The sequence below is a fragment of the Chanodichthys erythropterus genome, chromosome 20 (assembly GCF_024489055.1).
Source record: "Chanodichthys erythropterus isolate Z2021 chromosome 20, ASM2448905v1, whole genome shotgun sequence".
In the NCBI taxonomy this organism is placed as follows: Eukaryota; Metazoa; Chordata; class Actinopteri; order Cypriniformes; family Xenocyprididae; genus Chanodichthys; species Chanodichthys erythropterus.
The window spans coordinates 19369434-19488591 of record NC_090240.1 but is presented as its reverse complement, the minus strand read 5'-3'; the positions used below and the strand labels follow the sequence as shown (position 1 = coordinate 19488591).

General features: G+C 37.3%; 5 protein-coding genes across 7 annotated transcripts; 4 read left to right on the top strand and 1 right to left on the bottom strand.

The window, feature by feature from the left end:
- The first annotated feature begins 4996 nt into the window (after positions 1–4996).
- On the top strand, positions 4997–25656 carry xkr7a (XK related 7a). Its single transcript, XM_067371761.1, has 3 exons — positions 4997–5514; positions 19640–19839; positions 24692–25656. The coding sequence occupies exons 1-3, from the start codon at positions 4997–4999 to the stop codon at positions 25654–25656; spliced, it is 1683 nt and encodes a 560-aa protein (XP_067227862.1).
- A 2768-nt stretch (positions 25657–28424) lies between these two features.
- Positions 28425–47909, top strand: cables2a (Cdk5 and Abl enzyme substrate 2a). Of its 2 annotated transcripts, XM_067370826.1 has the most exons (10): positions 28426–29255; positions 31820–31912; positions 34101–34178; positions 42543–42639; positions 42849–43017; positions 43298–43348; positions 43998–44095; positions 44440–44546; positions 46186–46390; positions 46520–47909. In XM_067370826.1, exons 1-10 carry the CDS (start codon positions 28732–28734, stop codon positions 46658–46660), a joined length of 1563 nt encoding a protein of 520 aa, XP_067226927.1. In that variant the 5' UTR covers positions 28426–28731; the 3' UTR covers positions 46661–47909. The 2 variants fall into 2 exon arrangements, with proteins under 2 accessions (XP_067226928.1, XP_067226927.1); XM_067370827.1 differs by lacking the exon at positions 43298–43348 and having other exon boundaries at positions 28425–29255.
- A 5101-nt stretch (positions 47910–53010) lies between these two features.
- Positions 53011–65673, bottom strand: osbpl2a (oxysterol binding protein-like 2a). Its single transcript, XM_067371637.1, has 14 exons — positions 65541–65673; positions 59717–59814; positions 59531–59642; positions 59346–59421; positions 59069–59203; positions 58882–58979; positions 58614–58796; positions 56368–56475; positions 56093–56182; positions 55811–55937; positions 55305–55424; positions 54838–54961; positions 54633–54723; positions 53011–54384 (listed from the first exon to the last, which is right to left on the bottom strand). The coding sequence occupies exons 2-14, from the start codon at positions 59751–59753 to the stop codon at positions 54282–54284; spliced, it is 1404 nt and encodes a 467-aa protein (XP_067227738.1). The 5' UTR covers positions 59754–59814; positions 65541–65673; the 3' UTR covers positions 53011–54281.
- A 3994-nt stretch (positions 65674–69667) lies between these two features.
- Positions 69668–89177, top strand: si:ch211-197l9.2 (microtubule cross-linking factor 2). The gene is made up of 11 exons (XM_067371878.1): positions 69668–70426; positions 71681–71905; positions 73477–73632; positions 76183–76248; positions 76481–77623; positions 78189–78275; positions 79485–79646; positions 79825–80076; positions 84946–84989; positions 85102–86473; positions 88645–89177. Exons 1-11 carry the CDS (start codon positions 69668–69670, stop codon positions 88789–88791), a joined length of 4413 nt encoding a protein of 1470 aa, XP_067227979.1. The 3' UTR covers positions 88792–89177.
- A 2757-nt stretch (positions 89178–91934) lies between these two features.
- On the top strand, positions 91935–116514 carry selenoi (selenoprotein I). Of its 2 annotated transcripts, none has more exons than XM_067370780.1 (10): positions 91935–92090; positions 95047–95115; positions 97674–97782; positions 101302–101376; positions 111163–111425; positions 112224–112332; positions 112452–112500; positions 112654–112834; positions 112966–113148; positions 113975–116514. In XM_067370780.1, exons 1-10 carry the CDS (start codon positions 92034–92036, stop codon positions 114080–114082), a joined length of 1203 nt encoding a protein of 400 aa, XP_067226881.1. In that variant the 5' UTR covers positions 91935–92033; the 3' UTR covers positions 114083–116514. The 2 variants fall into 2 exon arrangements, with proteins under 2 accessions (XP_067226881.1, XP_067226882.1); XM_067370781.1 differs by having other exon boundaries at positions 113975–114040.
- The last annotated feature ends 2644 nt before the right edge of the window (positions 116515–119158 follow it).

Here is a 119158-nt window from a genome sequence, read left to right as displayed (position 1 = left end):
TAAAGCCCTGATTGGTGGAGTGTTGCAATGATGTTTGTCCTTCTGTAAGTTTCTATGATCATGGAGCTCATCCAGAGTGACCATCTGCTTCTTGGTCACCAAGATTTCAATGACGGTCTGTTTTGTTCCTTTACAAGATCTCAATGACAGTCAGTTTTGTTCAAATACAAGATTTCAATAATAATTTTAGTGACCGTCGGATTGTTCAGTTACAAGGTTTCAATGACTGTTAGTTTTTAATAACAGTCTGTTTTGTTCCCTTGCAAGATCTCAATGACAATCAGTTTTGTTCCTTTACAAGATCTCAATGGTTGACTGTTTTGTTTTGTTATGAGATTTCAATGACGGCTGGTTCTGTTCCAATTCTAGATTTCAATGATGACTGGTTTTGTTCAGTTATGGGATCACGGTCGGTTTTGTTTGGTTATGAGATCTCAATGACGGTTGAATTTGAAACAAATCAAACTGTCGGTTTTGTTTAATTACGAGATTTCAATGATGGTCAGTTTCGTTTCGTTACGCGATTTCAGTGACGGCCGTTTTTGTTCCTTTGCGAGATTTCAAAGATGGTCGGTTTTTTGTTGTCAGTCAGTTTTGTTCACTTACAAGATTTCAAAACAGTATGTTTTGTTCTTTTACGAGATTTTAATGACAGTTGCTTTTGTTTGCTTACAAGATCTCAATGAGGTCGGTTTTGTTTGCTTACGAGATTTCAAAGACAGTCGGTTTTGTTTCATTACGAGATTGAAATGACAGTCGGTTTTGTTTCATTACGAGATTGAAATGACAGTCGGTTTTGTTTCATTACGAGATTGAAATGACAGTCGGTTTTGTTTCATTACGAGATTGAAATGACAGTCGGTTTTGTTCCTTTATGAGATTTTAGTGATGGTCGGATTTGTTCAGTTAAGAGATTTCAATGACAATCAGTTTTGTTCTTTTATGAGATTTCAATGACAGTTCTGTTCCACTTCTAGATTTCAATGACAGTTGTTGTTGTTTTTTTCCCTTATTAGGTTTCAATTATGGTTGGTTTTGTTCTGTTACGGGATCTCGTCGGTTTTGTTTGATTATGAAATCTTGGTTGGATTTGTTCGGTTACAAGATTTCAATGAGTGTCAGTTTTTGGTTAAATTTTTTGAAAGCCCTTTGAAAAGCTTTGTTTCTCCCATCACAAGTGTAATGTATTTTTGCAATATCAACAATTTACCCTTTGCTTTGAGTTGGACTGATAGGCGATCTGACCAATCATAACGCAGCATAACAGTGACCCCGGTTCGAGTCCTGCTTGAAGCAGCGAGCTCGGACTGTTCAGAGTGGTGTTTGATCAAATGATCAACGAGACTTCTTTCAAAAACACTAAAAAGTAGTAATGAAAAAAAAAATAGAGTGCTTCCATGTAAGTTGTAAGTAATTGGCTAAATAAAGTATTATATCATATGTGATGTGAAATTAACTAACTAAGGGATTATTTTTGCCCCACATTTTTTTTTACACTGTTTTTTTTCTGGGGTTTATTTGAACCTTTATTCAGTAATAACCCTTTATTGGCGACTGTACTGGGGCTTCGGCGGTATGTGATGTGCTGTATGGACTATTTTACAGGGTTACACCCCTTATATTCTGGGGTTTATGTTAACCCTTTATACACTACAGTTTATTGCGACTGTACTGGGGCATTAGGGCCCACTTAGGCCACAGGTTGATCAAACCTGCTGGCCTCTCTAACACCTCTTTCAGCAGCTACCCAGTCTCAGAAGGTCTCCCATCCAGAAACAGTCCGGGCTCAACCCTGCTTAGCTTCAGTGGGTGTGCAGGTGAAAGCTTCAAGTTGACCCTCTTCTTTCCAACCATAAACCCTTTTACATATCAAAAATATGTGGGAATATACTGCAAAATATAATGTGATATATTACATAATACATTTCCATGTATGGGAAACTAGTGCTTATATTTTTCAGTGTACTGCAATATATACATTGACCATGTGGCTATATATTGATACAATATTTAGATATGAAGACAAAATAGCATTATATGTAAAATTCATAAAGTTGTGTTATTTCATGTGTTTTGTTCAATATTAATATAGGCGGAGATCTATTAGTGTTTAATGATTTGTTATTTTGGAATTTAAAATGGTTTCTGGTATGTCTGAGCCTTTTGGGTTACCATTGGGCTGAAAGTAGAATTTTCGATCATCATTTTGCTTTTTTTAAGCAAAAACTCACATTATTTAGATTTTTTTTTTCCAGAAAACAAGAAAAATATGTTATTTTACTTATCTAGTAAAAACATCTGGATTTAAGACTTTTTAGATATTTAGAACAATTCTAACAAGGTTAAAATACTAAATAAGAAAAAAAAAAATTGCAGTGTAATACATTTACATTATAAACTGTGTTACCGCAACATGACATCATGCTATATTGCAAAAATTTGTTTAATAAAACAAAATCTGAGCTGACACACAAAGACATCAAGAATCAGCACATGAATCTCAACAATGGTGACAATCAAAAGTGTCATGCCACAATGCATGCTGGGAACAGTAGTACAAAACTCCCAGCATGCATCACAGCATGAATCAATTATGCAGCTGAATTGTCCTATTATTTTCTTTATTTCTATTCGTTTTATTTTTTGCTGTGGTTTTTGTTCTGTCTTTTAGTAGCTTTTTGTGATGTCCAGAGTTGTCCTGATTGTCTGAATATTTTGTTGTCACCATTGTTGAGATTCATATGCTGATTGCTCACATTTGTGTTTATCAACATAGTTTTTTTTTTTTTAGCTCATGGCTTTTATTTTCATTGTTCTAATTGATTTCTGCAATACAGTGTGATCTTATGTTGCAGTATAACAGGGTATTAATGGCGCAACACAATTATTACTTTCAATTGACATCACATCAGTGATTCCGGCTGTTTCACGACAATCATAAAACCATCAATAGCAAAAATAATCATCTGACCTCTGTTCAGCTTTCTTTGTACTGCAAATGTGTTTAACAAACACACTGTCACAGCAGCTAGAGAAGACAAACATAAGATTTAAGAGCTCAAATAATGGAAACACCAATCACCATTATGGTGACTTCAAATGAAACACACATGAGTGTTAAACTTCTGTTAATTCTCAATAAGAACTTCTGTAGATAAATGACAGAAATAAAGTCAATCTGGGTAGCGTTTCCCAAAAGCATTGTAAGCCTAAGTTGATCGTAGCTCCATTGGTGGCAGTGTTTCTACAATCAGCTATGCTTTTTGGAAACGCTACCCTGGTTAGTAATATGTGAGGCTGTAATGCTGTTTGTGGAGTTGTTTAATCCTCCTCTGCTGAGATCTGGAGAGATTTCATCTTCAGTTGATTTCATCTAAGGCTGTGGCTGAAGTCAGTTGTGTTTCTGTTTGTCTTTTTTTCCTGTTCTCTTCTTTCCTTCAGTGATTCTGCTTGTAAACAGATTTGTTAATGCTAAGGTAATAATATATAAAGATTTTGTGGCTCAGATAAGGTCCTGGTTTAGTTCTTTGCTCTTGGCTGACATGTGGCATTGCTATGGCCTGCTTTTGGCTCAGATCTGTCAAACAGGAGCGGTCCGCCCAAGATCCATCATTCCACGCCACACGTGGTCCAGATCATCATACCACTCATGGCAGATGTAGGCCGGATCTGGGCCGGCACAAAGTTGCTATCCGGGGGATGTCATCCTATCTCACTTTTAAGACCAGGCAGTACCAGAAATGAACTGTCTAGTTACCTTATTCTCATTAGCGTTTCTGCTTACCCAGTTTGTGAAGTGACCATGGGACTAAAGTGGTTTTGATTTTTCACCCGTCTTTCACGTCCTTGCCAAACTGCAATCAGAGCCCTCATTTCCAGGAGGGGGCAGCACTAGCACAGAAACGGCTCTGAAGTGTCAGTCTTATCACTGCATAAAGCAGCGTTATGCCTGGAGTGATTAGTAAATGTATTTGGATATTTCGGTATTTGCTATTGCACAAACTTGAGTTAGGCGTTCTGAAAAGCTAAGTATCTTGCTAAAAAAAATCTTTATTGCAGTAAAATGTAGTTAACCTTTGGTTAGTGTTATCAGTAGGCTTGATTCTAAATTTTTTGTCTTTGCTTTTTTCAACACAGATTTGTATGTTAATATGTACTTACTGTGGTGGTGGGAGCTGTTTTAAAATAATGCATTTGCACTACAAGGGAAGATTATGACTTCATTTAGCTACTATACCCACGGGGCGCCGCTGTTTACAAGCCACTGAGACTTTGAAGAGTCAGAAGCACTTTTAACTGCTATAGCTTTGTGTCTATCGTACAGTTACATGTATTTATTTAGCGGGCGCTTTTACAAAAAAAAAAAAAACAAAACATAATATTTTATCATATTAGCTATATACAATCAAACCAGCCCCACCTCATAGGCTACCAAGAATATTTTTTTTATAAATATAATATAAAAATATAAATCACTATGTGTGAATGTGTATACTTTTTTGCATTGCTACTTTTTTTTTTGCTACTGAACTGATTTGTTTCAATGTATATGATTTATTGCTGCATTTAGCGATAAAGCATGGTCCTATTTTTATGTGGCTGTGACATAATTGGATCTGAACTTATCCACCCTTGAGACAACGAGATACAGGAGCTAAATTGAATCTGAATCAGGACTGCAGAGGCACCTTTCGTCTCTGGATGTCATCCACCTATCGCGGTATTATTCATCATAGCTATATCACATTATAGGCTTGTGAATAAAAACTAAACACGTGCGCGCACACCTACTGTCATGTCATGTTATTGGCATCGACTGCCGTGATAAATTGCTTTCAGGTGGAAAAACAGGAGCTAGATGTTCAAGCAGGAACAACGAGAAGGGTTTTCGTCCCTGCCCTCTTTTCTCCCTCCCACACAGACACACGACCCTCTCCCTCCCTCCCTCCCACCCGTCCGTGTCTCCTTTCCATCTACTCTCTTTTCTACAACAAACATGGCCGCGAAATCAGACGGTACAGCCGTTTCTTTGCAGAATGATATTCCGCCGACGTGCCTCCCCGGGCTGGAGAAGCGCTCGCCCCAGTGGCGTCCTGCCGGGAAGGAGTATTCGCTCCTGGACTGTTGCTGGACCCTCTGCGCCCTCTTGGTCTTTTTCTCGGACGGGGCTTCAGACCTGTGGCTGGCTGCCGACTACTATCTCAGGCGGGACTACTGGTGGTTCGCTCTGACACTCGTTTTTATCATCATTCCGTCTGTGGTGGTGCAGGTGCTCAGCTTCCGATGGTTCGCGTACGATTACTCGGACGCCAACGGGAGCGGCACGGTTGCGGCTGCCATGGTAGCGGCGTCCAATGCGGAGAGCCACTTCAGCACCAAGGACAGCGATCAGCGGGGCGCTGGCCGCTCCGCTGCGGTCACCGGAACCCGGAGCAGGGCTCAGAGCTGCTGCAGAGCCTGCGTGTGGCTCTTCCAAAGCGTCGTACACATTCTTCAGCTGGCACAGGTCTGGAGGTACGTGAGTGTGTAGAGCTCAATATAATGAAATAGTAGATTCCTTTAACGTGTCACATCAGCAGTTCATTCAGCATCATATTGTTCTGTCATCCTGTGCGTTCCCCTGGCGTGCCCTCTCTACAACAAATCCACACCCACGTCTAGAGGCATTCAGGGGCATATGATTAAACTACTAGTTCCAAGATGGCAAGGGTTATAGTATGAAAATATTAGGGAAAACTTTTTATGCAGTCAATATTTATTTAAATAGGCTTTCACGTATTTTGATTTGAGGGGACCATATATAAGATAATCATTTAAAAATTAACCTTAGTGGTTCATATAAATAGTGATGTGAAAAAAACAATAGAATTTATGCAACGTATCTTAGTATTCAACCTCTGTTAGTTTGCATTGCCAATGAATGTCCTGCAGTCATAGTGAGGAAAAAGGGATCCTCCTTGTATTTCCTGTTGTCCCATGCCTGTTCATCATTATCTCCAAGCCGTTTGGTTGTAGGCTCCTCCTCCTCTTCCTCCTCCACCTCTCATGAGCTTCTGGGTCAATAATCTCCCGGAGAGACTCCTCCACTCATCCACACATTCAATCTGTCCACCAGAAATCGCCTTATGCACATACCCTGAAATCCCTTTGTCTTTAGACCAGTGCAAAAGAGTTTTTTCTTTTTCATATTATTTACCAGCGCCAGTGGTTTAAGCATACACTGTAAAAATGATCATGATTTTAACAGTAAAAGACTGTAAAAATGCTACAGTGAAAAATTGTTAATTAGTTAACAGAAAGTATATATGGGGAATAACTGTAATAGATCTAAACATAGTTATTTCAATGAAAATACATCAAACGTGAAGTGTCACGCTGGGAATTCTGGGAATGTCACTGGGAATTTTTACTGTAAATTTTACAATGACTTTTCCACTTCCAAAAACTGTAAATGTTATGGTATTTTACTGTGAAATTACATGCACTGTAAAACCCAATAAGTTCAGAATACTCAAAACATTTAAGTAAACTAACTATTTTTTTTTTTAAAGTTGGTAGAACTTAAAATTTTTGTGACAAGTGGGGCGGGGCTGAGAGCCATGGAAGCAGATCAAGGCCAGTGTGGTACACAGGTGTCTCTCACTAACAATCCCGTCACCAGCATCCCTTGTCCAACTCATGTTAATTACATACAGTTAATGTACATAAACATCACATTCAGATCTTGGTTAAATGTTACATAGCAAATAACACATGTTATTATAACTATCAGAGAGACTGTCATTACATACTTGCATATATGTAATCAAACAACATATGTGGTTTTAAATGTTTTGCAGCTCATCCTCAACCTAACCACAGGCTCTACTCTTCACCACAGTGGTATCCCTACAAAACTAACATAACAGAACCCCCCTGAATCCCAACATAACACAACATTAAACATTAACTTATATCTCCATATGTTAATCTTGTGCAAAAACACACAAAATAACACTTAATTTCAACAGTTATTTATATGGTCTGACGCAAAGCATGCTGGGAATTAGAAATCTGCTGCAGCTCAACTCAATCATATTAAGGTCAGCTTACTACAATGGAATTTTGAGTTCATGCAACTTTTTTCTATTAAGTACAATGAACTTTCATTATTATTTGAGTGAAACAAACTCATTTAATTTACTACATCCACCATGTTGTTACTGTCACATGACCTACCAGTGTCATTTACGTCCCTTCAACTCCATTCACAAATCCTCTCCCGTGGCCTCATGGGATAGTAAAGTGTCCATCATATGTAAACTTCAGAATCTTGCCGGAAGTAATAAGTCACTTTTCACCCACTGTTTTTTCGAATACTATTAATTCGGACATACTACTATGTTCGCATACTGTTTTTCGCGTAGTATAGTAGAGAAGTATTTTTGCGTTGTTCTTTTTCACTTCCAAAAACTGTACATTTTATGTAATTTTACTATAAAATTACATAAATGTATGATTAGATCTATTACAGTTATTCCCCGTATATAGTAAAGAAACTTTACAGTAAAATACCATAAAATTTACATCACATGTGATGTATTTTCATTGAAATATCTATGTTTCTTCCTAGTTTTCCTTATTTTTTTTCTATTCAGTTATGTACATTAGGGTTTTATGTTACATCTAATGTTGTATAATTAATGTTTATTGCATTTTTTAATGTCATGTGTGTTACCATGATGGTGTTTGGTGTTTTGTAAATATTTTATTATATCTTTTCATGTGACAACACTGAAGAAATGATACTTTGCTACAATGTAAAGTAGTGAGTGTACAGCTTGTATAACAGTGTAAATTTGCTGACCTCTCAAATTAACTTCACACACAGACATTAATGTCTAAACCACTGGCCACAAAAGTGTGTACACCCCTAAGTGAAAATGTCCAAATTGGGCCCAAAGTGTCAATATTTTGTATGGCCACCATTATTTTCCAGCACTCCCTTAACCCTCTTCGGGATGGAGTTCACCAGAGCTTCACAGGTTGCCACTGGAGTCCTCTTCCTCTCCTCCATGATGACATCACAGAGCTGGTGGATGTTAGAGACCTTGCGCTCCTCCACCTTCTGTTTGAGGATGCCCCACAGATGCTCAATAGGGTTTAGGTCTGGAGACATGCTTGTCATCACCTTTACCCTCAGCTTCTTTAGCAAGGCAGTGGTTGTCTTGGAGGTTGTTTGGGGTGGTTATCATGTTGGAATACTGCCCTGCGGCCCAGTCTCTGAAGGGAGGGGATCATGCTCTGCTCATTCATGGTTCCCTCAATGAACTGTAGCTCTCCAGTTGCCGGCAGCACTCATGCAGCCCCAGACCATGACACTCCCACCACCATGCTTGACTGTAGGCAAGACACACTTGTCTTTGTACTCCTCACCTGGTTGCCGCCACACACGCTTGACACCATCTGAACCAAATAAGATTATCTCGGTCTCATCAGACCACAGGACATGGTTCCAGTAATCCATGTCCTTAGTCTACTTGTCTTCAGCAAACTGTTTGCGGTCTTTCTTGTGCATCATATTTAGAAGAGGCTTCCTTCTGGGCCAACAGCCATGCAGACTAATGTGATGCAGTGTGCAGCATGTGGTCTGAGCACTGACAGGCTCAGTTTCAGGGTCTTGGCAATCTTCTTATAGCCTATGCCATCTTTATGTACAGCAACAATTCTTTTTTTCAGATCCTCAGAGTTCTTTGCCATGAGGTGCCATGTTGAACTTCCAGTGACCAGTATGAGAGAGTGAGAGCGATAACACCAAATTAAACACACCTGCTTCCCATTCACACCTGAGACCTTGTAACACTAACGAGTCACATGACACCGGGGAGAGAAAATGGCTAATTGGGCCCGATTTGGACATTTTTACTTAGGGGTGTACTCACTTTTGTGGCCAGCGGTTTAGACATTAATGTCTGTGTTTTGAGGGCACAGCAAATTTACACTGTTAAACAAGCTGTACACTCACTACTTTACATTGTAGCAAAGTGTCATTTCTTCAGTGTTGTCACATGAAAAGATATAATAAAATATTTACAAAAATGTGAGGGGTGTACTCACTTCTGTGAGATACTGTATAAAAAAGATATTAGTTCTTCAATAGAATGATAAATTAACATTATATCAGTTAATGAAATAAGGTATTTTACTGTAAATTTAAGTTTGAATCCGTAAAACCTAAAATGATAAGTTTCTGGCAACCACAGCTGCCGTAAATTTAACATTTTTTTTGTTTTTTACAGTGTAACTATGATGAATGAGAAATGCTTTTCTTCATCATTATTTTTTGTGCTTGATGGGGCCTGCAGAGTATATATTCAGCAGATTTTACCTAAAAGTTGAGCCATAAAGATAATGATTTTCTAAGAGATAAACTAAGCTCAAGAAACACTGTGACATTAGATTTCCCTTCCTCACAGTTGTTTCGCTCAGTGTGGTTTCCATGAGCAGAATGTGCAAGTGCTAAGAGTCTTGATTGCTGACAGACAGCATGCTGCAACACACAAAGCAATTTCCATAATAATGCCAAGAAGAAAATTTGCAGCCCACAATCATGTCCAAAAGTTTAATCCACTCACATATAAATCAATAGAAACACACCCACACATATTAGAGGCATGTGTAGTGAGTGAGTGCCGTGTAATCGTGGTTGTAAACACAGAGGCGGTGATGTGCCTGTCTCTCAATGCCTGCGCTGATCAGCAGTGACAGATTGACTGGACACTGCTGCCGGCTGACCTGCAGGGTAATGCAGGGTTAATGATGTTTGCTGCCGTTGATATCACAAAGCTGCCGGTCATTTCCATCAAGCTCAGTTTATGCTTCTGTCACGACACATGTGCTGTTCTTCTCATGCCGTCTGTGTCATTCTTTGTCTGTCGCTCATGCTTTTCCTCCTGACCTTTTCATTTTAGGATATCTTTCTGATAGCATATTTGCCATAATTATCAGTTTTCAGAAAGAGAATGGGGATATTTGTAATTCAAAACAAGTCAGCCAGCCAGCAAATAAGGCAGGAATTGGGAAATAATTTTCATCTCATTTGAATAAATCGAACCATTATCCCATTTTATTCACAAATTAGCCTTGGGAAGTCTTTCTGAGCTACATTCCCATTAATATATAATATTTTCAGAAAGGAAAACATCATTTGCACTGCAGGCTGATGTCTAATAAAATATCTTCTGCTCTCTCTTTGTCTCTTTCTATCAGTATTGCTAAGAATAGCACCTTTTAAGAAGTACATTTTGCCACTTTCATGTTACCTCTGTTTGACCTGCAATAAACACACATGGATTTCTTTCTGTTCTTCACCTTTCACTAGTACTCTCTGACTGAGTCTTTGCTTAAAAGCTTCCGAGCAGAGCTTTCCAGGCTCTCTGTCTTTGTTTGATTGGAATTAGCAGTAATGCCATTAAAGCTGCCACCGGCACTGAGCTTGTCACATCTCTGCATTACAGGGATTATAGCTGTAGTGTTTACATGTCTTACCTGCAGCAGACAGTCAGAGAGTGAGAGAGCGGTGAGCTGTTGCAAAGTAGAACGGGTGAAAAGATGTGAAAATAGATGTGAAAATAAAGATGCCTCCTTGAGAGGGAGAGAATATGAGAAAACTGGGCTGTTTGATATGAAAATTAGCTATTATAAAGCAATTTCCCCTCATGGCTTGTAATTACATAAGAAATAAAATAATGATATGACTAAGTGATGTGCAATAAAATATTTATTTTCTCTCTGTCTCTCACATTTTCTAAGCGTTGTGTAAAATGTGTGCCCTTTCCGAGAGTCCCCTCTGAGTACTCTGACCTGGTTCACTGAACACGTTCAAAGACGGTTTTCGATTCCATGTTCCCTGCAGCATTAAATGAGCAGGATCAATCAGGATCAGTCACCACCATTGGAGAAGAAAAGGCACCTTTACACAGGCTGTTTTGAGAGAAATGACTTCATGCATTTCAGAAGTGTTTGTTGAACCTAAAAAATGAAGGTGACTGTTTTCGTTCATTTCCAAATATTAGTTTCATGTAATCATTTTAATAAATATCTTGACAACATGTAGTAAAACATAAAACATAAACATTTATGTTAAGTAATTTAATATTAAAGGGTTAGTTCATCCAAAAATGAAAATTATGTCATTTATTACTCACTCTCTTTTCGTTCTACACCCGTAAGACGTTTGTTCATTTTCAGAACACAAATGAAGATATTGTTGATAAAATCCGATGGCTCAGTGAGGCCTCTATTGAGAGCAAAGCCATTGAAACTGTCAAGGTCCATAATGGTACTAAAAACATATTTGAAACAGTTCATGTGAGGGCACAAAATGTATACTCGTCGCTTTATAATATTAAGATAGAACTCACACAAACTGTTTCAAATATGTTTTTAGTACCTTTATGGACCTTGAGAGTTTCATTGGCTTTGCTCTCAATAGAGGCCTCACTGAGCCATCAGATTTCATCAACAATATCTTAATTTGTGTTCTGAAGACGAACGAAGGTCTTATGGGTGTAGAACAACATGAGGGTGAGTACTAAATGACATTATTTTTATTTGTGGGTGAACCAACCTTTTAAATAACTCTCCAAGTTGTATCAGCATAATAGGTGAAGTAATCATCAGGGGCGCACATAATTTTTTCGGTCTGGTTCTCAAGGGAGCACCTGGAGATGTTGTTTGGTACTCACACTTTGCTCTCCTCAGTATCTTCTTTTCTCTCAAACATGGTAGATGATGATAATGTTTTTTTATTAACATTAATGACACAAAAAAACAGCAAGAATATTAGGCTGCTGTCACTTTAAGACAAGATGCATGCATGGACTGAATATACTGACACATATCCGGTTTCTTTCTCAACTGTTCGCTTATGACATAACCGAGAGAATACTTGCTAAGAAAGGTATTTTTACATAATTTTGTGTGTATGTGTTCATTCAAGCGAAAGTAAACATGAAAGAGGAATCAATTCGGTGTTCAAGCGCTGTCTGAAACGCGCCTCTCTCTCTCTCTCCGTGAGCGCGCTTCGGGTGTGGCACAGATAACAGCTCACGATTCCCGATTTTCGCCTATTCTTCCGCTTTTAAATCGTTTGAATGTGTTAATTGGCGAGACAAAACACGTCCAAATGATAAACTTTCACTCTATGAAGGTTAAATTTAGCAGTTAATCCGCGAATCACATGCGTGCCGAACCGTTGGACCTTATCCGTTTGGATCACGGATTAACTGCAATCCGTTGCACCCCTAATAATTAAACAACACACTTATCATCATGATTGCTATCTTATCAGAGATGGAGAAAAATCCTACTCCAGTAAGTAAACGTGTCCCTGTGAGGTGGTGCCCAAAAATGTTGGTACTCGAAAGCACTTCCCTCCATGTTTTCTGATGCGCATCGTTTATTTTTACCACGCATGCGCACATGCACACCACTTATGTGCACCCCTGTTAATCATGCTTAAAGTATTGATAACTTGGTGATATTGATGCTCTGACAGATACAGATTAATTCGTTACAGAGCTGATTCAACAGAATGATTCATTAAAAAGACCGGCCCATAAGAGTCATGTGTCATTTTGTTTTTTGGTTCACTAAAACGAATAGACTCTTAAAGGGATAGTTCACCCATTTACTCACCATCATGTTGACCCATCAACTGTTTGGTTACTGACATTTTTCAGAATATCTTCTTTTGTGTTCAGCAGGATAAAGAAATTCATATAGGTTTGGAAAAACTTGAGGGTGTTTTTAATGATGACAGAATTTTCATTTTTGGGTGAAAAACTATCCATTTAAGAGTCCTTTATTCATGAATGGGACCATAGATATGTAAACATAGATGCCACATTCGACCGCTCCAGACACATTGGTGTGCCCGCCATCTTGGAACTTTATGTCGTCACTCACAGTAAAGAATCAATGATGCCACAACATTGTGCAGCTTCTAGTTGTGAAACCATTTAAATTCCCGAAGAAATGTGATAATCTTTCACAGGTGAGAATGTGTTGGTCTTTGTTTTTTATGTATTAACTCAATATTACAGGTTTTTAAACTATGGTAACTTTAGAATGTCATGTTAGATAATGGCTTCAGCTTGTTGTATTGTGTTAGCTTAGCAAAATCATCTGCTGAAGTCTATTGCAGATGTAGATAATCATACATGCTCAGTCAATTTGCTCTCAAGTGTTCATGGACCAGGTTTGACTGTTCCAATATGGCGGATGGCCTATGTATCAAGGCCTATAGAAACGGCTGCTAATGATGCATCTATGTATGAACTGGGACAACATACACTGTATGTTATTGGCTCTCTAAAAAGAACTGGAATAACTGGAATATGTTCGAAAATCTCTAAAAAGAACTGGAATAACTGGAATATGTTCGAAAATCTGACTTCTCTGTTCGCACTGTATGTTATTGGGCAAAGCTCTGGGACGGACAACTCAATAGATAATTTGTTTTCTTGATAGTATTTTGTGGTACACAGATTTATTATGTCATCACAGACTGCAAACTCAGGTATATAACATATTTTGTGGCGGCAGTTTAGATTTTAAAAGAAGTGGAGGAAACGCTGACGGAGTAAAGATCGAACTTGGGATTTTAAGAATCAGTATTGAATTGCAAATTTGATGTGTTTATCCACCCCCAGAGTTGTTCACACTATTTAATATGTTACTGTTAAATTTCTCTCTTAATAACATGAGTCAACATCCTGTTTGGACAGTAAGTTTGAACTCTGTCTTTATAGGGCTGATTAGGCCTATTATTATTGCAGTCATTGAATGAATCGCTCAATCAGTGGAACGTTTTTGTTTTTCCTTCAAATGTGGTTCCCTATTGAGCATGCCAAGAGTGTGCTTAAAATTCTTGTTCTCTTTCAAAAGACCCAAAAATACATGAGACATTTTCAGCTGGGACTCAAACAGAAATAAAGTGTGATTGAGGCAGCAAGAGGGAAGGTGAAAAAACATCTGTGACAATGAGATAATTTGCAAGTACTGCATGATTGATTCACCCCCTGGATATCAAAGTAAAACCCTTTCAAGAAGGACCGAGGACACATTCTAGAGGAAAGATAGGGGATGGATGTCTGTTGCTGTTGGCCAAACAGCTTAATGCCTATTTGAGACATATTCCTGAGAGTGGGTGCACTGGGATTAACTGTGACGAGAAAAGGAACCTAATAAAACTTAAGCTGTGGTTACTGTGTTTGATAAACTGCAGGAAGCTGTAGGCAGTGTGTGTTTTATGTGATTTAGGCTAGTGCTTGTTTGAAGGTATGTCTGATATGAAGGGTTAAGCAATGCAATGCAAATGCTACTGATGGGATTCTGACGAAATATCCAGCTTTAACTAATGCATCACGTTTATTCCTATATGTCTGAATTGATTTATGTACTTGTAACGGATGTAGGCTAGCAACTGATGCTAGAGACCATGGTGTTTAGCCTCCTTGTTACTTCCATGCCGGTGGACCCAGGTTTGAATCCTGCTTAGGGCGGGCGGTTCAAACCAGAGGGGTTACGTTGGTGCCGTGACCCGGATGGGAGTGAGGTTTAGGGGGGTGAGTGTAATGGACATAGGCTGGTAAGAGCTGTGCATGTAAATCACACTCTCCTGATCTCAAGAGGTGGTTTATAGCCTCCTTGTTAGAGCACCCGTCTCCCATGCCGACGGACCCGGGTTCAAGTCTCGCCAAGAGCTGGTGGTTTCAACCGCAGGGGTTACATACTCAACATTTTCTGGATATGATAGAGCTTTCAACCATTGGTCAGCAGAGGTCTTTTCACTTTGTTTTCTGTCATATATTTTTGCATATGCTAAATATTAATTGCATAGTCATGTGTTCATTGAATACAAGAAATGATTCAGTTATTGAATATGTTTGTAAATTAATGTTTAACTATAAGCATATATTAAACATTTGTTTAAAGGGTTAGTTCACCCAAAAATTATCCCATAATTTCCTCACCCTCAAGCCATCTGAGGTGTATATGACTTTCTTCTTTCAGCTAAATACATTCGATAAAAAATATACACAATAAAAATATCTTCCCAGCTTTATAATGGGAGTGAATAAAAAGATTTGGAAGCACAAAAAAGCGCATCCATCCATCATAAAAATAATCCATACGACACCAGGGGGTTAATTACGGAAGAGGATTAGGGCCAAGCAATAATAAAAAAATAAAACCATCTTGAGATTAAAGTTGTTAAATTTTGAGAAAAAAATTCAAAGAAAAAAACCAAAATAAAATGTTGAGAATAAACACGTTAAATAATGAGAAAAAAACGTGTTAAATTTTGAGAAAAATTTGAGATAAAATGTTGAGAATAAAGTCATTAAATTACGAGAAAAAAGTCGTTAAATTACGAGAACAAATTTGTTAAATTATGAGAAAAATGTCGTTAAATTTCGAGAAAAAAAGTCGAGATAAAATGTTGAGAATAAAGTCATTAAATGATGAGAAAAAAGTTGTTAAATTACGAAAAACAAATTCGTTAAATTATGAATTTGTTCTCATAATCTAACGACTTTTTTCTCTAAATTTTAAGACTTTTTTCTCAAAATTTAACAACTTTATTCTCGAGATGGTTTTATTTTTTTTATTATTACTTGGCCCTAATCCTCTTCCGTAGTTAATAAAGGACTTCTGAAGCATAAGAAAAATATCCAGAAATAATATCTTTATAAACTGTAATCTGTTAACTTCCATCCGCACGTTCATGAGAGAGTTCAGTTCTGAGAATTTTTACTTTTATGATGGATGGATGCGCTTTTTTGGAATTCAAAATATCAGTTAGTATTCACTCCCATTATAAAGCTTGGAAGATGCAGGCTATTTTTTTAAAAAAATATAACTCCAATTGTGTTTGGCTGCAAGAAGAAAGTCATATACACCTAGGATGGCTTGAAGTAAATTATGAGATAATTTTCATTTTGGGGTGAACTATCCCTTTAAGGAGTGATGCAGGTAGTGCTCTTTCTCTCTGGCTGGTAGTTGGTCCTACATTGATTTTTAGTCAGTAGTAGCTTATTGTCATAAAGCTTTTTTAACATTTCAAAAGGACCAAGAGTTGCCTGTTTGTTAACCAAAGATAAAAAGATTACAAAAAATCTGATCACACTCTTGAGAATGACAGCAAAGAAACAAAGAAAGAAATGTACTGTATATGACAACAGGAAATAGAAAGCACTTCCATTTTCCTAATTCTGTTACATGATGACATGATCCAGTGTCTCATAACCACCTCAGCAGGGCTTTGCTATTCAATAAAAATAATGACAGTCTGATTCTAGCCAGCTGGAAATCTGATATAGGACATTCAACATTGATTTTCTTTCTTTCTTTCTTTCTTTTTTTATTTTCTTTCTTTCTTTCTTTCTTTCTTTCTTTCTTTCTTTCTTTCTTTCTTTCTTTCTTTCTTTCTTTCTTTCTTTCTTTCTTTCTTTCTTTCTTTCTTTCTTTCTTTCCGCTGTCATTCTCAAGGGTGTAATTGAGCAGAGTCCAGTATATAACTGACTTACAGGAACCCTGCCAGTTAATAGCTGAAGGCTGATTGGCTAGCTGTGCCATCGGAGTAAACGAGTAGGTCAGTTGGCCATTCTGAATATTGTTCAATTCAAAAGGAGTTTAATGGTAGGTGAACCTGCTCTGATGGAGAGGCATATCTTTTTCTTAGAAAGTTCTTTTTCAGAGGAAGACATGTCAAGTCTTTATGTGAAGCGCAGACCTAACAGATGATTGTCTCCAATTGGGTTATGTTAAGTAATGGGCCAAGCTTGTCAGCTGCAATGTTTGTCAGTCGTCACCATGGAGACTGATGCATTTCCTGCCAATGGTGGCTGTTTGTGAGATGTTTTCTCAGCCATAGAGTTGCCTGTTTGTTAACCTTTTTCTCATTTTTCTTGAAGAAAAAAACAGTTGCATGGTTAAGGTTCAAGGTTTGATTTTGTGTGATAGCATCCGGTGTGCTGAATTTTACAAGCGAAGAAAGCTTTTCTGTGTCATTGAAAATCTTTATTCAGAGAAAGAAAGACTGTGTGTTTCTTGTCAAATTTGAGGCTCGCTCGCTGACAGCCATTCTCCAAGGCTCTCTGTTGCTTGATTTGTCTTTTAGAGGCTTTTTTCTCTCGCACAGCATGTTGTGAGAAGGATGTGGAGCAATTTTATAGACCTCATCAAGTCAGGGTGATTCATTCTGCCAATCTCCTGACATCCTGCGAACACTCCTATTACTCTCACTACCCTTGAGACAGACTGAAATATCATGGCACTTCCTGTCAAAAGAAACAAATTAAGTCCAGTGAAAGGCAGATTTTTCAAGGGGCTCACATAAATATGTTTCGAATGCACAGCTGCAGTTTTTGCTTCATATCTTCAAAAAGGCACTCTCTTTCATAGAGGAATGCTTCCTCTGGCACTTACATCCATCTCACGTGATAAACAGTGGAGTTCTGGGGTTGTAAATTAGGAAATTTTGAAGTAAAGAAAGTAAGAGACAGTAATCCCTCCTGTGAAAACATGCTCTCTGACATCTGTGTAATCTGAAGAGTGACCTTGGTGGGTCTCAGAAGACATCTGCAACAGCCTGTAGACTGTGGTGCTGAGGACAAGAACATGACATGCTGGAGCACTCTATAGTGCACTGGCAGTCTGCCCAGACAAGTGTACTGCTTTTTTCAGCTGGTTGCAGTCACATTATAGGCAGACTATAGGTCTTTTCAAAGTCTGCACACATGCATTGAGATACCAATTTCCAAATGTTTCTATAAAACAATTAAAGTTGCATTAAAGTTCCCACTTAAGCTCATTCACAAATTTATTTTTATGGTCTTCTAGAATAGATTTACATGATTCAAAAACAAAAAAAACAAACAAACAAAAACATTTTATTTTTCTTGTACGTAGGCCTACATTGCTGTAGCACTTTTTTTCCACTCATTTTGCCTCAAAGCTGGTTCCTGTCTGTAACAAATTTTAAATTTTTAAGAGAAGAAGGAGGCGGGAACACTTGTCATGACAAATCGGGTCCTCCCTCGAAAATGGCAAATGATCAGTGTAACATTTTAATCATAAAATAAACAAACAACAAAACACAAGCAAAGCAGCTGCCCTTCCCGGACGACTGCCGCATGTAAACATAATAAAACGTTCTTTTATCCTTTCGGAGCTCCTCCATGTGACTCGAGACCGGTGTGGCACACAGGTGACACTCATGAACGCTCATGCCACCAGCCTCAACTCCATTCCCACAGCTCTCGGCCCCGCCCTGAAGTCAACATGAAACGTTGAGATAGACTCTTCTTCCCTATTGTGACGTAAACAGCATTGTGGTTTGCTATCGCTGTGATCTCATGTGAGTGACAGGTTGTCCCCCCTCGTGTTGCAATTGTTGTTTTTGTAGAAAAATTACAAGGACACATGAATTTAAATAAAAATGTGTACAGAAAAAAAAAAATTATTTACTGTATAATACAATATTATTACAGAAATTGTCAAATTTAATTTCCGAAAAATCCAGTCTGCTCTGATTGGTCAACTGCTTAGAGCATGTGTCGGAAATACAACATTCCTTACAGTATTTGTGTTTAAGCTCTCCAGACTTCAAGAGCATGATAACTATGCCGTCAGTATTGAAAGTCCAGTTTGTCACAGTGAAAAAACAGTGTCTCCTTGTCATTGTGAAATCACTCAGCCAATTTTTCTTTGAAGGTGGGCCAAAGCAGCCAGTATGCGGGCGTTATGCAAATGTGTATCATGGTGACATAACTAAGTCACAGAAATAATGGTAGGACTACAAGGTTAAATCCTTTTAGCATGGACTTTGTGCTTTGTAAACTTTGCAGATTGTTTACATGCACAAACAGCTATATTACACGCTAAAGCGAAAAGTGTAAAGGAAAGGAAAAATAATAATAAAAAAAAAAATCTTAAGAGTTGCCCTTGAAAATGATCAGTATTTTCTAGGGGTGTCACAATATATCGCAATACAAAAATGCAACAATACGTATCATGGATAGTGACAATATGCATTATGTGTAGTTCACCCAAAATGAAAATTACTGTATGAGAAAAAAATTCAAGTTTACAAAGTTTTAGTGTCGGTACTACATTAAACTACTATGTTGAATATAATTTCTAATAATGCAGTGGGGGAATATTTGGGTCCTGATAATGCAAAATGTTTTATGTTACCAGTAAGAAGTGGCCTACATTATTTTAAAGTATCTAGTGAGTGACAGAGTGCAAGCATATTCATCTAAAATAATTCTGTGTTTCAGCTTCAGAATCATGAATATTTTTATTCTGGTATCAACATTGTCCTGTGCGTTGAGTTATTTGACATGAAGTCCAAGCTTTTTCATTTCCACCCCCAATGTAATACCAAATTTAGCATTTTAATCAAAAGTAATTTTTTTGTTAACCTTTTAACATATGTGTTGGAGTATCGCAATAATATCATATTGTGAGTTCAGTATCGTGATATGCATCGAATCGTGACATAAGGGTATCGTTACACCCCTAGTATTTTCTGATACAAGTTTTTGTTATCTATTCAGAAATGATCTGGAGGTCTTTTTTACATCAGGTATGTCCATGCCTTATATCTGGGTGTGCAAAGCCGCTGGCGTGGGGACCACGAGCACAAACACTTCTACTGGCGTACGATGTTCGAGAACGCTGACATCAGCATGCTGAGGTTGCTGGAAACCTTCCTGAAGAGCGCACCTCAGCTCGTTCTGCAACTCAGCATTATGGTCCAGACTGGCCAGGTCCTCCCTTTGCAGGGTAAGTTAATGACACCTATGATTAAAAAAGTATGCTAGAAATAGTTGGGCTTGTGCTATTTATCTGGGTCATAATCATTATATACATATTTCATCAGTCTCAAGTAGCCAGACTTTTGACTATGACAGAATTATAACAAATTATTACAGCTAAGAACCGACCACTTTTTAGGTGTTTCATTAAGGGCAAAGCTATCTAATATAAATTATTATCACAATAATAGATTATTCAAGTATATAAAATTCATGATCAGAATTTATGCCAGCTCAATATTTATAAGTACTGATTGTGACTTTTTTTCAGACATACCTTTCAAAAGTTTGGTGTTGGTAAGAATTGAAAATTAAGTGATGAGAATTCAACATGGCTGCATTTATTTGATTAAAAATACAGTAAAGACAGTAATATTGTGAAATTTTATTACGATTTCAAATAACTAAGTTAAATAAAAGTTATTTGAAATCGTAATAACATTTCACAATATTGCTAACCCTAACCCTCTTTAATATATTTTAAACTGTAACTTGTTACTGTGATCGTAAAGCTGAATTTTCAGCATCAGTACTTCAGTTTTCAGTGTCAAATGATCTTTTAGAAATCATTCTGATATACTGATTGCTGCTCAAGAAACATTTATTATTATCATTGTTGAAAAAAGTTGAGCTGCTTAATATGTTTGTGAAAAATCCAGCGTTAGCGTCAGTTCTGGCAGGTCACGTCAGACAAGCTCGCATCACCTGACTCCCAAGTGACACACGTCTACCTATAGGAATACGACGCCTATTACAGCACCCATATATAAGCTCTTCAGTATTATCAGCAGCTATTGCATTCTCAGGAGCTAATTACCCTCCTTCATCCCCAGCTCCTCCTCTCTTCAGTCAGGATTGGCCTTATGATTCCCCTGAATCAAACTATTCTTGAAATATGTGTACATGTTAAATTATTGACATTAATTATATCTGCATATATTGGTTCTGTTCTGTTTACCCTAGGGGGGTTATTGCTGCTCTCTCTGCTCTTATCCGTGCTAGGGAGTTCTTGCCTAGAACAGAACCATACCGCCAATACAAACTCTATGCAATTATCAATCATATTTGACGATAGTGGTCCTGACAGAACTGCATTTTTTTCAAGATTCCAACTGATAAATAGAAAGTTCAAAGGATTTATTTAAAATAGATTTTTGTGACACTTTTGTGACTCGGACAACAAAAAAGAAAATACACTTCTCTTTTGAAATATCTTTCTTTGAAAGATATTAGATATCTTTGATTCCACAAATGTATATATCCATAGATTAGCTCTTCTTCATAAGCCTTGTTAACTTCTCCAGGAACATTGATGAAAAAAAACCTCCTGCCAATCAGTTTGTAACTGGCGATTTCAGCCCTTTTTTGAATGCGGTATACATGAGACGGTCAGTAAACACGCTGTGGGTGGTCTGTGGGCATTCTGTCTGAGGCAGAGACTACTACATCTGTCATACTGCTATCCACCAGGTCACAGAGTATAGAGTTTGAGTCAATGCCTTCATGCAGTGTGATGCACTTAATGTCACACAATACAAATCGTTTCAGAATTTCATTTGGCCATCATCAAGGATCAAAGTGCAATTTCACAGCACGCATTTGCATAGCATCTCATTTTCAATCCAATTGCAAATTAGCTGGTAAATTACTGAGGATGTGAGAAGTGTGATTGAATATGGAAGACAATGGGTTATACATATTTCAGGTCATTGTGCATGAAACTGACCATTTTAGCAGATGAATCTTTAAGTAGTTTCATTAATGATTAAACTATCCAGCAGCAGTTAAGACACAATTTGTTTCATTCATTGTCCCCTGGAAGAGCACACTTCAAATTTGCAATGAATAATCTTAAAGAGGTATATAATTTAACATGGAAATTACAGTAATCAAAGGATCATTTAGAATATTACCTCATTAGATGTTCATGTGAGTGTTATCATAATGGTGACATTTTAAAATCATCTTTAATTGTAGTTTGATTGCTTCAGTCTTGGCTCTGTAAGGAGGGAACAAGACGTACAAACCCACCTGACAGGTGCCTTTGATTACAGAGCTGCGAGAGCTCGCTGATGCATTGGTTCAGCTCCATGGGAACAGTTGTAGCCACTGTCAGATATTCCCCGAGGAATTTTATCCAAATGTCAAAACGCAAACTGTGACTTTTAAAGAACTCCCTGAGCTAGTTAACTACAGGATGTGATTTTTGTTTAAAAGCTGTCATTTGACATGATGTCTGTCTTTCTTTCTACACCATTCTGATTAGCATGTTAGAGAGGTGCAGTATTTACAATGTGGCAGCCCTACTCGTATTACATTTATTCAGACTGCTGAAGGCTTCTTTTTCCAGAAGGGTAAAAATGAACCTGAGGAGAGCCAAAATGTGATTCCATAACAAAGCATATCCAGTTCTCAGGAGATGACCAGGGCACTCATCCACCTCACAGTCAGCGGTTTAGAGAATAAAGGCATCAGTGCAAGAGTTTTCTCTTGGTCTGTCCTGACCTGCACTTTTCCAGACTGATATTATGATTTAGGTGCTTTGCTGGGTCTGTCATAATCGCTCATAATCATATTCAGTGCAATGTGAGACGGCTAGAGAACTAGCTAATGATTATGTTTTTGCTGATTAGGAGAGATTTTCCGTTTTGACTGCTCCTGACTAAATGGGTGAGCTGATGAATGGCCAGACAGGAACCTGATTAAATATTCATGAGAGCTTCTAGAGAGCTTACAGCACTCAACAGAATTTATTTTTTTTTTCTGAGAGGGATGCTGGGGTGTGCTGTCATTCTCTATATACAGACTCATTTTATACATATAATTTTTGATTTTAAATGTATTTGAAGTATTTTACTCAGTTTTGTCTCTGATGTGTCTTCTAAAATTCCTCATGAGAAATAAAAAGAGAAACAAATGTTACAATTTTACATATAAATAAGAATATAAAGCTATAAAACTAATCACAATTTAATAGTTATTATTATTTTCCTATTAACAGCCCATGTTTCAACAGTAGGAAATCAAGTCAAATCTATTTTTTATTTTTTGTTTATTTTAAAGGTTATATATCTAACATTAATATATTAGTGGGCTAAAAAAAGATACACTATAAAATTATGCTAATACAAAATAAATATTGTCCACGTAATATTAAAATTATTTTTGGCTTTAGTACAGAGAAAATATAAAATCTATATTTTAAAATAAGATTTTTTTTTTACAAAAAAATATTTAATACGCTTAAATATTTTTATATTTGTCTTCTCTTCATTATTATTTTAATATAATTAATTGTTTTATTAATTATATTTATATATATAAATATAATTTTTTCTATATATATATTTTTTTTTTATTGTTTTATAGACCATGCAGTGTTAAACAATAGCCAAGTAGCTTCTTGGGTTAGTTCACCCAAAAATAAAAATTCTGTCATTAATGACTCACCCTTGTGTCATTTCACATCTGTAAGATCTTTGTTCATTTTCGGAACACAAATTAAGATATTTTCAATGAAATCCAGTGGTTTAATCTCAGTTTTATGAAGCGATACGAGTGCTTTGTTTGGGCAAAAAAAGTTTACTAATTTGTTTACGAAAATATAGATCTGCAACGCACGTTCATGAGAGCGTCATGAACCATGGGTGTTGTGTTCAGACCTGGTTCAGACCATAGACTGTAAAAAAAATATGGACGTATAGTGTCCGTGACGTCACCCGTAGATTTCTGAAGAGCATTTTTGAAGCCTAAAAGCGCCACTCCCGGATAAGTGAAAATGGGCAAAGAGGCGGGACGTGGTTGGAACTGAGATGCCTGGTTGCTGAAACCACGCCCGCCTAGCGCAACGTGATAATGTTAGCAAGCTAAGATCTGTCTCGACCATATAACCGACCACATATTATTTGATAATTGTATAAAATAATCCTGAAAAAAGCACAAACACAGCAGAGATGCCAAATTCAGCGGCTGGAATTAGCTGAGGTAACGTGACTGTTCACAGACAGCAGTGGCAATCCACCTGTCACTCAAGCGCCCTTAATTATGCAAAACTTTAAGGCTTAAAATAATTTAAACAGATGAGTTAAAAAAAAATCACCCCCCCTCAGAGTTGTCATGAAGGGCAAGATTAGCAGTATAGACCAAACCCACAATTTGTACCAGGCTATAAACCTGTTTTTTTCTGCTGTAAAGTTGGGCATTTTAACATGGGAGTCAATGAAATTCTGCTCTATTTTGGAGCTTGTCCCTAGCGGCCGGTCGATGAATTGCAGTTTAAGTGACTTCCATATTGGCTTCAAGAGAAACTGGGGGAGGTTGCCGCTTGGTTCAGACTTGCACTTCAACACAACGCACATGCACGAGTGTTCATGAGTCATGAGAACACCATGACACGTGCATTTTGTGTTCACATGAGAGCTGACATTGTTGCATCAACATGCTTTGGATAATATTATTTTGTAAATAAAGTGGTAAATTATGTATTTCTGCACAAACAAAGAACTCGTATCGCTTCATAACATTGGGGTTAAACCACTGGAGTCACATAGAGTACTTTAATGATGTCTTTCCTTCCTTTCTGGACCTTGAAAGCGGTTGTTTCAGAAACCTCATTAAATATAACTTCATTTGTGTTCCGAACATGAACGAAGATCTTACAGATGTGTAACGACACAAGGGCGAGTGACAGAATTTTTGGGTGAACTAACCCTTTAAGGCATCCTTCCTGAAACACCATCAAACAATCCAATTCTTACATTTAATTAATTGTTTCCATTTTCTCTCTGTTACTCTTTCTCATTGTGCTTCATTTGATCCAGGTCTGTCTGCGTCAGCCTCTCTGGTGTCTCTGGCCTGGATGATGGCGTCTTATCAGAAGGCATTACGGGACTCTCGTGACGACAAGCTTCCCATGTCGTATAAAGCAGTGGTGGTGCACATGCTGTGGCACCTGTTCACAGTGGGAGCCCGCGCCATGGCCTTCGCCCTCTTTGTTTCCATCTTCCAGCTCTACTTCGGCATTTTCATCGTGGCCCACTGGTGCGCCATGACCTTCTGGATCATCCAAGGTGAGACGGACTTCTGCATGTCCAAGTGGGAGGAGATCATCTACAACATGATGGTGGGCATCGTGTACATATTCTGCTGGTTCAGCGTCCGTGAGGGCCCCACTCGGTGCCGTCTGCTGCTCTACAGCCTCATAGTGCTGGGCGAAAACGTGGCCCTCACTGCCGTGTGGTACATATACCGCAGCCCGCGCACTTCGGACTTTTACGCCGTGGTGGTGGTGTGTGTAGTGGCCTGTAGCTATGCTCTGGGCACATTTTTTATGTTTGTCTACTACTGCCTGTTGCACCCTGACGGCCCTGTGTCTGGAACCTATCTTGGATGTTGTGGCGTCCAAGTGGGTGCTGTTTCAGATCCTTGTATCTCGTCGCCCACCTCCGTTCCTCCTCTGGACGCGGTGAGCAGCCCGCCACGGACTCTGCAGAGGACTAAAGGAGGAGAGTCAGTACAGAGAGAAGACATTGGAGAAGTGTTTAAGATGCGGACCCTTAAGGCCTCACGAACCGCCGCGCCTCGCCTCACACCAAGGACAGAGGGGCCGGTGATTCGTATCGACCTTCCCAGAAAGCAGTACCCAGCCTGGGACGCCCACTTCATTGACCGCAGGCTACGAAAAACCATTTTGGTTCTGGAAAGTGCCGCTCCGGTCACACCGAGGATCCAGTACCGATGTCTAGGCACACCCAAGGAAGTGATGGAATATGAGACGACAGTCTGAACCGTTCTTACCTTCTAAAAAAAGATGTAATGTATTAGCGTGCAAAAAAGTCAGTTCTCTTCAGCTTTATTTGGTGGATTTTGTCAGATCTCCACATGACCTCTTATTGACTCTTGTCATCTGTGGAGGAACATTATGCACTAGTGTCTAGAAAAGAGCCACCCAGTGGTGACATTAGACATTACCACAGGTTATTGGGTTAGGAGGCCAGGCAGGGGTTCAATTCGAGCAAGTTTCTGAAAAAGCAGTGAGGCCACGGTAAATGTATCATGAATAAAACAACATATCAGTGTGGTACATTAACAGCAATGGTGCTTAAACACATCCTAAACACAGTTTTTGTTTTTAAATCTCTTGTGGCAGCTGCTGTAAAACACAATTACTGAATCCACTTGGTCACAGTTTGTTGGCTGTTGAGGTTGTAACAGGTACAAGTACAACGTGTGAGTTGTCTCATTAAAGGCCTTAATCGACTTTGTTATGTTTGGCTATTCAGCATCTAAAAGGTGCATTTCACCCTTCTTCAGTGGCTAATGTTTAAAACATTGGTGAATATATATGAAAACATTTGTCTGTAAAGAAAGATGGAAGGGTTGAGCTTCTGATAACATCATGAGGCATTTTATTAAGCACAGAATTGTTGCCTTTAAGAAAAGTGATCATACTTTGCTTGCAACAAAGACCCTTTATGATTTAAAAAAGAAACTACAGAACAATAATCATGGTCTCTTTTAGTGGACATTTCTGCTCAATTTTCAAGTGAAAAATTGTCATAGAATTTTTATGTTCTCAAAGGACATTTGTGTCATGATGGAAATAATGGGTCTGATGCTGAAAAATGGCTGAGTGCACCTTTAAAGAGAATTGAATGAATGTTCATCTCAAGGACAAAGAACCCTGAACAAGCTGGTTTATATGCCTGTAATATGAACGTATGGTAATTCCACAGTATTTCAAACACGATTAAGCTAACAAAGATTTTGAGGTCAAATTTTAAAGTACTCGTATGACATTTGAAGGGAAGGAAATCATATAGCATATGCTTTAAAATTGTTCTCTTTTTATGGATTAATGAAAGGTTATCAGCGTTATGATTATGCCATTTCATGTCATTTACATAATTTGGTGCAATAATACTCATATCTTTGAATAGTGAATTTGAACATTTTGTATGCCTATGAACAAATCCATGCAGTATCAGTCTCTTTATCTCATTTTATTTAACATTTAAATTCAGTTAATAACTTTTCAGTGGTTGTTTCTTACATTTGGTCATGAATGCATAGAGCAGTGAACCTGATGTGTACAACATTTTTTGCATTGATTGACTACTGGGCTTTTGAATAGAGAGATGCTGAATAATCTGTGGGTTTGTGCCGTTTACACTGATATCATGTTATTGCGAAGTCCATTGTAACTACACACCTTGGCATAACCATTACATACGTCCATATGTGTTACCATGTTGGTGCTAGCTGGAACACCTCAGCACAGGCTCTGTATGCTGTACTTTATCAATGTGGATCAATCTCGTTCACTCTGGTTAATGCTGGATTTGACCATAGACACGCTGAAAGACGTTAAGCCTTACACCGCACCTGCAAGACTGTTGCTGTCGACTGTAAAAAGGATGTTGATCTTCAGCCATGTGTTTTATTTGGACAATAAAGCAAGCAAAATTGTGTGTTTACTGACCTGACCAAAGCATCAACTGAAATGGTGTCTTTTGTTTTGCTTGTCAGTGTAAGTTAAATGAAAACTAAGATGATGTATCATCACACAGCAGTGTTTTTCATTCAAGCACCCATTCCAAAAGTTAAGTACAGCCACTACTAGTCCCAGCCAATGATTTTTATTTGATGTATATACTGCACTCCTGTGGAAACCAGCTGAATAGCAATAGGAGGAAGATAAGAACATTCACATCACAAAGATAGTTTTAGCTTACAAATAAGATTAGGCATTTTGAAAACAGTCAAAATGCCACAGGCACTAAATCTGCATCCATAACACTATATTATGCAATACATTATCTCACAGCAATGGCATAATCTGGCAATCTCATTCAAAACTATTCCTTTTCAAATAAAAAATTGAGCTGTAATATAATAAAATAAAACTACAGAAAGTATTTTAAGCAGACTGACTAGGATCGGGTTAATTCCCCACTAACAGTAAACCAGTAGATTATGAAATATTAGCCCAAGCCTTATTACATTACATAATGTGGAAATGCAAGTGTAATACTCTCAGACATATTTGTATTCTCAAACCAATATCAAACAAATGCATTTTATTTAAACAACATAAAAGTAAGTCCTTATTAAGAAGCTTAGTATTATTGCAAGGCTATCAAGAACTTCTAATTATGGCTCTTGCTGGCAACATTTTTATCAAACTGAAGAATCCGGAAATTACTTTTCTCCCTCCTTTTCTTTATCCTCTTTTATTATCCCAGGAGCTGTTGCAGACGTCACATTACATATTTACATAACAGATTAGACATAGATAAGACACTTTAACCGCTGTAATAAGCTGTGCTTAAAACGTAGAGCTTAGAAAGGCTTATGTTAACCAACATGTTCACTGAATTTGCAGCATCATATGGAGCAAAACAGAAGCATGGAGAGATTCTGTCATTACCATAAAGAGCACTCAGCATTGTTAGTCAAACATTACAGTGTGAATACAACAAGAAATTGCATAAATGGATAATCATATTCCTTAGTAATAAAATATAGGGTGAATACATTAGTTGAGGGTGATTATTAGAAATAAACATTTAATAATTACATATAAAATACAAATAAAATATTATTAAACTGTCACTCTCAATAAAAAAGATATTCTGTATCAAAGAAAGCAACATATGTATTTCAGATTCCTAGAGTCCTGTACATTTGAAGCCAAATTATTGTACAAATTTATGAACTAAGACCTCTCGTCCAATCCGCTGTGACAAAATCTCATTTATATGCAAGTGTCAGGAATTTGAACCAATAAGGTGTGAGAGGGCGTGGCCAATACCTCAGCCGGTCTAATAGCTCTGTCTGTTTTTAGCTTACTCACAGTAGAATGGCGGCCGCTGCCTGCGGTCCTCGCGTTTGTCCGAGATCTAATTCAGCCAAACCACACAAAGAACACCTGCGAAAAAGCCGGGATTCCCGTCGCAGACAAGCAGCACTATTGTTTCTCACCAATATATCTTTGGACGGACGACCGGTTTACAATCTAAGCAATGGAATCGTTGGCCCTAGGGAAGCCGAGAGCCGGTGTGTGGATGTCGGTGCGTCGGCGGTGACGGGTCCCCCTTTGTCGACAACCAGCAGCTATGGAACCTTCACCCAAGTGTCATCCTCCATCAGCGGAGGGGCAGCGACCCCTATACCGAGGACAAACACTTACCCTGCTCCTCTGAGCCCTCCATTATTTAACCAAGGGAGTAGCGACGTTTTCACGGAGGATGGACGAGCAGATCCTTTGTCAGTCCAGGGACCCCCTCTTTCACCGACCTCTGGACCGCTGAATGTGGTTTTAGGATCAAGTAAACCACCCAGCCAATTTCCGGGCTCCAACCCTGTGCCTGATTCCCGTCAAAGGTGAGTTTTGTTTTTGCACGCAGGTTGGCAAACAATGATACGCGTTATTGACATTGTTTTTTTTTTCCTCTGGCTGGGTTTGTATGCAGTTACACCATTCATAACAACTGGAGTAAATGTGTGATGTAACCTTTTCTACAGGTGTCATCTGTCATAAATAATTCTGAATATGCTATATATGTTTATGAAAGCTGTTTATTTACAAATCTTTGTACGCTTTTGATTTCATGCCGTGAGGATGGACAGTCAACTGCATCTGGCCTGTTGTTTAGCAGTGTTTACAGTCGTTTATGACTTTTGAAGCAGTATTTTAAACGGTGCATATTACAGTACGCGCAAATCAAAACAAAAACAGATCTATCAGGTGAATTACTGACTTCCGCCTTATTGTTTAACTTTCATTTTCATCTTTGAGGTCTTTTCTAGGCAGTAGTTTGACAGGAAATCTTTCTGCGACATTTTTGAGACCTGGTAAAATGAACAGGTCGGGTTGGGAATCGTAAGGATTTCTGGTTCCGAGTCCTTCACGGTTCCGGTTCTTTTGGTACTTTAAAGAAATATAAATTCAACTTTAGTGAGGCTATCGAAATGTTGGTCCTAACTTTATATTTAATAAAAATACTTACCAATAGCATTTTCTAAAATAATTTATATAAATATAAATTACTATTTATTACAACAACAACAAAAAATGTCTATCTGTAAAGCTAAAGGGATAGTTCACCCAAAAATGAATTCATCATTTACTCACCCTCAGGATGTTCCAAATCTGTAAAAATTTCTTTGTTCTGCTGAACGCAAAGGAAGATATTTGGAAGAAAGTTTGTAACCAGGCCGCTTTGGGGTACCATTGACTTCCATAGTAGGAAAAAAAAATACCATGGAAGTCAATGGTGCCCCAAAACTGTTCAGTTTCCCCACATTCTTCAAAATATCTTCCTTTGTGTTCAGCAGAACAAAGAAATATATACAGGTTTGGAACAACTTGAGGGTGAGTAAATTTTTGGGTGAACTAACCCTATAACTATTTTGAAAATCAACTAACGTTAAGTTGGCTTGAAAAAGCCAACTTACTGTTATGCTATTTTCTTCTGAGACTAAAATTTCTGACTCTAACTCCTCTTTAACTCTACACTCGGCTCAGACCTTCAGACTGTTCTGACTTAGTGTGCTATATCTTTTCTAGCTGATCCGACTTACGCTTTTCCTAAAAATGACTATTAAAACTCAGAAAAATCCTATTGACAGAATGTTCAGATCTATCTATCTATCTATCTATCTATCTATCTATCTATCTATCTATCTATCTATCTATCTATCTATCTATCTATCTATCTATCTATCTATCTATCTATCTATCTATCTATCTATCTATCTATCATCAAAACTACTAAACTCAAAACTTTCAAACTGAAAACTTTTAAAACTGCTTCAAACCTTCTGGACCGGCTTTTTCAAGATTGATGATATTTTTTTCATTTAGTTCTGATTTGCATTTTGATATAACAACAAAATCAATTCTTGGTTAATTTTGAGTTGGACATGAAGAACGTAATAACTTGCAGTTCAGAAAGTGAGTCAAATGAATTTAATTACTGCTCTGACTGATTAATCACTGATTAATCAAGTTTTCAGCTTAAATTAGTGATTTGTTCAGTAATCAGACCATTGTGCATTGCACATTTTTGACTCACTAAAAAGACTCACTAACTTATTCTTCCGGAAATCAGACTATTTAAGTTGCAATGTATATTTTGATTCACAATAGAAACTGACTTGTATAAGAGTCATTTGTTCGCTTATTGAGCTGCTGTTATTTACTGAAAAGGACTTGCTCATAAGACGCATTCGTTCGAGAATCAGACTACTCAGGTCGGTTTGTGATACACTAAAGAATCATTCATAAGAATCATTCATTTATAATCCAGTCTACTCTGGACAAAATTAAAAGACCTTAATAAAGATGTTACTGTGATAATAAAGCGTGTGTTGTCTGTCTGATTGAACAAAGTTATTAATTAAGAGTAACAAATGTTGTGTAGTGAGTGAGTTGTTTGTCATATTTGCCTTTGCATTTGACTTTAAAAGTAAAGTCCTCTGTAACTGTGATAACAGAGACACTGATTAGGGAAGACCCATAGGAAGGGTTTGAATGGTGATAAGATTTCACTGCTGTTAGTTGATAACTGGGAATGTTTTAATAAGGAGACTGCTGAGTCAGTCAAAGAAGTCTAGCCTAAAGGACATCAACCAGTCAAAACAAGCTTTATCTGCCTGTAGGTAGGTGATGTTGCTCATGTGAACCAAGCCTCATGATCTCACTGCAGTACATATGCACATCATTTCCTGTTTGTTTTCTTTGTTGCTTGCCTTTCACCTCTCTCCTGTTCTCATCTCTTTATGTAAGGTCTGCTGATAGACTGATGCTGGATGGGCGACCTTTAAGTCTTAATTCATAAGATTAAGCTTTTACTTCAATTTAATCCATCACAATTTGTCTCTAAACTTATACAAATTAAAGTCACATGTATTTATCTCTACTTTTTGTTACATTCTTTTTTCAGGACTCGTAACCTTTCTGGGTCTCCAGGGACAAAGGTTTCCAAGAAGGTGCACTTCATCAAGAATATGAGACCGTATGATACTCGAGGGAGCAGGTGAGTTGACATGGTTTAAGAAATATTTTCCCCTTGAGGAGGACTTGTATTTGTTTGTCCCCCCCCCCCCCCCCAATATTAAGTCTGTACTTAAATGATTCATCTGGGTGAACGTGATTTCACCAAGTACAACATGTTCCTGGATCAACATCTCTGTTGATCCTGGAACAACATTCTAATCAACCAATCAGATTTGAGGGACAAGTTTACAGTTTATGTCAAGTTTAGGCTTTCGAGGGTTAAGTGCTTCTACAATTGAAATCAAGATATTTTTGTTGAAATCTGATGATTTCCTCTCTCAAGATCCATAAATGTATTAAAAACATGTTTAAATCGGTTCATGTGAGTTCAGTGGTTCAACCTTAATATTATAAAGCGACGAGAGTATTTTTGGTGGTTTGACACGCGATCCAAATCATGATTCGACACACTGATTCATAACGCTCCGAAACTTCATGAAGCAGTGTTTTGAAATTGGCCATCACTATATAAGTCGTTATTTTGTTTTTTTGGTGCACCAAAAATATTATATTAAGATTGAACCACTGTACTCACATGAACTGCATGAGGGCGAGTAATAAATGACATTATTTTCATTTTTGGGCGAACTAACCCTTATTCATTTTTTTAAATAATACTTTATTCATTTTTATTTTATTATTTTTAATTTTTAGAAATGATTTCAAACAATAATTGGTCCTGGTCCTTTATCAGCACTTTCTTTAGGATAGAATTCCCATGATTCAAGTCATATAGGGTGAATATTAAAAATGGATGCTGGTTATATGGATGCTGGACTGTTTCCTCAGGCAGTGAAGGTCTTTGTTATATAACTGCAGTGCGCTCTCATGCTAAGTGAAACAGTACAGCTTCAGACAGACTCTGCGATTCCTTCGTTAACTTAATAACGAACATAAGTACTCACTTAGACAGAAGAAATGGGGGATAGATGTGTCTGCCTACACGGGGAACAACTGGACTGAATTAAATCAATCTTGAATGGAACCTTATAGATCACTGGCATCTTATGAAAGTAGAACTGCACCTTGTCGAGAGCCATTAAAATGTAATGAAACTCTGTTACGTAAGTAAAATGCTTCCAAATGTGCTTTTTTCCCTCTAAATTATTTCTCCCTCTAACTTATTTACTTATATATGTGCCATAAACTCAACTGACTTTTGTATCCTGCATCAGTAAAGTGTTCTTTTCTTTCTTATTGCAACATATAACATAACATAACATAACATATAACATATAACATAACATAACATAATGACTCATATACAACCTTATTTGGTGGTTAATTGTACACAGGTTACTTGTGTAAATTCTGTTATTTACTCTTATTTAGTTGTTCCAAACCTGTATGAATTTATTTTTTCTGCTGATCACAAAAAAGATATTTTGAAGAATATGGTCAACCAAACAGTTGATGACCCATATTCTTCAAAATATCTTTTTTTTTGTGTTCAGCAAGAAAAATAAATGTATACAGGTTTGGAACAACAGAGTGAGTAAATGATAGAATTTTAATTTTTGGTTGAACTATCCCTTTAGTCTTTAGAAAAGGAAAAAACAAAAGCAAGAACAAACATAGTACAAAAACAAAGCAGTTCAAAGAGATTCGACAGCCTTTCAAAAAGAAAAAGGAGTGTTATTTTGTGATATTATCTTGTATATTACCCAGAACACAGTTTTACCCCTTGGCTTAATGTCGCATTACATCATCAACCATGAAATCACGCCTTCACTCATGTGCACATTCACCCCCAGCCTCATGACATCAGCAGTAATGTTATATGGGGCCTTCGACCTCATTGAGCATAACTCATGTCACAAGCTGCTGACCTGTTAATTGTGATGCCATTCAGCCTCCTGGGAAATGTGACAGAGTTTGTTTTAATCAGATTTGGTCATGCTGACCAATCTACTATGACGCAGAAAGCCACATGCTGCTTTTAATTGACAATTTATAGATTTGTGGTTGAATAATGGCTTTTTTTGGCTCATTTTGTCTCCAATGTCATTCCACTGCCATAAGATCTCCCATTTGCTTTGAGCTGCATGTTGTTATGACCCATATGCACTTGCTGTTTTGGCGAAACATGGCTGGTGTACTGTGATGGTTTGATGATTAGGTGACTGATGTTGTCTGTTCTGTGTGCACTTGCCATCTGTGTCCTGCAGGGTTGTGCTGATCTGTGCCAAGAGATCCCTGTGTGCTGCTTTCTCTGTATTGCCGTATGGAGAGAGTTATCACATCAGGTACAGAGCCACCACAGTCAGCCAAACAGCTCATTTCATATCATGCAAATCCATGAGGGATGGACAAATCAACTGTTTTTTTCTTTAAGTAAAGCCTGGACTATGAAATATGATGTTCCAAAGACGAAATGATTCATTTGTAATGGAAGAAAATGTTTTGCGCTGATGTTTTAAAATTATTTTACACTATGGTTCAAAAATTCAGAGTCAGTATGATTTTTTTTTTTATGAAATGAATCCTTTTATTCGGCAGAGGTGCATTAAAGGGTTAGTTCACCGAAAAAATGAAAATTCTGTCATTAATTACTCACCTTCATGTCGTTCCAAACCTTCAGAACACAAATTAAGATATTTTTGATGAAATCCCGGAGCTCTGACTCCTCCGTAGACAGCAATTTAACAACCACTTTCAAGGTCCAGAAAGGTAGTAAAGACATCGTTAAAATAGTCCACGTGACTGCAGTTGTTCAACTTGAATTTTCTGTAGCGACGAGAATACTTTGTGCACAAAAATAACGACTTTATTCAGCTATATCTTCTCTTCTGTGTTATTCTCCTACGCTGTTTACGTTCAGCGCTTCCGGGTTCCAGCATGTCAACTCATTATTTTCCGGCTCCTGCTTCAGCATCACACACATACGCCTTGCTGCTCATGCGAACGGCGTCGGCAAATACTAAACGGATCGTTGTTAATCCATGATTAGGGACGTGCAATCGCGATTAATCGTTTGCAAAATAAAAGTTTGTGTTTACGTAATATATATGTGTGTGTTCTGTGTATAATAATTATGTATATATAAATACACACACAAACATGTATAAATTTAAGAAATATATGCATGTTTAAATATTTATATATATTTTATATTACATATAAATATTTTATATATAAATCTAACGTTTTTCTTACATATATACATGTATGTGTCTGTATTTATATATACATAATTATTATAAACAGAACATAAACACAGACTTTTATTTTGCAAACGATTAATCGCGATAAATCGTTGCACATCCCTATCCGTGATCCGTACGGACCAAGCCCCACGGTTCGGCACGCATGTGATTCGCGGATCAATTGCGAGTTTAACCGCAATAGAGTGAAAGGTTATCATTTGCACATGTTTTGTCTTGCTAGTTTACACATTAAATAGATATAAAACCATTCCAGCGCTAGAAGAGGCAAAAGGATTTCATTTGGTATTGCACGCAGCGCTGTTATCGGTGCCCACAGACGCACATACATACCAGGCTCGCGCGCACACACAGAGAGAGGCGCGGAGCTCGCGAACTCCAAATTGATTCCTCTTTCGCGTCCTCAATGCACTTGGATGGACACATACACGCATTATATCAGTCAAAATACCCCTCTCGGCAAGTATTCTCGTAAACACATTCAGTTATGTCTTAACTGAACGAGAGGAGAATTCGGATGTGTATCAGATGTGTGTGTGTATGGGGTCTTACTCTTAAAGTGACAGCAACCTATAAATTCCCGCTGTTGTCTGTCATGTAAATCAAACAACAAAACAGCTTTAACAAAGATTAATCTATATTAAATTTATACAGTGAACAGTGTCATTTTACATTTAATTATTACATTTCTGTACATGAAAATTAATACTACAGTTAGACCTTATACTTTATTTGTAACTTTATCTATGCTTACAGTATTTGATCTTTTTACAGTCTGTTCACTTGCCTTTAATAATGTATTAGTTACACTAGTAGTTTCTGCTGTGGTATCTGAGTAGTTAAAATGGGCAATAAATGTAAAGTTACCCCCCAATATTTATTTATTTTTTTTGTGCTGATCCAAAAAATGATCCGATCCGTGACTTAATAACCATGATATGATCTGAACAGTGATTTTTGTGATCTGTTGAACCACTAGCAAATACTGAGCCGGCATTCTGACGTAGAACCCGGAAGCGCTGAACGTAAACGGCGTAGGAAAATGGCACAAAAGAGAAGATATTTTTGAATATAGTCATTATTTTTGTTTGTTTTTGCATACAAAAAGTATTCTTGTCACTTCATAAAATTAAAGTTGAACCACTGTAGTCAAATGGACTATTTTATCGATGTCTTTAGTACCTTTCTGGACCTTGAAAGTGGTGGTTAAATTGCTGTCTCTGAGCTCTCAGATTTCATCAAATATATCTTAATTTGTGTTCCGAAGATGAACGAAGGTCTTACGGGTTTGGAACAGACGCTGTCATAATTAATGATAGAATTTTCATTTTCGGGTGGACTAACCCTTTAAATTGATCAAACATGTTTTTTTTTTTAGAAGTGATTAGATTTTGCTTTTGGCAGTCCAGAGTTCAGTGATTTGTCCACCTGTCATACACTGGCCAGTCACATCATTCATATAAATATGATTTTTGTTTTTATTTTGTCATTGTGCCTTTACTTCTTAAAACACATGGGCAATTCCACGCAAAGGTCATCCTTGCCATGAAAAAAAAAAGTTTAAAATAAAAGAACAAAACCCTATGTAAGTTGTTAATTTAGGTCTGTAATATACTGTATTAATGTGCTCTATTGGACATTTTAAGAAAATTGCCTTGTTTATCCACAATATATGAGGTAAGCAACAATGCTTAGATAACATTTTCAACCAACCATATTTCATGCTCTCAAAAAATGGATCAAAGACCCCCCTTTTTTTAAACTTTATTTTAACAGTAAGCATTGTGTAGAAAGATGGAGGCATGCCTGAGATATAAATACACTCATTTCGTCATAACAGCACTGCCTGTGTAATTTATAAGGGCTGGAATAAAGAGGTCATGACGCTTCAGTGCTCTGTCACGTCCATAACGTTTTAAAGATTAAGTTTGTGTCATATAACAATTATAAATGCAAATAACTTGAAACTTCATATGCAAAGCTAAATTATGTTTATGCTTATTAGGATCAACAATTCATTTTACTACGTTGTTTTGAACAACCATAATAAGCGTTACGGACGTGACCGTTACGGACGCTTCATATTAAATCCTATGAGTTTTCTTCTTTATATTGCTGTGATCTGTTTCAGGCTTACCGTATCAGAACATATCCAATAATAGCAATCATCTTTGTGCTTCATTAGTTTTAATATGAAAAAATGTCTCAACTTTTTAGTTCATTCGATTTTATAACAAAATTCAAACAATACCTATAGATATCACTCGTGAATAAGCGGCAGATCAAGCGGATCAGGCGCACATGAAATAATCTTTGCTCTTTTCCAGTTACAGAACGAAATATCAACATCAGAACGTCGGCCTATATGATAAAGTAAAAAGTACAGAAGAGCATTGTGTCTCATAGGACACTTCCCTCGGGATGTTACGTTTTTACCTATTGGTTAATTGAACAGGCAACTGATGATAATCTCGCGGTCAAACTGACAAAATATAATAATATTGCAATAATTTTGACTTGAAATAAAATGTGATCATTTTTACTCAAGGCTTTGCTTTAAACTGCATAAACTAGCCGAAAATCGTGCGATCATTTAGACATGATTGAAAGTGACAATAGTGTCAATCGGTTCACCTGACTGTGGGAGAAATCTGTGATTTTAAACTGCTATTTGATAAACTTTAATATTTGTTAATGTATTTTAGCAAGCAATGCTGTAAGAAAGAAAATCTGTATTCTGTTATCGTCCTTGCTGTAATGTTACGTCTGTGTTTATAGTAGCCTATTCACTTCACTGTAGAGAGGCGTCCTGAAAGTGCACGAGGAACCTGATTGGTTTAGGCGCGAAACAGGCGCCCTCTAATTCGCTCGCGCTGCCTGTCATTCAATCTCAGGTTTTGACAGCTCGAAGATAGCGTTATCGACAGACAGATAAAAATGGTAAGATGTCACTAAAACAGCACACAATTAAGTTAAATAGATATCTAGTTATTATAATGTATCATATCAAGTAACCTGACCTGATACCCCAGCTCTTTCATCACCTCAGATAGGATGGGTTTTAGAGATGCACCGATCGATCGGCCAGGGATTCTGAGCCGATCCGTTTTGTTACCAGCAGCACAGGCAATCTTGGTATAAACACAGTTTTGAATCGTTAAATAACTAAGAAAGTGAACCCATGTTGTATTTAACAGTATTGAGTCCGTTGAACACCGTTCATAAACTCTTAAAGGGACAGCAGTCCAATATCCCTGCTGCTGTCTAAGTTAATCAAAAAAAAAAAAAAAAAAAAGACAAAGAAAATCACTTTCTGCTCTTGACTGAATACGTTTTATAACTTTAATGGTAAGAATTTATCTGTATTAATATTTACAATAAAGACTACAGAAATTAAGGTAACCCATGTACAATAACACTGAACTTTAATTTCTATTTCTTACCTGAATAAAAACCCAGTTAACCTGAAAAACTTTTGAAAATCGGAATTGGCAAAAAAATCGGAAGTCGGAATTGGACAAGAAAATTGCAATTGGTGCATCTCTATCAACATATGACAATAACGACCTCTATATATGACAAAATTTATAAATGCCTATTCAATTAACCTAATACTAGTAATACTATAGGCTGCTACATGTTTGAATTTAGGTAAAAGGTATGTCCAATGCTGAACGTCAGAAAGCTTTCAGGGAAAGGCACAAAAATGATGAAAACTACAAAGAAAAGGAGAGGAAAAGAAAGAGAGAGGAAAGAGCCAGAAAAAAAATACAGCAAACTAATGAGGAGAAAGAAAGAGTCCGCACTCTTGCAAAAGAGAGACAGAGGAAAAGGAGACTCCGTCTTAAACATCAAAGTTTAGATGTTCAACTGGCTCCTGTCCCAGCATACAAGTGTAAGCAGTCTCTTGGAAGGGCGGTCAAACGAGTTCTTACTGCTCTTCCTCAAAGTCCAAACAAAAAAAAAGCAGTGATTAAAAAGATTGTTGACGCAGTTGGATTCATTGAGCACAGTGAAATTAAACAAGTAGACCTATCAGGTACAACAGACCACACTGAAGAAAAGGTCAAGCAGTTTTATGTGCGGGATGACATCTCACGACAGGCACCTGGCAGAAAAGATTCTGTCACCATAAGAGAAGATGGAGTTAAGAAGACATGTCAAAAGAGGCACTTATCTATGTCTGTTTTAGAGGCATATAGAGTCTTTCAGGATGAGTACCCAGAGATTAAAATAGGAAAATCAAAATTTGCAGCACTGCGGCCAAGAGAGGTCTTCACAAAAGCAGAAACACCTCATAATGTTTGCCTTTGTAAATACCATGAGAACACACAAATGCTGCTTGAGAGTGTTCATAAACACATACCACGACATGCCTTCCAAAGCGTATCAGCATTTATCAGAGCTCTGGTCTGCAGTCCTGACTCTCCGGAGTGTATGTTGAATGGATGTAAAACTTGCTGTAATGCAATTCTCCTTCAGAACATCATTAGCAACATCCCAGATGAAGATAAGAACATCCAAACAATGTGGCATTCATGGGAATCTGAAGGAGGGTTTCAGGTAAAGATAATGAAGAGAGGAGAATTGAGGGATGTATTTGCATTGCTGTTGGCATCAGCCACAAAATTTCTTAAACACTGCTTCATAAAAAGAAATCAAAGTGCAGTTTTCCAACAGAAGATGAAAGACACAAGTGAGACTTCAGCGGTGTTACAGATTGATTTTGCAGAAAATTACACTACTGCATATCAAGATGAAATCCAGGCAGCCCACTGGACCAGCAGACAAGTCACACTTTTCACTGCTGTTGCATGGGGCAAAGCAGATGTGCAATCCTATGCAATTGTCAGTGATTCACTGGAGCATGAAAAGAAGGCAGCTGTAACATTTCTGTCCAAGGTGGTGGAAGACCTGAAGAAAAAAAATCCAAGAATGGAAAAATTGCACATCTTCAGTGATGGAGCAGCATCTCACTTTAAAAACAAATTTATTTGGTCATTCATGTCCACAATCTTTTGGGGAGATCTTTCCAAGCCTTAAGGTATTTATTCAAATGTTTTGTATCATAATGGACATATGTGTTACAAGCTTACATATGGTGTTCTTCAATGACAATCATTTGACTGTTTAGGTGGAATGGCACTTCTTCGCCACAAGTCATGGAAAGGGAGCTGTTGATGGAGTAGGTGGGACAGTGAAAAGGTCCGTTAGTTCAGCTGTGCTAAGCCGCAAGGTTATTGTGAACAATGCACAGTCCTTCGCAAAAACAGCTGCGCATTACTGCCCGAACATTAATATTAAACTTGTTATGGAAAGGGACATACAGACGTTCACACATGAACACCAGCTAGAGCGTCTGTGGACGGATGTAAAACCTCTCATAGGTAACTATTGGATAGCAATTTGTGCTCACTAATGAATGCGTGTAAATGATAAAGTTATTAAAGTGATATCTGTAGTATTATGACCTATTCACACTCTTTCTTAGGAACCCAGAGTGTGCACCACATCGAGCCCATCTCTTGGGGCCTCATCAAACATAGTCAGTATTCGTCCTCATTAGAGGCAGCAACACACAAATTTCATCATTCAAATGAGGATGAGCCCCAAGCCCATCCAACTGAGCCACTGGTCAATATAAAAACAGGCGATTGTCTGCAGATCTGCTACAAAGGCAAAAAGTCTAGCAGGGAATTTGTCGGCCTTGTTACCGATTTGGATTCTGATGGGTTAGAAATTCAGTTTCTCAGGAGAAATGATGAAATGGGATTCGTTTACATCCTCCCTACAAAGGAAGACAAGTCATGGGTGGAAAAAGGACAAATAATCCAGCGCCTCAGTCCTTTCCTTGACAACAGAGGCCGTTATCATTTCAAAGAGGCAGTACTGGCAGAGTGAAAGAAAAAAAAATAATTAAGAAGAAAATTCATGAATTATATGAAAGATGAAAGTGTTAAGCATGAATGAATGAAATAAATAAGTTCCTTCACCTTTCCTCTTTCCTCTTTTCTCTCATTATCAATTATTTTACATATCGTATTATGATATTAGCCTGGTAATGTCTGGAATGGCATAATAGAGAAGTGTTTTCTCTCTGGCTAGGGGGCGCTTGTCTGAAGTTTAAAATCATTGGTTACCCGTAAGCCAATCAGATACGTTTAGTTATGACGCCTGTACAGCCGCATCGAAGCACAGACATCATGCATCGAACTCAAATCTATGATTGAACTTCCACTGTAAACCTGTTGTAAACACATGATGATGCGAGCGAAATACCGGAGTGAACATGGCTGTAAACGACTTTTGCAGATTATGCGAAGTTAATGCATCCCGAAGTTTGCATCCCGTGTCTCGTTTCCCATTTCCGCGGTCGTTTCGGTTTTCGATTTCTCTAACCTACAATGTAAAACTCGGCGCTTAGCATCTACGTCACGGCTCTCAGCCCGCCCTCTGTTCGTTGATTGGCCCGGCTGTTTCCAGACCGGTGGCAAACAGAAAGCTCTGACACTGTATCAGACTGAGTACAGAAGTGAAATGAAATTGAGCGGAAGTAGGAAGTCTGACGTAGTCAGGCTATTATGATATAGGATCCAATCTAAAAAAAATAAACTTGTAATGCCATTTTAAAAATCTTCAGAATAATTTCAGACTGTTTTCTTAATGTTAAAACTGCCATTCAGAGACATTTTATGGGTCAACAAAAGAGCCATGATGGTTTGATTGTTGATTTCTCAAACATGTTTTATGTGTATTTCAGATGTGTCACATCCATAACAGAATTTTGTCACATCCATAACGTTGGTTTTTCCTCATAATACACTTCATAAAAATAGTTATATTTTAAACATTGATATTTTTGTGCTCAGCTAAGACCCCTTTATCATGTGAATATCAATATTTATACATTCAACTTAAAAGTTCACAGACTTTTAAGAAAGTTGCACAGTATACTGCAAATTCTGTCATTTTCTGTCACATCCATAACATGTGCCTATTTGCCTTTTTTGGGGGTGTTTAAAATTATTTTAGAAAAACATATTTTGTCTACAAATTTCCCAGATTGGGTGCTCTGAGAATATGCATTGACAATTTATATATTGTAAGAAATTTATTTTTACAGAGACATTTTATCTGTCATTATGAGTTCAAATGTCACATCCATAACGCTGGAATTGCCCACATATGTATCGTTCTAAGCTTTAATATAATGAAACTGTAATAACTTGAAGAATGAAGAATGACTTATTTGCAAACAAACCAGCTGTAAACAGTCTGCTGCAGCCTGATGCTGGTGTATAAACAGGCTCCGCTCGTGTCTTGTGTATCAGGCAACACCAATAAGACAGAGGAGCCTTTATCTCATTATCTGATTGAAAGAGATTGTTTCAGTGCAGAGAAAAGTTATTAAATTCTGACTATTAAAAATGTATCTACCCTTTGCAGTGACTCTAAACTAGACACCCAGAGACAAAGACATTCTTCTGGTGGTGGAGTTGAAATGGTCCCTGGATTAGAGGGAGTGGAGGTGGACTTTGGAAAGGTAAGATGGGATATTCCTCTAAGAAGATTGAGCAAAAGGCATGATTATTTGCCTTAGAAATCTCCTTTGTTTTTTATTTGTTGGTGTATTACTATCTGTTTTAAAGCATGATTGTGCAAGGTGCAGTGCAAGGTCAGTGGCTGTGTGTTTTGCGCAATGTATATGTTTGTGCTTACGCTGATAGCTCTGGAATTTTGTGTGCGTTGCAGACAGTATCATATGCCCGTTTTCTGCTCCCAACTAATGCCTTGGTCAGGCAGAAGAGCAGTGGCCCACCTGACATCAGTACAGCTCAGACGCCAATGTCTCGAAACCGTATCAACGGGCAGAAAAACTTCACCCCTTCTAGAATCAACAGCACAGTTATACAAGACACTGGTATGTTACATGTGCAGATACATTATGTGCTCATTAAAGCATTTTTATGTTTATTTATAAAAATTTTGATAATCGATTAACCTAATTATTATTATTATTATTAGAACGATTAATCGACTAGTCTCCGATTATTACACAGATTAACCAGTAGTCTTTGGTCGATTATTCAGCTTTTGCAATTAGTTAAAATATTGAGTTAAAACAAGGAAATCACCTCAGCTTTTGAAAATGTATTTTTTTAATGAACTTCAAGTCAACTGAATAGACCAATCTCCCTCAGGTTTTCCATCCTCTTCAGAAGTCATCAGTAGTCCAACTGCTACAATGACTGGTACTGTGTTTTTATTAGGGCTGGACATTGACATTTTTCACGATTTGATTTCTATTCATAAGCTTGTGATTCCAATCGGATATAGATTCAACTCTATTCAATTCCATTTTCATGAGAAAATGGACCTGTGGCGTAAGAATAGTGTCAATTGCGTGAGTCTGTATTCGTAGGTGTGGCAGCATTTTTATTTTTTGTAGTTATGTTAAACTTTCCAAACAAACACGAACACAGTAATAGTTCGGCTTTGTTTGCACTCTGAAGCGCCATGTCGTCGTCTTCTATTGGATTGCATCTGGGAAGGCTGCATTACAGTATTTCGTTACAGCGTCCAACTGTTAAAACCGTGTTATTGCAGTCCTTTAAAATAGGTCATATAAGATCAAGACCATTCGACTATATTTTTTGACAATTTTTTGTATTGTCGAAATTGTCAATAATGTCACCTTAACGTTTCAGCCCAATTTTCAATGTTGAAACAATTTGTGAAATCTGTGATTGATATTATTTTTAGAATTCTTTTGAAGTATAGAAAGTTCAAAAGCATTTATTTTAAATAAAAATCTTTTGTAACATTATAATCTTTGCTGTCACTTTTGATCAATTTTAATAAAAGTATTAAAAAATCCATACATGTTTTAACTCCTGCTAGGTGTGGAGGAGCTGTCAGACTATGACCCCAACTTACTCAGTGACCCCCAGTGGCCATGTGGGAAGCACAAACGAGTGTTAATTTTCGCATCTTATGTGGTAAGATCCTTAATTGAACCATCACAGATTCAGATAATCATGTTACCAATGAAAAGGCTTTGAAAGGACATGCATTTCACTACAGTATGATAGTTATTCATAATCCTTGAACCCAGCTTATGACCTACTGTATATCAGATCATATCTGCATGTCATATGATAACCCTAAGGGCTCAATATGGTCTAACCATAGCTAAAGGCATGAAGCATGAAATCTTATGTATCAGCTGACTAGGCTTTAGCTGTAAAAGTTGAATGTTCACATCCATGATTGTGTTTTGGTAGCCATAAAAAGCCATACATTCTTTTTACACCGATAATAAGAGTCACCTTGTCCCCTCCAGACAACGGTTATTGAATATGTGAAACCGTCTGACTTGAAGAAAGACATGAATGAGACGTTCAAGGAGAAGTTTCCTCACATAAAGCTGACGCTCAGCAAAATCAGAAGGTAAAGTCATTTTTATGTAAAATAAATGGTTGGGGCCTCAGTTGTGTTGCTTTTAGTCCATGTCTGTTAGCATTATTGTGTAAATTTAAGTCTGCATGCTAATTTCTCATATTTACATTTAGATCTTTACATTGTCAGTTCATCTTTAAAAACACATCTTGCAAATCTCAAAATGAATATCACAAATATCAATTTGCTTTAAGTACGGAAGAGGATTTGGGCCAAGCAATAATAAAAAAAAAATAAAACCATCTCGAGATTGAAGTTGTTAAATTTCGAGAAAAAAGTCTAAATAAAATGTTGAGAATAAACTCGTTAAATTATGAGAAAAAGGTCGAGATAAAATGTTGAGAATAAACTAGTTAAATTACGATAAAAAAACTCGTTAAATTTTAAGAAAAAGGTCAAGATAAAATGTTGAGAATAAACTTGTTAAATTACGAGAAAAAACTTGTTAAATTGAGAAAAAGGTCGAGATAAAATGTTGAGAATAAACTCATTAAATTACGAGAAACTCGTTAAATTTCAAGAAAAAAGTCGAGATAAAATGTTGAGAATAAACTCGTTAAATTTTGAGAAAAAAGTTGAGATAAAATGTTGAGAATAAAGTCATTAAATTACGAGAAAAAAGTTGTCAAATTACGAGAACAAATTCGTTAAATTATGAGAAAAATGACGTTAAATTTCGAGAAAAAAGTCGAGATAAAATGTTGAGAATAAAGTCATTAAATTGAGGAAAAGTTGTTAAATTACGAGAACAAATTCGTTAAATTACGAGAAAAATTTAATAATTTAACGAATTTGTTCTCATAATCTAACAACTTTTTTCTCGTAATTTAATGACTTTATTCTCAACATTTTATCACAACTTTTTTCTTGAAATTTAATGATTTTTTTCTCGTAATTTAATTACTTTATTCTCAACATTTCATTTAGACTTTTTTTTCTCGAAATTTAACAACTTTAATCTCGTGATGGTTTTATTTTTTTTATTATTGCTTGGCCCTAATCCTCTTCCGTACTTTAAGTATTCTATACAAAATAGAATTGAATTTTTTATATTGACCATTTTTCGGTTATCGGCTTGTTGCATCATCCAGAAATGTAATATGAATGCATGCTAGTTTAACAGGAAATGTCAACACAGGAAAGAAATGGCACCCGTTAAGCCATTTCATAGGTTCTTTTAGCACATAACACTATTACAACATTATGTACATTTAAAGGAATAGTCCACCCAAAAAAAGAAAATTATATAATCATTTAGTCCCCCTCAAGATGTTCTAAACCTGTATAAATTTCTTTGTTCTGCTGTACACAAAGGAAGATATTTGGAAGAATGTTTGTAACCAAGCAGATCTCGTCCTCATAGACTACCACAGTAGGGAAAAGAAATATACTATGGTAGTCAATGGGGGCGAGATCTGCTTGGTTACAAACATTCATTGAAATATCTTCCTTTGTGACTTCCAAAGAAATGTATACAGTTTGGAACAGCTTAAGGGGGAGTTTTCATTTTTGGGTGAACTATCCCTTTAAGGCTGAATGAAATAAAGTAGCTTAAAATGTGATTTATATTTTGGCTGTTTTTATGGGCATGTTGTAAATCAGTTCTAATGAAGTTTACTGTGCACCACAGTTTGAAAAGGGAGATGCGCTCTGTGAGTGAGGAGTGTGGCCTACAGCCGGTTACCATAGCGATGGCCTATGTTTACTTTGAGAAGCTGGTTCTGCAAGGGAGGTTAAACAAGCACAACCGAAAGCTGGTGTCTGCCGCCTGCGTTTTACTAGCTGCCAAGATTAGCAGTGACCTCAAGAAACAAGAGGTCAAGCAACTGATTGATGTAAGTGTCTTACTGATTTGGATTGTATTATCTTTTATTATGATTTATGTTGTAACTTTCTCTCTCTCTCTCTCTCTCTTTTGCCCTACCCATTTCTTCTCTTTTTTTGATCTGCTTGACTCTGAATAGAGGTTGGAGGAGCGCTTCCGAATAAATCGCAAAGAGTTGATTTCCCTGGAGTTCACGGTTCTGGTTGCCTTGGAGATGGCACTCTACCTCTCAGACAGCAAGGTCATGCCTCACTATCGCAGGCTAGTGCAGCAGGGCTGAAATGGAGAGGGCCCTTAAAGGGATAGTCCACACCAAAATGAAAATTCTGTCTTCATTTACTCACCCTGATGTCGTTCCAAACCTGTATGACTGTATATATATTTTGAAGAATGTTGGTAACTACTTCCATTGTATGGACAAAAAACACTGAAACATTCTCAAAATACTTTCTTCTGCGGAACATACAATAAAAGAAAGAGGTTTGGATCAACACGAGGGTGAGAAAATGATGACACAATTTTCATTTTGGGGTCAACTATTCTTTTAACCGCTGTCTGTAGACCGGAGAGATGGCATTCTTATCTTATGGCAGTTATGGAAGGTTATTAGTTTTATTTATTGATTAAACAGTTCAGTGGACACTCCCATCTTCACTCGTTCACTTCACGAATCTGATTTTATAAATCATACATGTGTAGAGAAAGGCTTACTTGAAGCACTGATTTACATCTTCTTCTTTTTTTTGCATGTTTATTTTTTAATACCACAATTGCTAATCAATCATCATTTATCAAAGCTTCTTCTTAATGCATCACTTTATTTATGCAATATTTTATTTTTGAATGACTATCATAATTTATGAATACTGAATATATTTTTGATGACGCTTCACATATTTTTTTTTATTTTTGATGAGTTTTGGGGTATGTGTGGCATTCCGATGCGTATCCAGCCTGGCGCTCTATGTTAGAGATGACATTTAACGGGCACATTAATTGTGCTTTTCTCTCTATCTATCTTGTTTTCTTGTCATCAAACATTTATCAACTAGACATTGGTTTAACAAGTGATACAGCGTTCTTTAAGGAGACACACCGCAATGAATTTTAGGTAGTGCTGAATGTAAAAAGTCTTTTGAATATGTGAGTGCCATTTTAAACAGAAACTGAACCATTTACCAGTTGTTTTTCAGTGTCTTAACATGATTTTCTCAGTTTTAATGCACAGCTGTGACAGTTACAGTGATTAAATGTTTAATTTTTGGCAATATACGGTGTCCTAATCTTCTGTGCAACGTTGATTGAGTACGTTTCACGGTACAGTCGGTTTTACAAATAACTCCACACCTGTATATTCAACTGTTGTATATTTGTTCATAGAGGAAATGGCACCTCCTTGACGGAGTGGGTCTGTTTTGTGTTGTGCAGTGTTGAATACTACCTAACCTTGGTGAATCTTCTTGGTTAGTGTTCATACAATATTGTCTCTGATGTAATTTAATCATTTGGAAATGTTTATACACCATATAGGAGTGACCCATGTTTACTTTCAGAAACTGGACAGTATCACAGTGTGCAGCATTACCAGAAATACACAACTTTGTTTTTACATCTGATTTCTGTTTTTGACTGGAAAGCAGAAGCACATATCCACCATCTAGTGGTGGCCTTTTTAACGTGATGGTTCTGTATGGTGCATTTGCTCCTTTCCCTCAGGAATCCGGACTGGTCAAAATTCACATTGCTATGACAATTGATCAACTGTGAGAGGGGAATTGAATTGGAGAGTATTATAGGTAATCATACTTCACTATTAGTCTTCACTGAGCATTGAAGAATGAAGTGCCTTTTCTATTACATTTGTCAGTACGGTTCTGTTGCCATAATGTTTTCCACACATCCCGCCTCTTTAATCTTTTTTTTAATACTGAGTCATCACGCACCTTGACACATGAATGTGACTGTAGATCTGGTTGGAAAACCGTGTGACGTGTTGATTGAAATCTCCCTGTATGTGAATGCATTCACTCCTGTGATACTGTCGTAGAAGCTTTTTGAGGAGGTGGAACAGTACAAACACTGTGAGGAGAATCCTGTGACATTCTGCATGAGAATACTGTTTTTTTGTGAGTGTCTATGAAAAAAAAAAAAGATGTATTTTTCAAAATTGTCTATTTTGGCAGTACAGTATGTCATAGAATGATGTGAGGCTGGTTCGCACTGCCAGATTAAACGGGAACACTGAACCACAAACCACTGGATGTTGGTGTTTATTGGGCGGTGTGAGCCAGCCTTTAGTTTAGACTGAACTGTTCACAGGGTCCTATCTGTTGTGATGTTAAGATGCTGTGTTTTGTCATTTTTTTTTTTTCTATTTGCATTTATAAAGATGTTTTTAAATTGTTTCACTTGTCTGTGAAGTTTGTTCTCACTATACATGCCAAATTATCTGCAAGTCTCTTTACTTGGAAGAGGTTTTTAGGACAGATGAAGAGATGATTTAAAAAAAAGAAATGGGAAATGTCTATTGTTCAGACATGCAGGTAGTCTCACCCCACCCAGACTGCTCAAACAAACATAATGGAGGGTAAAAATTCAACCTATTTTGTAAATTCATGTTATAGATCTTATTGTGAATGATTCATCTAAAGCCGGTCTCTCTGCAATCAACTCCAAGCAATGGCCACATTTCACAATCCAAACTTTTCTTTTTTGATAGTACATTACACTCAGATATGTCACAATATGGGATTCAATGTTGCTACTTCTGTTTCAATGCAACTTTAAGCTAACTTCAGCTGTTCTATCATTTTAGGCATTATCTGTTCTTATTGGAAGTCTCAGTTTATTATGACACAATTTATGTAAATCTAACCAAAAACAATTGTCTATGAGAGTACATCCAGTTTTGTCCTTGTAAGGCCATTTTGTATAAACTACCGACTTAACAGAAGGATGTCTGGGAGAGAGGAATGTGTATGTACATGAACGTATAAACAAGTGTGTTTAGAAAGGGTTTTGGCTAGAATGAACCAGATCAGTTTGTGTAATTTTAAAGATAACGACCTCCTTTATTGGGCACCTCTACAGCTTCTGTTAGCAATCCAAACTAATTCATCAAAAGTCCCAACTGCCCCATTGCCAGCGCACTGCTGAACTGTTCATTTACATAGACCACAAAAACTGTTGAGGAATCAAGTCCAAAAGCTAATAAACTAAACAAACTTGTTCTTTAAATTATTTTACTAAGCGCACACTATTAGTAATAAATATAAGCCTATCGAAACCTTAGAAATCCAAAGTATTCCGAAAACAAAAATCTTTTTCAGACGAAATCAGTGATTAAATTAGGCGCTTTTCCAGTTAGGTGTTTTGATTGTATTTCGTGTGGACGCACTTCAACGTGACCAAAAATGACCAATATGTAAAATTTGTTTGATTCATTGCTGAAAAGCTTTAATGGTTAGTTCACCCAAAAATGAAAATAATGTCATTTATTACTCACCCTCTCCACACCCGTAAGACCTTCATTAATCTTCTTGAACACAAATTAAGATATTTTTGATTAAATCCGATAGCTCAGTGAGGCCTGCATAGACAGCAATGACATTTCTTCTCTCAAGATCCATAAAGGTACTAAAAACATATTTAAAACAGTTCAAGTAGTTCTACGTTAATATTATAAAGCGATGAGAATACTTTTTGTGCACCAAAAAACAAAATAGCGATATTTTAACAATATAGTGATGGGCCGATTTCAAAACACTGCTTCGGAGCTTTATGAATCGAATCAATGACTCGGATCTCCTATCAATCGGCTAAACTGCTGAAATCACGTGACTTTGGCGCTCAGAGTCTCTGATTCGATTCATAAAGCTCTGAAGCAGTGTTTTGAACTCGGTCCATATAGATATTGTTGAAAAATCGTTATTTTGTTTTTTGGGCGCACAAACATATTCTCGTCACTTTATAATATTAAGGTAGAACCACTGAACTCACATGAACCGATTTAAATATGTTTTTAGTACCTTTATGGATCTTGAGAGAGGAAATTTCATTGAATGCAGGCCTCACTGAGCCATCAGATTTAATCAAAAATATCTTAATTTGTGTTCTAAAGATGAATGAAGGCCTTATGGGTGTGGAACGATATGAGGGTGAGTAATAAATAACAGAATTTTCATTTTTGGGTGAACTAACCCTTTAACTCTGAATGGTTTAATTTAAAACCTGAAAACATGGCACCCTGGAAAGGATAACGAATTTAATTAGCCTACACAAATAACCAAATTTAATTGATGAAACTTTATTTTTGGTTTTGGGCTTAATGTCATACGATTTTGAAGTTGGAGGAAAAAATGAAATGTAGTTTTTCACTCCACCTCGGTACCTCCGCCTACATCATGCGTGACCTATCCAACATGGTTACATAATGCGAGGCTTTGTCCAAAAAACTGTTCACTTGAATCTCACATTCCGACATTTCCAACGTGTAGAGCACTTTGAAGCTGCATTGAAATGGGAATTTGGATCTTCAACCTGTTGGTTTCCATTGAAGTCCACTATATAGAGAAAATCCTGGAATGTTTTCCTCAAATTTCTTTTCAACTGAAGAAAGAACAACATAAACATCTTGGATGACAAGGGGGTGAGTAAATTCTCAGGAAATTTTAATTCTGAAGTAAAGAACTGTGAATATAAAGTGTGAATATAATTAATTAGTAAGGTAATAATCCACTTTTAGGTGTCGACCAACCCCTTCTAGCAGAAGGGGCGGTGCTTGTGTTTGATTGGTGGAGATTTCTTCATCCTTTGTTGTAATTGGTGTTTGCACATCATTATATGCCCACACAAATAGTGCTGAATTGTGCACTTATGAGATTGTAAATGAAAGACTGAAGTGATAAGTGTAACCTTTTAAAGGTGTGAGATTACATTCAGGCCTGTATTGAGGGCATCCATTCAACTTGCGCCACAGTTAAAACATTTTAGAACAAATTACTTGCACTTTGCTGGGCAAATACATTACCTGCAGCACTGTCCAAGGCATTTTCTTGCTTGTTCTGTCTTGAACAGTTCAATAAATCAGTTTGTATCAGGAGTGTTGAAGATCATTGTCCTCTTAACTTTCAAATAAGTCTGGTTCTTTTCATTGCATTTATGAATAGTGTACTGGGAAGAAGTCCATATCAGTTATTATGGGATTGTTTGTCTTCTTCTGAACTATTATATGCCTTTGTTACTTGGACAGGTTGTCTAGCTTTATACACTCAATACAGTCTAAATGAAAGTCCTTTATTTGAGCACTATTTTTTTTCTGACCTTGGAGCAATTCAGTAGCCCTTTACAAGGTTTGTCTCTTGAGCACTGGCAATCTTTTTCAAATAAATTATTAAATCATCTTATAATCCCACTCCTAAATCAGAACCAACTTTACCAATAAAGACAGAAAGCATGCTTTTTCTGTTATGTGTTTAATTAGATCCTCTTTATCAATGACAATGACTTTGATAAAGTTCAGTTCACATTTTAGGTCAATGCAGAACAACAGATATAATTCACAAATGTTCTCACCATCTTACATATGAAGGAAGCTGAAGCTTCTCCCAAATGGTTTGTCAAAAAATCCAAACTGATGCTTGTCCCTTGAGACAAAAAAGAGCCAACTGAAATTTCTTTAATTAGTGAGGTCTCACATATATCATTAATATTGCTATTTTACAAATAAGCAAATCCATTCGACAGTTTAAGTGCATTTCACGTGATCTATACAAATGTAGTAAAAAGTCACAATACGTCATGTACAATTATGTAAAGCCATCATAGCACCAAAGTGGTATAATTCAGGCTTCTACCTGTGAAATATTGAGTTTCACAACAGAAACAGCCAATCCCTAGTGTCATGACCAATATAAACAGTTTAACAAGCACACACACAGAATTCCTTAAAATTGACATTTCTGAGTGTATGCTTGCTTTACATAGTTGCATTCAGTGTGACCAGGTTTACTTGTACATTAACCTCGTGTGATTGCTACAGGATAAAGATGGCACAAAATCATGAGACAATTGGGGATAAGTTTTTAATGTCTCAAGATTTAAAGGACATTTAAAGCCATTAAGTTAGCAGCTGGTGGGATAATACACTGATATTTCTAACTGCTAGTAAGCATTGGTAGTGAGATTAAATCATTTATGTTTAGACATGCCACAATATATTGTATAAAATAGGGAATTAAATTTCCGTTAAAGTATGCCACGGCCCAAAGCTCGGCTTTTAGAATTGTACGCACTACATGGAACATGTTAAAGATAAATATTCTTGTGCTACACAATAAATGATGAACTCCCATTAAGTGTAGATGATAATCAATTCTAATATTTAGAGTTATTAATCACTGCAGTTACATACACCTGTGTCTCCATCAAACCAAACTGTCTGTGCAAAACAGCCAACAAGAGCGTGTAAAACCATCAGCAAAAGTACTAGCATGCTTGATACCTCTGAACTAGGCCAACCAAAGTGTTTTTACATCAACAGTGAAGCTTATTGACACATAAAATTGTACAATTCATAGACAGACAAGACATTCCCATCAATGTTTGCATAGCTTCTGAAATTTGTGAGTGTTAAAAAAAAAAAAAAAAAAAAATCACAGTATTGTTTAAAGTTTCGAAAATAAAATACAGTGGTGTCTTTCTAGGTCATTTAGTCTATGTGTGGAAAAAAATTAGTCCTTGCAGAACAAAGCTTGCTGTATGGCAAAAAGCTTGTGAGCAGTGAAGCACATTCTGAGCATTTTTGGTACATGTGAGCGTATATGTGGGCTAAGATGAAGCACTTTGACATTCGTGAGCCATGAAGTGTTGAAATCAAAAGAAATAGATTAGCACCCATCTCCATTTCATTCACCAGGCTGGATCGCTCAAAATTTGCAGTCCTGATGAGTTATATGGCTTTAGTTTCTACAAGAGAAAAGTGGCTTTGGCAACCATAAACGCACTCAAAATATCAATGCCAGGATGTAATAGGTTTTTAGTTTTTTTTATAAGAGCTTTTAACAATTAAAAAAAATTTTTTTTACTACCAAGTAAACATTTTTCATAAGCAGCTTTCATTTTTGTCTGTTGAACAAAAACAAAACAGATCTAAAAGGAGGAATGAGAATAATTAGCTTTAGTAAACTCCCCTGTACCATGGAGATGGTGAGAAAACGGCCTTGTCAATGAGATACAACCGTGATTTCTGAACACAGATGGGATGATTCTGAAAAATAAACTCCTTTTCCTTCTCAGGTACTGAAAATCAGGCAGAATACCTATGAAGTTCCTGCACATCATGCATACCAAAGCATTTCTGAGATGAGGAAAAAAGCATATAAGAGATAAAATAACATTAGTTTTAACAAAAACACAAATGAAGCTCTTCTAATAGGTTCTGAGCAGCCCCACAATTCAATAATCACACAAACATTGGCTATCTTCACAGATGGCACTGCAAATGATGCCTTCACTAACTGCTTGTACCCATAAAATGAATACCTGAGTGTAACTAGCGAGACACATGGAAAGGTAGGTTAGCACATACATAAACTAGCAATTTCTAAACCTATTCAGGTTTGCACAGAATGTTGAACTCAAAATCTAACATCAAAAAAGTGAATAATTTAAGGCATTCCCTACCTCTCAAGATAAATAAATTAATTCACGCTGAATTTCCAGATTCTAGTGAAAAGCGGAACTTGTGGAGAGGCTTTGTCCAAAAACTGTTCACTTGAATCTCACATTCCGACAAAGGAAAAAGGGAAAACTGAAAAGAGCTTAAGGAGAGGAGATGATATGGATTGAATGAAGGAGAGCAAAGGATGAATCTCAAGCCTCTTTCAGTCTTCCCAACCGAATCAGTAGATGTCTGGAAGGTCAGAGTACTTCCTGTCAAAGTAACCGCCCTTGAAGATCCAGTCTGCAGCCCCAGTGTACGGATTATTGCCTTGCTGGAACCATCTGAAAGGTGGGAGGCCAAAAGGTTATGAAATTTGAAACCATTTAAAATCTTCTGCAATCATTTAGTGTACAGTTCCTTTTTATTTTTTGAATGTTTTAATGTTGCAATCTGCAGTCTCAGAACTGGCTGGCTTGGAACTGGCATTTTAATGCCTACGGACAAAATGAGTAAATGTGCAAAACAATCAAGAAACCAAACCACTGAAACAGTGGGCAGTCACTGTTGTGCTCTTAATCCAAATCCTCACCTCGTAGACCATTCTTCCTCATCTTTAGCACGCTCTCTTCTGGCAGCTCTCTGCTTCTCTTCCAATCTCTCTTTCTCTCGACTTGCAGTTTCTGGAATTTAAGAGTAGCTTCTAAATTTAGCGGTAAAATAAGTAGAGCAACATCCAAAAGATAGCTTACAGGACAGATGGTAACAGAACGGGCCAAAAGAGAGATTGTCCATACCTATATCCCCATTCTCCATAGCTCTGATGTCCGGCCGCAGGCGACAGTCTGTTGGTGCTACGACTCCAATCATGCCAGGCTCCAGTTCATTAAGCGCCATTGCGAAGTTAGTAAAATTATACATCTGAATAGAATCCAGGAAAGAGAACAAAGAGCGAAATAAGTACACATTCTTATTCTGTGACAACTTATGTGATCATCTGTGTACATCTTAAGACATTAACCTTTAAAAAGGTTCCATCTACAAAGGAGTATGCAATGCAAAACCTTTGTAGCTCAATATCTCAAAACTGCTCAAAATGCAGATAGAACCTTATAATTCCAAGGTGGCGATGTGAAAAGTAATGTTTTTGAACATTCAATCATTAAAATCTATTCTAGTAGTCCCCAAAATCAAAATCAAGACTCTGTAAAAAGGCATATTATGGCTTCTTTAATACCATGTGAAAGTCCAAGGTTGCGGTTACCTGTGTCGAGTGTGGCGGTCGAGGGGCTACTCTCCACAGCAGAGTACTGCCTGGGATCATAGTGACTGTCTCCTGGGCATCTGGCATTTCATCTGCTTCATCACCCCCTGTACCCTGTTCCTAAATCACATGCATAGAGGACTACCATTAATGCCCCAAAAAACCATGTTCATATGAGAACCATTAAAGACTACAGATAAGGAAGCCACATGGACTAGGATAACTAAATGAACAACAAACTCTAGAGGGTGAAGGTGGCTCAGTTACTGTAGCATCATTGCTAAAACCTACTGTCTTTACCTTCACCTTTCACTGAAATTGCATGTTAATACAAAGGAGGGAAACAAAGAGTGATTTCCAAGGAAAATGCACTGCAGATGATTTTCAAAAAATCCATATATATATAAAATTCCAGTTACACATTGGAAAGAATTTGCTCTGTTTGATCTCTCTATCCTTTAGCAAAGATCCTGAAACTCTACTGAGGATGCATGACAACCTTTTACCTGCTTGTGTTTCTTGGAATCTCCTCCACTTTTCTTCTCTGCTTTCTTGTTGGCTTCGTAGACTTTTGGCTCAATGCTATATACGCACTCTGTCCACTTTCCATAGATAACATGATGCTTCTTTTTACTGAAATACACCCAAACACAGCGAGTCAACGATACAAGCACAAATACAATCCAGCTGTAAAAGACATTGCTGATGCTACAGTGGATGTGCAGTGTGAACACTACAGGCTAGGAGCCAGATATACCCGCTGACATTTGATACGAATGACTGCTCACCTCTTGTCCTGGATATGTCCCTCAACCCTATGCAGCTCTTTGCCAAACATGCCGCATGGCTTAAAATTCAGCACGCACTTGTCCCCAGTGCTAAAATGAAGAGAGAGGAGGTTTTCCAGTCAAGAAAAAGGCACCAACCACTGAGTGAACATAGATCCACAATGATACATGTGGATCGGTAGCCTATACGACAACATTATTTAAATGCTGGAAAGTTGTATAGAGTGAAAATACAGGCTGAATGTTTAGAGTCAGAAAGGAAAGAGATGAAATACCTGTGGTTGACAATCTCCACTGTCCCATACTGCTCAATCCACAGTTTACCCAGAATAACATTATGCACACAGCACATAGGGTTTGTCCATGTGTAAGCTTCTCTGTGCCTGAGGGAAAAAAATATTAACATTAGTTAACATGAACTAACTAAGAGAAATATAGTTCATATTTGTTATATGTTAATAAAAATACAATTGTTCAGTGTTTGTTCATAATACTTAATGCATTATTATATACAAATTGTTAATAGATGTGACTTTTGGTTTTAAAAATGTATTAGTAATGTAGAAATTAACAAATGATGTACAAGTATTGTTCACTGTTGGTGTTAAAAAAGTTGTTATAAATGTTATAAAAAAGTGTAACACCTTACAATAAGGTCACATTCTTTAACATTAGTTATTAACTAAAATGAACTAACAATGATCAATACATTTGTTAAAGTATTTATTCATCTTTGTTAATATTAGTGAATAAAAATTAAGTTGTTCATTGTGTGTTCATGTTAGTTAACAGTGCATTAACTAATGTCAACAAATACAAATTTTGAGTAAATGTTAACTAAATGTTAATCTTCATTAACTTAATTCTGTAGAAGTACTGTTCATTCTTAATTCATATTAACTAAAGTAGTTAACTACAGTGTTGGGGGTAACGCATTACAAGTAACGAGTTACGTAATCAGATTACTTTTTTTCAAGTAACTAGTAAAGTAACATTACTTTTAAAGGGAGTAAGTGCAGAGGCGTTGTGTGTAACATGACGGTTATCGTAGTTATTATTCCTTAAAAAATGAATAAAAACTCGAAATGCAATCTCAGAATATTGCACAAACCTGCAATAATTAAATGAATTAAATTAAACAAATGTGATCCTGGACACAAAACCAGTCATAAGGGTTAATTTGAAACTGACATTTATACATCATCTGAAAGCTTTCCGTTGATGTATGGTTTGTTAGGATAGGACAATATTTGGCTGAGATACAACTATTTGAAAATCTGGAATCTGAGGGTGCAAAAAAATCTAAATATTGGTTTTGTGGTCCAGGGTTGAAAATATACTTTATGTATTTAATTTCACTTTATTAACCAGTGTCTTTGCTGCTGACCTTTGATGATTCAATTCAACCATACATATAAGCAAAAATGACTTTAGATAAACATCACATTTGTGACCAGCCTGAAGCTTATTCATTTCACTTTTAGTGTGAAAGGGCCTTTACATTTGCCAAAAATAGACCTTTTTGTTGTTATTAAAAAACAAGACCTCTGCAATATTGTAATGCATTACTTTAGTAACTTTTCCCAATATTGGTTAACAAATGTTAAAGGTGCCCTAGATTCAAAAATTGAATTTACCTTGGCATAGTTAAATAACAAAAGTTCAGTACATGGAAATGACATACAGTGAGCCTCAAACTCCATTGTTTCCTTCCAATGGTTAAAGTTACCATCGTTTCTTACTGTATTCACGGAGACAAGACTGTCGTTATTTTCATTTTTTAAACAATTGCAGTCTGTATAATTCATAAACAACTTCATTCTTTATAAATCTCTCTAACAGTGTAGCATTAGCCGTTAGTCACGGAGCACAGCCTCAAACTCATTCAGAATCAATGTCAACATCAAAATAAACACTGTACTTGCGCGATTAGACATGCTCCATGACGAACACTTTTCAAAGATCCATTTTGAGGGTTATATTAGCTGTGTAAACTTTGTTTATGCAATGATAGAGTCGAGAGCTCTGGGGTGGCGGAGAGCGCGAGCAATTAAAGGGGCAGCAGCATGAATTGGTGCATAGTTAATGATGCCCCAAAATAGGCAGTTAAAAAAATTAATTAAAAAAAAAAACTATGGGGTATTTTGAGCTGAAACTTCACAGACACATTCAGGGGACACCTTAGACTTATATTACATCTTTTAAAAACATGTTCTTCGGCACCTTTAACTAATGAAATCTTATTGTAAAGTGCTACCAAAAAAAATAAAATAAAAAAAAATTATAAAAAAAAGAGCTCAGCCATAACTCACACCCAAAATCACGTCCATACATATACAAAACATGCTGAATAATAAATGTGCATTCCGGCATGTTACTTATCTAGCAAATAATGCTTTGGAAAGCAACTTACAGTACACTACGTGCTTTGCTCAAGGGTCCGACTGTGCTTGAGACTCTCCAGCTCCAATAAAGAAAGTGATCATAGTGTACATAGTGATGTCACATGAATAAAACTCACTTGGACAGCTCAAGTGTCATGGTGCCTTTAGGCTCCGCCTCCACACTCTTCCCCCAGAATTTCAGTTTAGGGTAGATGGAGCCGTGAAACGAGAAGTCCTGATTGAGTGACTCTGCATAAAAGGCGCTGATTGGTGGATGGTGGCTCACCTGTTCTGAGATCATACGGTAACCCTCATCCTCCCTGAGCACAAATATGCAAATTATTAATGCAAGCTTATTTTGTAGAAGATGTATAGCTTTTGCCTTCAAATGCTCTGTAGATTTACCTTGTGAGCTCAAATGTCTCTCCTAATAAAGGGTTAAAAGGTTTTCCAGTTCTATCCCATTGCGATGCAACTGCAGATACGGCGAACGCGGCAACAAGCTGACAAATGAGATGCAAAAGGATGTGTTTGAGTCTTCCAAGCAAGCACATATGTGAAAGTAAATTATTAAGAAGCCGGAGGCACTAACCTGCATACGCTCTATAGAGTCAGAATGTGTACAAGCTTTATGGATGAGGTATGTATGTTCCATGTACTCTGTAATCCTCTGCAAGAAGCTCAGCGGTTCATTGAAAACAATAGGCATTGTTATCTTGGACAGCTCCTGCAAAGATAATGAAATGGCATTTGAACAACGACACCACAATCTAAATAATATGTCTCTTTTAAGAGTTCATATTTCATGCTTTGTTTGAACTGAGCACTTTTGACCAAGCTGTTGTTTGGTCAAAGTAGCTTGCGCTCACCATTCCAATGCATTTCTTCAGAAAGCCCCATACACTGAAGTCATTTCTGGAGAACATGGGCGCTGGAAGAGTAGTTCTGAGCACAAGGACACACACATTAATACATAACACAGTCCAACAGTTAATGATCTTCACATTCTGTTTCCAGAAGCTGGATATTATTTCACATCATTCTGACACCTTACCGCCTCTCCCACACTCCATTCTCAGACGGCACTTTGCCATTCACCGTCTGCTTGTTCGCATAGACGCAGGCATCTTTAAAACTGACTTCACACGAGTCGTCTGATTCCAAACCTGAGACAGAAGGAGAGATTTAGCCATAGTTGATGAGGAAAATGCGATGTACTGTCCTAAACTTCATTATGTACCTGTCTCAGCATCATAGAACTCTTCCTCGCTGTTCATGATGGACAGTTGTTGCTGTTGATGTCAATCAGAAGGCATCGTTTCACAGCTTGAATGTGTTCTGTAGATCAAACCAGAGCACAGTAGGTTTGAAAATTAAATGGATATAAAGACCTATAGCTGGTCCTCATCAGTCCAACTAATAAAAATGAATCATTAACGTACTTTAGGCTACTATGCCGTGAACTTGGAACATACTGGACACTCATGCTGGCCCAATCTCTATCTATTCCCTTATTGAACACACAGAACAAATCCAATCACCTCACTGCAGTCTTTAAAAAGCTGTGCTTGGCAAAACCACCTAATGAGAGTGTCCGACCAAGCTAATCCTTTAATGGCCAATGGCAGCTCTTTGCAGAGAGAGAGAGAGAGAGAGAGAGAGAGAGAGAGTCAGCATCCGATCGTCATTATTGCAACTGACTTTACCTCTTCGCAATGTGGGCTTAATTAAATGAACTGAGAAATCAAATTCTCCTTGATCTTTTGACATATAAGAGGTCACTCAAAAACTCAAAACTTCCTCATTAGTCCAAAAACAGCTTTTATTAAAACCAAGCTTCCAAAACAACTTCTTTCAGATTTTGTCTCAGTATGATTTCATAGTTTTTTGATGTAAAAATCTTGCTAACATTATAAGTGGACCTCAGAGAACATTATAAAATAAATAAAATGCAGTTCATGACCACTTTAATGTAAAAATCCCATTCAGGAATTATGCGCAAACGTCCTGGTAGCACGTATAATTGTGACGAAGAGTGTCCATGATAAAGAAAATGGGAAATCTAATTTAAAACACATATTTATGCTGGTTTCATATGGTTTTGGTAAATATTTATGCCATTTTCAATAAAAGTATATGAAATATATTGAGGTTAAGTCTCCAAGGCTGCATTTGTTTGATAAAAGTACAGTAAAATGGTAATATTGTGAAATATTATTATATATAATTTAGTTAAAGAGATTTTATTTTAATATGTTTTAAAATGTAATTTATTCCTATGATGGTAAAGCTGAATTTGTGTCACATAATCCTTCAGAAATCATACTAATATACTGAATTGGTGCTCAAGAAACATTTCTTCTTATTATTGCTTTATTTTTTTGTGGAAAAACGTGATACTTTTTTATAGTATTTTTTTTATGAATAGAACGTTCAAATGAACAATCTGAAATATGTATTTTTTTTGCAACAATGTAAAATGAGACAAAATATTTCCTATTTTGTGTTTTTTTCTTTTTTTCAGAATGTTGGTTTTACCACATGATGGTCGCACCATATAACTTTGATTTTGCAAGAAAAAATAATTACGCTCAGCACTTTTCAAGACTTTCATATGTTTAATAATGACTTTTTCCCTTCCTTATATCAGAAAAGTTGACTTTTTTTTTTAATTAAAAAAACTGTTCATCATAAACAAAGTGTATTTAAATAATTGTATGAATTAGATTTGTAATGTATTTTTGAACAAGTAAAAAAAGGACAAATAAATCACATCAGTGACGTATCACGTCATTGACCCTCACAAACAGAAACAGGAATAGAAAGCTAAAAAGGAAAACTCATTTCAAGCTTCTCTTCAACAACTCTTACATAGCTGTGGATCACCAAAATGCAAAGCAGTTTAAAAAACTATTGACCATATAACAGAGGCGGGCACCATGCAAATAATTTGAAACACAGGCAGGCAAATCAGACACTTAGCAAGCTGACAGCTATCACATATTCAAACAACCATGTGGTAAACTGCCAATAGAGGAAGTCTTGGCTGGCTGAGCAGCACGTAGCCCCGGTCATTTTGCAACCACACAAATTCAAGGTAGCTCAACTGAAATGAATGCAGACCAGAGGTGGCTGTGACTGACCACACACTTTGGATCATAACAAAGAAAAACCTTGGACTCTTAATATGAAGGATAGGGTGCAAGGCAGCCAAACTGTAGGACGCTACAGTACATACGACAGACCATTTGTAGAAAACATTGACTTTGGAAGATGCCTTTCAAAGTTCAAATTTTCTGATGTAAAAAAATTTGTAAATAATACAATATTTCAATATTGTTTAAAGTATCAATAGAAATATAATCTAATTCCATTTACATACACACATTGCACAATATACAAAGCCTTCCTACACTGCATCCCTTACCCAAAAAGATGTTAATGGAATTATTCAATCATATATATGCAAGAAAACTCCCTAGATAACATATTGACAGATCACAACATCATTTAACTTTTTATACTTTATTTCAAACATTTTCAAGTAATCAAGCAAATAAAATACCTCAGAATCTTTGGGCTAAAGTGAAAGTTGGATGCATGACATTTGGCTATGACAGTGAACAGAGAAATCTAGTCATACAACTGACTGGAAAATAAGAGTGCAACAGATCAATGGTGACTAAGACAACCACATAAGTAGTTGGTTCTCAGAAAAAGCTGCACAGTTCCTGGTGGTGATACTTAGAGAAAATTATTTAGATAGCAACAATTGTTATGGCACATGTCATAGATCCCCTAAATAATGCCATTTATTTTCAAGTTGTAAAATTTACAGTGAAAAAACACCTTTATATACTAATACTAGAACTGCACGATTAATCATTAAAAGATTGTGATCTTGATTCAAACACCCATGTGATCTTATTCTTAAATGACAACGATTTGAACATTTAGGTCTGTGTTCGCGCTGCCGCTGAGCCAGAGAGAGCATTTGTCATGTATGGGAATGAAACAGCTTTACAAACAGTTTTTTCAACCATACATTATTGTTATTTCTTTGTTACAAATATTCTTATTATCACATATGTACTGGGATAAAAGTTTATAATTCAGATATAAACACTGATGTCTATGGAAACGATCAAAATAGAGTAAATAAACTATTGAAAGTAACACCAGTAGGTGGCGACAAGTGATGGTTAAAAAAATGTATTTGTCATTGAATCATTCATTCAAGAGATTTGTTAAAAAAAAAAGCTGATTCATCGAGTTATGAAATAAGTGAAGTCTTTATGAGTAATTGAATCATTCATTCAGACCGATTTTTAAAAAATAATTAATTCATATTAAATAATTTCATAATTGCAAAATGCCGCAATTAACATTTTGTCTAAACCTCTAGTAAATTACATGTTATTTTTAGCAGATGCACCAATATGTCGGCATCGGCCTATAAAAGTGAATTTTCACGCTATCGGCCAAAAAACAAAAGTCGATAGTCAGGGCCGATATATCATGTCAATCAAAAGACGGCAGAAAAATGCAATGCATTTGGGCTTTGTGTAAAGAAAATGCTAAGAAACCAGTATGATATTCAATATTAATAGTAATTTTATGAATTAATAACATTCAGAAAGTTAAGAAATATTAAATTTAATCTTTAAAAGTTAGTTAATACGTGTTAATACTAGTGGTTAAACAGATCGTTGTTGATCCGTGATCCGCACGGACCAAGCCCCACGGTTCGGCACGCATGTGATTCGTGGATTAATTACAAGTTTAACTGCAATAGAGTGAAAGGTTATCATTTGCACGTGTTTTGTCTTGCTAGTTTACACATCTATAAATAGATATAAAACCATTCCAGCGCTAGAAGAGGCAAAAGAGGATTTCGGTATTGCATGCCACGCTGTTATCGGTGCGCACAGACGCACATGCATACAAGGCTCGCACGCACACAGAGAGAGTACATATATGCACATATACGCGTTATATCAGTCAAAATACTCCTCTCGGCAAGTATTCTCGTAAACACATTCGGTTATGTCTTAATTGAACGAGGTGAGCATGGGGTCTTACTCTTAAAGTGACAGCAACCTATAAATTCCTGCTGTTATCTGTCATGTAAATCAAACAACTAAACAGCTTGATCAAAGATTAATCTATATTAAATTTATACAGTGAACAGTGTCATTTTACATTTAATTATTACATTTCTGTACATGAAAATTAATACTACAGTTAGACCTTATACTTTATTTGTAACTTTATCTATGCTTACAGTATTTGTTCTTTTTACAGTCTGTTCACTTGCCTTTAATAATGTATTATTTAGACTAGTAGTTTCTGCTGTGGTGTCGGAGTAGTTAAAGTGGGCTAAGAAATAAATGCAAAGTTACACCCCACCACCCAATTTTTTTTTTTGTGCTGATCCGAAAAATGATCCGAACCGTGGGTTTTGTGATCCGTTGAACCACTAGTTAATACTAATTTGAGTAATGTAACTGATATCAATTACTCTGAAACAAGTTGATAAAATGGAGAGAAAAGTGTTTATTTGCATTTCTTTCAAAAATATAATAATTAAAATATAATGATTAATTATTAATTATAATGAAATTATCATTAAAAGAAGGTATAAAAGGCAGAACCCCCAAACTATCGGTATTGTTATCGGCAGATATCACTCTGAACATTCAGCTATCTATTGGTATCGGTGGAGAAATTTAGTATTGGTGCATCTCTAGTTATTTTGTCTAGTAGTCTGTTCAGAATCGTGGGAGATCTATATTAAACCAAAAAATCGTGATTCTTAATTTATCCAAAATCATGCAGCTCTATTACTATGGTCTATGACTTGCTGCCAAGACAACTATAAACTCTGTAAGCTATTGTTTGTTTAACTGGCTCTCATTTATCCCAATAGGACCAATAGTTTTGGACTTTATATTGACATTTGAAGTAGGGCTGTCAAGCGATTCATCGCGATTAATCGCATACAAAATAAAAGTCTGAGTTTGCCTAATATATGTGAGTGTACTGTGTTTAATTATTATGTATATATAAATACAAACACATTCATGTATATATTTGAGAAATATTTACAAGTATATGTATTTATATATATTTTTATACAATTTATATTATATATAAATACAAATATTTTGAACATAAATAACATATTTCTCTTAAATATATACATTAATTTGTGTGTATTTATATATACATAATTACACACAGTACACCCACATATATTATGCATACTCAAACTTTTATTTTGTATCGCGATTAATCGTTTGACAGCCCTAATTTGAAGCATAAAGTTAGTTTACTAACTGTTGCAGCTTCACATTCATAGCTGATGGAAACAACTATATGAAATAAACATTATTAGCAGTTGTAAAATAAAACAGTTTCATCTACAAGACTGGAGTCACGTGTGAGTATACACAACAACTCAGTAATTCAACTTCTTAAGTCAAAATACTTCCCCCAAAATGTGTACTGCTGTCAACTAACAAATGGATGAGTTTAGCATCTTTCTCATCATCTTGACGGGTATAATGAGTGCCATTAAATACAATGGAGCAGATTTAACCCATCAAAAGTACAGGGCAAACAGCTGATCCGGACATTAAGAATGCACTGCTTAATACATGATCACATGAACATGGTCACTAAGCACCATATGAGCATAACACACAACCCTCATTCACCCATCCACATCATATAACCTAGCTAACGTTTAGCCATCCGTGCACGAGGGCAGGCTGACATTCAGGTTATGTACTGTTAGATATACAAACACATCTGATACTATGAATAACCTGCCTCGCTCGGCATCTCCAAACCAGATCTACTGCGGGCGGAAGGCACGGAGTGTTTGGCTTGAGCTGTTTTGACCCGCGTTAGCCGCTAGCAGTGAGCCTTGACCAATAATACACCCGCATATTACTCAACAACCCGTTTTATATAGTGAAAACCTCCAACAAAGCACAAAATAACACGACGTGCAACGTCGATCTTGCTTAGCAGGCTGTATACAATGTGTGTCGCGTTACCTTTCAATAACGTAAAGCTGGATCGCTCCTTTCTCCGGTGGGACAGAAAACAAGCGCCCAGTTTGGGAAGACTGACAGTAGGGCGGATACATTTCGCCAGGACGGGAGGACAAACTGGATTGGAGGGTTAAGGAAGGGGTCCAAACGCAGAGGGGCGGGGCAAAGGTTGATTGACAGAGGAAGTAGCCTGTTGTGAAAGAAGAGCCCTCTGCGAACGCACGATAATAACCTTTTGAAGGGGCGGGGCTATGTGGATGTTACATAAAGGGGCCGGTACTAAAAAGGCAGGGATGTGGGTTATTTATAATCCTAACAATAAATATCGCCTTCGGCTATGGCAGTGGCACTCCTTGATTGAATATGACTGTTGTCTAGGAATAGATAGAATTATTTAGTTTTATAGACAACACATTGATTTTAGGGCGTGAATAAGAAAAAGAAGTAAGAATCTATAGAAATATCATATGAATTCATAAATAGGATAGATTACACTGTCATATTTTAACTAAGGTGACCAGATTTCTGAAATGGAAATATTTGAGTCATCAAAATATCATTTATGATCTATTAAAAAATGGAGACAATACATTTTGAATGTTTTTGTTTTTTAATATTATTACATTAATTATTATTAGGCTATGATTTAGTTTGATTATTAGGATTGTTTTGGTCTGGTTTTAATACAATTCACCAAAAAGCTATTACACTATTAACAGTAACCACTGTAAAAACAGTTCAATATACCTATTATGTTAACAAATGTATGACTTTACAAAAGCTCGTTACAAAAATAAAAGATAAGATAAGAAAAATAACAAATTTAACAACATTTTTAACATTTATTATTGAATTTAATGTTTTTATATTCACAAGCTATACAACTTTTTACATTTTAACGATTTTTAACTATTATTTTGCATTTAGACACATTGTAACGCACAAAGTAGCCTAAGTTGCAAGAGTATGATTATTTATTTTTTATTATTTTTATTTACTCGTATCTGAGTGTACCTTCACCACTTGATATTGTTAAAGGGTTAGTTTACCCAAAAATGAAAATAATGTCATTTATTACTCACCCTCATGCCGTTCCACACCCGTAAGACCTTCGCTCATCTTCGGAACTCAAATTAAGATATTTTTTGTTGAAATCCGATGGCTCCGTGAGGCCTGCATATAGGGAGCAATGACATTTCCTCTCTCAAGATACATTAATGTAACGTTACTAAAAACATATTTAAATCAGTTCATGTGAGTACAGTGGTTCAATATTTATATTATAAATCGACAAGAATATTTTGGTGCGCCAAAAAAAATAAAATAACGGTATATATACTGATGGCCGCTTTCAAAACACTGCTTCATGAAGCTTTGGAGCATTATGAATCGTTTGTATCGAATCATGATTTGGATCGCGTGTCAAACCGCCAAACTGCTGAAATCACGTGACTTTGGCGCTCCAAACAGCAGATTCGACACGCTGATTCATAACGCTCCGAATCTTCCTGAAGCAGTGTTTTGAAATCGGCCATCACTGTATAAGTTAGTTTTATAATCGCTTTATAATATTAATATTGAACCACTGTACTCACATGAACTGATTTAAATATGTTTTTAGTAACTTTATCAATATCGCTTTATAATATTAATATTGAACCACTGTACTCACATGAACTGATTTAAATATGTTTTTAGTAACTTTATGGATCTTGAGAGAGTAAGTGTCATCGCTGGCTATGCAGGCCTCACTGAGCCATCAACGAAAATATCTTAATTTGCGTTCCGAAGATTAATGAAGGTCTTACGGGTGTGGAACGCATGAGGGTGAGTAATAAATGACATAATTTTCATTTTTGGGGGAACTAACCCTTTAAGATGTGTGTGTGGTTCAAATGACGTTAACTGCGGAACTTTTGGGGACGTTTAAAGTAGGCCTAGTGCAAAACAATCCCGCACGCTGTTGAGGTCCTGTTAAAAAACACATACAAACAGTATTAATTTAATTTAACATGAATAGTTAGTACGTTAGTACCTTAAAACCCGTTAATGATGTTTCTTTTTGTCCAAGTTACGTTCTTCACGCGGCGCGCGCGACCAAGTGTAGCAGTGTAGCTGCACAGCCCCCTCTGTGGGTGAACATAATCACCACACGATTGCTCCGATAACCAAGAGGCTTTTTTGCAATGTATTTGCGGGTTGTTTTGAACGAGCTGTAAAACGGGTACAGCTCCAGTCGGGGACAGAACACAAAAAACTGGGACTGTCCCCGGAAAACGGGTAGGCTACGTCTGGTCACCCTAATTTTAACACAAACAGTTACATTAAAGCTCGTAGGCTACAGCTTAATTTAATATTTTGAAATCATATAACATAAAAGAGTTATATCGGTTAGTCTGCATGTTGTTCTTGAGAAAGTCACATGTTAAATTTAACAATTAAGTACACCACTAGCAAAATAGCATTTTTTTTTTCTTGTTACGTTTTGTTGAACGCAATGTACCTCGGCATGAATAAATTATTTAAAAAATATTTTGCGTTTGATTAGTTTCTTCATTTATTTATTTTATTTTATTTTTTGTTTTCATTTATGCTATTGTTTTGTTACTTGCCGTTACTTTCAATTAACAGAAAGGCCTAGTGATGAGCCAGAATTTATATACACAATGAGGGCTTTTCACACTTGAAATAGCTAGTTAACCCTGTGAGCTATTTAAATTCTCTAAATAGAAACGTGGATAAGAAAATTCTATTCCAATTTCTAGTACATATTATTGAATAATCCTATCTCGCAGGTTATGTTCTGCTAATTTATTATGGACCAACTCTCGCCCCCTTCCTAGGCGACCGCCCATAGTGAGTCTATCACCTAAATAGATCTCCTCAGGATCTTCCGTTTCAGCCACTAGATGTCAGCCGAGCAATGTTTTAATCATAGTTGCGTGCCATTGAGAAGTGTTGTGATAAACGTTCTTCCCTTTGAACCATTATATTATATTATATTATATTATATTATATTATATTATATTATATTATATTATATTATATTATATTATATTATATTATATTATATATACACTGCCCTTAAAAGTTTTTAAACACCCCTGGCAAAGTATGGTTTTGGATGATATCAGCATAAATCCTTATCATTTTTTTGGTGCAAATACATTAAAGTAACTTGACATTATCATTGAAGACCAGCAATAATAATTTTCATTTTGATTACATAATAATGGCAATATATACATGTCAAAGTCAGACATGCCCCTTTGCCAGCTGTGATGCCTGGTTACTGGTTTAAACTTGGCCCAGGTTTGTAAAAGATATTTGGGTCAGCACACCTTAATTAAGTTTAGAATACAATGAACCAATTAGAACCCAGTTTAGGCCAGATAGCTGCTAATGTCGGATATTTTGATGAATCGAAAATGTAAGTTTTTTTCTATGTATAAACTGTTTATATAATAAAATATGTTCTCGTAGTTTGTGTTGTCCCTTATCAGTGCAAATTTATCACAAATTAAAAAGGATTCATGCCAATATTGTCCAAAACCCCACTTTTCTAGGGCGTTTCCAAACTTTTGGAGGGCAGTGTATATATAAAAGAGATTTAGTTATGAATCAAGCTTATTATGCCTACAGACACTGTTACCGATATCAGTAAAGTATGTAATAACTGAAAAATAAAAATAAACTGTGTTTTCAATTATATATTTAACAAATATGCATGAGTGTCTGGGAAAATACTATAATTTTACGCTAGTAAAGCAATGGTTTGGCACTACTGTAGCTGTTCGTAATCATGCCAGTAAAGCTGAGTTAACCCTGACTCAGATAGAGTGAGAGAAAGAGAGAGAGAGAGCAAAGCTCCTGTTTGTGGGGCGGAGATTTTAGAGTTTTTAAAGCACATGGCCACACACACAGTACAGATATTCACTCAACCACTAGACTAACGGCTTTACTCGGATTTACCTTAACTTTACCTCATCTCACACAAACTCTTCAGAGGGCATTATTCATCTCATTACTGCCTGGAAACATAATCTTTCAAAATTTTCTTTATTTTTTCCCCACACAGGATAAGCCATGAAATGTGAATAAGAGGAGATTCTCATCTTTGAACGCCGACAATGACAAAAACAAAACTTGAGGCGAATCCTGAATCTGCTGCACGCTCATCCCATCATGGTCGGGACGGGCAGGATAAAGCCTGTGGAGACGCGAGCAGCCACCAGCAGTCAAGACAAATCCACCGGCATCATGTGCAACACATGACGTCAAAACAACCTAAAATCACTCCAACACCCTCTCAGAACAAAACTAAGGAGATTCACTCCAAGAAACCAAAGCGTGGATTATCGGTCACGCCAAACATCCATGCTGGGAAAAAGGAGATGAAACCAGAGTCGAGAAAACGCTCCGACAGCAGTCGCAGTAAATCATCCGGGAGAAGAAAGCTATCGGATGGAAGCATCACGTCTGATGACCTGAGTAAAGACTCTGGCTGCGCTGCGGGGAAACTCTCTTCCGCGGACAGCAGCTCTGAGATCTCGGACGCATCTGAGGAGCAGAAGCAGTCCACTGATGCCCAGTGTGGTGAGGTCTGTCACGGAGGAACCGACGAAGAGATGATGGACGATTTAGCTGAGCAAATATCAGAACATAGAGAAGATGATGACCTGATCAGTGCCACCCTGTCTCCAGGGTTTGGCTTCGGCGAGGGAAGCATCTCTCCTGGAGATCAGAGGTCCTACGTTTCCTTGGATAGTCGCTTGAACTTGAGCGCATCTGTGGCATTTTCGGATCTGACTGGAGACTTTACTGATGGGGTGCATGAGGATCTGCTGAGAGAGATTGACGACCTAAGATCGGAAAATGAATATTTAAAGGTGAGATTGATTGATTGATATATTCATTTGTTTGCAAATAATCATTTTTGCATGGTGTAAGTTATACTAGGGGGAGTTCATGTAAAGTGGGATATGTTTAATGATAAACTGCCCTTTAAATATCAGAAGGCAATCAAATGTAAGTCGTTTATAATTGCCACAAAGGTCATTTGTCATAGTGAACATGTTTTAATTTATCTGACATCATCTTAAAGGACATTGTCATGGATGATCACCAATTGCTTTTCTGAAACATAAACATACAGTAGTAGCTTTTAAAAGATGACTGGATGGATAATTACAAAACTATGTATTGTTGCAAAAATGTGTTTGATTATTTGTGTTTTAGGTATCTTAACTGTAACAGCCGGTTTCATTATTAAGCATCATACTTTTATGAGCTAATATGGCATAAACCATGTCATATGATGTGCTGGACTATTGATCAAGCTGTTTAGAGCTGGTAATCCACCTTGGACCGGTTACAAACCAGTTGCAATGTTCAAAAAAACAGTTTAAGCTCATGACATGATTTTTCCAAAGAGACATAAACCTAATTTTTCAGGTTAGAACATAAATTGTGCTTAGGAGATTTTTTGGTATTTAAAAATCTTTGCTATATACATATGCATTTGTGTTCACTTATGAATATACCAGAAACAAAACCTAAAAACATTTAAAACATTTCAGAATACGTCATGCTTGTTAAAGTGTCTGCTACACATAAACATATTTGAACAGGCACATAAACCAAGCAAAAATAAACTGCACGTGACATGGCTTATACTGTAAGATTTACTTTCTTCTTAGAAGATTACACTTTCGCTAATTGGCTTGTGTCATCCCTCATTGGCTCTGACAAGCAATAGTAGGACAGGTTCACAGAGATAAGCTTTACTGTGATTAAGTGCAAGGTGTTTCAGTAGAAATCAAGAAGTCAACAGAAGTGCCAGCAATGCATCCCTGAAAGCGAAAAGAAGGACAGTGCATCAATCTTGGCACGTGCCTCTGGTTCTGTGGGTTAATGCGCACAGCGTTCTGGCACTCGACACATAATGCCAATGCTGGCTTGGACGAATTGGTTGGAGGCCAAAATTAAAAGTTGATTAATAAGAAACACTCTTTTGTGTACAAACACATATGATTTAGACTAGGAAGAGTGCATATATTTTTCTCATGTCTTAATTTCAAGACATTTATGGTTGGCGCAATGCTGAGGAGGTTTACGTAAACCATTTTTGGCTGTCTTTTCAGGACGAAATGGAGGAGCTGCGTTCGGAGATGCTGGAGATGAGAGACATGTACATGGAGGAGGATGTATACCAGCTGCAGGAACTCCGACAGCAGCTGGAACAGGCTAATAAGGCCTGTCGCATCTTGCAGTACCGACTCAGGAAAGCCGAGAGACGCAGCCTGCGCGTAGCCCAGACGGGACAGGTCGACGGGGAGCTTATCAGAACACTTGAGCATGACATTAGGGTGAGGATGTGCTTACAGTCATGATTTGCTGATGTTGAGTGTGTTTGTGTGAGAAAGTACTTGTATGAGGACTGACATTCAGGTTGTAATTAAATAAATATTTCCCTCATGATTTGGGTGCAATTAAGCTACAGTGGTGTGTGTACAGGAAAACCACTGTTAGGGTTTTGGATGCAGTCCATCCATGGCATTCATCAGGACAGGATGTTTATCAAAATTGCTTAACGCTTAGTGCCAATTAAATGTCGAATAGTAAGTCATTATATGAGTCAAAACTCTGTTTTTATGAATCAGCATACACTCATGGATGGATTGTGTAATCTTTCCATTGTGGTTTGTGACCCAAATTGTGTTACTAAGGGCTTAGCGAGAGCGAAAATATCACTTTGCTTTATAGTTTGACATGTGTTGTGAGTGGTTTTATTTTTGGAGTGGGTCCAACTGGTAAAATGAGTAGAAAAACCCTCGGTTTTCTGCTTGGCAGACAATCGGGGTAGCTCAATTTGTGGTGGGCCACTCACAGCATAAGCATTTTTTGGTTTGAACTTCTCAGCCAATCAGCGGCAGAGCTTTGTGTAGGAACGTTACAAATTAAAAACCAATCTACACAGCAGGGCAACCTATATAAAACGACTGTTTTCTTTTGAAATCTGCCTTCTCCAGACTATGCAAAACAAACTCCAGGTTCTTTGTTTGCACAGAATAAAGTGTGAAAATGTCATTTTGCAGAAAGAATCAAGGTTGAATAAAAGAGTTTGTGTGTGTATGGATGGTATATGTGTCAAGGACTATAGCCACGGTATCTTAGAAGGGAAGTATTCAAGCACAGCTGCTGGTGTGTGTTGTGGGCATGTCCATGACCAGTCTATTTTAAAGGCATGTGAGAGAAATAGATACCCTCCTTTCACAAACTGGGCCAGTATGTGTGTCCAGTCCACTGCTCAGCGTCCTCACCAGCACTCCGTCAAGTTATTCAGTGCTCAACAACCCCCATGGGAGTGTCCTGCAACCTGATATCTCACAGCATCCTTTTCAATATCTGCTTTACTCCACATTTTCATCATTAACTTACATTTTTCACAGAGAAATCAGAGACTGTGGGGTTGCTCCTGGAATTCAATACTGATAATAATCGGCCTGCGCTATAAAAAAGAAAAGTCATGCGCTGTTTGCAACGGCATAATCACATGTACTCTCACAGTTTTCCCTTGGCATTATTATCAATTGTTAGCAACCCCTTGAGCATCTAGAGGATGAGTGCTTTACAAAGGATAGCAAAGGAGGCGACCCATATTGAATCCAAAACGATTGACTTATCACTTCACTTCCTCGCATCCTCAATGTCACAAAGCACAGCTGAAACATGGTAACTTAATCCTCTTTTTGCAATGTTCCTTATAAAGTTTCAGATTTTTATTTTCTTTAAATAGTTTCTTGTGTTTAATAATATTCTCCAAGGGAATGAAAGGGCATGAGATCATTATCATATTAACATCAGTGTTTTTGTGGATAGCACTGACTCATAGTTTGCGGTGTATTTACTTAATTCTATATGAATATTGTTTTCCCAGGTGGCAAAAAGCGTCTCCCTTCGCCTGCACAGTGAACTTGAGGCCGTTCAAAAGAAAAATGCACGGCTAGAATGGGAAAATGAGGAGTTGCGTGAACGGCTGCAGGATCTGGAGGTCGCTAAGCAAGTCCTGCAGGCCGAGATGGACAAATCACAGGTGCTTCAACCACAAAAAATTTTGCTGTACACACACACACATACACGTACGCTTGCGCACACACTACCATTCAAAAGTTTAGGGTCTGCAAGATTTTTAATTGTTTTTGAAAGAAGTCAAAATCAATTCTGACTATGCTCACCAAGGCTGCATTTATTGGACATTAAAAACAGTAATATTGTGAAATATTATTACAATTTAATATAACAGTTTTCTATTTTAATGTATTTTAAATTAAATGTATTCCTATGATGACAAAGTTGAATTTTCATTTTCATTCTAATATGCTAATTTCTTATTATAATCAATGTTAAGAACAGTGGCTCTGCTTAAAATTTTTGTGTGAACATTTTTTTCAGGACTTTTTGATGAATATAAGGTTTAAAAGAACAGCAATTACTTTAAATAGAAATATTTTGTAACATTATAAATGTCTTTACTGTCACTTTTGAAAAAGTGCATCCTTGCTGAATAGAAGTATTCATTTCTTTTATTTCTTTAAAAAAAATACTGACCCCAAACTTTTGAATGCTAATATATATGTATGTACTGTACATCCTATATATATGTCCCTTATATCACTATATACTGTATGTATCACTTTACAGCAATTCTTGCTTGTTGGGTAGACTTAATTTCATGATGCCGTTAGAATTACAATCTGACCTTTACCCCAACTGTATATAGTGGGTGTAACCGACAGCTGACTGCTTGGGTAGGGCAAAGAATGATCTAAGGGTCTGAATTCAAACCACAGCTGTCTTTCTCACTTGTGGATGCATGAGGGGGAGAAGTGAAAAAAATGGGACAATTGAAAGACAAGGGTGAAGAGCGAGTGAGGAACCAACCACTTAAAAATACATATGAAGGGGAGATCCTTGTCATTGTTCAACCCTGGCTGCAAGCCAGATATCATATGGTTAAATCCGGGTCTTATGATTTGAAGTTACGACATGCGTACTAAAAATACTAGCAACAAGCCATGTTCTTTACTTTCACTATCTCATATTAATAAAAAATAGTGTTTGCCACCATTATACCAACATGATGCACAGAAAAAAGTTAATTTTTATTGGCAATGAAGGCCTGTAGGTCTTTAATAACGGCACGCATTCAGTTTAATCCAGGATTCAGTGCTTAGAAGTGGATCCCAGCAGCTCAGCTCAGACAGCTGCTGCCCATTCCTGATCCTCACCAGCAGAACAAATCAGCTACAACCAGATTATCAAGGCCTGGTGTGAGCCTGACACTACCTGAAACATGATGATCTACATATGAACACTCATCCATCCAGTCAAAAATCTTTTTGCAATCTTGATTTATAATCTCCAAATCAACAAGCTGTACTTTTAAAGAGGACCTATAATGCCCCTTTTACAAAATGTAATATAAATAATATAATATAATATAATATAATATATAATATAAAGTCTCTGGTGTCCCCAGAATGTGTCTGTGAAGTTTCAGCTCAAAATACCCCAACAGATAATTTATTATAGCTTGTCAAATTTGCCCCTATTTGGGTGTGAGCAAAAACACACTGTTTTTGTGTGTGTCCCTTTAAATGCAAAAGAGCTGCTGTTCCCGGCCCCCTTTCCAGAAGAGGGCGGAGCTTTAACAGCTCACGCTTCAAATGCTCAACAACAACAAAGATGGAGAATCTCCCGCAGCCAAAATGACGATTGTCAGTAACGGTGGTCAGCCTTACATTATTCAGTCGGACACTGATGGAAGGAAATGACGGCATGGTAACAACACTCTACTACAACAACTCTTCCTCTTCTCTAAAGCAGCCCAACATGGCCTCACCCCCTTTGTTCCCAGGATCAGGGTTTATGAAAATCTATGGGTTTGTGATGTCACCAACCCAGGAAGAAGCTCGTTGTAATCCCTAACACCAGTTTGTTTTAGTCCTTAAAAAGCGATTTCTGTAAAAGACAATATCTCCCTTTGCAATGAACTTTGAGCGTCGTAACTTTGCAGATGTTGTTTATGCTCAAACAGCAACATTCCACACTAACTAAAGTATATTAGTCCATATTTAAAGGACTCCTTTAAAAGACATTTATCTTGGTGTTACAGTTAAATCACGACAGTCTAGTCTTGATTTGGATTGAATCAATGAAGTTTTTTTTAACATTTAAAGAAGATAATATGGAGACCACATGCTCCTCCTCTGCTCTTTGTACTTTTAAGGGTTTGATTCTCCCAGACAAAGCAGCAGACAGATAGACTGACTCTAGCTAGCATTCTTGACATACTTGGAGCAGTATGGATGTTTGGAGGAGTAATAGAGTTGGAGTTCTTGCCACCTCACACTAACATGATTAAGTGTGTTTATTAGGTGCATACTTTCCTTACAGTCACACATTTCATTGGATATTGGAATGCATTGGACAGTGGTATGATGGAAAATAACAACTATGATGAATATAACTCAAATGAACACTTATGCCCATAGGAGGACATTATTTTAAGGGACAAATTGCAATGGCCATAGTATGCTGTTAAAATGTGTTTAGACTTATTATGGATATGGTGCATCCACAGAATTCTCTGAAGAGAAGAAGTTTGAGATCAACATCAGGCAAGAGTGAAAAGAAACTCTCTCCACAGGTGAGTTGGACGTTACATTAGTGTAACCAATTGATTTGTGAAGGTTGTTGCTGGTTTATCTATCATCCATCCATCCAATTGAACAGGATTTTAAAATACGTTCTCAATTCAGTGATTAGTGGAACAGAACCCTGTTAGGCATTGTGATCATAGCCAAGGAGGGTAGCCTTGCTGTGTTTATGTATTAGTAAAAGTATATGCCAACCATTTAACATACCTGTGTTCTCTACAGGATGACAGTGCTGATTTGAAATGCCAGCTCCACTTTGCCAAAGAGGAGTCTGCGCTCATGTGCAAGAAGCTAACAAAGATGGCCCTGGAAAGTGAGACGATGCGGGAAGAGCTTGCCAAATACCGTCTGCTTTATGGTGAGGTGGATGAAAACCAGGCTGCAGCGGGCACCACTAACTCCGCCCACACTCGAGAAGCAGAGGTCAAAGTTCATTTGCGGCTGGTGGAAGAGGAAGCTACGCTGCTGAGTCGTCGAATAGTGGAGCTAGAGGTGGAGAACCGTGGCTTGCGGGCAGAGATGAGTGAACTGCGTGAACGAGGAGGAGGAAGCCTGGAAGAAGAGGAGATGGTGAAGGGGGCTGGTGAAGGGTTAGCATTGACTCTTCGCACTGGGGAGCAGGTGGAGGTTCTTGGAGGTGGATGTCTGGATGGTAAAGAGAAAGCAGATGCATTGACTATCCACAATAGTATGCAGGAGAACCAGAAGCATGCAGAGGAAGAACATATGGAGAACTCTTCTTTCCACATGCACAGAGAAGGGCCAATCGGTGGGGAACAGGAGCTTTTTGCAGAGACTAAAGAGGAAGATGGACAAGCTTCATGTAAGTCAGACTGCACTTTTGGTGTGAAGGATCTAGAAGGTCTTCTTGCCATCCATGACCAGGCACTGCTTGTCAGATCAACTATCCAGCTCCTGACAGCACCAGCGAAAAATGGCCTATCACCTACATGTACCCATAAGACTCCTCCTGGTGGCCCTTACCTAAGCAAAACGACAGTAGATCCTCAGTGCAAGACACATCAATGGCTTCTGGACCCCATGTTGAGTCCCTTGACCAATGGACTAGAAGTGTTACAAGCCCAGCTGCATGCTCTTGTAGAAAAGTTGGAGGTACTGTCAAACTCCACTTCAGAGTGCACTGGGCCTGTCACAGAAAAGAATATATTACATTTTGGTGAAGATTTATGCGCAATGAAAGAGGACGCAACGACTCAAGCAAGACAAGAACGTCCATGTGAAGGAAATGTTAGAAATGGGTGTAACCAGGACAGCTTAGTGCTGCTCACTCTGCAGCTCCGATGGTTCATCCAGCAGTGGCGGCAGGGAGAGAGACCCACCGGAGATGGAAAGAACCTGTTTGAGGTAAATTTGGGCAACAACATTTGCTGCTGTGGTCATACATCTTTATTGATGGAGGTAGATGAGATTTTCTGAATAAGAATTCTTATTTGCAGTTGAAATAACAGCATAATGTAGTTTAGTGCTTTGTAGTTCCTCAACTTTGGGCACTTTTTGGGCCCTGTGAAATCCCAAAAGACTTTTGATTTATTTAATTTGCCAACTAACAATTTTCAACGGTATGTATACATACTGTATATTCCCATCAAATATTTCCTAGCTCATCTTGTATTGTGTTTAATAGTGTTTTTTTTGGTGAAAATTATGTTATAAGAATACACAGTTACTGTACATAATTTTTCACACACTTTGCATAATTCAAGCTAATGAGATAATCTGAGAAATTGGAGGATTTTAATTTTTTTTGATAATTCCTCTGTAATCTATATTTTTCACACATTGTATGTCTTATATTTCACACATTTTATAAAAAACAATAATATAAATAATTTTCCCACACAACTATTCAAAGGGTGAAGTTTATTTCACTCAGAAACACTCAGTTATATGATATATCTTTTAATTTCAGATGTATTGTCAGAATGAAATTCATCTCCTGAAGGACATAGAGTCAAGAGCGTGCAAGTACAATCTTCAAGAGAAATGCGACATTCAGGTATGAAAAAGAATGAGTATTACTGAGGTAACAATAATAGAATCAAACACTTTTGGTAGACATGTTACAACACTATCTATAAATGTGAATGCATTCAAAAACTTAAAGGTGCCCTAGAATCAAAAATTTAATTTATATTGGCATAGTTAAATAACAAGAGTTCAGTACATGGAAAAGACATACATTGAGTTTCAAACTCCATTGTTTCCTCCTTCTTATATAAATCTCATTTGTTTAAAAGACTTACGGAAAACACGCGGATCTCAGCATAACACCGACTGTTACGTAACAGTTGGGATCATTAATATGTATGACCTCAATATTTGCATATATGCCAGCCCATGTTCAAGGCATTAGACAAGGAAAGGCAGTATTAACGTCTGGATCTGTGCACAGACAAGGTAAGCCAGCAAGAACAACTGCGAAAAATGGCAGATGGAGCAATAATTACTGACATGATCCATGATAACATGATATTTTTAGTGATATTTGTAAATTGTCTTTCTAAATGTTTCATTAGCATGTTGCTAATTTACGGTTAAATGTGGTTAAAGTAACCATCGTTTCTTACTGTATTCACGGAGACAAGAGAGCCGTCGCTATTTTCATTTTTAAACATGTGCAGTCTGTATAATTCATAAACAGAACTTCATTCTTTATAAATCTCTCCAACAGTGTAGCCACAGAGCATAGCCTCAAACTCATACAGAATCAAACGTAAACATCAAAATAAATACTTTACTCACATAATTCGAAGCATGCATACAGCATGCATGACGAACATCTTGTAAAGATCCATTTGAGGGTTATATTAGCTGTGTGAACTTTGTAAATGCACTGTATTATAGTCGAGAGCTCGGGGGGCAGGGAGCGCGTGATTTAAAGGGGCGGCACACTGCCAAAATCAGTGCATAGTTAATGATGCCCCAAAGTAGGCAGTTAAAAAAATTAATAAAAAAAAATCTATGGGGTATTTTGAGCTGAAACTTCACAGACACATTCAGGAGACACCTTAGACTTATATTACATCTTGTGAAAAAGCATTCTTGGGCTCCTTTTAATTAAAAAAAATTTTCATAATATACTGTAGTTGAAAATGCTTGCTGTTTGGGTATAGATTAGCCCAATAGCATTGTTGAAAATGGGCAACAGGGGTAGATAAATTCCCATTATCCAGTGTACATTCAGACCTGTGTGTTCCTCTCCCAGGTGAGCAGTGCCCTGCTGTCAGACCTGAGGGCAGCACTGCAGGAGCTGTTCTCTGAACTTTGGGAGCAGTACAGGGCAGCCCAGTTTGTCATCCGGCAGTTTGCAAACGCCAAGGCAGCATGGGCTGTGGAGTGTACAGAGCTCAAGAGCCTCATAAGCAGGGTGAGAACCAGAATATCAGTGTAAATTCCCGTCAGAGAGCATCAATAAACCTGATGCGTGGTTCTCATGTCATCACCTCTACTTTATTCATTCTCGGGGCCTGTAGGGACTTAAAAAAGCTTTATGAAATTAAAAAAGTCACCATCATCATTTTATAGTTGTTTTTGTTTGTTTAAAGCTGGAGGGTCCAGCTGGGAAGGCAGGAATAAAGAGTCCATCAGACCTGAATGCGGCTTTGAAGAAGGACCACGTTGAGAAGCTTCAGCACCTGTTAGCCGAGTCCTACACTGCAGTCATGGACCTGACAAGACAGCTGAAGATCCGTGAGAGCAACTGGAGCTCTGAGCGGCAGGAACTGCTAGAACACCTGAACCATGTGCGTCTAGAGTGCGAAAGGTCGAAGACAGCAAAGCAAAACAGAAAAATGCTGGTATGCAAAGTATTTGTGTAATACGCTGAATTATAATTTATATAATGCTGATTTGTGTAAGGTCAACGATCAAAAAAGGTCTTACTAGACACAATTGTTTATTGTTTTTGGATCAACTATTATTTAATTGGTAACACTTTCCATTAAAGTTCTACATAGAACTATAATTTATAATAATTATAGTTCAATTTGGTAACATTATTAGTGCATTAGGTATTATAAACAACAAGAAACATTTTTAAAGCATTTATTAATCGAGGTTAATCTATTGTTAATTCATGTTTATTCATAATTCTAATAAACTAATGTTAATTTATCTCATTTCAAATGTTAAAAATATATTAGTATACAGTGGCATGAAAAAGTATGTGAACCCCTTGCAGAATCTGTGAAAATGATAATTATTTTAATAAAATAAGAGGGATAATAAAAAATGCATGTTATTTTTTGTTTAGTATTGTCCTGAGTAAGAAATTTTACATAAAAGATGTTTATATTTAGTTCACAAGACAAAACAATAGCTGAATTTATTAAAATGGCCCCATTCAAAAGTATGTGAACCATTGATTCTCAATACTGTGTGTGATTACCTGATGATCCACGACTGTTTGTTTGTTTTGTGATGGTTGTTCATGAGTCTCTTGTTTGTTCTGAGCAGTTAACCTGAGCTCTGTTCTTCAGAAAAATCCTCCAGCTCCTGCAGATTCTTCAGTTTTCAAGCATCTTTGCATATTTGAACCCTTTCCAGCAGTGACTGAATGATTTTGAGATCCGTCTTTTCACACTGAGGACAACTGAGGGACTCAAACTCAACTATTAAAAAAGGTTCAAACATTCACGGATGCTCCAGAAGGAAACACGATGCATTAAGAGTCGGGGTGCGAAAACTTTTGAATTTGAAGATCAAGGTAAATTGTACTTAATTTTTCTGCCAGGAAACATGCAAGTATCTTCTGTTGCTTCCAAAGGGCAGAACTAAATGAAAAACAAAGATATTTAAACAAAATAAGAAAAATTGTGACATCTTCATCCTATTCAAAAGTTTTCACCCCCCCCCCAACACTTAATGCATCGTGTTTCCTTCTGGAGCATCAGTGAATGTTTGAACCTTTTTTAATAGTTGAGTTTGAGTCCCTCAATTGTCCTCAGTGTGAAAACACAGATCTCAAAATCATTCAGTCGCTGCTGGAAAGGGTTCAGATATGCAAAAATGCTTGAAAACTGATGAATCTAAAGGAGCTGGAGGATTTTTCTGAAGAACAGAGCTCAGGTTAACTGCTCAGAACAAACAAGAGACTCATGAACAACCATCACAAAACATAAAAACAGTCGTGGATCATCAGGTAACCACACACAGTATTGAGAATCAATAGTTCACATACTTATGAATGGGGTTATTTTAATAAATTCAGCTATTGCAAACATCTTTTATGTAAAATATCTTACTCAGGACAGTACTAAACAAAAAATAACATGCATTTTTTATTATCCCTCTTATTTTATTAAAATAATTCTCATTTTCACAGATTCTGCAAGGGGTTCACATACTTTTTCATGCCACTGCATGTAGAAATTAGCATTAACTTAACGTATTTTCATTAGTTCATGATATCTAATGCAACAACTAGTGTTAATGAATTGAACCTTATTGTTATTATTTAATTTTATTAATATTTATATTTACCTGTTTCCACTATTTTAGGTCTTTTGTCTTTCAAAAGTTTGGGGTCAGTGAGATTTTTTTTTTTTTTGTACTTTTTTTCAGCAAGAATGCATCAAACTGGTGAAAAGTTACATAATTTGAACTTTTTATTTATGAAATAATCACAGTTTCCACACAATTCACAGTTTTCAACATTGACAATAATAAGAAATATTTTTGAGCACCAAGTCAGCATTTTAAAATTATTTCTGAAGGATCATGTGACACTAAAATAATGAGTAACTACTGGAAATTCAGCTTTATCATCAAAGGAATAAATTACATTTTACAATATATTTCAATAGAAAAAAGCTATTTTGAATTGTAATAATATTTCACAGTATTTCTGTTTTTATTCTATTTTTGATCAAATAAATGAAGCCATGGTGAGCATAAGAGACTTAAAATCTTACTAACTCCGAATGTTTAAACAGTAGTGTATACATGCACACTGTATACATGCACACTCCCTAATGCAATTTCTAATACTCTAACTATTGGATCTAATTAGGCTTATGCATTATACTAATGTATAATACTCATCAAATGGCTTTGTTTCACACTTCTACAGCAACAGAGGTCAGAGATCTAAGACAGTCCCGTGAGTGAGTGTGTGTGTGTGTGTTAAAGGGCCGCATGGCAACAGAATTTAGGCTAATCCCCTTTTGGGACTGTAGGACAGCAGGCGGAGCACAGACATCAGCTTCAATCATAACTTCTGACTCTGAAAAAGGCTTAGCCAAACCACAGTGACCACAGAGACACTTATCAAGGCTCAGCCGAAGTTCAAATAAGGAGTTTACTTTCCTTTACAGTAAACAGGGGTAACATTGTGCAGGGTTGAGGGAAAGGAGGAGAGAGAGGAATGAGTAAGCATTATTCAGAGGATCTAATGCATAAGATGTTACCGTCTATTTTTAAACAACGTGATTTTAAATTGTCCTCCAAGTTGACAGCAGTTTCATTGTTCCCTTTGATCAAATTGTCTGTTCATTATCATAGATGCTAAGAATAAAATTGGAATGTAGACAGTGACAGTTCTTTGATGGGGTTAAGTAAAGCCTGGAATGGTGTGCAGAGGAATTTTTCCATTTTTTATTTAAGCGTTTTCTTGCTGTTTTCTTTTCTGTAATCCCTAACAGTCTCTCTGACACACTTTTCCTAAATAAGACGTGCATCTTAAAATGCTCATCCCTAAGTAAGAGTCCCTGTCTCAAAATGATTCACTTAGAGATATTGTGGTCATATTGCTGTACAGGTAGAATATTTTCTATACTACATACAGGGGTTGGAACTAAAACACTGGCCAATATAGTGTTGGAGGTTTCATGGCCTGGTGACCAATCTTTAGTGATTTTACATTCCATCAGTAAGAGCAGAGTGTGAAGGCTGAGTTAGCACAGCTGTACATAAAATATTGCAACCCACACACCATAATGGGAGACATATTAGAGTTCAAAAGAGGACAAATTGTTGGTGCGTGTCTCGCTGGCTCATCTGTGACCAAGACAGTAAGTCTTTTTTGGTGTATTGAGAGCCATGATATCCAGGGTATTATTGGCATACCACCATGTAGGACAAACCACATCTAACAGGAGTAACTGTTGATGCTAGAGGAAGCTGTCTGAAAGGGATGTCCGGGTATTAACCCAGATTGTATCCAAAAAACATAAAACCACAGCTGCCCAAATCACGGCAGAATCAAATGCGCACCTCACCTCTCCTGTTTCCACCAAAACTGTTCATCGGGAGCTCCACAGAGTCAATATTCATGGTCGGGCTGCTATAGCCAGACCTTTGGTCACTCATGCCAATGCCAAATGTCAGTTTCATTGGTGCAAACACAGTGCAAATTTTGGGCTGTGGACAATGTGAAACATGTATTGTTCTCTGAGTTCACTGTCTTTCATACATTAGCGATAGAGTTACGGTGTGGAGAAGCCCCAAAAAGGCTCAACACCCAGGATGAAGAATGGGGGTGGATTATTGATGGTTTTGGGTGATCGGTGGGTGCGTCACTGCCAAGGACTACCGAACCATTCTGGTGGACCATGTGCACCTGAAGGTTTAAACATTGTACCCTGAAGGGGGTGCTGTGAATCAGCATGATAATGCACAAATACACACAACAAGACTTGTGACAGAATGGTTTGATGAACATGAAAGTGAAGTTGAACATCTCCCATGGTCTGCACAGTCACCAGATTTTAATATTTTTGAGCCACTTTGGGGTATTTTGGTAGCCTGACTACGTCAGACTTCCGCTCAATTTCATTTCGCTTCTGTACTCAGTCTGAGACAGCGTCAGAGCTTTCTGTTTACCACCGGTCTGGAAACAGCCGGGCCAATCAACGAACAGAGGGCGGGCTGAGAGCCGTGACGTAGATGCTAAGCGCCGAGTTTTACATAGTAGGTTAGAGAAATCGAAAACCGAAACGACCGCGGAAATGGGAAACGAGACACGGGATGCAATTCGCTCTGTTATGGAGAACATTCAACTCTTTTTCAAACTGAAGCCAGAACAAGAAGAGTGTTTGATAAACATTTGTTTTATCATGTGTTTACAACAGGTTTACAGTGGAAGTTCAATCATAGATTTGAGTTCGATGCATGATGTCTGTGCTTCGATGCGGCTGTACAGGCACATAACATACCTCATAACTAAACGTATCTGATTGGCTTACGGGTAACCAATGATTTTAAACTTCAGACAAGCGCCCCCTGGCGAGAGAGAAAACACTTCTCTATTATGCCATTCCAGACTCTGTCTACGAAGCAAAGTGAAGTAGCAGAGTCTGGTATTACCAGGCTAGTATTTTGGAGGAGCAAGTCAGGAAAGTTTTTCTCCACCAGCATCAGCATGACCTGGCCACTGTTTTGGAAGAGAATTGGCTCAAAATCCCTCTGGCCACTGTGCAGGACTTGTATCTGTCATTCCCAAGATGAATTGATGATATACTAGCCACAAAAGGAGCCATACACCATACTAATAAATGATTGTGGTCTGAAACCTGGTGTTTCATTTTCCAACCCCTGTCATGTGTTTGTTGTAATATATTTGAAATGTAATGTATTTTTTCTAATAATTTATTTCATATTTTTACATATTTAAAATGACACCAATCATGAGTGAAAAAAAAAAAAAAATCTTTCTGTCCCACTTTCAGTCCACCAGAAATAAGATGATGACAAAAGATGGAAAAATTGAGAGGTCAGATTATTTTGTAATTTCATCTCAAATTATCTATCTATATAAAGTTCTCATTTTTTTTTTTTTTTTTTAAGATTTATTAATTACTTAATAAAGTTTGCTTTCCCAACAGGATGACTCTCAAAACTGGCATAGCAAAACCCAACAAGAACTGGAAGTACCTCAGTCGTGAAGCTGCCCTTCTGGACAGAGATGACGCCTGTAAGACTTGGGACTGCCCTATAATGCCTTCCAGTTTCCCTGGTTTGAACCTAAACCAGGAGCTGACCCAAAGAAGCCACACTGCTCCAGAGAGGACCAGCATTCGTATATATTTCAGCCCACCATCGGCAAAAAGGATCCAGATGAGCTCTCTGGTAGCAGGACAGGAGGAAGAGTGTGAGGAGAGCCAGGAACCACATTTCAGTGCTGTTTCCTGTGGCCTTGTAAACCAAGACTGGGTCTCTGCATATGAAAACTGGCTGGGTAGCATGCCGATTGACCGCCAAAATTTGACAGAGAGAAATTCAATAGCTGTCATCAATTCTACATCCTGTTCAGGTCTTCAGACCTCCAGTATTGCGTCCCCTTCACGCTTGGCTTTCAATAGCTTGGACGTCTCAGCCAACTTGAGTGATGACATGAAGGAAATTACAGCAAGTGTGCTTCAAACCTCGCAATCCAGCCCTCTAGAGAGGAAAAGAGGAAAGGAGTTTGGGAGCAATGTGGTGAGTGTTGTGAGTACAGGAACTCAAACTCAATCCCAACCACAGGTGACCACAATCGGGCTACAGACCGATGTCCCTCGATGTCTTTATGCTGCAAAGCACTGGTCACCCCGGGTGACTTCATTTGTATCCGCAAGAACCCAGCAGACGTCAGCGTCATTGGAAAGGGTACCTGGTCCAACTGAGCGATTTCAACCACATTCCACCTCGCCGAAAATACAGCGCAGACACTCCACGTCCTCTCCATTTTCCTCTAAGTCTTCCTCTTCCACTTCACCCTCATCCTCTTCCTCCTTCACTACATCCTCTTTGTCCTCTTCCTCATCTCTGAGCGCCTCCACCAGGCTGGATTATGGAGCTAAGGAACGTGGTTTGTGGGCTCTGTCGCAGCGTGCTTCGACATCTAGCAGGCCGAGCTCAGTATCAACGCAGGCCAGCGATAAACCTGGCAGTCGTAAAACTGTAGGAGTCCACAAGTACGGTCTGGTCCAGGAGTTTCTGCGTAACGTGTGTGGTCGAGGAGAGAAGACCAACCCGGAGGTGGAGAAAGCGCCAGCGGCTCGTAGGGATCACATCGGTCTGGTGGGTTCAAAGAAATCTGAGCACCCCCCGTCTCGTATACCAGCGGTGCCACTGGTCAGAAATGACAGCATCACCAAAATCGTGAACCGCAGATTTATGAAACAAAGCCAAAAAGAGGAGGCAGTGTGTCAGAGCCAGACCCAAACCCAGCGCCAAATCGACAGGGGTTCAATCAGCAAGAACAAAGGCTTGGAGGTTAGAAGCGAATTTGAACTTATTCAAAAACTTGACAATAAACTAAATAGAAAGCTTGGTGTTGAGGGAATGATATGTCAGGGCTCCAGACTGTGACTAAAATGGTAGCAAATGCAAAATGAAATTGTGTGTCTATCATTTAAAAGCTAGTCACTTTGGAAAACATTGTGTGTATCCGTATGAAGTTTTGTCATAAACAAATGATTCTTATGAACTGGCTCTTTTTAGTCAGCCTTAGTGATTCAGACTCGCTCAATTAGTGAATCATTCAGAGCTGTTTACAACTGACTCCCTCAGTGAACTTTATTTTTATTTATTTTTGTTTTTTGTCTAATTCACAGTACAATTATGTATAGATTTGTGAGACTTGCATCAGTCTGGTTCATATGACAACCTGTAATTTAAAAGATACATTTGCTAGATATTTTTTATTTTGTTTTAAACTAATTATCTTTTTATACTTTAAGGAATATTTATATTATATATATATATATATATATATATATATATATATATATATATATATATATATATATATATATATATATATTCTTTCAAAACATAATGACATTTTACAGTACATGTCAGAAATACAGTGTAACCATCATAGTGGAACTCATTTTTACTAAATACAACTAGGAAAAGTCACTCTAGGAAGATTATTGGATCAGTATTAGTAAATGAAATGAGGCATTTCTAGCCTTTGTTTTAAAGGGATAGTTCACCCAAACATGAAAATTATCCCATGATTTACTCACCCTAAAGCCATCCTAGGTGTATATGACTATCTTCTTGCAGACGAACACAATCAGAGCTCTTCTAAGCTTTATAATGGGAGTGAATGGTGCATTTTTTTTTTGAAGCCCAAAAAAGCGCATCCATCCATCCATCCATCCATCCATCATAAAAGTAATCCACACGGCTCCAGGATGTTAATAAAGGCCTTCTGAAGTGATTTTGTAAGAAAAGTATGCATGATTATAACTTGCATATTAACCATATAAACCTTATGGATTACTTTTATGATGGATGGATGCGCTTTTTGGGGCTTCAAAAAATGGTACCATTTACTCCATTATAAAGCTTGGAAGAGCCAAAATATTTTTTAATATAACTTGGATGGCTTGAGGGTGAGTAAATCATGGGACAGTTTTTATTTTTGGATGAACTATCCCTTTAAAGGTGCCATCGAACGTTTTTTTACAAGATATAATATAAGTCTAAGGTGTCCCCTTAATGTGTCTGAAGTTTCAGCTCAAAATACCCCATTTTTTTTTTTAATTCATTTTTTTAACTGCCTATTTTGGGGCATCATTAACTATGCACAGATTCAGGGGCTGCTGGCCCTTTAAATAGCATGCTCCCTGCCCATCGAGCTCGCGACTCTATAATACAGTGCATTTACAAATTTCACACAGCTAATATAACCCTCAAATGGATCTTTACAAAGTGTTCGTCATGCATAGTATTTATTTGGATGTTACATTTGATTCTGAATGAGTTTGAGGCTGTGCTGCGTGGCTAATGGCTAACATTACACACTGTTGGAGAGATTTATAAAGAATGAAGTTGTTTATGAATTATACAGACTGCAAGTGTTTAAAAATTAAAATAACAACAGTCTTGTCTCTGCGAATACAGTAAGAAACGATGGTAACTTTAACCACATTTAACAGTACATTAGCAACATGCTAACGAAACATTTAGAAAGACAATTTACAAACATCACTAAAAATATCATGTTATCATGGATCATGTCAGTTATTATTGCTCCATCTGCCATTTTTCGCTATTGTTCTTGCTTGCTTACCTAGTCTGATGATTCAGCTGTACACATCCAGACGTTACTGGCTTTCATAATGTTGGGAACATGGGCTGGCATATGCAAATATTGGGGGCGTACATATTAATGATCCCGACTGTTACGTAACAGTCGGTGTTATGTTGAGATTCGCCTGTTCTTTGGAGGTTTTTAAATAAATGAGATTTATATAAGAAGGAGGAAACAATGGAGTTTGAAACTCACTGTATGTCTTTTACATGTACTGAACTCTTGTTATTCAACTATGCCAAGATAAATTCAATTTTTAATTCTAGGGCACCTTTAATGTCACTTGATTGGTCAATGCTGAGTTGAAAATATCTCCTTATTTCCCCCCTCTCTTTTCCAGGATGGAGCCTGTGACTGCAGCTCACGCTCTTTGACATCCTGCTTTGCTCGACCCTCACAAAAAAGTCTCCGGAACGCACACAGTCAGAACAAGCCCCGCCCACACGAAAACCACTCATCTCGTGGTAAAGGTGATCCTCTATCCTAATGGGAAGCAGTCATCATGTGCGCTGACACCATGAAAGCAGCTGACATGATTCTTCAGGGATCAGCAGGCCTGCATGGACTCTGCATCATTCACAAATTTCTACATATTTTCTGCCCCTTTTTTGTGTATTTATTAAATATTTTGGTTAATTTGATTATGCCTTCAGCTCTGTTTTACCATGTTAAAATCCATTCCACAGAATTTCCCTCTAAAAAAACGTGAAAGAAGTCTGAAGATGCCTACTGGGCCTGGGGTTAGGGAAATGTCTCCAGCATTATTATTTCAAATCTGACTACATTTGCTAGAGGCACAAATAGAGCTTGTACAGAATTAATAGTGATGTTAAGAGATCACAATACCAGCAAGATCCCCTCCAGTTTTCACTTTCTTGACCCTTGATGGACTTGTTCAATTTTATATAAATATAATTAAGCAGCATATCTGAAAATAATTATCTGTTACATGATTTACTAATCTTTTTTTATAATATCTTATGCATAATAGAATGTTTGTAGGAAAATTATTGTTTAAATGTTATTAGATGCCTAATAAATGTGACTTGTTTCTCATAGCTGTCTTAAATGTAACATGATCTGTGTTTAATAGCTGCAAACAACAATTGTTTGCAGAGACTAATTTTGTGAATTGTAACTTTTTGAAATGTGATACTTTATATGGCATGTTAATAAATGCACATCCATGTTATTATATTGGTCCCTATTGCTTGATTTGAGGACACAACCCCCTAATAATGATGTTTCAAGCTTTGCTTTAGAGCTGCCTGTAACCACAAAAGCAAAGAAAAATACTTTTGTAATGAAAATTTAAGTGATTTTGATTACTTTTATTTCTGTGTGTGATTAAAAACATCCCGATTTGTCAGAAGAAATTGTCAGTTTTTCTCAGTTTTCATTTTAGGAAAGGGCTTTATGATAGCTGCTTACATTTAATGAGACTAAAATGCACACAATCTTAGTACGCATAGACAATAGTGTATAATATATTTATATTATATATTATAATAGTGTATTGAAGCACCAGGTAAGATCCCTTAAACAATATCTTTGAATAATTTTCACCAAAATGCCATATAAATTCAGGAGAAGTTAATTATTTTTACTTTTAATCAAAATATTGTATATTGAGTTGTGTACAGGACAGAATAACCTTTCTATAGAGGTGACTTTTCTTTTAGATTCTTAGATTGGTAGTGACCCCTAGTGGGTAAACAGTGGCATAACACCATAGTGAATATCGAACAAAAGGCAAACGTAAAGTGAGCTATGTGTACATATCATAGGGTCCATATATAATTTATATATATTTCTTTTCAAATAAAAACTATTTATTAAATAGCTATTAAATTTGTTCCATAGATATAAGGTATGTACTTATCGAGCAATTTAAAAAATGAACCTATTCACAGAAATAAAAAAAAGTGTGACAACTAACCCCTGACCAAACTTAATTAATGTAAAATAATAGTTTTTCTAATAAAATGCATATTAGCCTATACAGAGCAATATTTGTAAATGTTTCACGTAGACTAGACCAGGGATTTCAAATTAAAGGATTAGTTCACTTTCAAATTAAAATTTCCTGCTAATTTACTCACCCCCGTGTCATCCAAGATGTCCATGTCCTTCTTTCTTCAGTCGAAAAGAAATTAAGTTTTTGATGAAAACATTCCAGGATTATTCTCCTTATAGTGGACTTAACTATATGGACCTTCAAACGGTTGAAGGTCAAAATTACAGTTTCAGTGCAGCTTCAAAGCGTTCTAAACGATCCCAGACGAGGAATAAGGGTCTTATCTAGAGAAACCATCGCTCATTTTCTAAAAAAAATTTAAAATTTTACACGTTTTAACCATAAATGCTCATCTTGAACTAGCTCTCTTCTTCTTCTCTATTTGAATTCCAGCAGTGTAGACACTGCTAAGTGTATTACTGCCCTCCACAGGTCAAAGTTTGAACTAATTGTTAAATACTTGCACTTGCATATTGTATATGACAATTTAGATCACACTTTAACCTGTGGAGGGCAGTTATGCACTTAGCAGTGTCTATACTGTTGGAATTCAAATAGAGAAGAAGAAGAGAGCTAGTTCAAGATGAGCATTTATGGTTAATATGTGTAAAATTTTAATGAGTGATGGTTTCTCTTGATAAGACCCTTATTCCTCATCTGGGATCGTGTAGAACGCTTTAAAGCTGCACTGAAACTGTATGGAATCCTGGAATGTTTTCATCAAAAACCTTAATTTATTTTCGACTTAAAGGAGCTCTAAGTGATGTCACGTGTTTTTAGGCCAAACATTTTTTTTTCACATACAACACACATCTCCTCACTATCCGCTAGCTGCCTGTCCCCTGAACACACTGTAAAAAAACGCGGTCTCTGTAGTCGCCACAAGCTCCAAAAACGGCAATAAAAACAAACTGGTGCAGCCTGGACCACAAAACATAATAAACATGCTCCAGCCAATAACCGACAAGAATGATTTTAAATGCGCGTTCATGACTGTTTCAGGAAGCACGGAGGGGAGGGGAGGGGAGGAGGAGGGAGGGTCTAGCTAGCCTCTGTTTTGTTTGAAAACACTTCGAACGTCAACAGGAAGTTACTCCACCCAGGATCGCTTAGAGCATCTTTAATAAAGAAGAACATGGACATCTTGGATGACAAGGGGGTGAGTAAATTATCAGGAAATTTTAATTTGAAAGTGAACTAATCCTTTAAGTACCCCCAAGATTGCGACTGTTAGGGGGTCAGTAGAAAAGTTTAGAGAAAAAACAGAGTTAAAAAATTTAAAAATTTATTAATTAACTAATTTAAATTAATAATAAAAAATTTAATATTTTTATATAAATAAACAATCAGTACAGTACTATACTGTATATGTATTATAATAAAACAACATAACAATGTAACTGAATAGAAACTAAATATTTTCCAAATAATATTTAAGATATATTTAGAATTATTGTGTATTTTTAATTGTATAAATTTGTTTTTTATACAAAAAACTATATAGATGGCTTGTCTTTATTTTAAGATGGGGGTCCCTCGCACGAAAATGATCCACTTCGGCTTTTATTATGAAATTCCACATTGGGTTGTGGGCGGAGTTTCAGGCGTCACGCCACGGCAGCCACCGCTCACGCGCAGCACTGCGGATACTGTGAGCCGACACGGCACGGGTGGTGAAATTCGGTCCGTCTAAGAGCCGTGCAGCGGTCATCATGGCTCTCTATGACTATGTCACCCAAGAGCAACTCTCAGGTTTTGATAAGTATAAGGTGAGGCCCTTCTTATCCATCATTTTCTGCACAGTGTGTAGGAGTTTAGGGTGTCGGCTAGCCGTGCCGGGCTGGTAATGCTATCATGAGAGCATGAGGTCTGCCGGTGTGTGCCGCTCTACAGAAAGGACAACGGCAGCTTTTTGTCACCTTTAAAGATAAACTATATATTTCCCCTCGAATTCATATGAAGAATTGATACATCATTTTGTTATTAGTGTTCATACATAAAATGTGAGAGTTCAAAAGACATATTAGTGGAATTAACCGGCTAATTCATTGGTGTGATACAGTGACTTGAAACCGCCAGTGAAAGTAGATCTTCATTTATAAACATTAGGCGACTGTGTACTTTTACCAGCTGGCCACAGGGTCCAGCTCTGTTTTAGTTGACCTACGTACTTTATGTTATGTTGGTTAGTTTGTAAACCGGGTTAAATTGTAAAGGGATGGGCTCCTGTTTCCGCCTCCAACAAGGATCTTTGGTTAGGACATAATTTGCATGTGAGTCACACACTCTCCATGCTTTCACTTTAATTGTTCGTTGTGTTAATTTAATATTCACGTATTACTAGTCTGCAGATGGCAATGTAGTGTCAGTGCTTTGATGCAATTTACAGTAGAAGTACCAAAAACGACTGACATGCAAACCATTGGTTGCATATATACACGACCTGCGACTTGTGTTCATGATCATTATAGTTTTACAATATCACAGTAAATTCTCCTGTGCATTAGCTTGCTTAGTCTGTATGTCTTGGTTGGTGGTAGACGATAATTGGTTTTATCTATTTATTTTTGTATTATTATTACTTTTTTTACCAGTACTCACACTTAATCTGTTATTTGTAGATTGTAGATTTTTTTAAATTAATCTTTTATTCAACAAGGATGCATTAAGATAATCAAAAGTGACAGCAAAGACAGAAAATTTCTATTTCAAATAAATGCTGTTCTTTTGAACTTCCTATTTATAATCCCCAAAAAATGTTTCCACAAAAATGTTAAGCAGCACATCTGTTTTCAACATTGGTAATAATAATAAATGTTTCTTGAGCATCAAATCAGTGTATTAGTAAGGATCATGTGACACTGAAGGCTGGAGTAATGATGCTGAAAATTCAGCTTTGCCATCACCGGCATAAATTGCATTTTAAAATATATTCAAATATAAAATGGTTATTTTAAATTGTAATATATTTCAAAATATTACTGTTGTTGCTGTATTTTTGATGCCCTTGGTGGGCATAAGAGACTCTAGGGCTGGGCGATATATCACCCAGCCCTAAGAGACTTCCTTCAAAAACATTAAAAAACATTTAAGTCTTTTGATGATCAGCATTTTTTTGTATCTCTTAATAATAGCCCCTAACAATGGCATGATATACCGCTGTGTGTTCAACAGGAAACATCAGAAAATGTAACTTCCTTCCTTATTTAATGTTTTGTTTGTACTTGTTTGTCTTGCTAGAAGCAGGACGCATTTGAAGATAATCTGGCCCAAAAATGATCACAAGAATATCTGACTGCTTCCTGCTCAAACAGCTAATAACATTATTGTTTTTGTTGAAATTCTCATAATGCATATTATGTTTTTATTGTGTGGTGATTGATTATTTATTTTTGTGTTTAATACCTGGAATAAACAATTTTGAATCAGTTTTGCATATCAGTTATTGGACACTAAAAGATGATCATTGTTGGTTGCTAAACATTAATGATGGTGTTAGGCATCTCTGAACATGATAGTTTGGTTAAAAGGGTGTGGATCTACTAGAGGGGTCGAGAGGTTGAATTCCTGGGTGTGACGGAGAGTTTTATGCTGTTCTGAGTGGTTATATGTGAATGAAAGTGGCTTTGCCCCTCTGTGTCTCCTGGTGTAATGTCCTCTTGGTCTGATAAGTTGTATTTATTTGCTCCCAGTGTTTTGTGCTGTTAGGTGTAGCCTATGGGCTGCTGAGTTGGTATGTGCTATTCTTGCTCTGCATGTTTGCACATGCTTGTAGAGGTCATTCAACACGCATGACGTGCAGATTTTTTTTTAACCCCTGTATCTGTATTGAAACTGTTAAGCTAAATGTATCTCTCAAAATTAGATTTTTTGGAAAATGCAAGAGTGCCTGGCTTGTCTATTTTGACCCTCACTGCCTTCCTGTAAGTTCTTCTAACATATACACAGAAACAACATCCTCCTATGACGGATACAAATGATTATAGTGATATTTGATCATTTTGAAAATTAGCAGCTTTGGTTAATAATAACATTCACATCACTGATTAACAGAACTGACACTAGAAACATATTTGTAAATGGATAGTAAGCAATTTTTGCTTTCAGGGTTTTCTTTTTTGTGTGTATATGTGAATTGAGTAAATAATAATAGTAAAATAAGTGTTTCGTTTAGGCAATTTTGTGTACATTCATTTTTTTTCATTTTTTCTTTACCAAAGCAAATTGAACTGATAATAATAATATTGTGCATTTTAGAAAGCATGCTTTTCAGGGGTTCAAGAGTTTGAAACAGACTTTCCCAGATCCAGATGTTTTCGAGGGTTTAATGGCCACCCTGCCCCTAAGCTCCAAGTGTGACCTCACGCAGTGAACACATGCAGTTGAAAATCATACTGCACATTATAATATTCTGAAGTGAAGTTTCATATTTGATAGATATTATTACATTCAGGCCATTCTAAATTGTCTGTAGGTTTGAAGTTTAGAGTTTATTTCCCAGTTGTGCCAGCCACTTGGGCAGAAGCTAATTAGAGATTTAGTGATACAATATAGTTAACATTTTTAATAATAATCTCATCTGAAGTTAGCAGAAACAGTGTGCCATATTAGTTCACACAGCAGGAACACTCTGTTGTGAGCACTTTTCAACATTCACACTTCTTGAGTTGGGTGTTAATGTGGCATCTTACTCTGCATATTTTGTTTTCTTTCTCTTCTTTTCAGTACAGTGCGGTGGACTCCAACCCCCTCTCTATCTACGTCATGCACCCTTTCTGGAACTCAGTGGTAAAGGTGAGATCGTTCAGAGTCCTGAATGTAATTTTGGATGTTACCCAGAATGCACAAGGGCATTCTGTCCCTCAAATGAAAATAATAATCACTTCACTGGATAGATCCATATTTATTTGTACTATTTAAATGATAATTAATTATTTACACAAATAATGGATGCATTAAAACGCAAGACTGAAATGAGGGCAAGAATATGCAAAGGACACTTTCAAATATGACAAAACAAAACTATTTTATTATAATGTATTTAAATTATATATTTATTATACATTGAGCTGAACAAAACATGACCAGTGAGGTGAAGTGAGTAACATTGATTTTCTCCTAACAAAGTTCTCGTTATCAACGTGTTGGGTGTAGGAGAAATGGGCAGGAAAAAAGATCTGAGTGACTTTGACAAGGGACAAATTGTTCTGGCAAGGCAACAGGGTCAGAGTTTCCTTGAAATGGCAAGGCTTGTGGGTTGCTTCCGGTCAGCAGTGCTGAGAATTTGCCAACAGTGGTCAGAGGAGGGACAAATATATTGACAATTCTCTACAATAAGAGTAAAACACTCTCATATGCGACTAAATCTTCACTCTGGGTGACTAAATAATGTCAATCATTAGCCATTGGCCAAACAGCAATCTCATTGGCTGGCGATCATCTGTTACTGTCCCTGTTTTGATTTCAGCAAATCAGTTTGAGCGAACGCTGACAACGTGATTAATATTCATGAACCCAGCAACACATTGATCCTTAGTGCGTTGCATATTGTTATTAGTAGTAGAATTATCTTTTAAGAATAATTACTATGGTCTATTTTTTTACTGAAACACTGAATGACCAACAACATCCTAAGCACCACCACCAGTCCTAAGTTCAGTTAAAATGACTAATATGCATTTATACATGGCTACCAAGTTTTACTTCTAATTACTAAAGTTCTATCATTTAAATAGTGCTTAATTATCATAATATTATAATATAATGCTTGATTGACTGGTGTTAAAAGTGTACGTTTAGATATTTAAAAAACTGCTATTTTACAAAGATAAGCTGATGTTTTGGCTCATTGGTGTATATTACAGTTAAAATAATATTTAATATAAATGTATTGTTTGTATGATACACCGATCAGGCATAACATTATGACCACTGACAGGTGAAATGAATATCACTAATTATCTCTTCTTCACGGCACTCTTTAGTGGGTGGGATATATTAGGCAACAAGTGAACATTTTGTCCTCAAAGTTGATTTGCTAGAAGCAGGAAAAAAGGCCATCGTAAGGATTTGAGCGAGTTTGAAAAGGGCCAAATTGTGATGGCAAGATGACTGGATCAGAGCATCTCCAAAACTGCAGCTCTTGTGGGATGTTCCCGGTCTACTGTGGTCAGTATCTATTAAAAGTGGCCCAGGGAAGGAACAGTGGTGAACCGCCGACAGGGTCATGGGTAGCCAAGGCTCATTGATGCACATGGAGAGCGAAGGCTGACCTGTGTGGTCCGATCCAACAGACGAGCTACTGTTGCTCAAATTGCTCAAGAAGTTAATGCTGGTTCTGATAGAAAGTTGTTGCGTACGTGGCTGCATAGCCGCAGACCAGTCAGGGTGCCCATGCTGACCCCTGTCCACCGCCGAAAGTGCCAACAGTGAGCATCAGAACTGGACCATGGTGCAATGGAAGAAAGTAGCCTGATCTGATGAGTCACGTTTTCTTTTACATCACATGGATGGCCGGGTGCGTGTGCGTCTCTTACCTGGGGAACACATGGCACCAGGATGCACTATGGGAAGAAGGCAAGCCGGCAGAGGTGGTGTGATGCTTTGGGTAATGTTCTGCTGGGAAACCTTGGGTCCTGCCATTCATGTGGTTGTTACTTTGACATGTACCACCTACCTAAGCATTGTTGCAGACCATGTACACCCTTTCATGGAAACGGTATTCCCTGGTGGCTGTGACCTCTTTCAGCAGGATAATGTGCCTTGACACAAAGCAAAAATGGTTCAGGAATGGTTGGATGGTTTGAGGTGCACAACAACATGTTTGAGGTGTTGACTTGACCTCCAAATTCAATCCAGATCTCCATCCAATTGAGCATCTGTGGGATGTGCTGAACAAACAAGTCTGATCCATGGAGGCTCCACCTCGCAACTTTCAGGACTTCAAGGATCTGCTGCTAACATCTTGGTGTCAGATACCACAGCACACCTTGAGGGGTCTAGTGGAGTCCATGCCTCGATGGGTCAGGGCTGTTTTGGCAGCAAAAGGGGGACCAACACAATATTAGGAAGGTGGTCATAATGTTATGCCTGATTGGTATATATTGTGTCGCATGTTTTCTTTTTTGTTTTTTTATAAAAATGAGGATTTCTTGTCAATCTTTATAAAAATATTTTAAATCCATAAATGTATAGTGGTATTTCACATCAAAGAATAACATCACGCAGTGTTTTGCTTTCATTGAATTGCATATATGCAAGATTAATGAATGTTCCGTCTGGATCTGATTACCTGTGAGGGGGAGCAGACCGTTTGCAACTTGCTAATTTCTCTTTCTCTCTCTGTGTCTCAGGTTTTGCCTACATGGATTGCCCCAAACCTCATCACGTTTACAGGGTTCATGTTCCTGGTACTAACCTTCACCATGCTGTCCTTCTTCGACTTTGACTTTTATGCCTCAGGTGAGGTCAATAAACTTTGGTGTGTATGATTGTTATAGTTTTGATGCACTAGTAGTGATGCATTATGTATTGTTGGTTAATGCCCTCTTCTTCTTTATCAAAGCTTGGAGCTCTTAACATATTTGTAATGATTACAACAATTACCAATTAATGATTATGTACAACAACAAAAAAAGAAAAGTGTTTAAGTATGTTTCGTTTTTATACAACAAGGATCAAGGTCTCACTTCCAGCTCATCATTCTTACAATTATCAACTAGTCATCATACACTGCCACACCTGCACACATTCACAGCTTCTCTCACATGTGCATAACAGAGCGTAAAACGCAAATATATATATAACTATAGACTCAAATATATAATGATTACAGCATTTAATTTAATATACATATTTAATGTATAAAATAAATGTAGCCCATTATATGTGGCCTAAATTTATTTATTTATTTATTTATTTATTTATTTATATATATATATATATATATAAATTTATATAAAGGATCCAATTTTAATGCAATTTTTAGTATACTATAAAAGTTAGTGTTGGGGTAAAAAAACCTTGGTATTTTATTTTTATATATATATATATATATATATATATATAAAAAATACCAAGTTTTTTTTACCCCAACACTAACTTTTATAGTATACTAAAAATTGCATTAAAATTGGATCCTTTAAATGTTTTATATACAGGTGCTGGTCATATAATTAGAATATCATGAAAAAGTTCATTTTTTTTATTGTAAATTATTTAAAAAAAAAAATGAAACTTTCATTTATACTTGACTCCCTACATGTAAAGTAAAACATTTCAAAAGTTTTTTTTTTTTTTGATTAGAGCGTACAGCTAATGAAATTCCAAAATCCAGTATCTCAAAATATTAGAATATTTACATTTTGAGTTTCATTAAATGACCATCCCTATACAGTATACATTCCGGATATCTCTTGTTCTTTGAAACCACACTAATGGGGAAGACTGCTGACTTGGCAATAGTCCAGGAGACAATCATTGACACCCTCCACAAAGAGAGTAAGTCACAGAAGGTCATTACTGAATGTGGTGGCTGTTTACAGAGTGAAATATCAAAGCATATTAAATGCAAAGTTGACTAGAAGGAAGAAATTGGGTAGGCAAAGGTGCACAAGCAACAGGGATGACCACAAGCATGAGAATACTTTCAAGTAAAGCTGATTCAGACACTTGGGAGAGCTTCACAATGAGTCAAATGAAACTGGAGTCAGTGCATCAAGAGTCACCACATTCAGACATCTTCAGGAAAAGGACTACCAAGCCACTTCTGAAACAAAAAACGTCAGAAGCATCTTACCTGGGCTAAGGAGAAAAAAAACTGGACAGTGAACAGTGGTCGAAAGTCCTCTTTTCAGATAAAAGTAAATTTTGCATTTCATGTTGAAATCATGGTCCCAGAGTCTGAAGAAAGACTGGAGAGGCACAGAATCCAAGCTGCTTGAAGTCTAGTGTGAAGTTTCTGAAGTTAGTAATGATTTGGGGGGCCGTGACGTCTGCTGGTGTTGGTCCATTGTGTTTTGTCAAGTGCAAAGTCAATGCACCCATCTTCCAGGAGATTTTGCAGCACTTTATGCTTCCTTCTGCTGACACGCTTCATGGAGATGCTGATTTCCTTTTCCAGCAGGACTTTAGCACCTGCCCACAGTGCAAAAACCACTTCCAAGTGGTTTGCTGACCATGATATTACTGTTTTATTGGCCAGCCAACATGCCTGACCCCTGAATCTATGGGATATTTTCAAGAGAAAGATGAGAAACAGTCGATCCAACAATATACAGATGATCTGAAGGCTCAATAGTACCTCAGCAGTGCCACAGGCTGATCACTTCCATGCCACACTTCACTGATGCTGTAATTTGTGCTAGGAGCAAGTCATTTGCTGTAATATGTGCTGCCGACCAAGTATTGAGTGCACAAATGAACATACTTTAAAGAACTTGAACTTTTCTGTTTTGAAAATCCATTTTTTTTATTGATCATAGGAAATATTCTAATATTTTGAGATAATGGATTTTGGACTTCCATGAGCTGTACGCTCTAATCATCAAAATAAAAAAAAACTAAAAAAAAACTTTTGAAATGTTTTACTTTACATGTAGAGAATCTAGAATATATGAAAGTTTCATTTTTTCATGATATTCTCATTACATGATCAGTACCTGTGTGTGTGCTTTTGTTTATATTACATTGTGGGGACCAAATGTCCCCATGATGTAATATAAACCTGAGTTCACCTACATCGTGGGGACCAGCCAGCGGTCCCCACAATGTAAATGGGTTTATAAATCATATAGAATGAGTTTTTGTGAAAAAGTAAAAGTTTGCACAGTTTCCTGTGAGGGTTAGGTTTAGGGGTAGGGGCAGGGTAGGGGGATAGAATGTACAGTTTGTTCAGTGTAAAATGCATTGAAGTCTATGGAAAGTCCCCACAATTCACAAAAACAAACGTGTGTGTGTGTGTGTGTGTGTGTGTGTGTGTAATATATATATACTATTAAAGTTAGTGTTGCGGTAAAAAAAAACTTTCTCAATTTTAATTTATTCTTAAATCCCAAGATCTTATTGTCTATGATGTTTTCAGCTGATAAATTAACAGACCTTTGTATCATGTCTTCTATCCAAAGCTTTTTCCTTTGATACTTTTGATATGACACATTCTGTCCATTTTATTATGAAATTCAAACAATAAATATAATTTTGGCGCTCTTTAATGTGGCGTGACAGATCACCGTAGTGCTTCAATTCAAGCGAAACGGCAGCGCGGAGCACGAGTGAACCAATTATCTCTTCCGCTTTACTACTAGTTACAGCATATAATAAACATCATAAGCTATGTTAAAAGATACAGTACAACTTACCAAAATCCTTATGTCTAATGTAATCTCTCAATCAGTATTTCAACTGTGGAAAGACATCAATAAAACAGTAAACAATATATCACATAAAGTTACATTTACTTCAGAAAAGCTCTAGAGTGGATCATTTTGCTAAATATACTATGCACTATATTACATATTCACTATATATATTAGTGTTGTTCAATATTTAATGGATGTCTGAATAAATCCATCAAATTTTTAATTTGTATATATAAATATATATATATTTTTAAATGTTTATATTTCAAAAAACTAATTGGAGTAGAAACATAATTATGTATTTATAAAGTATTATAAACTTCCTTTTGTGTAATTTAAATGTTTCTATATAAATCAGTTAATTTCAACCTTCAGTATTATAATAATGTAGTTTACAGCATTAGTTGATTTTTTTTTTTTTTTTCTTGAGAAAATTTGCCAGGTACTGTACTTGATATACTGTATATATCCAAATTAACTGATATTAAATCGAAATCGAATCACAAGTTTGTGAATCGAATCCCAAGCTTGTGAATTAAAATTGAAGTTTAAAGCTCTTACTGAGTTTGTACCTCCTTACAAATAGGACTCATTATTTTGTGGATGTTCTTGTGTGGCACAGGGAAAGGCTATACACATGTGCCAAGTTTGGTATGGATAGCTGCTGGTTTGTTCAACTTTCTGGCCTATACCTTAGGTAAGTGTCTCTCTTTTGTTTTTGTTTTTTTGTTTTTTTAATAGTACTAATGTTAAGTGGCCAATCTTCTGTCAACTAGTGGTCTTACTGTTTCAGAATCCATTTGCAAAATTAATTCATTTGTTTAATTTAAGGCACACGTTCTTGCTTAATAGGGTTGTCAAAAAATATTTTTTTTTAAATTTCACAATTCTTGTTAACAGCATAAACTAAAATGACAACAAAGACAACATTAGGTCTATTAGAGTGCGTTTGTACTAGGGCCTAATGCACAGGTGTGATATTTTGACACAAATCAAATTTTTTCTCTCACCTGTGTACATTTATAAACCTATTGAGGTGTGCTGTATACACAAGCATGAAAATCACTCACCTTTCGGCGAAATTCGCAGTTTTGAAACCAAAATAGGTGACCTACGTGAATCGTGTAGATTCGATGAGAAATTTTTTTTGAAAGGGGGGGGGATGGTTCATATTCAGTGAACTGCGAACAGGTGCACGTGCCAGAAGGGAGCGCGAGATTCGGTGAACTGCGACCTGCGATTCAGTGAACTGTGAACAGATGCATTGAAATATTAACGCAAAGGGCCTTGCATCACCAGTGCAGACCACCATCAGAAGCTGAAAGCACGCCTGGCCTCGGCGATTTACCTGACTGAATTTGGTGAGTGATGGCAGGGCTCGACAATAAGGACTGCCCAATGGCCCAGTGCCAGTTTAGGGTGTGCGTTATATATCGTCTATAATATCGTAGGCTAATTGTTGATTTAACGATCTGAAATTATAGAGTATGTCCCTCACTTTACAAAAACAGTCTAATGTTACTAGACACAGCATAGTTATTGTTACCTACGGTTAGAGTAGTGTGTGCTTACATTAAAGTGTACGCTTTCACTGCGTGATTTAGTCTATTAAAATGCCCCCAAAATTCAAGATAAGGGGCAAAAATGGCCCTGTATATATTTCATATATAATTTAATAAAGTTAAGCAATATTACACAAAGAGCTCCGTTTTTCTCCAAATATTAGCATGATTACAAATGTGAAATTGATTTTATTCAGCATACAATTTAATGAACAAGAACATAATATCAAGTGACTTACATTTTAGACACCAAATCGTCTGTTTCGCTGTATTTCACCAACGAAAATATTACCAAAGTCCACAGAATTGTTTTGCATCTCTGAGCAACACTTCCTGAATGAATCAGCTGCTTAAATGAATCAGTTGAATCTCAATGATTCGCTCATTAACAGTGATTCGCTGCCACCTACTGGCGGGTTAAATTTCACATTTAAAGTGTTTTCATTTTTAAAAATTTCAAATAACAGTATTTAACGTTTTATATTTTGAACATTAAAAACATTTTTATGCATCTGTAACTGCTCTTGATCAACTTTAATAAAGTTATCTATTCTAACTTTATACATTAATTCCAATTTATGTACCTGAAAATCTTATGTTTAAACCTACTTAAACTTGAAAAGCACCTGTTACGTGCTTAAAGTTGTTCAGTGGAATGACCGCAACATTTAAATGAGATACAGCTGTTGAGGCGTGGGGAGGAACAAACCAAACAACAAGGGAAACAATTAATATCCGATATTTATTAACACGGTAGAGATAAGTCAACAAGTAAGACATAAACAAAGTAAAAGTAAGGAAAGAACGAGGATGTCGCCAAAGAAAAGAAATAATCAGAACAAAACCCACTAACTAGCGCCCACGCCCCTAAACTAACTACCAAAAATAAAATGTAAAAACAAAACCGAAAACTTCGGCGCGGCGCCTTAACTAAAACTCCACTAAATAAATAAACAAAAATACAGGGAAGGCGAGCACCCGCATTATAACTAACATTATTTGCTAGCTGACACGCACTATGCGGAATTCACCGTGGTCAGTGAGGTTGATGTTATCTCTGAGCTGTCCGCAGCAAAAGGTTTCATTATCGGTCAACCCCTCGGTTGACAGATAATGACTTCACGCCAGAATTCGAATGCGTTCAAACATTTCGCACGAGAGACTTGTCTGCAGGAGAAGGGTTTCATTATTTGTCAACCACTCGATTGACAGATAATGACTTCACGCCAGATTTCGAGTGGACTCAAACATTTAACAGGAGACTTGTATCACTCTCTAACGCCGTCAGCTTTACTATTACACAGAAACAAACAACCAGATACTGTCTCAATGAACCACAGACTAAATAAACAGTTCGCAAACACAAAGAATGACTGGCTCTGGCTCGACAAGCGTGAGTGAGGTCCAAGCCCAAACGCTCACTGCAGGTGGAATGCCGCCGAAGCCTTTTAAATGATCAGCCACCTGCAGATTGGCAGAACGCTGGTTGGGACGTCAGAACGTCATGACGTCACCAAGATGAGCCCCGCTTTACCGTCAACCTAAAACTCGACAGACAGATAAGAAAGAGAGAGAGAGAAAAAAAACTAAAACAAAATACAAAAACATACGTGGAACGTAACACTCCCCCCCTAAAAAAAAAGAGAAAAGAAAAATAACACTTTTCTTCTTCTCTTCTTTAAGCCCTATTACCAGCTTAGTAAACTCTAGATAGAGCATCGGCAATTATGTTTTCTGACCCCTTCTTGTGCTTAATCACTAAATCGTAACCCTGCACGATTAAGGACCAGCGCATCAATCGCTGATTCTGATTGTTCATACGTGCAAAAAACACCAGAGGACTGTGATCAGTGAATACAACCACAGGCAAATTACTTGAACTAATATAAACATCAAAGTGTTGTAAGGCCAACAGCAAAGCTAACGTTTCTTTCTCGATGGTAGAATAGTTTAACTGATGTTTATTAAACTTGCGCGAGAAATAACACACAGGATGGTCAATACCATTTGCGTCCTCCTGTACAAGCACTGCACCCGCACCGACCGAGCTTGCATCGATCTCCAGCTTGAAGTCCTTTCCCACATCAGGAGCTGTCAAAACAGGCGTACTGCATAATAAAACTTTGATGTTATCAAAAGCATTTTGACAGTCATTACTCCAAATAAAAGTACGTGACGGGCTGAGGAGTGAAGTTAGCGGACTGGCCACAGTGGAGAAGTTTTTACAAAAATTCCGATAATAACCGGCCATCCCCAGAAATCTACGAAGTTCTTTTCGCGTGGTCGGAACCGGAAATTCTGCAATCGCAGCGACCTTGGCTTCAATAGGTCTTACCTGCCCTTGACCCACTTCTCTGCCCAGGTACGTCACTGTAGCTTGACCAAATTCACATTTAGAAAGGTTTAATGTCAGCGAGGCATTCCGAAGGCGTTCAAACACCTCTCTTAACGTTGCAACATGTGCGGACCAGCTAGATGAATAAATCACAAGATCGTCCAGATATGCATTGCAGTTTCGAACACCAGCAAGCACAATATTAATGAGCCTCTGGAACGTAGCTGGTGCGTTGCGCATGCCGAAAGCCATAACGCAGTATTGCATGAAATCGTCCTGAGTCACAAAAGCAGAAATATCTGACGCTCGAGCCGTCAATGGTACTTGCCAGTAACCTTTCAGCAAATCTAGTTTACTGACGAATTTAGCAGACCCCAGATTGTCTACACAATCTTCCATAAGGGGTAACGGAGAACTATCGGGAACAGTAACTGAATTTACCTTGCGATAGTCCGTGCAAAACCTGGCGGATCCGTCACTTTTTGTCACCAGTAGACATGGAGAACTCCACGGACTAAAACTCTGCTTGGCGAGACCGTTTTCGCGTAAATACTCGACTTCAGCTTTCATCGCAGAACGTTTAACAGCGTTAACCCTATAAGCTCGTTGCTTGATAGGAACGGCATGACCTACATCAATATCATGTTGTAAGACTGTAGTTCGAGACGGAACATCCTGAAATAACAAGGAGAAATCGTGAATTAATATTTCAACATCATTTCTCTGGCAATCAGGTAAATGGGACAGATGAGAAGTCAAATTGCTCAACATTTCAGAGTTCTTCAGCCTAACACACTGCTGATATGTGTGGCGTACTAACACTCCATCATTATCTTGAGTAGGGACATCAGCCACCTCACATATAAGAGCGGCAGAGGTAATAAGCTCATCCACCTTCTCAACAGCTTGTGACGACCCTCTGACATGATACTCCTTCAGCATATTCACATGACATACACGAGATTTCTTTCTACGCTCAGGAGTTCGGATCAGATAATCAGTGTTACTCAATTTTTTAATCACTTCATATGGACCCGAAAATCGTGCAGACAGAACAGAACCCACAACTGGCAATAAAACCAGCACTTGATCTCCCTCCTTAAAATGACGCTGAACCGTTTTACGATCGAACTGACGTTTCATAGCCACCTGCGCACTCAACAATGACTCTTTTGCCGTTGAACAAGCCTTATGCAATCGCTCACGAAATTTGCTTACATAGTCAAGCACAGGAATTTTAGTACTAGGCTCACAGGATAACAGATCTTCTTTAAGCATCTTTAAAGGACCCCTCACCGTATGACCAAATACAAGGTCGGCAGGACTAAATCCCAAACTGTCTTGTACTGCTTCTCTGACAGCGAACAAGAGTAGAGGTATGCCCTCGTCCCAGTCCTTACCCGTATCCATGCAATAACGTCGCAACATCGCTTTTAACGTCTGGTGAAACCGTTCCAAAGCTCCTTGGCTTTCTGGGTGAAAAGCGCTTGAAGTTTGATGTGAAACGTTTAAGGTCGTCAACACCTGTCCAAAGATTCTTGACAAAAAGTTCGTACCTTGATCGGATTGAACCACTTTCGGAAGGCCAAACATAGAAAAGAATCTTACAAGTGCATTACTAATCACTGGCGCTGTAATCTTCCTAAGCGGAATAGCTTCTGGAAAGCGCGTCGCAACACACATTATTGTTAACAAGTATTGGTTACCACTCTTAGACTTAGGCAACGGTCCAACACAGTCAACAATAACATGCTCGAACGGTTCCCCAATCACTGGTATAGGAACAAGCGGTGCACGCGGAATCACCTGATTTGGCTTACCTGAAAACTGACAAGTCTGGCAAGTTTTACAGAATTTCGTTACATCAGCCTTCATTCGGGGCCAAAAGAAATGTTTCAAAATTCGATGATACGTTTTCTTAACGCCCAAATGTCCAGACAAATCATGATCATGAGCTAGAGAGAGTACAATCTGTCTGTAACATACAGGAATGACAATTTGATGTACAGAAGTCCACTCACTATCGCACGCAACATCTGCACACCACCAACGCATCAGCAACCCGTTCTCGATAAAGTAAGCGGCTTTCCTCTCCTTGGCCATTTCCAAAGGAACAACAGAGGAAAAGCATTTCCGCAAGGAACAATCTTCTTTCTGAGCTGTAATCATTTTTTCACGAGTCATTGTCAATTTCACCTCGTCTGACTGCAAAATAAGCGCTTGATCCGCTGACTTACCCTCTTCAACTGGCAAAGTGTCATTTATAATAATAGGTGACATAAACGTAGAAGACAAGTCATCTGCATCAGCAAATTTACGAGCCTGCGCTCGCGTCACGGCACAAACAGGAAAAACTTCAGGAAACTTCTCGGACAACTCGTCAGTATACTCAGACAGAACAGGCTTATCACAAACCTCTAACAGCGGCGCGACTTTTCCACCTGCGATGTCGTTACCCAGGATGAAACTTACTCCATGCACAGGGAGACTGTCACGCACGCCGATTTTAACAAACCCCGTAAACAAATCAGACTTCAGATAAATCTGATGCAAAGGAACTTTCATAATATTCATTTCAAAGCCTCGCACTAACACATGGGTACCACAGAAAGTCTGTTCTGAGAGCGGCAGTGCACCAGCCACTATAAAGGACTGCATCGCGCCCGTGTCACGCAACATAGTCACTTTTACCTGATCCGAAGACTGATCACTGACAGATACTAATCCTTTCATAACGAAAGGTTGATACCCAACATCTAACTCACCACCGAACTTACAATTAACAATATCAACAGGCTTCACAAAAGCAACACTTTTAGAAGTGTTACTTTGCTGTTTGCGCTTTAAAACGATGCAATCAGCAATGAGATGACCCGACTTATGACAGTAAAAACACTCTCGGTCTTCCTTAGGCTTTGGAACATTTTTCGAACGCGACTGATCTTTCGAAGTAACGGAACTAAATAAAACTTTGTCAGTACGAACGGGAGCAAAAATGCTCTTATGCGTCAACGCAAACTCATCAGCTAGAACAGATGCCTGAGACAACGATGTTACCTTTTGTTCGTTTAGGTAAACAACAACACGATCAGGGATACAACCTTTGAACTCCTCCAACAAAATTAACTCACGAAGTGCCTGGAAATCCGAAACTTTGTTTGAAGTGCACCACTTGTCAAACAACATACCTTTTTCTCTAGCAAATTCCACGAACGTTTGACTCGTGCTCTTTTTATGACTTCTAAAACGCTGCCTGTACGCTTCAGGTACGAGTTCGTAAGCTCTCAAAATTGTTGTTTTGACAACATCATAATTTAAACTATCTTCTAATGTTAAAGCAGCACACACTTCCTGAGCTTTTCCCGTTAGCTTGCACTGCAGCAGCAAAGGCCACACATCTCTAGGCCAATTTAAAGCAGACGCAATTCGTTCGAATACATTAAAGTATGAATCAACTTCTGACTCTCTAAACTGTGGAACAAGAGAAATGTGTTTACTCACATCCAGCGTATTACTCGCCGTATTCACACCAGTCGTAACAGCAGCAGTCTGCGTAGGTTGAGCAGTAGACACAAGCGGCACCGGAGAAACTGCGACATCTCTGGCTGCTTTCAGTTCCAACTCCCGCAATCTGATTTGCATGTCCGCCTCTATTTCCATACGGCGAACTTGGAGCTGCAGATCCAGCTGGGCCTTACGCTCCGCTGCCCTCTCGCGCTCTTCCACTTGGACTGCCAAGCGATACTTGAGCCGCGAGTCACCTCCAGTCCCAATCACGGGTGGAGAAAAAGGATCGAAGGGCGGCAAAACAGCTTTGGCATCGGAACCCTCCGCCTCAGCAATTTCACTCGCTTCCTCCTCACCAATCCACGAAGCGCCACCATCAGAACCTGGTCTCTGCTCTGAACTATCAGCCAGTTTAAGCACACCCAGTTCCCTCAAGCCACACACTACAACCTTTTTGATTTCACGCTTAAGCTGCTGTTTCGATAATAAATCGTCCTTACGACATTTATCTAGCTGTTCGACAGTTGGTGCACTCACAAAGTTATTCAAATCAAAGTCAGCCATAATAATTGAACTGTACGCTAAGCCCCTAAGATTTTTACGTCAGTCAACAAAACATGCCCTCACCGACTACCCGAGCAATCCTTATTATCCGATTGTTCCACCAACACACCAGCAACAGTGCATCTCAGAAATTCATTCCACAAGAATAAGATATCCTAATGAGGATATCCCACCGCTGCCACCAATAAATGTTACGTGCTTAAAGTTGTTCAGTGGAATGACCGCAACATTTAAATGAGATACAGCTGTTGAGGCGTGGGGAGGAACAAACCAAACAACAAAGGAAACAATTAATATCCGATATTTATTAACACGGTAGAGATAAGTCAACAAGTAAGACATAAACAAAGTAAAAGTAAGGAAAGAACGAGGATGTCGCCAAAGAAAAGAAATAATCAGAACAAAACCCACTAACTAGCGCCCACGCCCCTAAACTAACTACCAAAAATAAAATGTAAAAACAAAACCGAAAACTTCGGCGCGGCGCCTTAACTAAAACTCCACTAAATAAATAAACAAAAATACAGGGAAGGCGAGCACCCGCATTATAACTAACATTATTTGCTAGCTGACACGCACTATGCGGAATTCACCGTGGTCAGTGAGGTTGATGTTATCTCTGAGCTGTCCGCAGCAAAAGGTTTCATTATCGGTCAACCCCTCGGTTGACAGATAATGACTTCACGCCAGAATTCGAATGCGTTCAAACATTTCGCACGAGAGACTTGTCTGCAGGAGAAGGGTTTCATTATTTGTCAACCACTCGATTGACAGATAATGACTTCACGCCAGATTTCGAGTGGACTCAAACATTTAACAGGAGACTTGTATCACTCTCTAACGCCGTCAGCTTTACTATTACACAGAAACAAACAACCAGATACTGTCTCAATGAACCATAGACTAAATAAACAGTTTGCAAACACAAAGAATGACTGGCTCTGGCTCGACAAGCGTGAGTGAGGTCCAAGCCCAAACGCTCACTGCAGGTGGAATGCCGCCGAAGCCTTTTAAATGATCAGCCACCTGCAGATTGGCAGAACGCTGGTTGGGACGTCAGAACGTCATGACGTCACCAAGATGAGCCCCGCTTTACCGTCAACCTAAAACTCGACAGACAGATAAGAAAGAGAGAGAGAGAGAGAAAAAAAAACTAAAACAAAATACAAAAACATACGTGGAACGTAACAGCACCATTTATTTAATTTATATGTTTGTTCTGTTGTATTTGTGCTACTTGTATTTCAAATTACTCGTAATTTGATTATTTGTTACTATTTTACTACTTACTGTTTATTTATCTAATAATATTTAAAATAAATCTAGTAGCTTTTGGTGTTATAACCTTATGTATTGAGGTTAAATTTATCAAAAACAATAACTATGCTTATTTTATAGGCCCATTTTCTTGTCTTTTACTTTTATTAATTTTTTTGTTGTGGGGCCTGGAAAATTTCGGCGGGGCAAGTAAAAATTTGAACTACTGGCCCAACTGGGCCAGCAGAAAAAATCCTTAGCGTTGAGCCCTGAATGGTTTCAATAATTTTAATATTTTCTGGTATATAAGTTACCCAGGAGCTCTGTTGACATAGACTTAGCTAAGGTTAGCTACAGCTTGATGAATTGAGTCATTGAACACAGCAGGAGAGAACGCAACGTTAGCCAGCTAGCTAAATCTCCGGTGGAAAATTATTAGCTAACGCTACTGTTTTTGAGGAGGTAGATTTTGAGGTGAGGGGACTGACAAGGCAGAAGGTAAAGTGGTCCACTGTTCTAATAAGCAGACCTGCCAACCTGTACGCAATTTAAGTAGCGGATACGCATTTTGACTTCAAAGTATGCTGGTGCGATTTGTCACTCTAAACTACGCAAAAACCTGGTGACGCCTCTGTGCACGCACAGTCCTCAAATCAAGCAGCAGCAAAAGAAGAAGAGTTCGACCAATCATAGCGCTAGGTTCTTCCCCCAAATATACTGTAAATGTTAGGCCCAGTGACAGGCTGGCATGAAATGGCTTGCATAATACTTAGTAAGGAGGCCATAATAATTTTTGACTCATGGCTGAAGTTAAGTTTCTCCAGCTCTCTCCAGGTTGGCAAAAAAAGCATCTCAAAATGCATCAGATTGATGCTTTAAAATGTGGAATATTTAAATTTTTCTTACGGGGGAGCATGCGCCCGGAACACCCTAGAGGGGTAATATCCTTCTCACCTTTTTCACCCCTGACCCGTTTTCATGCCTGATACATTAATATCTCACTAGATGACCAAAACAGGGACATTTGACCAATATACAGCCACAAAACACGCATTTGCAAATGAAAATATGACCATGCAGCAGATTTGCTGAAGCATGCTTCTTAGCACTGTATTTTTATAAGGGTAGAGCTGTGAATATTTCAGAGAATCTCTGAAACATGCGGATGTGACAGCAAGATTGTCAACACTTGCATGGGAGTGTGTGTTTGCCTACATATGTGACTTTTAAATATTTTTTGTTGTGTGTGTTCATGCAGATGGTGTGGACGGAAAACAGGCTCGCAGAACAAACTCCAGCACTCCACTGGGTGAACTATTTGACCACGGCCTGGACAGCTGGGCATGTGTGTTCTTTGTCGCTACAGTGTACTCTGTCTTTGGACGTGGTGATACAGGCGTCAGTGTGGTGACCCTGTATTATCTGTTATGGGTTGTCCTGTTTTCCTTCATACTGTCTCACTGGGAAAAGTACAACACTGGAATTCTGTTCCTGCCCTGGGGCTACGACATCAGTCAAGTGGTAATTTATTATGACCTAATGATAAGCTCATTAAAATATATCAGTATTTGAATTGATATATTGCATATAATATTTAAAGTAAGACAATATTAATGTGATATAATAATATTCATTAAAATGTAAAAATGCCTAATATTAATTCAATATATTACAATATGCACTAGCATTCAAAAGTTTTTTGTTGTTGTTTTTTTTTTTAAAGTTGCTTATTCTCACCAAGGCTGCAATTATTCGATCAAACCTACAGTAAAACACTAATATTGTGAAATATTATTACAATATAAACAGTTTATATAATATAATAAATATAAGAATATAATATATATAAGTTTATATAGTTTATTTATATATATATATATATATATACATTCTAATATGGTGATTTGCTGCCCAATAAATATTTCCTATTATTATCAATGTTGAAAACAGTTGTGCTGCTTAATATTTTTGTGGAAACCATGTTATATATTTTTCAGGATTCTTCAATGAATAGAAAGTTCAAAAGAACAGCGTTTCTTAAATGTAATCTTTTGTAACATTATAAAAGTGTTTACTGGCATTTTAAGTGATTTAATGCATCCTTGCCGAATAAAAATAAATTTCTTTAAAAACAAAATCTTGCTGACCCCAAACATTTGCATGGCAGTGTATTTTAAAAATATGTAATAAAATTCTTGCAGGTTAAATTTAGTTTCTTTGCACACCACACACATTAGATTAATACACTATTGATCCTTGAATGAAAATAATTACCATAAAAAGGCATTGTAATGATCTTTTTGTGCTTGTTCTTTTCAGACTATCTCTATCGTGTACTTTATAACAGCACTGGTTGGCGTGGAAACCTGGTACAAACCCGTTATTTGGAATATTTATTACAGGGATTTCTTCACTGTTATGATTGTCGGTGAGTGGACTCTGCCCTTTCATTGGCTCCTTTTACAGTTATAAAATGTCATATGCTGTGTTTTCATTGGCTCTCAGACCAAACTAACAAATTAAAGGATAATTTCATGTTTTTAACAGGTTGTTTATTTGTTGTAACTTTGCCAATGAGCCTCTACAATGTCTTTAAGTAAGTTTCATTCCAGACCTCTTGCACCTCAATTAAAACGCACAGTATTGGACTACATTGAAAATGACTCTTTGTACTTCATTGATGTTCTATTAAATAATGTATGCTTTAGAGCAGTGATAATTGTTCTCACTCTTTCTATATTTTTTTAAGGGCGTACCGGAATAACACCCTGAAGCACAGTTCGGTGTATGAGGCCTTGTTGCCGTTTTTCTCTCCCGTCGTCTTGTTTGTGCTGTCTACACTGTGGATCAGCTTTTCTCCTACAGACATTGTTCAGCGGCAACCCAGAATCTTTTATCTCATGGTGGGAACAGCCTTCTCCAACGTTACTGTGAGTGTGCAGTCTTCTAGCTCTATGGTGTAGATAAACAAGCTGTGCGACCATGACAATGGATGCCTTTTAGTTCCAGCTGAAACATTTAGCCAAATGTCTGCTCCTGACATGCTCTTTCTCTCCCTCAGTGCAAGCTCATTGTGTGCCAGATGAGCAATACACGATGCAAGCCCCTGAGTTTGTTGTTGTTGCCGATGACAGCTGTGGTGTTGCTAGTGATATCTGGGACTGTGCAGCAAAGTGAAACGCTTATCCTTTACATATGGACCGCTGTAGTCCTCTTTACTCACATACACTATGGAGTATCAGTGGTGAGTACAGACACACACACAGACTGCTTATTAGTTATTTAGTCATGAAGAACCTTTTAATAATTTAAATTATTATAACAATTCCTTATGTGGTTTTTAATATTGATAGTGTTCATTAATTATTATATTTGATAATCATTAGTTTTGTTAGTTTATTATTATTATTAGTATGTATCATATATTAAAATTTTATATATATATATATATATATATATATATATATATATATATATATATATATATATATATATATATATATATAAAAATGTGTCAAACCAAAAATTATTCTGACATTTTTTTATATATTTTTACTAGTGGGTTCAGGACACTATAGTTCATTTATGTAAGCAAAATAAGTAAATTGTGACATATCATATCCAAAAATTATTCATACAGTGGACTACCAGTAAAATTGATAACAATTTGGAACCAAAAATTATCCAGACACTTTGACCTGACCATGTTTTGCTTAAGTGTTGCTTAATTAAGACTATTTTATTTTTTAACTCTGAGATCCTGTCATATTTTATTACCATTTTTTTTTAACTATGGTGAATAAACTGTATATTAATGAATGAAATGTTCAAAATAAATTTATATATTTATATATACAGTCAAACCAAAATGTATTATTATATATAATATATAATTTAATAACCAATTATTATTCATCATATTAAATGAATATTAAAATAACTAATAAAAACATTAATTATAAATAATGATAGTAGTAATAAATGTGATTATTCTTAACATGATGTAAATCTCCTTTGTTAGCTGTGATGTGTTTCTCATTATCATCTTTTCTTTCTGTCTCCCTGTGCAGGTGAAGCAGCTGAGTGATCATTTTAACATATATGCTTTCTCACTGAAGAAGCCCAATTCGGACTGACAAAACGAGGAGAAAATCGGCCTGAAGGCTACTGAGGTCTAAGCTATCTCGGTATGCTCTTCAGCTAGCCGACTCTCACCAATCACCAAGGAGACACAGCTAACACCAGGAAACCAAATTGTACTGACCAAACGCGCCTTCTTATTCCGAGGATGCTGCTCAATCAACAAGAGGGTGGAGCTGCACCACAGGGCCCACTAATCCCTGAGGCAAAGCTGCGCCGTGGGGCTCATCGAGCCCTGAGGCAGAGCTGCACCACGGGGCCCACTGTGCCCAGGGGTGGAGCTGTGCCATAGGACATATTGGGCTCAGACACACAATTACACAATGGGACTCAGTAGCTCAGAAATGCAGTTGTACAACAGGACCCACTGAGCCCAGGACCTACAGTGCCTCGACTTGCAGCAGCGTAACAGGGCCTATTCCTCGCAGAAAGAACTATATTGTGTTGCTCACTCTGAGCGGAAACGGTTTGGTTGTGTGGTATCCGTGAAGCTGGGGATTTCGCTTGTTTCCTAAGGAAATGTGCTTTTCAGCTGAGATACTCGGAGCCTTGAATGGTTAATCTCACTTATACACTCTCTCTCTCTCAGATGAGTCACACTCACTCCCAACACACTCCATCACATCTAGCAAACCACATGATGATGGACACACACATAGGATGTGATGAATGTCTTTAGCTTATTCGATTTGAAGATTTTAATTGCATTTAATTTTGGCCTCGGTTGCTTAATTTTGGGGGGGGGGGGGGAGATGTCTTTTAAATTCTTTCCAGTGTCATTAAAGCAAAAAGAGGCATTACTGAATTATGTTTCGATAACAGATGGTATAAGGAGACTGGGAAACGGTCTAATTTTCAGTTAATATTAAAGCTTATTTATATGTATGAGGGAACAGGGATGTTAATTGCTTATTTAAAACTATGGTGCTTTTGCTGATCTCTACAACTACATAGAATTGTAATAATGACATAAGACAAATTTAAACCACCTCAAAGATGACTTGTTTGAAGACTTCACTCAATTACAGTGAACACAAGCAAGTAGTTTATTTATAATATCGCACACGGCTCTAATCACAACATCTGACGGTTTGAACTTGAACTATCTGGGATAAGTTTTTCTTTTTGTTTCCTTTTTACATTGGTGATGGTGTGTCTGCCTGCCGATTTTCAGTTTTTTCCAGTTTTCTTTTTGTTTGCTCCACTAGTAAGCTTTTATTGAGTTTATTTGTGCTTGAATGAAGAGTGCGCTTCAAACCCTGACCAGGAGAGGGTGCACTTGGAGTGAGCGAGTCAAACCTCGCTCCGTTCTTTAAACACGATAAAAGCACTAGTCTGTGTGCCACCAACATGTCTGTTAAACCTGCTTACTACAGGTGTCATGGCCTGCGTCAAGCTCATTCCAGCATTCAGTCTTCTTTTTTTCCTCTCACTTTCCTTTACTTTGTCTGTCTACGTATTTTGTTTGGTGGAATGACGGTTTATATGATGGTAATAGGATTTTTTTTAACTTTCACTAGGTGTCCGAAGTGTGCATGAGCTGAATGTATGTGTATATATATGGATGAGTGCCTGTGTGTATGTGCATATGTACTGTATGTATATATCCGTGTATGTGTTTTACACATATATATATATATATACACTCTCGCTCTGGAAACCTCATGTCTCCATACGTTCTGTTTCTATGAGATGAGAGCCAGTCAGTGAAACCAAGTGATTAATGTTTAAACATGTACAGCCTGTCCATGTTGCTATAACATTGTATTGTTGTTGTTCATCTTTTAGTTTTTTTAATCTCCATAATACAGTGAGGTACATATTTCTTATCCTCCAAGCACCTCCAATTTCACATGAATCAAGAAATGACATGGATTACTTGCATAACCGAATGTTATATCCAAAGCAAATTCTGTATTTGTTGTAATGTCAATATCTAAATACTGTCCAGTACACTTTTGCAATATATTATATTAAAGAACGGTTTGATGAAGCTCATTCCTAAGAGCACTCCTGCAAATTTAGATCAGAAAGCTTTTTTTTTTTTTTTTTTAGACAGCAGATGGCGCTTTTTTCTTTGCATGTGGTAGAACTTTTAATTTCTTTGCATAGTCTGATGGTCAAATTTACTTCACAAATTGGCACATTTTAAGTTATTAGTGCATGTATCGTCAGCGGAGACTGCTGTCAGAGTGGCTGCTTGATGCATTAATTTTGTTTGTTTCTATTTTCATTTTTAAACTGTATCCCTCTTAAATGTGATTGTTTTCGAGCTATACAGGTGACAGGAGTACTCTTAAGTGCTGTATAACTGCATTTGTGTGATGCTTTCGAGAACAAGCAATTGTATACATTTTCTTTTTAATCTAAAGAGGGATAAAAACACTCAAACCTCTGCATATTGTAAAACAAAATCCAGCCATGTTGTAACATTATCTTGTTGTGCTGCCCCATTAAATGTAAGTGTATCCACAGTATCATTTTGTCCTATTGCAGATTTTGACACGCCAGTCTCAGGACAGGCAGGATTTCACTCAGAGGCACAGTCAGTGCATCTTCTGTGTTTCAGGTACTGAATAGCACACCACCAATATTGTTTCATAACCAAAAGCTTATGTGGTGCTTTATTAATTGATAAAACCAGTGTATTGTCATTGCACATTTTGATAACTTTGCATTAGGTGTATGTGTGTGTGTATATATATATATATATATATATATATATATATATATATATATATATATATATATATATATATATATATATATATATAATATAGAAAATTTTATCCCAAGAGAGGTTTATGATGTATGAAATTGAGTTTTAAGAGTCCAGATGAGATATATATATACATACAGTACATATGCACATACACAAAGGCACTCATCCATATATATTATATATATAGCCTAATGCAAGAATTTCCAAAATTTTGTCAGCTGAACTCCTTAAATGTCAAATATTACTTAAGTAAACCATGATATTTTGTTAATATTTCAGCAACACACATTTGAATGTTCACTGATTATATATATATATATAGAGATATATATATATATATATATATAGATATATATATATATATATATATATGTGCACAACATATATTGCAATTATTTTGTCATAATTTGTGATTATAACTGCAATACTATAAACATTTTACTTTAGCTGGACTTAAACAGTGTTTGAAACCTCTTTTTAGTTGTGCAGTCCAAATTATATTCACACTGATGTTTTCTATGAACCCACTCAAATAACAATAATAGTTAGGCCTATTATTAGTTTTAACTATAATTACAAAAATGAAGACGTTTTTTGTTACAAAAGTGTTAGCACAACCCTGCAGTGTGACTTCAGTGACATTCAATATGTTCAGAATTCAGAAACTGTTACGAATTGTTAAACCGTATTTAGTAAAATCGCTTTAACGTGTTGCAATGTGTTTGAGGGTCAGGGCAATTTCACGGGATGATCCTGGTCTTAAACTGACAGTTAATCGGAGGTTGCATGAATTAAACAACGCCTGTGTCACTGTAATGTTCCTGGAGCGCGGTCCGTTTTGTGCGTGGCTGACCCGGTACCTCGAGTGGCACCGCACCGTCCTGCCCGGGAGAGCGCGCTCAATAATGCATGCACGTCATTAGAAACCGGAGAGGCCCGGTGTATAGCCCTTATTTCCTGGGAAACGCAAGTCAGGCCGAGGTGCTGACAGTCCAGACTCGACCGCGCCTCACCTCACACACAAATCTTCGAATATGAGGACGTGTGGCTGTTTTCCCGCCTCGTGTAATAATGTTTGGAGTTTTTCATGCGGTTGTAAGTTTTGTTAAGTTTTACCTGGGTTACTTACTATTAGCCCCGAGCGGTGTCACTTCTGCTTGACCCAGAAGCCCCGGCACTCATCTTTAATTCAAACCGGGATTAACGGCGCGTACATCAGTGACGATAAACTCGAGGTTAATAACGGCTCAAACGCCGCGCGACCTTTCAGCTTAACCAAAGCACGTGGGGGGTTAAAATTCTCGCGCTATTTGACCCTTGTGCGGTGTTTTGAGATAGTTTGATATTATAAATAGTCAGCAAATTAGACATTCATTGAGGCAAGTCTATGAATTACAAATTATTCGTGGATATTTTTTCCCTTACAGAACTGTTTGCAATCAGGGAATGTCCATATGTGCAAGTCCATCATTTTTCAATTTGACTGTTGATTTATACATTTTTGGTGTTAAGCAAGTTTGGGCTTGTTTAATGCAAGATTGGGCTTGACAAGTGTCTGGTCACCTTGACACAGTCCACTGGATAAATTGTTATTAACATTCCTGTAGCTGGAACAGTAGAGTGTGTTAAGCTTGAGAAATCTAGGCCTATTCAAGGATATAAAGAGACGCGTAATAGTGTATTCTGTCCAACCACTTATTCCTGGACAAAAAGCAAACGTTGACATGATCTTGGTCTAAATGTATCACATCTTCATTCCCATGGAACTGTGAGGTGAAGCGCCTCTTCATCACTAGGTTGCCAAGTACAGTAAGATACCCCTGTAGAGTCTTTCCAGTCAAGTCACTCAGGTGGTACATATTTATTTTCCTCTAGTGTGTTTAATTAAAGTTGTCTTGGAGGTAATGGTAGCACCCTGGTAATGTCCAGACATTAGGTCTTTGGTGTTTTTGAGGTCAGACCACCAGTTGATGTATGGCTTGACATGTTCATATACTGTTAGACAACTAAGCCTGCACAGTTCAAATGAATGTCTTTGCATTATATAGCTAAATATTCAACCAACTGACATTTATTTTAAAGAAAATGAGCTTACACTTAATTTAAAATAAATTAAAACAGAAAACGTGTTTTTGTATTTTTGTTCAAATAAATGCAGCTTTCTTTCAAAAAAAGAAACTTTTTAAATGGTATGTGCATACACTAAAAATAACCTTGACGTCAAAGCGGGTTAAAAGTATTTTTTGCAAAAATGGCCAGAAAAGTAATTTGAGAAAAGAACAGCATTTGTTTGCAGATGCCACCATTTGATATGTCGTTACCTAATGCAATAAAATTGAAAAAAGTTGGATTATATATCATTTCAGGATGTTTAAGTGTCCTCAAGTTGGGG

What these genes read in the sequence shown, in the direction of transcription:
- xkr7a (XM_067371761.1), top strand. Translation starts at nt 4,997, where the DNA reads ATGGCCGCGAAATCAGACGGTACAGCCGTTTCTTTGCAGAATGATATT. An exon ending in CAGCTGGCACAGGTCTGGAG is followed by an intron (nt 5,515 to 19,639) that starts GTACGTGAGTGT and finishes TTTTTACATCAG; the next exon opens with GTATGTCCATGCCTTATATC. An exon ending in CCAGGTCCTCCCTTTGCAGG is followed by an intron (nt 19,840 to 24,691) that starts GTAAGTTAATGA and finishes CATTTGATCCAG; the next exon opens with GTCTGTCTGCGTCAGCCTCT.
- cables2a (XM_067370826.1), top strand. Translation starts at nt 28,732, where the DNA reads ATGGCGGCCGCTGCCTGCGGTCCTCGCGTTTGTCCGAGATCTAATTCA. An exon ending in CACAGTTATACAAGACACTG is followed by an intron (nt 43,018 to 43,297) that starts GTATGTTACATG and finishes AATCTCCCTCAG; the next exon opens with GTTTTCCATCCTCTTCAGAA. An exon ending in TAATTTTCGCATCTTATGTG is followed by an intron (nt 44,096 to 44,439) that starts GTAAGATCCTTA and finishes TGTCCCCTCCAG; the next exon opens with ACAACGGTTATTGAATATGT.
- osbpl2a (XM_067371637.1), bottom strand. Translation starts at nt 59,753, where the DNA reads ATGAACAGCGAGGAAGAGTTCTATGATGCTGAGACAG. An exon ending in GTGGAGATTGTCAACCACAG is followed by an intron (nt 56,183 to 56,367) that starts GTATTTCATCTC and finishes TCTTCATTTTAG; the next exon opens with CACTGGGGACAAGTGCGTGC. An exon ending in GGACATATCCAGGACAAGAG is followed by an intron (nt 55,938 to 56,092) that starts GTGAGCAGTCAT and finishes GGTGTATTTCAG; the next exon opens with TAAAAAGAAGCATCATGTTA.
- si:ch211-197l9.2 (XM_067371878.1), top strand. Translation starts at nt 69,668, where the DNA reads ATGACAAAAACAAAACTTGAGGCGAATCCTGAATCTGCTGCACGCTCA. An exon ending in AAGAGAAATGCGACATTCAG is followed by an intron (nt 78,276 to 79,484) that starts GTATGAAAAAGA and finishes TTCCTCTCCCAG; the next exon opens with GTGAGCAGTGCCCTGCTGTC. An exon ending in GCAAGAACAAAGGCTTGGAG is followed by an intron (nt 86,474 to 88,644) that starts GTTAGAAGCGAA and finishes TCTCTTTTCCAG; the next exon opens with GATGGAGCCTGTGACTGCAG.
- selenoi (XM_067370781.1), top strand. Translation starts at nt 92,034, where the DNA reads ATGGCTCTCTATGACTATGTCACCCAAGAGCAACTCTCAGGTTTTGAT. An exon ending in TCTGGAACTCAGTGGTAAAG is followed by an intron (nt 95,116 to 97,673) that starts GTGAGATCGTTC and finishes TCTGTGTCTCAG; the next exon opens with GTTTTGCCTACATGGATTGC. An exon ending in CTTTGACTTTTATGCCTCAG is followed by an intron (nt 97,783 to 101,301) that starts GTGAGGTCAATA and finishes TGTGTGGCACAG; the next exon opens with GGAAAGGCTATACACATGTG.